This window comes from Perissodus microlepis, chromosome 8, assembly GCF_051167445.1.
Source record: "Perissodus microlepis isolate ML-2025 ecotype Zambia chromosome 8, ASM5116744v1, whole genome shotgun sequence".
In the NCBI taxonomy this organism is placed as follows: domain Eukaryota; kingdom Metazoa; phylum Chordata; class Actinopteri; order Cichliformes; family Cichlidae; genus Perissodus; species Perissodus microlepis.
Window position 1 is genome coordinate 23,368,611 of NC_140468.1, and position 144,179 is coordinate 23,512,789.

The 144,179-nt window shown below is 39.2% G+C and overlaps 2 protein-coding genes and 1 long non-coding RNA gene across 3 annotated transcripts; 1 reads left to right on the plus strand and 2 right to left on the minus strand.

Moving 5' to 3' along the window:
• Window positions 1-7,647: 7,647 nt before the first annotated feature.
• LOC146382037 (dexamethasone-induced Ras-related protein 1-like) lies at window positions 7,648-9,363 on the minus strand. The gene is made up of 2 exons (XM_084938308.1): window positions 8,982-9,363; window positions 7,648-8,727 (listed from the first exon to the last, which is right to left on the minus strand). Exons 1-2 carry the CDS (start codon window positions 9,250-9,252, stop codon window positions 8,198-8,200), a joined length of 801 nt encoding a protein of 266 aa, XP_084794434.1. The 5' UTR covers window positions 9,253-9,363; the 3' UTR covers window positions 7,648-8,197.
• Window positions 9,364-18,687: 9,324 nt separating this feature from the next.
• On the minus strand, window positions 18,688-93,297 carry pemt (phosphatidylethanolamine N-methyltransferase). Its single transcript, XM_084938309.1, has 7 exons — window positions 93,056-93,297; window positions 91,187-91,294; window positions 66,140-66,255; window positions 53,573-53,718; window positions 41,966-42,077; window positions 23,587-23,661; window positions 18,688-19,136 (listed from the first exon to the last, which is right to left on the minus strand). The coding sequence occupies exons 1-7, from the start codon at window positions 93,161-93,163 to the stop codon at window positions 19,082-19,084; spliced, it is 720 nt and encodes a 239-aa protein (XP_084794435.1). The 5' UTR covers window positions 93,164-93,297; the 3' UTR covers window positions 18,688-19,081.
• Window positions 93,298-93,311: 14 nt separating this feature from the next.
• Window positions 93,312-104,287, plus strand: LOC146382039 (uncharacterized). Its single transcript, XR_014801192.1, has 3 exons — window positions 93,312-94,459; window positions 100,569-100,739; window positions 101,966-104,287. It is a non-coding gene; the product is annotated as an uncharacterized LOC146382039 (long non-coding RNA).
• Window positions 104,288-144,179: the final 39,892 nt, after the last annotated feature.

Below are 144,179 nucleotides of genomic sequence, written 5' to 3' on the forward strand. Positions count from 1 at the left end.
AGTGCATTATTTCTGCATGCATTCAGTTCTTGCACACCCTCTTCCTGTTTACACTTTAACCAAAATCTGAGCCAGTGAGGAAATTGCTGTTTCAGAGGTTCAAAGTTTATTCGTGGTCTGGAGAGCACGTTTGAGACACTGAGCCACAGGAAATTGATGCAAGTTGCAAAAATGTTAATGAAAATTTTAGAGAGAAGGTATGTTCGATATTAGACGTAGCTGCTGAGTGTGATTGCAAAATCCGGTCGCACTGCCTCAAGAGAATAGCAAGGGACGAAACAGGAGAAATATCACATAATATGCAGATGTTAGTTTTGTGCTTCCACTAAACATTCTGCACTGTATTCTTCATAAATTGGTGTTCATATTTTGTCTCATTGCATGGTAGAGTTTGAGTTATGTAAGAGTTGCAAGCGTTGTGATAATTGAGGAACAGGACTTGAGTTCTGTTGGGCGTCCAGCCCAATCCAGCCCTGATCCGGTTACTTTGTAATCAAGACTTACACTGTCAGTTTGATCTCGGCATGTCTGAGCTGCAGTGCTCTGCTGAAACATAAATACATTACAGATTAAGACAGCTCACCCAGAGCCCGGGCTACTCATCATCCCTGCATCAGTCAATCATTTCGTGCAAGTGGACAGTCTGGTGTCTCAACAACTGGTCCACTCAGTCTGGTATTAAATGATAACAGTCCACGGGCCTGTTGTCTTAGGCTGCAAATAAAACATCTCTCCTTCCTCTGCTACAAAATCTCTAAATTTTAAAAGGACATAATGAGCTTATTTCTCACTAAATGTTCTGTGCCAACTCAGTCTGTCGGGCAGTGCATTTATGTACAGTTACATAAGGTGGCTCATAACTCAGAGGGCTCAAAGGTTACTAAAGAATCCAGACGAGCTTTGATTTAATTATGCCCAAATGACAAATTACAGTCGCACAGTTTTCCAGTTGACCAGCCTTTTATTAGAAGACTTAATTTGGTGATGTTGCCAGTGAACACAAGGGAGCAAAGTTCCCCTCTGCTAGATAGTGATATTGTTATTTGAACAGCAAATTAAATTTGTGTGGCAACGTTATAAGAAGGCTCCATGAAACAATGTATCTATTCACTTAATCAGGACAGCGTCTAAGTGAACTGAAAATAAGTATTCACTTCATTAGTGCAGAAGCCCTTTGTTTACACAAATATCTAATAAGCCAAAAACTCTACATTCAGGCGTGTAGATGTGGTTTAGGATGACCTGCTGAAGGACAGAAATTTCAGAAATTTTATAGACACTGCCGATCTAGTCGGATTTTCACACAGAACTGCTAAACGAGGGTATGCATAAAAGCCTCTCTGAATGCAACACATGGACCCTTGAAGCAGATGGGATACAGACAACACCTTAACTGACGCACTCTGTCAGGAAACCGACCTATAACTTTGGGATGTGGTGGAACAGAATATTTGCAATATCATGGATGTGACAAATCTGCAGCAGCCGTGTGATGCAATCACATGTTGAATCTATTCAATGAAAAAAACCCAGACAGGTCTGAAGGCAAATGGAGGTCCAACATGGTGTTAGCAAGGTGTACTTAAGAAAGTGGCTTGTGAGTCTATATATGTTGTTTGTGCCTGAAGAAAGGAGTACATTGCATGATAGCTAGCTGATAGCAAAACTTTAGGGGAATAGATGTAACTTAGAGTAGACTTTTTAGCTTCCAGAGGTATATTTTTGGGAAGTAAAGTTAGACATTCAGCAGTAATAAATTATACCAACTGTTAGCATGGTGGTGGTAGCATCGTGTTGGCAGAACTGCTAAATTAAATGAAGTGAATAGCAGAGATGGGCAGTAATGTGTTACTGTAATCCGATTACTTTTTCAAGTAACTAGTAAAGTAAGGGATTACTGTTGCAAAAAAGTAATTAGATTACTGTTACTTTCCTGTAAGCATGCTGTGTTACTGCGTTACTAAGTGAGAGTGTCTCATGACGATGACGTACAATCGTGTGATGTCACACACACACACAGATGTGTGCAGATCAACAATGGATACTATGGAGTGGGGGAGAGAGTATGACCATGCAGCATTTAAAGCGTGGACGTACTTACATTCCTTTGAGTTTGATTCCGTAAAAAGTGACAAAAACATTAGCGTCCGCTGTTCACTGCGTGGGAAGAAAACTTGTTTTTACAGCAAAAAAATTAACTTCAAATCTGAGCAAGCAACGAGCACACTGCCACAGGAATGTGACATTCACAGAGAAACCCCTGGATCCCCCCACTGACATGACCACTGCTGCACCGGGCAAACCTCCACCTGCCCCACTCCTGCTAAACAGGTGACAATAGATTTAAGAGCGACAGGACTTAGTGCAGCTGGATGTTTGATTTTATTTATTCTTTGCTGTGTTTTACTTGTATCTATTTGAAAGAGTGAGTGTAAAGACAAAACATTTTATTTTATATGCTGGAATACGCGGAAAACAGGTAGGTTTAAATGTTAAATAATTTTTTTCAAGTCAAAGACAGTTGTGTATAATTTCTTTTTTGCTTGATACAATGTGCATCAAGTTAAAAGATTAAAACTAATAAAACAAGTTTTGAAAAGAGACTTTTTCATTTGATTCAATTGTACATGATGGATTATGCAGAAAAAATAGAATTGGGCTGAAAGGTCTGTTGCTTTATAAAGTATTCAGGTTGTGTATCATGTTTTTTAAAAGTAACTAAGTAATAAAGTAACTAATTACTTTTGAAAAGACGTAATCAGTAAAGAAACAGGATCACTTTCTTAGAGAAGTAATCAGTAATTAGTAGCTAATTACTGTTTTCAAGTAACTTGACCAACACTGGTGAATACTATAACAAAAGAGATAGACCACCCTATAATTTTTTGCATAACCTCAAACTATTGGTTGAGAACTCTGGACAAGAACAAATCAGGAGTCGATAACAATCCTGGCCACATCCTCAGAAAGTCCAGCAGTAATTTCACCAGCCAGGACTTGGCCTGGAAACCACAGTGAAAGAGGAAGAGGAGGAGGCCCAGGAACACATGGCGCATTAACAGAGACACTTGGAGGAGTTTTGGAGAATATTATCCAGAGTCAAGGCCTGGCAGCAGGTCATCGGTGGATTACGGGGTAAAGGGACTTAAAGAGCTAAGACGGGTAGAAACTTGTGAACAGGGGTGTTTATTTAGGAAAGTGACCCCAAACACACCGATTGTGGAATGAATTAAGTAGGCTGGCCATTCATAAATATGTCATACTTCTTGACCTCTTGCAACCATAGTTATACAAGAAGCTAGTTGATGGCTAGTGTCTAGTTAAGGTGCAACTTACTAATGGAATGTTTAACTGAACATAAAATTTGGACAGCAAAATATTGTTTTAACGTCAAGAATATCTACATATGTATATATTGTATGCTAATTCTGCCTCAGAAAGAGAATGGTGCAAAGAAATCATAGACAGTCATTCATGTCCACGATACGTGTAAGTAAAAATCCAAACTCCACTCTACCTAATAAAGTGTTTTTATGTTCAGCACTTGGTTAGATTTATTTGTTTACATTCCAACACTGCTCTTCTTGCTTATCTCCCAGAACACCTGTGACAACATCCCTCCACGCATAAAGTCACCTCTTCACCCCCGCTAACTACCTAATGTTCTCAAGCTCTCTGTAAATACGGCATGGTGTTGCATAAGCAGGATCCCACAGACCTCCACTGTGTCATTAGTCGTCAAGAAAGTAATTACAGCCCCATCTCTCTCATCGTGTCTGCCTTTGATGACGCATGTCAGGCCTGATTGTTACATCACGTCATGACAGCTCTTGCTTCTGCAATAAACTTCTAAGAAGCCTAGATTATCCGAGTCTGAGGAAAATGAACTCAAGGATTCTTTCAATTTTGGAATGTGCGCAGACTTTATGCAGGCCTTGTACTGTGTGTGTGTCTGTGAGTGTATCCCTATTTTGTATTTGATGTAAATACTTACTATTTCTTTCAAAACAGTTTGGACATGATTATGTGTATTAAGGATAACACTGTGAATGACAGTTAAAAGGATTTATGGTTTTGCATTTGGTTTTGAAAGAATCAACATTTCTTGAAGGTAAAAATGTTTTGGTTGGTTCTTACTTTTTGGACATTCCTCTAAGGTTGAGATTAGTCCAAACAAACCATTTGCAGATTTACATTTACATTATCAAAAATAAACTGAGAAACGTGTACACATATTCCATTTTGCAGAAGTTCAAGGACTGCTTAAACCTCGTAAACGGGGATTCAATACGATGTCTTATTTGCAGAAATTTAATTATTATTACTATGATCAGTGACTTAGACAACCTTTTGCCAAACTGATCACACACATAGGTGGCAACACCTGTGTGAAAGTATACCGTTAGGTCTGACTTTGTCCTGTGAGGAGCACTTTGAGTTTTAGAACTTGTTTTGTGCTAAAGAAATGATGCGCTGTGTGCAGCAGTAAACATCAATCATGCTGAAAATAGACTTAATTGGTAGACAACGTAGTGAGTATGTTTAAACTACTGTTTATTTTCCATACATAGGCTTCCTAAGATATCTAGTTTGATTATACAGGGCAGGCCTCTGGCGTTTTTCAAATTCTTTATTCCATATTTAGTGGTGAGTCAAACAAAACAGATTTGGTGACAGTTAAGTTAGGTACAGACAATGTACGTTGAGTGTGAAACAAAAGACAAACGGAGAGTGTGTCATCACATTCAAAGAGGATGAAATGACCATAATATAAAAATGAAAATCCAAAGAATTGGGAGTTATAATGAAGTTAATAATCACCGTATGTGTGATGATGTCCGTGCAAAGTTTCGTTGAGATTGCATCTACCTGGCGAAAATAGAGTACATACAGACAAATATCACTATAGCATGTATATCATACATCATTATAGCAGTAATGTAGATCATTATAGTAAGATTTATATGTACATAAATATGAAGGATGTGTCAACACTTGGAAGTAAAGCCAAAATATGGCAGAAACATGCAGGACTGAAATCTTTTACTGGGGAGACCTGCTGCCCGGCCCAAATGTGAGCACATACCTTGAACTTCGTTAAGTCCAACTGCCGCAGTCTTCGCTGTACTTTTATGTTGTTCACTGAACACTCCTCACTGGTTTTTATAGATAAAGAAAAATAACAATCGGCTTATTAGCTAGCATAAATATCTAGTTAGCTAGCTACACATCAGCTAGCTGCTTTTAGCTGATGTGTAGCTATGCCATTGATTAGTTGTGTTCATAGACATATTAAAAAGACATGGACACAGTTACATTGTCACCAGTTGGTGAAGTTTTGTTTAAAACCTTGAGAAGTCGTTTTAAAAGTCGTGATCTTGGAGCTTTGAAAATCTATGTGATTACGAGGGATTAGTCTGACCGAGAAACATAATGCACATCGGCTAACAGCTTGTCAACCAGCCAATCTGGATAATCCTCCTTTCTGATACTTAGAAAGACTAATAGTTTTAACACCAGACTTAGTGTTTTTCTTCCTACGATCAGGGCTTTAAATAGACTTTTTTTGCCAAAAAAGATTGGAGGTTTAGCTTTTCACCCCCGGAAGCTACATCCATCTGTTATACTTTCTATGGCTGTGTTCCTAGCTTAACAGCTATTATGTTAGCATTGACTTTATAGTGTGTCGAGCTTCATAAAAACAAAACTTTAAAAAAGGATGCTTTTCACTAACTTTGTTGTTTGACCAACAACAATTGACACATTCAAATAAGTTAAAACAGTATTTTAAATAATTACAGAGGCACAAAGATACTTAAAATGATACTTAAACAAAGTTAGTGGAAAAGGAGAGAAATTAAACTTCAAAAAAAGTACTTAGATACTTGGAAACCTGAGGAGAATGTGTTTATCACCTATGCTGAAACCAGCTGATCATTTGCTGTTACCTCTGGGGAGCTGTTCAGTAATTCATTTTTATGAACAACATTTGATTTTTTTATGCTTTGGAGCATCACTTCTTATGCTTTCTTGATGCACAAGAAAGCATCACTTTCTTGTGCATTGCATTATGAAACAGCACAAATAGATGTGAACACAGACTGCTGGTAGCCAATTGTCTGAGGCCAACCGACCATCGGGGGTGCTAGAGACTAGATGAGTGTCTGAGCATAAATGCACTCATCACAAAGACATGTAGCGTCCTGATTTGATAGAGAGTAATTACTGATTAAATGGAGCAAAGATGCTTGAGACTAAATACCTGCTCTCAGCATGATAAGAAACACCAAACCACTCTTTATTCACTGGAATGTCTGCAATACCTGAGAGTCTGTCATTAAAATACTTCCAGCTAACAGCATTTGTAGAGACATTCTGAGATGAAAAAAAGAAAGAAACAGAATTCCAGCGCACTTCCTCGTTGTGCAGCTGCTGCTGGCGTGTGTGGCACATTCTGTCCTTATTTACAATGTGTCACTGGCCTTCCTCCCTGTTCTGATGCTAGTGCGCGTGTTGACGCCTTTGGCATATGTGATGGTGCTTGTTGATAATAATGAAAAATGTGTGTTCACGGGGATTTGCTGTGTGTAAACGTACATTGTGATCTTAGGTTTTTTTCACTCAAGGGTCACACCAGGCCCATTAGTGTTGCTGTCGTCTTATCAGTGTGGAGATAATAAGATAATTAGCCTGCTGATCTTCACAATGAATGCAGTTGGGAGCACATAGTGTAACTGAACAGTTAGAGGGCAGTGTTATAGTACAGCCCTCTGACCTTGGCCTTTGAGAGACTTTTCCTCTCTCTCAGGTTAACGCAAGATGTTCTCTGTCTCTTTGCCAAGATACAGTATGCAGAATTATTGCTGATAGCGAGCACTTAAAACATCACACACAGAGAATGTACCGAACATTGAGTCTCTGCCTTGTCTCGGGGGGAGAAGGCTGGAACTTCTAAATGCAGGTGGCAAGGTAGAAAAACGTAATAAGAACAAATTATTACTGTTTTTGTCCTGAATTTTACTATTACGTTTTTAAAATGTTCGAGAGCACTCAAGGACAGAAGAATCTGGACATTAAAGGGACATGATTTGCATATTTGTACCACAAGCGTCCACCTTGTGACGCAAAACAGCTCACTAAAATGCTTTTGAAGCATGTTTTTAATAGTATTTACAATTCCTGGATAGACCTCAAATTATTTTGCAGGTGGGGTAGAGTGATTTTCACATTTTAGATCCCCTTAATTTGGTCTGTTTCAGTCTTCCTGCAGTTAGTGAGGTACTAACACATATGACTTGTCCCCAGTGATAGCAGTTTAAATAAACATGAAAGCATTGATTTCCTCTGGGTAATAAAGCCTGTTTTTCTGCACTATATTGTCTTTATTTGATCGGAATTAGGGGCACAAGTAACAGATCCTGCTCGGCTCTGCAGGATAAGTGCAAAATGTAGATATTTCCATTGGTTATACAGAAGCGTCCCAGTCCCAGAGAGCATGACATCTCAGAATGACAAGACCAAATGGGAGATGTGAAGGATATTATTTTGGGATGTTCTTTTTATCCCCCTTCCTTGTTTGAATGCATCTATTTATAAGGTGCCTACAGAAATATTAACATTATAAAATAGAAGAAACAGAGATAAATATTTGTGTTGATTTGTTTTTTATTACATTTTATATTTTTCACTGGAAAAGAGAAAAATGACAGTGACAATAAATATACATTCACAATAAAAAATACTCTAGATTGCAACGAAACATTCAAGTGTACTTAGCCTTTAGAAAATCTAGAAGATGTAAACATGACCTCCCCGAAACACTGCACCTCCTCACCCAAAGAGTCTCTCTCTCTCTCTCTTTCTCCCGTCTGTAAAGGTATAACGTCAACAAAACACATTTACGCATCTATGCGCGAGTCTCACAAAGTATGAAGCCACGTCACACATCGGGCTCTGATTGACGGAGCAAGCTAACATTCTCGAATGTCTGGTGGGAAACCTTTTTTTCTTTTTTTGGTAGTTTTAGCGGACTCGTGTCCAGTCTGTGTCCTTTATAAACGGAGCTTCACCGGAGCGCGCGGCGGCCTCGGCGTCTCCAAACCTCCGGTGTCAGTTTGAGCGCTGCCGGCTGCTCTGACCAAAGGCCGGGCTCTTCTCTCTTCAAACGTGTCATTAGAGTCTGAGCTTCAGCGTCCGTTTAACTGATCACGCACCTCTCTTTGTCTTTGCCGTGGCCGCCTCCGATGGCCTTTTCTTTAATGTACATGAGGTCGCTGTGAACGCTGGGTCTCCGGGCGCACGGGGTCACCACGCCGTACGCTTCCCCGATGTCCTTCAGCTTCTTGTTTTTCAGAGACTTTCTGTGCAGCATGTCACAGTACTGCACCGACACTTTCCTGTGAAGGTCGGGGCTCATTTCGTGAGGTAGCTTGGCCAGGGTAAACAGAGTCTGAAACATCTTATCCACGTTCTCGTTGCGCTTTGCGGAGATCTCGAAGTACGCGCACTTCTCGTCCCCGGCCACCAGCTGCTCGATTTCCTCCTGCTGAACCTCCCGGTGAAACTCTCTGTCACCCTTGTTCCCGCAGATCACGAGAGGGACGTCGATGTTCTCTTTGATCTTGTTTTTCAGGCACATTTTGGTCTCGTAGATCTGCCGCTTGAGCCGCTGCACCTCCTGGAAGGAGTCTCGGTTGTCCAAGCTGAAGACGAGGAGGAACACGTCACCTGAAAGCAGAGAATATTATTTTGTTTAACCGTCTTTGCTTTTGTTTAACGTGTTCTCATTTTCTCCCTGTGTGTATGCACAGTTACAATAAAGCACAGGAGGCTCTGCTGCACCCTGCAGCCACGCGCTAAAGCGCACGATGTGCGCTCTGACCGAGTGCGTGCAGCATTTAGAAAGCCCGCATTTGCTTTCTGAGTTTAGATAAGGATTCTCTGGTATAAAAAAGGAGACTGATAGGAATGTGGATAAGTACCTGTCAGTATTGAAAGCCTCCTCATAGCAGGGAAAGGATGGTTTCCGGACGTATCCAGTATGTCCAGCTGGTAAACGTCCCCCTTGATGCTGTACACTTTCCTGTGAAAGTCCTCGATAGTCGGCGTGTACTGCTCGTCGAATCTCCCGTTCAGGAATCGGGACACGATTGCACTTTTGCCAACTTTGGTGGATCCCAGAATCACCATCCTGTAGCAGTTCTTTGCTGGGATGTCAAAATCGCTTTCGGAGGGCGACATTTTTTTGATCATGTTTAAACCCGGGGCTGGATGTGCACCGTTCGTCTGTGCGTAAAAGGCAGGTGAGCAGCCTTCTGTGTGTCTCGGTGCTCTCACTTGCGCTCTAGTGTGTTTCTGTCTAGATGCTGAGCCATATTTATGCGCGAGGCTGACCCCGCCTCTTGTCCGCGTCACAGCTCGGTGAGTACTTGGTGCCCAGTCGAGTGCAACGAAAAGCGGAGCAAACTCCCACCGGTGCGTCAGTCTGTCACTTCTAATTAAGACGGGGAGAGAGCGCCGGGAAACAGAACCAAACAGACCGTCCGAAAAACAGAACATTTGTAACAGTGCGGGGCAGGGCGGCGGGGTCTGTGCGTAACAGCCAAACTAAAAAAAAAACTTCCAGCACTATTACCGAGTTAATAATTGACGCTTTTTTCCGGCGTTTAAAACCCGCTTTGGCACACTGTGTTAATAAACAGGCTGGACCTTAGACACCATTAAAGCAGACAGCGGATACAGGTTCCTCTAGACTGAGCAGAGCAGGTCATGTTGACTGGAACATCATCATCTAAGGAGAAAAGGGAAAAAAGAAAAACATGCTGAGCAATAATCTAAAGTCTCCACAGCTGTTTACCCACCGCTGTCTTTTACAAACAAGGTCACATTCATTGATTTATTCATTCACATCTTCAGCAAGTCCAGCAGCTGCTGATTCATAATCACCCGGCAGCAGCAGCAGCAGCTTGAACGGCTGATCGAGATGCTGCAGTTACTATGGAGACCGAAAGGGGGCACTCAGGGCACGACTTTCATCAAGGCATCTGCCACGACTTACCTAAAAGGGAGAAGGGGGACAAAACTCAGCGTGGAGTGACTTTGCGTGTCTGTGCGCATGTGTCAGCGTAAACGCAGTCTCCGTTTAGTTTCACAGCAAATGCAAAAAAAGGAATTCATCAGACCTTCGATGACCACACTCACTCACCTGTCACTGTGAAAGTGTGCACTCGAGGTGTTAACAAAGATTTCTTCAGCGGTTCATAAAATTAGTAGTAAATAGTCGCAAAGTGGAAAGTGTGTATCTATGTTGGGGGGTGGGGTTTTATTGGGCAAAACAGGAGACAGCAGTTGATTTTAATATTAGCTCACTGCTTCATTGTGTCTCATCCCGTCAGGTGTGGGGAGTAACGCCCTGACTCGGTGACACAGATGTGGAAATGTGAGAACATCTGCTTGCACAGATATGCGATTCTTCTTCTTTTTCAGCTGCTCCGTTTGGGGGTCACAACAACAGATGATCATGCCTCCACCTCACCCGGTCCCTCTGCGTGTCCATGAACCCCCTCTTTGTGCAGCAGCTCTATCTCCAACGTCATCTGTCCACTATATCCACTATCCCTCCTCTGCACATGTCCAACATGTTCAAATCTCAGTCTTGCCTCTTTAAAAAAATTTTTTTAAAAATGAAGCAGTGTATCCTCAGCTAATGTCAAAATGAGCAACAGGGTTCCATCGGGAGTAGTGTGCTCCATCAAAGTAAGTCAGAGCTGCTGCTGCTGGATGTGTAAAGGAGGAACGCTCAGGAGTGCACTCCTGTGGTAACGTCTGCTACAAAGACCGTAATCGAGAAACCGAAAGGTCAGTGTCATAGGCTAATGTGACTAACATTAAGTGGCTCCTGTCTATCTGCTTTGTGGAAAACAAACAGATATGCAATACATTTAAAGAAAAGAGAGTGAAAGGCTAACAAGGCCAGTTAAACTGGAAAATCTGTGCAATCAAAATAGAAAAGTGGGAAAAGTACCATGGAAACAGATGCACACAGACTGCGATCTGCTTCTCAAGCTTCCACATCGCTGGGAAGACAAACAACAGCACACAGGTACACAAGAGGAGCAGCGAAAAGAGGAAAAACATGCAGCTTACACACTAAACAAACACAATTATGATATTTCCATAACGCTCCATTTTATTTGTTTCAACCCACGGCGCACACGGCTTCTGATGTTTTCATAACTGCAGTGCATTCATTTGCATCTTCGTTGGACATTTATCTGAGAGTCGGGGTTGAAATTGGATGGAAATGTAGCTACTGACATTTGACAGCTATCACTTTTGAATCACCTTGGAGCCTGAATGAGTGATGAGCACAGCCATTATGTGCTGATTGTGTTCAGCTAACAGAGTGTGACAGAGACACATTAAATCCTGAGCTGATACTAAAGTCCTGATATTCTTATTTTTTTCTTATCTGGTAACATGGAGTGGACTCGACTCGTTTTGGCCACCGTCACGGCAACTGATCCAGGAGTTCATCATCAGTATCCTTACATCTGTCCATTGCTGACTGTTTTATTTTGCACAACTCCAGCCAACTCTTCCACGTTTGTGTGATTTTTCCTTCATCTTTCTGCATCATCTCTTCAATGTCTTTGTACTCATCACAGTAGCATCAAACACGTTTAATGTGTTGAAAGCAGAAACAAAGTGTTTAATGGTAATCTCAAACTACAGAGTCACTCACTCAAAAGCTGCTACATTTCAGATATATATGTTTTAACTTAAGGCGTCCTGCTCAGATCATCAAGGCTTGTCTTTGATGATCTGCAAAGAGCCACAGTGACCTTCTGCGTCCCATAATGTGGAATATTTCTGAGGCCTCCAGAGCATTTTGCAATTGTTAGAATGTGTACTTTTATCAGTGTGTTGTCCATTATAATCACCTAATGGAAAAAAAGGCACAAAATGTACAGTCCTGCTCATAGGAGCTCTGAAACAATAAGAGGTGTCAGTGTCTGTGGTGCGATATTTAAAGAAGAAGAAAATCAGACTGAAAGCAACTCATTCAGGTTTTTGGTTCCATCACAGCTGCATTAACATCAAAGCAAAGAGAAAATTAACCAAAATAATTTCTTTCTCTCCTACATGTGCGCTCCGGTAATGATAAGAGGTGGCACGTGAGAGCAGTGAACGGCAGACAGATAATGCCACTCCGAGGATGTCCAGCCGTGGAAAGGGAAACGCAGAGAGGCAGTGGAAAAACAAACGGGGCAGACGGCGAGCGGGGTCATCTGCCAGGCGGCTCGTAAAAGACGGCGACAGATGCACGCTACGTGGAAAGATTTTAGCTGATGATGGTAACAACAAATCATAGACCGCATTTCCATTTTTCATCTGAGAGAATGCAGAAAGTCACCTGTACACGTGGTCACACAGACACAGACACACACACACACACACACACACACACAAACACAAACACAAACACACTACAGAAATGTGCCTCTGCCTCACATAATCAGATATAATGGAAATGCACTTTGTGATGTAAGCTGCAAACAAATGCTTGAAGCATCTTAATATGTTCGTCATGCCTGTTTTTGTTGTTAAAGCTCTAATCTCTGCAGCCGGGTGCTTTTGTATTTTCTTTCAGCTGCTGATAAAAATTAGGAAATAAGAATTCATTCTCCAGCCTTTTGGGGAAAATGTGATGGTGATTTTTTATTATTGTTAGAGCATTCTGTTAAGAGCTTGAAAAAAGGAGCTTACAGGCTGGAGGAAATGAGGAAGACTACAGAGAAGGTTCATGGATGGAGTGAAGGCATACAGAGGGTTGGTGTTACAATGAGGCTGCTCCCCTGAAGGACCAGCTGGAAGATTATTCTGATTTAACCACTAAGTGAAACTCTTGAGATACATTGTTTCCTTTGTAATAGTGTTCTGAGCAGACCGGGTAGCGAGAAAACCTGTTAAACCCAGAAAACACCTAAACGACATGGTGAAAACATATAAACTCAACTCAGTTTAACGGCTTACCTTTATCTAAAATGCTTGTTTGTCTTCACATGCATATGAGCTTGTGTGACATCCCATTATTGATCCATAAGTTTCAATATGATGTTGGCCTACTCTTTGCAGCTAGAACAGCTTCAACTCTTCTGAGAAGGTTTTCCATAAGGTTTAGGAGTGTTTATGGGAATTTTTGATCATTCTTCCAGAAGCACATTTGTGAGGTCAGACACTCATGTTGGATAAGAAGTCCTGGCTCACAGTCTCCTCTCCAATTCATCCCAAATTGGTTCTGTCAGGTTGGGGTCAGGACTCTGTGCAGTCCAGTCAAGTTCTTCCACACCAAACTTGCTCATCCATATCTTTATAGGCCTTGCTTTGTGCACTGGTGCAGTCATGTTGGAACAGGAAGCCCAAACTGTTCCCACAAAGTTAGGAGCATGAAATTGAGTAAAATGTCATGATATGCTGCTGTCGTTCCCAATCGGTTTCACTTTGTTAAAATACCACTAACAGCCGACTGTGTTGGGAGGAAATTTCCAGACTGGAGTTGTTGCACAGGTGGCATGTTGTCATGGTACTATGCTGGAATTCACTCCCGAGAGCGACTGACTCTTTCACAAATGGTCACAGAAGCACTGTGCATGGCAAGGTGCTTGATTTTATACACCTGTGGCCATGTAAGTGACTGGAATGATGAATTCAAATGTTCCAGTTGAATTAAGTCATTAAAATCATGATTAAAAAGATTTCGGCACAATAGTGTATTTGGAAAATAGAAAATGGAATGGAAGACATTTGACCTTGAGGAGGGCAACAGCAGAACAGCTGGAGAATGTTTTTTTTTTTTACCCTGAAGACATGGCATAAGAAAAACACCAAACAATAGACATCAGTCTCAAGGTGTTGGGGAAAAAAGAGGGCTTTTTCTTTCAGGCAGGTACAAGGACAGACCACCAAGCAGTCCAGAGGTTTTCTGAAGAACAAAACAAATTGATGTGATAATGGCTGCCTAAATGTAAAGCAAGGATAATAAAATGTAATTACATTTGAGTTTTACCATCATTCTGACCTACTTACCAGGATGCAGACTGTAAGCACATTTGTGTATAGTTATTCAGAGTTTTGAAGCACTGAAAGAAACATTTATTGTTGTGATGCACTTGAATATTAGAATCACAAGGTACCAAAAAGAGCTAAAGCTCTTTTGTTTAGTACAGTTTTGTTACACAGAAATGAACATACGGCTTTGGAACACAGTCTTCCTAACAGCTTGCCACACTTTACACATTTAGACATGAAGTGTAAAAAATGACGTCTATGTTATACTGTTAAATCCCTGTTTCCGAGAAGCACTAGAACATCATGGGTTAGAGAGCACGACCGATGACTGTACGCTTCAGTCAAGTAGGAGTCCCATGATTTTATGTTGAGTGTTAAAGTGCATGCATGTGTTCTCCATTTAATCTCAATCTTAATGAATACTACAGAGTTTGTTGTTCATATTGCATTCATACTCACTAGATCCTGGTGGTCCTTCATTATTATTCTCTTATTTTGATGTAGCAAACTCCTTTCTGCAAGAAAAATACATAAATCTAATTTTCACATCCAGATGAAAAACATGTAAACAGCTTCTATATCGACACCCTAAAACTGCTACTCTTCTTGCTTAGTTCATGAAATGCAAAGAAAGATTTAGACTCCTCAGCCGCCTTGTTAGGTACACCTTGCTACTACTGGGTTGAACCCCTTTTGTGCCTTTCTTAACTCTTTGTGGCACAGATTTACATTCCTTTTGAGATTTTGGTCCATATTGACATGACAGCATCACACATGATGCAAATCTCTCCTTCCATCACATCTTAAAAGTGATCTGTTGGACTGAGGTGATGACTGTGGGATCTATCTAAGTACACAGGTGATCTGGTGTTATCCTGCTGGAAGCATCCATCAGTAGATGACAACGCTGTGGTCATAAAGGGATGAATATGGTCAGCAGAAATACTCAAGTATGCTGTGGCATTTAAATGATCCTCAGTTGGGTCCAAAATGGGCTGAGAAAATATCCCCCACACCATCACTCAGGGTGGATCCATGCTTTCATGCTGACTGTGCCATCTGAATGTTGCAGCAGAACCTGAGAGTCATCAAACCAAACAATAGTTTTTTAAACTGTAGCCTTCGTTTCTTCGTCTTAGCTGACAGGAGTGAAACCCAGTGTGGTCTTCAGCTGCTTTAGCTTCTCTGATTCAGAGATGCTCTTCTGCAGCCCTTGGTTGTAACTTGTAACTAGTCACTTGACTTACTCCTGTTATATTCTCAGCTTAAAGCAGTCTGGTCATACTCTACTCATTTCTGGTGTTTAACGATTTTTCACCCAGAGAACTGACGTTCACTGGATGTTTTCTCTTTTTCAAACCCTCATCTGTATATTGTAGAGACGGCTGTGTGGGAAAGTCCCAGCAGATCAGCAGTTTCTGCAGTACTCAGATCTGCCCATCTAGCACCAACAAACATGGCACATTCACTTAGATCACCTTTCTTCCTCATTCTGATGCTCAGTTTGAACTTAAGCAGGTCATCTTGACCATATCTACATACCTAAAAGAAAAACTGTGATGCATCTTAATTCATTAAATAAAACTGTGACATCTAGTTTATGATCATTTGATTATGTGTACTACGTAGCATAGCCAAAACCCAGCACCATAATGGTGACCTGTTGGATAGTAAGAGGATAAATGCTTAAAATACTTGTCACATGTTTAAATAATGGATTATAAAAAAAATGAAACTGTCCATTTAAATAGTCGTAGGATTTGGATGAAAACACATTTTTAATCTGGCAGAAAGTAAATGATGAAAATATTTTTCTTTTTCTCTGTCATTGGGGCTGCTGCTGAGCGCACCCTCAATGTGCCGATTGTTTGGCAGTGACATCTCTTAGCCTTAAAAAAGAAAAACTGTGTTGCATAGCGGCTATGAGATTTTTTTTATTTATTAGTATTTTCTTTGATAATGCCCACGATATTTCTCTCTTCCTTCAGTACAGTCACATTAGGCCAGTGTCCAACAAAGCTGCACTCCACAGTACTGACTGCAAAATGATGTCACCGTCCTGATGTAAGAAATAAAGAAAAGGAAAGATGCTAATTTGTTCAACACTTAAATTAATAGGTTTCCAAATTTATTTGTAGCACAGATTTCAGCTTAAGTGAATAGAAGTGAAATTGAGTGTATTGTACCTACATTATCACCAGTCTGTTTGGCTTTTCTTTCCACACGTGCTCATTAGTGATTTTTCAACTTTTTAAAAATTCACTTTTTTTTTTTTGTCTATGGTCAAAATGAGTGTTTCAGGGTAACCTGATCAAACCCTAACTATATGCTTTGTCAGAAAGTAAAGTTTGAAGCCTACTCTTAAAAGTAATCAGGGTGGCTGTCTGTCTAGAGCAGGGGTCCCCAACTCCAGGCCTCGAGGGCCGGCGTTGTGCAGGTTTTGCATCTCACCCTGGGTCTACACACCTGAATCAAATGATTAGTTCATTACCAGGCCTCTGGAGAACTTAAGACATGTTGAAGAGGTAATTTAGCGATTTAAATCAGCTGTGTTGGATCACGGACACATCTAAAAGCTGCAGGACACCGGCCCTTGAGGCCTGGAGTTGGGGACCCCTGGTCTAGAGCTTTAGGTCACCTATGTTTTGGAATAGCACAGAGTCCAAAACTCATTAAGTGCAGAAACTTCCATCCTTTCAAATTCTTCTGCTTATTCAATTCAGGTTTGCTGTGTGGCTGGAGACTATACCATCTGTCATGGTCTGAGAGGTGGAGTACACCCAGGAATGGATGCCAGCCTGTCACAGGGATAACTCATTCGCAGTTAACTGAATCCCATGCATGTACATGGGGAGAACATGCCAGCTCCATACAGAAGTGCCCCAGCTAGTCAGATTTGAACCCACTGTAAAGTGACAGTGCTAACCACAGAACCACATCACTGAATGTTCAGTCTTCAAGATCTGAGCAGTGAAAGCAGACTTGGATTGGACACTTTTCCCTGTAGTTTGCAGCTGTATACCAGCACAGTGAATTTTAGATCCAGTAATCTTTAGCCAATCTAATTCTTGGGGTTTAGTAAAATCATTGCATTGTTTAGGAGCTAAACATTTTAAGGCATTGTTATACATATTCCCACATTCTCATCTGCCCTTTTGGAGACAGATATGCAAAGTCTTGCCTTAAGTGCTTCCATTAGTAGTCTGTATTTCTTGAAACACAAGGAGACCAATGCTTTGCACCCTGACTCATTCTTTTATTACATAAAACACTTCATTAGCATAAAGTAGCAGGCAGTGTGCATTGTTCACTTTGGAATGATTTGCATAGTTGCACTGTAAAGCCAGCAGTGAAATAGCTCCTCTGAAATTTGAAATGATTAACATAGAGTAAATACAGTACCATGCATCTTAACACTGAAACCGTCACACAGTGTGTGAAGCCACAGGAAATACATATACATGTATATTTTTACTATAAAGTACGGATCAGTGGCCTTAAAATTTCTGTTTTACTTTATCAGACATTGAAAATGTTCGTCTCAGTAGCGGTTTCAGAAATATTGTTTTTAAAAACAAGGTAGTTATCATGTTGGCTTTTGAGTGAACTCAGATTAAACTGGGATTTTGTTACACTAGTTTCAGTCTTGGCTAACACTTTAAAAATAAGCAATTTACATCATGTAACATCTAGAACAGTACACTTCCTACAGGTAAAATTCAGTCATTCAGCCATTAAAGCGCACAGACACACCTCTGTAGGATGATATACTTGGAGAGTTATAAAACAACAGGGGTCACTGGACTTTTAATAATAATATACAGTTGGAGATCTTAAACACAGATATAATTAAAAAGGTTATTCATGAATTTCTCCAGTCACTTCAAATGCATTTGAATTATACATTCTGACTCACCTGCATAATTCACTAGCACATCTCAACTGAGCAAAGCCCTCTGATATCCCTGCAGGACTGCCCCCTCTGTTTGCTGTTTTGATAGATGTAGATTATAAAAAACATTGAATTCTTTGTCAGGCAGTTATGCATGTTGCACAAAGCGGTTGCAGCAGGTTTGTCCGGCACTAAAACAAGATTTCTGCGCTCCACCTGCCTTGAAGAATATTATGGCTTCCTGTTTTCTGCTGCTGATCTTTAATACACATACAGATAAATATGATACAGCTGAGTGTTAAACATGTTGATAGGTCAAGCAGATTTGCCCTCTGGCAGTGCTGTGCAATACTGCAAGGTTTAGTATTGATCTGACACCAAGTACATACAGAGCCAGTATTGCTGATACCGATACCTTTAACTTATAAAGGCAGCTTATGTAGGGTGGAGCAGTGCGTCATGACTTAGGAGATGAATAATCATCATTTTGCAAATTCTGAACACATTTTAATGACCACTAAAGTCACTGTGATTTTTACTTTCCACAGTAACACAACAAAAGACACCTTTCAGATTTTCATGTATTTTCAGACTGGGTTTTTTTTGGAGAGCTGGAAGGTAAACGTGTCGTCTCTGAACCACTTCTGTTGTTTAAATGCGCTATAGGTCCTAAATGAAACAGACATGACAGTCAACACAAAAAGGTTCAGACATGTTTCACAGTGCATGTTTGAGGTATATTTTTAATTTACAAAAAAAAATAATTATTTAACACGATTAAGTGGATTACACACTGAACTGTGGGGATAGAAGCAAATTATTAATCCGATACTAAACCAGCGTTTGAATCGATACTATCGATATTTGGATTCTCGAAGGACTGGTTCCTTTTTTAGCACATCTAAAGTATGTCAGTCATGTGACAGGATTAGAAAAAATCCTGCATGTAGATTCCCCTTTCACAAAATCACTTTGAACTAACAGAAAAACACACGGAGCAGCAGTGGGGATGTTTCCTTCGTATCCATGGAGAAGGTCAATTAATGACCAAGGCTCTCAGTCTGTTCACACCGGAGGGAATCCTCATCTGAACCCAAAATACGACGTGTCCGGGGGAAATTATTCATGCTTGTGGCGCAGACTCCTCTCTCGATAGATCTGTTCGGTGAATGGTCTGCAAATACAGAAAAACAAACATGTAATGGGACAATAAATGAGCCTGGAAGGCTGTACCACTCCGTGCCAGGAGCGCGCCTGTGTGTTGAACCGTGAGGGAGCTTGAGTATATGAGTGAATGATAGCAAGATGCCCTCGTCTCTCCACGTGCTCCACCACTCTGTTGCAGATGGATGCAGATCAAAACTTTGGAGTCCAAGAGCAAAACAGAGTTTGAAGCATTTCTGTGGTACTAATGGCTAACACAAGAATCAGAATCAATGGACACGCTTAAAGAATTTGTGTATTGTGAAAATTTTATAACATGATGTAACATATTGGGACACTGCCTCTTGGTCTCAATGTATCGTTGCAATCAAGTTTACTGGCAAAAGAAATCATATCCATCCCATTAATTAGGCACACCTTGCTAGTACTGGGTTAGACCTGTTTTACCTTCATTCTTCATTGTATAGCTCCTACAAGGACTGCAGCATCACACAGAAACACACAGCGGCTCCAGATTTGTCAACTGCACACCAATGATGCAAATCTCCCAATGCACCAACTGTTTATGCAAGGCACGATGTATCCATGCTTACCCTAAACCCTGGCCCTTTGGTGAAGTCATGCAATGCAGGCTTACTTTCCTGCTCTGAGCTAACCGGAGTGTCACCCAACATGCTCCTATAGCCCATCTCCTTCATGGTTCAACACGCTGTCCATTCAGAGATGTTCTTCTGCATCTCTTGGTAGTAACAAGTGGTTATTTGAGCATACGCAAAGCAGTCTGGCCATTCTCCTCTGACCTCTGGCATCAACAGGTCAGAGAACTGCTGCTCACTGGGTATTTTCTGTGCTCTTCTAGACCATTTTCTGTAAACCCTACTGATGGTTGTGTGGGAAAACCCCAGCAGATCAGCGGTTCGTGCTAATCTACTAGCACCAACAACCATGGCAGAGTCAGCACCATTGAAATCACATTTCATCCCCGTTATGAACCTCGGGACGCATTTGGAACCATGCTGTCATGTGACTGGCTGAGATATTAGTTAATGAGTAGTTAAACTGTGTCTCTAACACGGTGACTACTGAGTATATCATTAAAGCGAGGAAATAAGGAACTGAAGTATGATAAAAGTGAAAAAAACTAAATGCACAGCGCAGCTTTTTAGGAGTACTCTACAGAGCTCCTGCAGTACTGGATGTCACAGCATCTTTATTAAACATTTAGATGCTTACGCTTCACACTGTTAAGTAGTGGTGCAACGGATCAAAAATCTCACGGTTCGGATCGGATCACGGTTTTAAAGTCACGGATCGGATCAATTTTCGGATCAGCAAAAATAGAAAAAAAAAGACAAAAATTCTACTCGCCGTTTACTTATTTAAGTATTTTTTGCCTATTAAAAAACATTCAACTGAAGACTCATTCCACGCACTTATATAAAAACAAATTAAGGTGCAATATGGACATTATGGACCATGCTGGGCAGCCTCTGCATCCTCTGCACACAGCCATAAACAACCAGAGGAGTCTGTTCAGTGACAGGTTGCTTCTCCCAAAGTCAAGGACCAGCAGACTTAAAAAGTCCTTTGTCCCACACGCCAACAAACTGTTTAACTCCTTGCTGGAGGGGAAACGGGGACAGAGGAGGGGGAACAAGTAGCTGTAGTGCCTTTTCACTGTGCAATAGTTTTTGTTAATATCCAACGGTGTAATAGACTCACAATACTTAAAATGTGCCGTTCCCTTGTATTCTTATTCCTATTTATTCTATTTATCCCTTTTGTATACTCTGTATTTATATATGTGTATATATGGTATATTTCTGCTCACATTCTGCAACTTCTGTCGGTGCTGTGCTACTGGAAACTGAATTTCCCGGAGGAACCCACCTGAGGGATAAATAAAGTTTCATCTAATCTAATGTAATCTATAGGGCAGTGCAGGGCTTTGTATCTACCACTCCGCTGTGATATAACGAGCGGTCACGGTCACGCGGCTTTCCGTTGCCCTGGAGCTCCACCCATTTGTAGTTTGAGCAACAGAAGATGCCTGGGACAGTTCAGCCATAACTTTAAACTTCTCCTGCTCATACATGCTTGGAACGATCTTGTCACTGAAGTGGACGCGCAACAAGATATCATTGTGTGGCTCAAGCACGTTCATCACAGTTTAAACCCCTTGTTTTGCACAACAGACGACGGCCTCTCGTCTGCAGCTAAACACCCCATTAGCTTTAGTAATAGCTTTAGCCCAGTCGGACTGGGCAGCAAAGGGCTGCTTAAATGCCGCAAACTCCTCTGCTCCGCTACTTGGACTGCTAGCGCTGGCCATAACTACCGCTTGACAGACTGACCACGCGCACCATACGCATACTTTTTTTTTCTTTTTCGAATCTTCGGATCACGTGCGTACCGAACCGTGGAGTGGGATCGGTTCGGATTTCGGATCAACCGTGATCCGTTGCACCACTACTGTTAAGTAATTTTTTGTTACCCTGCTGACTTTCAGAGCACGCAGCCTGTGGATCTACCACCATGGCCAGTCATCAGTTTCTCGCTTTTCAGGAAAGTCCATCTCAACTCTTGCCTGGGTGGAGTCATAGTAATATAATAAACTGTGCCTAGGAATAGATGAAACAGTGCTGTTTCATCCTGGTGTGAGCTTTCACCGCTGCACTATTTGTATCATGAAGATGGCGATTACGAGCTAAAACAAATCCAAGACGCTCTCTGAACTCACTTGACACCAGTTTCCATTCCCTGCATGGCTCCCGCATCAATCCCACCGCCACTTTTACCAATTCCAGTCACCGTGTGAGGTAGAATCCAAGCAGACACCCTGCTCTCCACGTATAGTTTAAACAAATGAGATCATCCTGAATCTATTCCAGCAGCGAAACACAAATATAGCACATGAATCCCAGTCGCAGTGTGTGGTAAAATCTGGCACCTGCCTATCCTTCAATTCACAGGTTCAAGCTAAGTGAGACAATGATGGATCAGTGTTGCCGGATGTAAATCTGTGCGCTCATGCACAGCTTGTGTTTAATGCCTGACACTTTCGGAAAAGCATGCCTCCGACTCGGCCAGGGTTAAAAATCTCTTTTTAGACTTTCATTTTACTCGGGTGGAGATTTATTTGGTCTATTGAGGCTACTCAGAAACGCCCAGCTAGACAAGGATAGCAGAATCATTTCTTGCAATCGCTGGTTGAGTTGTGCTGCAGAAGAAATTGTCCATGAGAAGCAGTGAAGGAAAAAAGTTATAAACCAATCCAAGTTTTGTTGGATTGGTGAGATAGAGCAGGGATGTTAAACTCTTTTCACATTATGGGCCACATACATACAGTAAGTGGGCCGGCCAGTGAAAAATCCCCTTTCTGTTTAATGTAAATAAGTTTAACTGCATATTTAATCCCAGGGATATATTAATATTTCAATAATATATTAATATTATTTATTTATAAAACTATTGATACATTGTAAAAAACAGACATTTCTATAGTATACTGATAAATAAACAGGAACTCTGTAATTAATACTTCTGTGTGGATTTAACTGTATGGGTTGAACAGCTACATGCAATATTCTGATATTCCAGAATTTCTGATGCCAAAAAAGTAACACTGTTACCATCTACATCCTCAGAACTTGATTGCATTTTTTGTAAGTGGAGGCTTTCCAGTTATGTTGCTGTTATTCCCTGTATCCCATATGTTGCTGATTCTTGTTTTTAATCAACAAATGTAATTTTCAGTCTTTTCTAAAAGCTGCTGATGTGACACGTGTCATGGGTAATAACACCAGACCTTCAGGATCCTGTTTTATAATCTGCGTGACTCAGCAGATGCAGGTTGACTGCTGAATAAGTCTGTGCTGAAACAATACTTAAGTTTATTTGCATATTTTTCACATTATCATTCAGCCTTCATTTTTTGACCACAAAGGTTTTTTGATCCATGTCCTCTCCTCCTTCTGGTTATCTGCATATAGAGTCTAGGGCCCATGACTCACAAGTCTCTGCTTTTTTCCTCCAGGTGTCTCTAGTTTGGTTTAATGAGCTGGAAACCAATAAAAAAGGGAGCAGGGAGTTGTTTTCTTCCCTCCTCCACCTTCTAGCCACTACAGCTGCAGTTTTTGTTTTTGTTTTATAAGTGATGAATCAAGTCAGTGTATTTGCACATCTTTATTTTCTTATTTCTTTTGTATGGTCAGTGAATTACTGTTACAGGTTTTTTAGATGTTACTAAATGTTAGGGCTCTTGGATCTCTTTGACTCTTGTTGGCTTTTTTGGATTTTATAAGACCTCATTTGTAGCGAGCATTTCTGGGGGCTGTAACCTACAGTTATTATTTAAGGTTATTTTCAATTGTCACATGTTGCCCTCACTAAACCCATATATAAATGATTTTAACAACAAATGTGATTTAATGACAAATGAGAGATTTAGAAAGACTTACCCTTCAAAGCTTATTGCCACCTTGTATGCCACGGCCACTATGGCAGTAAGAACTAGACCGACAGGACTGGCACCACTGCAGACAGAGGGGGAAAATGACTTAGTTAGAAGGGTCTAGTTACATATGCTATATACACTAGACCACAGGTGTCGAACTCCAGGCCTCGAGGGCCGGTGTCCTGTAGGTTTTAGATGTGTCCTTGATCCAACACAGGTGATTTAAATGGCTAAATTAGCTCCTCAACATGTCTTGAAGTTCTCCAGAGGCCTGGTAATGAACTGATCACTTGATTCAGGTGTGTTGACTCAGGGTGATATCTAAAACCTGCAGGACACGGCCCTCGAGGCCTGGAGTTCGACACCCCTGCACTAGACCATTTCTCAGCAAAGTATCCATTACATGTAATGTAATGTCATTCGTTACCTAAAAAAGAGGTTTTTGGTGTCACATAAACACTAACGGTCAACAACCTCCAGCAACCACTTGCAAACTAGTTGGGGAATACTGATCACCAGGAAAATACTAGGGTAGCAGACTGCTCTTTAGGCATATGTGACTGATTTCACTAAATAAACATTTCCCACAAAAAAGATGTACAGGGTGGGCCATTTATATGGATACACCGTAATAACATGGGAATGGTTGGTGATATTAAAGTCCTGTTTGTGGCACATTAGTATATGTGAGGGGGCAAACTCCTCAAGATGGGTGGTGACCATGGTGGCCATTTAGAAGTCGGCCATCTTGGATACAACTTTTGTTTTTTCAATAGGAAGAGGGCCATGTGACACATCAAACTTATTGGTAATGTCACAAGAAAAACAATCGTGTGCTTGGTTTCAACGTAACTTTATTCTTTCATGAGTTATTTACTAGTTTCTCTTTGTTCACAGCCATTGACATGTCGAAGAGGTTAACACGTGAGGAGCGGATCGAAATTGTGTTGATATCTGGTGAACGCAGTAACCGGGTCATTGCAGCAGATTTCAATGCAAGACACCCTACGAGACCACCCATCTCCCATGCTACAGTTAGCAAACTGCTTGCTAAGTTTCGTGAAACTGGTTCAGTGTTCCCATTCCCATTTTATTACGGTGTATCCATATAAATGGCCCACCCTGTAGAAGCTTTTTCAGCCGTTTCCCAATTAGCACTGTTTTCACACAGTGCTAACAGCTACAGCATGGCAATGAGCAGCTCAGTGTAACGCTGTACGCCAAGTGTTTATTCAGGTTCCTGACAGCTGAGAAACATTCAACTGTTCCTTTTCATCCAGCTATACAATTACACTGTGGAGCTGGAAAAACGCCAACCATCGTATCTATTTATACAGGTGGAAAACAAGAGTGGAGGAATTAAAATATAGACAACTTAAATGAATCAGTGACATGTATTTTACTTTTTATTGTAGCATTGTACCTTCTATTAGTCTTTTTTACGCTAATAACTCAGAAAGCACCTGTATGTGTCTGAGGAGCTACGCCTTACTCACAAGCCATCTGTGGGTGGGCATCAGAAACAGCAATCTTACACTCACTCGACACACTGACCTACATATATCTGATCAGGAAGTGGCACAGTGACATAAATTCATTGTATGTTAAAGTGTGCTTTTGCACAGTAGCACATGCAGTCTTGCATAAGAGGAGGAAAAGCAGCGGGCATATTTAAGCAAAAACCTGAGTGCTGACCTAAAACACCTCTCATGAGGCACAGCAATCCGAATAAGAAAAAGCTAGCGACAAGCTAGAGCGCTGCCATTATATTCACTGTTAGTGTGTGTTGCAGAGCATTTTTGTTCTTTGAATTTGACACTTCACACAATTGATTTACATTTTTGCCACACCGTCTATTGAAGCTTACCATTCAAAGACTTGTTTGCCATTAGGATAAAGAAAAAAGGTTAATCAGAATCAATCAGAGCAGGACACGGGGGAGCTGAACTTGACTTGCTGAGCAGGCTTATGAAACTATCCACCCTGACCTAGATAAATGGGCAGTAATAAATTCAGTGCTTTTCCAGACTTATTCAAATGCAAGACCATGACAAAGGACACTGCACTGGCTCTGTAGCTCTATATAAAAAACTCAAAATGAAAGAAGAGGAAATTTGTCCTTCAGCTTCAATATGCCACATTTGAACTTTAACTCATTTTAAATCATACAGCCATTCAGTACTCAGTAACCTGTCGCCTTTTTAATGTCAGTATTGTAAGCTTTTTACATTTTGCAGGTAATAACACTTATACAAGTTATCTAAGGGGGGACATTACTGTTTTACACATACCAGTTTGAGACACACTTAATCTATCACATCTGGGAACCGTGTGAATGTGTTTGACGTGGTGAAGAGGATGAGGTGAGGTGCCACAATGTGGAGACATGACGTTGACAAGATATCTGAATAGGTTTGTGTCTGTGGTATTTGGGGGGGTAACTTGGATTACAAGTTAACACCCTGAGCCTCTGAAGTTTAGAGTCTCAGTCACACAGACCTAGACCGGTTTGTGACCTCTGGCAATCTCCAGCTACTAAGGTAAAATGTTTATTTCCCAAATGTTTTTTTACTAGTTGCTGGCAGTCCAAGGGTGAGATTGGTGAGAAGATACACACCAAAAAGCTCCCTGTGATTGCTTTGATTGCTAAAAGATTAGTTTGGTCGCCCATAGTTTGCATGGAAGATGCCAACTTGTCTGCAAACACTCACCACTTGCTCTCTGAGCTGTAGTGAAACTTGAAAAAGTGCAACCCAAACAGAAAATGAAGAATGTTCATGTAAAATGATTTTTGAGTAAAAACTCGTGACACTTCCAGCAACCTCAGAGTCCACAGAAGACACACTTTTCCCTCAGGGTGCTAGGGTCAATAACCAGTCTTTAGGTCTACTTGACAAAGGTTTTAGTAATCAGTTTGATAGCGACTGCCAGCAACCTCCAGCAACCACTAACCTAGTTGGGAGACGCACATGTTTCACTAGTGAGTTGCTGGGTGCAGTCTTGGCTGTCAGTGTCAATATAACCTTAACCCCAATTCTAACCCTGTGCAATCAGAATATGTAATTTCTGTTGCTATTAAATTGATTTCAAGTCTTGGCAATCAGAAACAAAGAGAGAAATCATACATCAAACATACAGCAAAAATTATTTAAAGTTTTCCAAAAAAGGCTGTTTTGCCTTTCTCCAAAATATAAGGGTAGGTAGAGTCGGTTATTCACTAATCATTAAGTCAGCCAGCGATTCCTAGCATCTCCAGTCTGCATATCAAAGTGTGGTCTAACAGCAAACCCCAATTAATACTGGGACTGGAGAAGCACGTCTGAAGTGATAAGACTGCTGAAAGAGGCCAACACCGTCAGAAAACATGTTTATCACAAAAAGATGAAGATGAAGGCAGCAAAGTTGTTTAGTTAGGTTGGCAGCACAAACAGACACACTAGTGATCCAGTGATGTGCAAATCATGAACGAATCACTCACTCACAATATATATTTGACACATTTGAGGAAAATACTAATAAAATAAAATTAAATAAAATAAATGTTCCCTTTAGAAATCTTAATTTTTTCGCTCTATAAAAATAGTTGTTTTTCTTTTTCAATCACTCATCTTAGCAGTAGGATTTACATGAAAAGAGAAACGAATTAAGTTTGAGTGAAAATGTAAATTTTTGCACTCTCTGGGCAAATGACTCAGTGACTCAAATGACTCAAAAAACCCGATTCATTTTGGTGAGTGACTCATTCAAACTCGATTCAGTAAAAATAATCGAATTTACCATCACTACTCTGATCCAGTTTTCTAGCCATCACATTTTAGTCCTTGTCAAAACCCGAAACAAGCAGGAGTTGAAAATACAAATTTAAGTCATAAAGTCCTATAAGGGAAAATATGGATGTGGGGCATAGCCACATTACTTGTGTTGTATGTTAGTCATTAATAGTAGTAACCCAGTAAGGTTTATGTTGTATGCTTAATGCAAGAAGATGAGAGCAACAACAGCTCTCCCATGACTTTAAATTTCTGTGTCAGTTTAGTAATAACTGGGATTACATTTGATTCACATCTTTCCCCAGCTTCAAATTTGACACACGACACTGGCTTCTGTGAGGCCCACTGATTGCGACAGACCAATCTGACAGGGTGAGTCAGTAGACCTTGTGTAAATTTCTATTTAACACTGACCCATATAACAAACTGTCATAATTACAAACAAACCCCCCAAAACTCCTCATGCCACACTGGAACATCATCGCCATTTATTGGTATGACGCAGTGTTATATTCATCCCATTTTTGTGATTGAAACTGCTCTAGAAAAAGAAGCAGGATATTTCTTGTTAGTAGTTCATGACCTTTTAGCTGTCTGGCTTCCTATTCTGAGACAGAATGTTAGATGATTTATATGAAACAATGGTGATCTCTGAAGCATACGATTCAATGAGACAGCAGTTGTCAGTTTGCTGTGAGTTAAATGTCTGAATAAATGAATGCTATATTTGAATAATCGCAGCATTTTATATTCAGTCCATCTGTAAGTCTCGCTCGACATGCTGTTAGCTAAATCTCATTGGAAGTATTGTTTATGAATATGAATGTGCACAGTCTATGTGAGCGATTCCATATGTGCTCTGTGTATGAAGCAGGCTGCAGATGCGCTAATCCTTCTGTGGCATAAGCTTGGACAACCCTGCGTAGTCCTAAAAGTTAGCGTTTCTTTTAAAAAAAGAATAAATTTAAATGTAAAAGAAAAACAACAACTTGCTCCTCAGCTCACAGTTGAGGAAGAAGTCAAAGTATTAGTACTTTGCTATAAAAATTGTAACATGAATAAGATGTAACTGACAGACTACATGTGTATTATACAGTTTGCACACTGAACATGAAACCTTTAGTCTTCAGGAATATTTAGGTCACACACTCATCTCTCTGGCTCTCATTGATTTTAATTGGCAGACACTGTTCCTGGATAGACCTCAGCCTGGGAAAAATATGGGTTAATGAGTATTGATCTAGGAATAGGCTACTTAGCTAGTCCCTGAGTGATGTGGCTGCAATCGACGTCAAGCTGTCAAGTCAACAAAGGCTGATTTTATTTTTGAAATATGGGTTACTATAACAAATAAACTATATTACATTCAGGTTAGCGGCTTTGTGAAGCTCCTTCATAGTCAAGTTATACAAAGAGAACATTTCATACCTTGATTTTTTTGCTGACCACTGTTAAACAACAGAAAAAGAATGTGCTAACTAACAGGCATATGACTGAAAAAAAGATTTGTAATGTGGTGATATTTGGTGGTCCCATACAAACATGAGAGACTTGAAAAGCCAGTGATGACTGTCAAAAAACCTTGGGTTGAACTCCTCTAAATAGAAATCTCTACAGTACCTCCATCATGTCACAACAGATACGAGAGCAGTTTGTTGTGGTGGTGACCTTTGAAGAACAGGTGTTCTAACATGCTGTGGATGACAAAGCTATCATGTTTACTTTCAGCACATTGCTACCTTAGCTTAAGTATGTAGCATGATAATATTTGCTAATTAGCATTGTTTTGCTATCTGGCTGTAAATCAAGATTTCAAGTATTAACAAGAATATTAATATTAACATTTCATCCTATTTCATCCTGATGAAGGCAGACTGCTGGGACGTCTGTGGCATCGTGCTTGTATGCACATGAACACTCCAGTTAGCAAACATGCTAAAATCTCTGCATTCAAGTGTGGTCACTACTGGGTAATGTATTACACATTACTAATTACTTACTTAATTACTCTCTGGAGAAAGTAAATATACTCGTTACATTACTTTCTTGTCACTCTGTAAAATTACATGAAACCTGCTGTCACACAATTACCAGTTAAATCTATAAACCAGAGGCTACAGTTCCAAACTCCAGTCTGTGGATGGACTCGGGAAACTAAGCTAAATCAGCTTAACTGGTATCTTAGCATTATAACCTCTCAGCCAAATCAGGTCTCTGAAAACAAACAAACAAATGAACCAAAAAAACAACAAAAAAAGATATAATTAACCATAATGGTAAACATGAGTTTTAACAATTCACAGTATATTTGAGCAACTCATAAAATTAAAAATACACTTTAGATGTCTGAGCAAAAATTTCGAGATGAGAGAAAAAAGTGAATGTCAGAGTCTGTGTGTCTCTCTGGGTCCAATTTATACTATAATCTGACCTAAAATAGACATTTAAAAAAAGCTTAGCACTGACCATCCACTTACATACTTCCTAGCCTTATTACAGATCACCGGAGGACATCAAAATCAAGTACCATGTTAGGCTGGAATTCTGTAAAATACACCCAAGCAGTAACTGGTATAACCTTTGAAGAAATGAGGAGAACAGAAAACATTCTCCGGTCTCAGGTTTAGCCGGTTGATGACGACATTGTGCAATTTATACGTAAAACACTGACATGTGGGTTTAAAGGAAAGAATCACAGGGGTTACAGCCTGAGCAAAAATCGAGTGAGTCAGACAGTCACACAATATCACCATTTTAATTGAACAGCACTTTAAAATAGTGCAATTATCTTACCTATGATTGACAGCTCATGTGGAGGTGGGAGATAACAGAAATATTTATTTGACACATTCTCCTCTCTACATAATAAGAAAGAGAAGCATTCTTAATGGGATATTGCACTTCCATGAGTATCATCTCTGATAAGTCTTTATCAGGTCATTTCTTTGAAGCAGATATGACGCATATGTAGATGAAAGATTTATTAAAGCAAATGAAAGTGACAAAGGTGTCACTTCACATCATAAACCGATACCCCATCACCAAAGTGAAAAAGCTAGTATTGGTTTTCTTACAAATTTATCAAAAATAAAAAACAACAATATAACAAGTAGATAGCATTTGACAGCCTTTATAACATGACACTCAAAACTGAGCTCAAGTGCTTGATGTGCATGTGAGTCCGTCTGTGGCAAATTCAGTTGATTGGACATGATTTGAAAATGCTCAGACTTGTCTATATAAGGTGCCATAGCTGACAGAGCATGTCAGAGTGCAAACCAAGCCATCAAATCCAAGGAATTGACTGTTGACCCCTGAGAGATTATATCGAGGCACAGGTGTGGGTAAGGGTATAGAAAACTTAATACAGCACTGAAGGTCCCCCAATGGTCAAAGTGGCCTCTATCATCTGTAGACGGAAGAAGTTTGGAATCATCAGAACTTTTTCCAAAGCTGGCTGCTCAGCCAATCTGAGTGATCAGGAGCCACAGGCAGAGATGTGACCAAGAACCTGATGGTCACTCTGACAAAGCTCCAGCATTGCTCTGTGGAGAGAGGACCACCTTTCAAAGGGACAACCATTTCTGCCCAAACTCTACTGATCAGACAATGGCAAAGTGGCCAAATGGAAGCTATTCCTCAGTAAAAGGCACATGGAAGCTCACCTGGATTTTGCCAGAAGATACCTAAAGGACTCCAAGACCATGAGAAACAAAATTCTCTGCTCTGATGAAACAAACATCTTTGGCCTGAATGCCAAGTGCCATGTCTGGAGGAAACCAGACACCACTCGTCACCTGTTCCTACAGTGAAGCATGGTGGTGGAAGTATCATGCTGTGGGGATGCTTTTAGGCAGTACAAACTGGGAGACTAGTCACAGCTGCAGGAAAGAGGAATTCAGCAATGTGAATTTCAAACCCTAAGCACACAGCCAAGATGACAAAGGAGTGGATTTGGGACCACTCTGCTGAAGATCCTTGAGTAGTCCAGGCAGAGTCCAGAGTGGAACCCCAATTAAATATCTTGTGAGAAATCTAAAAATGGCTGCACACAAATGTTGCCCATCTAACCTGATGGAGCTTAAAGCAGTTCAAAGAAAAATGAGAGAAACTACCCAGAAACGGGTGCACCAAGCATCATACTCATAGAGGCTGTAATTGCTGCCAAAGGTGCTTCAAAAAACTATTGTTCAATTCTGTCAATACTTATTAATGTGTTATATTTTTGTTTTTATTTTTTTTATAAATTTGTAAGAATTTAAAGCAAAAGTATTTCACTTCATGGAGTATGGAGTGTGCAGAATTTTTAGGTGAAAATAAATGTAATCCATTGTGGAATAAGGCTTTAACATGACAAATGCGGAATATGTGAAGTGCTGTGAATACTGTCTGGATGCACTGAGATAGAAAGATAAAACCATCAGCCATCTGCGTATTTTATCTCCCTTTCTTTATCTTCACATTGTAACTTGATAAATCAGCTGCAATAACCCTTTCCAACACTATTTGAGTAGTCTGAGGAATACAAGCATAGATCTAGGCTGTTCCATTGTATTGATTTATACTGGATAGTCTTCTGTACTGAGTGCCCCACTTGTTGAATGCTGCTCAGCACCCTAATTTTTAGATGAAAGTCTGTATGTCTGATCGAGCCATTTGTTGAACCACCTGCACTCTCTGTTCACATTTATTGATCTTTCTTTTTGCCAAACAGTGGATGATTCATAAGTTATGGCCAATAGATTCCGTTCTTTCTATCTAAGCCTCATTTTTATATTCTTCACCAATGCTTCAATGCTCAGTTTATGTCTCATATTTTAAAAACAAAAAAAAACAACAACTCCCTCTTATTCTGAATGGCATGAACTATGATTGAAATGACACACAGTGGTAGCTAACAACTGGTTGGAAAAATGTCTTTTGTCCAAACTGCAGGAGGTTGCAGGCTGTCCTGGGATGAAATGGGTCACAAAGAGAGTGCAAACTGACAGTGTCCTGATCGCTGTGGTTGCTAACAGGTTGCCACAGTTACCTGTAGTCTACATGGAAGTTGCCGAAAGGTCTACGAGCGCTCACTAACTTACCACGGAGCAGAAAATGGAAATGGAAACCATTTGCTTTCCAAGTAAAACTTGTGCTTCACTACTGAAGCCAACTTATTTCAAAAAGTGTTACATTTACTTTAAAGACAAACAGTCTCTGTTTCTGATTTGTGTCACAGTCTTCACAGTTTCACAACTACCTGATCAAAAGCTGGCAAGTATTTGCAGACAAGCCAGTGTTTTCCAAAGAAACTATGTGCAATCACGGTGATCTGCTAGCAAGAAAACCAATCACGAGAAGGTTTTTGGTGCGACCCCATACACCTTTTTGTAACCAATTTCACCTGGCGACAGGCAACAATCTCCAGTAAACACTCTCAAGCGATCAGTGAATAATTATTTAATAATAATCATCAACTCAGCCACAAAGTAAAGCTACAGATCGGGGTCGCACAGTGCTGAGGCAGATAATGTGGAAAAGTTGCTAATGCTCTCCAGACTCAGACCTTTGCTGGTATCACCATCAACACAAACACTGTGGGATGGGAGCTTCATGACCTTGGTTTCCATAGACTAGCATCTCCTGTAGGTCTAGTCTGTTAGTGGCCTGGTATTTTTGTCCATATAGGGTATATATATTTGAGGGCTTATTGGGGGATGACAAACAGGTGGGCAGCACATATGAAAGTACTTAACAACAGGTGAAAACAATATGGAGAATCTGAGAAAGACAAAGAGAGGAAGCAAAACTATCAGGGCACAAAATACATCAGATTTTCTAAGTAAAACAAGAAATAACCAAAACAGACTGACACAGACATGGTTAACAATGTCAAGAGGACCAAGGTGACAACAAAACACAAGGAGGCACAGGCAGACAAACTGCTACTAAAAATAGTCAAGGTGTTAAACAGAACACAAGAGATCACAAAACGTTAAATGGTAGAATAACCATTAGAATCAATATCACAAGAACTAAAACTTCCAATATACTAGAATATGAAAGAAGAAATCAATTCAACAAGTACCAGACTAATATGACAAAACTAAAAACTATTAACCAAGGATCAAAAATATAATGAAGACAAAACAAAAAAACAAACGTAGGAGCAGTGAAACTGCTTCACGCTGCATTTCAGAGATTTATGATTACACACTGCCTCTGCTGGGACACTCTCCACATACACACCAAAGTAGGAGCCGCAGCTGTAAAGCAACAGGCTAGTGCACAGTTGTGTGATTTTGCCAGAAGCAGAGAGTGACCTTCTGAAAGTCAGTGTTGTTGTTCTCTCTTAGTAAGAAATAATAATCCATCCCACAAGCATAACACATGACTGCAGTCAATGATGCAGCTAAAAAGCAGCATTCACCACACTTTTTAATCAGCTGGATTTTACAATTGTAATAAAACAAATTATATTTACTTAGTTCTTATAAAATGTGAGGAAAAAGTATGAGGTGCCGTAAGGGACATTATTACTGAAACGCTCTCACGCACACTACTGAAATGCTCTCACACACACTACTGAAATTTTAGCTCTCACACACACTACTGAAACGCTCTCACGCACACTACTGAAACGCTCTCACACACACTACTGAAATTTTAGCTCTCACACACACAACTGAAACGCTCTCACGCACACTACTGAAATGCTCTCACGCACACTACTGAAACGCTCTCACACACACTACTGAAATTTTAGCTCTCACACACACTACTGAAATTTTAGCTCTCACACACACTACTGAAACGCTCTCACGCACACTACTGAAACGCTCTCACGCACACTACTGAAATTTTAGCTCTCACACACACTACTGAAACGCTCTCACGCACACTACTGAAACGCTCTCACGCACACTACTGAAACACTCTCACACACACTACTGAAATTTTAGCTCTCACACACACTACTGAAACGCTCTCACACACACTACTGAAACGCTCTCACACACACTACTGAAACGCTCTCACACACACTACTGAAACGCTCTCACACACACTACTGAAATTTTAGCTCTCACACACACAACTGAAACGCTCTCACACACACTACTGAAACGCTCTCACGCACACTACTGAAACGCTCTCACGCACACTACTGAAACGCTCTCACACACACTACTGAAATTTTAGCTCTCACACACACAACTGAAACGCTCTCACGCACACTACTGAAACGCTCTCACACACACTACTGAAACGCTCTCACACACACTACTGAAATTTTAGCTCTCACACACACAACTGAAACGCTCTCACACACACTACTGAAATTTTACCTCTCACACACACAACTGAAACGCTCTCACGCACACTACTGAAACGCTCTCACACACACTACTGAAACGCTCTCACACACACTACTGAAATGTTCTCACACACACTACTGAAACGCTCTCACACACACTACTGAAATGTTCTCACACACACTACTGAAACGCTCTCACACACACTACTGAAAAACCAAGGCATTTCAGTTAAACAGGAAGGCGTTTCAGTTGAACAGGAAGGCATTTCAGTTGAACAGGAAGGCATTTCAGTTAAACAGGAAGGCGTTTCAGTTGAACAGGAAGGCATTTCAGTTGAACAGGAAGGCGTTTCAGTTGAACAGGAAGGCGTTTCAGTTAAACAGGAAGGCATTTCAGTTGAACAGGAAGTTAATTCTTGACAAGGAAACTGAAGGAAAAAGTGGTAGATTTCAAACAAACCACTACACAGATGTCTACTCAGCAACCTGCTAGTTAGGGGTGGGTTTTTATAATCGATTAAAATCGATTCTGGCTTGGATAACGTGAAATCGATTCATTAAAATCCTGAATCGATTTTTTTAATATAAATTTATTTTGCCCGAAATGCCAGAATCTCAGGTGAAACCTCACAAAATTTCAACAACCACCAAACAGCTAAGACAGTAAATGAGAGCAGGTACACGGATTCTGCACAAAGACGTAAACACACAGCGCGGACCCGCGGATCAGAATCAGTGAGATGTCGCCTTTCTCCCCCGACGGCACGGAAACGGTCGGGGCTGAAAGCCGACAGCTAGCTGATTCTGATCTGTCGAGGGTCCGGCTTTGTTTTCACGCCGTTTTTGCGCCGATTCTAAAGCTGTTAGTTTTATCTCTCTCCAAACAATATTGACCGAACCAGCAGCAAAAGAAGATCCAAACTGAGCTTCACATAAACATCGTCATGAATTCCCTCTGACGTTTACTGTTTTGCTTCCACCACAATAAAATCACACTTCATGTACAGCTCTCTCTCTCTCTTTCTCTCTTTCTCCGTACTTCAAGAACAGTTTCCCGTCTAAAAATCTGTTTTCTGCATTATTCGCTTGCTTGTTACGCACATAATTTCTGCCGTTCAATACTGAACAAATTTAAACTTTTTAAAATTATGCAAAATGCAAAACGCTTAGCCGTGTCTCTAATAAAACCGCTGGAACGTCAGAGGTAACGTTCATATGTTGATTAATGGTTTTGTTTCGTTTTTGATGTACTGCAGAATATTTTTTATAAAATCCCAGGCCAGGAAAAATCACCTTCATGTTTTTCTGTGTTTTATCTTCAGCTACTTTTACACAAAGGCATCTGCTGTGACGCTTATACCTTTGATAAAGTCTTGCGTGTGTCAGCTTCCTTTTTTTAGATACAAAAATATGTAAATGTACTGATCTGAATTATAATATTTCTGACTGTCAAAATTTCCCAGAATCAAATCGAATTGAATTGAATCAAATCGAATTCAATCGAATCGTGGAACAAATCGATTCTGGACCTTAGTGAGACAGCTGCATTACTTAACAATATATTAGCCTCAGCATAAGTCAAAATTTAGAATAGCAGGAGACGGGCATTATCCTGGTTATTTTTTTGGCATATGTGCTTTTTGTCTTTTTTAGCAAAGAAAAAAATATCTTAAAATCATCAATAAAACCAGGGAGAGAAGGCTTAGCGTTCCTCCATTTAGCACAATGGATATGATATTTACTCAAAAGTATGATGATGTTAATAATGTCTGGGACACCCAATGCTAGATGATCCATATAAAAAAAATTATGATGTAATTCAAATACTGGCACATCATTAATATTTAGGGAAATCCAATTTTTTAAGTTGCACCAAATACATTGTGTGATAGGGCATAGGAAAAAAAAGATGTTCTAGGGTTTCATTTTCATCAGTACAAAAAGAACACTGATCCACCTCAAAGCCAAATCTCTTTTTTGTTTAGAAATTCTGCCACAGGATTAATTTTGTTTAAAGTGTGTTTCTTTAACTTTAGGTAGAATAGGCTATTTCATAAATTTTTAGTATGCTTTATCCAGTGTATATGAAATAACTAAATTAGAACCATGCAATGTAACCATTCTGTTGTAACTATGAAATATTTTGTCTTTGAAGAAACTACTAACAAATTTCTTATTGCATTTTTATCAAACAGCTGACATTGCCCTAGCAATAAATTTGGGAGCACTGATGAGAAATTATTGTATATCATAAAAATTTTAATCAAATGAAGCAGAGGCAGTGGGACCAGTTCACAAAAATTTGTTATATTCACTTTGAGAACAGTTTAGACAATATTTTTCTGAAAAGTCTGTGTAACTTAGAATGACACCATTATCATCCAACAAATCTGTTATGAATATAATCTTTTTGTTCAAACCAGTCACTCTCGAAAATTGATTTTTGATTAAGTGTTATTACCCTATTATTCCATAAGGTTGAATTATGGGGAGAGGTTGTGGGTAAATCTCATTTTCCCAAAAATGCAAAGTCTGTTTTGGAAAGTTTGATATCTTTATGGGGATTTTATTTACCGCAAAATCACATTTCAAAATAAAGTCTAATCCTGTATACTATTTTATTAAACAAGGATCAGCTGTCCCCAACCCCCAGGTCCTGGACCAGTACCGGTCTGTGAGTCGTTTGGTACCGGGTCGCAAGAGTTGAGGCTTGAGTTTGAAATTTATGGTTTTCATGGTATTTATCGTTTTTTTATTTTTATATCGTTTACGTGGCGCAAAAAAGGTTGGGGACTGCTATACTAGCAGGTTGCTGAGTAGACATCCTTGTAGTGTTTTGAAATATACCACTTTTTCCATCAGTTTCCTTGTCAGGAAACAACTTCCTGTTCAGCGGAAATGCCTCTGGTTTCAGTGGAGTGTGTGAGAGCGTTTCAGTTGTGTGTGTGAGAGCTAAAATTTCAGTAGTGTGTGTGAGAGCTAAAATTTCAGTAGTGTGTGTGAGAGCATTTCAGTAGTGTGTGTGAGAGCGTTTCAGTTGTGTGTGTTAGAGCGTTTCAGTTGTGTGTGTGAGAGCGTTTCAGTTGTGTGTGTGGGAGCTAAAATTTCAGTAGTGTGTGTGAGAGCGTTTCAGTAGTGTGCGTGAGAGCGTTTCAGTAGTGTGCGTGAGAGCGTTTCAGTTGTGTGTGTGAGAGCTAAAATTTCAGTAGTGTGTGTGAGAGCGTTTCAGTAGTGTGTGTGAGAGCGTTTCAGTTGTGTGTGTGAGAGCTAAAATTTCAGTAGTGTGTGTGAGAGCGTTTCAGTAGTGTGTGTGAGAGCGTTTCAGTAGTGTGTGTGAGAGCGTTTCAGTTGTGTGTGTGAGAGCTAAAATTTCAGTAGTGTGTGTGAGAGCATTTCAGTAGTGTGCGTGAGAGTGTTTCAGTTGTGTGTGTGAGAGCTAAAATTTCAGTAGTGTGTGTGAGAGCGTTTCAGTAGTGTGTGTGAGAGCGTTTCAGTAGTGTGTGTGAGAGCGTTTCAGTTGTGTGTGTGAGAGCTAAAATTTCAGTAGTGTGTGTGAGAGCGTTTCAGTAGTGTGTGTGAGAGCGTTTCAGTTGTGTGTGTGAGAGCTAAAATTTCAGTAGTGTGTGTGAGAGCATTTCAGTAGTGTACGTGAGAGCATTTCAGTAGTGTGCGTGAGAGCGTTTCAGTTGTGTGTGTGAGAGCTAAAATTTCAGTAGTGTGCGTGAGAGCGTTTCAGTAATAATGTCCCTTACGGCACCTCATAAAAAAGAGGGAGTCACAGAGGGGTACTATCTGATATTCAGTGCTCTTTAAGCAGCTGGTGTTCTGTGTACGGTGAACTAATGTAGACTAAGTCGTGACAGATGATGATGATGATACAGACTGCAACTCCAACGCTATGCCATCAGAATGTAACAACTTTTGAAAATTGTTCTTCCAAGTCATGAGGGCAATCAGGACACCAACCCCCTACCAAATAATTCAAACTTATAAACATTAGTAACTGTTTTACTAAATACACTGTAGCTGCACTTTATGCCATGATCGCATAAATGTAATTACATGTGTTGTGAACACAGCCCACACAGATACAAATGCTGGCAATGGAGTAAGAAAGTAGCGTGGACTTGTAGGTTCTAAATACAGTCATCACGCATGTCTAAATTAAGCTGAACTCTACGATTAGAAATGTAAAAATTCAACTGCATTTCACTTGAAAATCAAATTTCTGTTACTGTAACATTCCATTGCAAACCTCTGGTAACAGTGCTGTAGCAGCATCATCATTGCAGACAGTCACGGTCATAAACCTGAATGAAAATACGAGGGCAATCCCAAAAGTAAGGTCTCCTATCATTTTAGAAATACAAACAACCATTTATTTTCCATAATATTGACATCATTTTAAAGCTTGAAGACTTATTTATTTTTCTAAATAATCGCCATTTTAGTTGACGCATTTTTGTAGACGCTGTAGCAGTTTTACAATACCTATGCCATATCCGCTCGCCGCCGTCGCTTTCCGAACAAATGTTCTTTCAACTTTGGGAACAGGTCGTAGTCACTGGGTGTGAAGTCCGAACTATAAGGTGGGTGGGTGATGAAGTTTCAACCAAAGTTTTGCAGGAGAGCGACAGATTGACAGGAGACACGTGGACGCGTGTTGTCGTGGAGAATGCTTACGCCCTTGCTCAGCATTCCTCTTCTCCAGTTCTGAAATGCCCTTCTGAGTTTTTCCCCGTGTTTCACAGTGCCTGTCAGCATTTATTGTGGTCCCAACAGGCAGAAAGTCAACCAACAAGGCCCATTTCGGTCCTAAAACACAGTTCCGCACTGCGCCCAAGAATTCTCAACGACACTGTGCATCAAACTGTTGCTCTCCTGCAAAACTTTGGTTGCAACTTCATCACCCACCCACCCTATTGTCCGGACTTTGCAGCCTGTTCCCAAAGTTGAAAGAACATTTGTCCATAAAGTGATTCTGCGGCGGTGGCGAGCGGATATGACATAGGCATTGTAAAACTGCCACAGCATCTACAAAAAGCCATCAACCGAAATGCTTGATGCATTTTTATGTAGAAAAATAAAAATAAATTATGTAGAAAAATAAATAAGTCTTCAAGCTTTAAAATGATGTCAATAGTATGGAAAATAAAAGGTTGTTTGTATTTCTAAAATAATAGGAGGCCTTACTTTTGGGATTGTCCAAAATTAGCTTTGTGTTGTGGATACATACTTGGCTCTATATGAAAAAGAAACTGCTTTCTGTTGTTAAATCATGATTAACCTGATTGCTGTCAGACCAGGTGAATTAAAAAAAAAGAAATCAGAAAAGTAGAACAAAGTGAAGTCGTTTAAAAACCTCAAAAAGCAGTCACATCATGATCTAAAGAAACAGCTGAGATATAAAGTCACTGACATTTTCAGTCCGGAAAGGGCTACAAAGCTAAACTCCAATGAGAGCCATTAGCTACAAATGGAGAAAACTTGTAACACTTGTTACCTCCCTAGAACTCCGGCTGACCAAAATGACTCCAATAGTGATTAACGACTCATCCAGGAGATCACAGAACAACCCTGAACAACATCTAAAGAACTACAGGCCTTACTTGTCGATGTTAAGGTCAATGTTCATAATGCAACAATAAGAAAGACACTGTGTTCTTTTTCGTCAGCAGTGGTTTTCTCCTTGGAACTCTACATGGATCCCATTTTTGCCCAAATGCTAATTTCAAATTTGCTATAAAGCATCTTGATGATCCCCAAGACCTTTAGGAAAATATTCTGTGAACTGACGTGACCAAAGTTGAACTTTTTGGAAGGCTTGAGTCCCGTTACATCTGCTGTGAAATGAACACAACCATTCCATAAAATGGAACAACAATCACGGTACCAACATGGTCATAGTGTAATGAACGGGGCCTGCTTTGATTCTTCAGAACCAGGACAACTTGCTGTATTTATGGAACCAGGAAATCTACGCTCTATCAGAAAATCCTAAAGAAGAATATCCGGCCATCAGTTTATGCCCTGAAGCCCAACCTCACTTGGGTTATGCAGCAGGACAATGACCAAAAAACACCAGCACCCACCACATTTTTGAGTGTCGAGGCCACTTGGAAATGTTGAAAATGAACCTTTTGTAGTGACTCAGACAAATGCTTGACTTAAGGATTGGATCAAGACACTTTGGCATGACCTTAAACAGGATGTTCGTCCTAACCCCAATGTTGTGTGCTGCTCATCAGCAGTGACAATACAAAAAATTATTTCACATTACACAGACTGACATATTAAACATAAATGATAACAAAATTCATAACAGGTAGTTCTTTAATATTTTAAATATCGTAAATATTAAATTGCTTGCTGGCTATTACTCATGTCAACTGAGGTCAATCAACTTTGACATGTTCATCAACTATCTACAACTTTTGCACTTTAGGTCACAAGAGACTGCAAAGTTAGCAGATAATTCTCTAGGGCTTATTACTACAAATGATCCCTTCACATGAAAACAAACATGACTTATTTTGGATGAGAAGTCTTGAAGAACATGACTGCTAAAGATAGCTTCCTGCTGACCATCGACAGGCAATGTGATATTGGGTATTCTGAACAGAACAGAGCAGACTGAGGCAGAGCATGCTATGATATTTTGGCATATATGATAAAGTTGCATCAAAGATAGAGTTAAAGCAACTGTATGAACACAAGTGAGAGAAATATAGAGAGAAGAGGTGGGAGTGAGACGAGAGCTGAGAATAGAGGATAGAGTGCAAATTAAATCGAAAGCAAAGAGAAAATGGGGCTAAAATTTGTCATAAGAGAAAAAGGACTGAAGATGAGGCAACACTCGGAATGGAGTCCGTATAGCTCCATGAGAGGAAGAATGGGAGGCTAATAGCTTTTCGGCAGCTGGGTCTTCAAAAAGAGAGTGCCTGCCTAGCAACTGCACACGCTGAGCTCGTAGCAGCAGCCTGGTCACAGTTGTCATAGAAACAAGCACACGTAAAAGTTTTTACCGTATTTACAAAGAGCAGTTTGCAACTTGAGAAACATTTACAATTTTTAGGTTCCAGGTTATTATCTGCTCTCGCTTTATTTATTTAGACTTTTGACGTACATCAGGGGACTCATTTATTAACACGCTACAAACTCCTCTGGTTATATTTGAAACAAACATATTGCTAACTTATTAAGCCAAATCTCTTCCTTTCTCCGTCTTGTGCTAATCACATCCATAAAAGTGACCTCTACTGTCACACACAGAGTTTCCAACACACACACACACACACACACACACACACACTTACATGAGTGCCAAGCCGAGGTAGTTAGCTGTGCTGCCCCAGTACATTGGGTTCTCTGTGATGTTGAAAGGAAAGCCTGTTACCTTCTCATCCATCAGAATGCCAAAGTAGTCACCTGGAAAATACATAAAAGGACAAAACCTGTGTTTCAAAACTTCAGTCTGACAGTTTCTTTTTCTTTTTTAGTGATTCAGGAAACTGGAGTCTATCCCAGTAGCACTTGGCAAGAAGCAGAAAACATTTCTAAAGTGTCCAAATTTCAGTTCTACATCATCTTATCAACTAGTCCCTAGTAGACATGTATTCAGTCAGCAAAGCCCTTTGGACTTGCACAGCGTTACCATGGTTTCTGCTATGCCATCAACTGATGTCTTGTTTTCACAATCCTACCAGACAGATTTTGGACCTGCTTATCAAGTCTACGATGATTTTTGACATGTACCTGACAAAACAACACAACACTAAAGTCAGACTGAGGATACACTGCCGGGAACATGACACAGCTGTGTTAATGCTGCAGTGTCTGGGTGCTGTGCGTCACATGGCTGTTATTGGTGTCAACAATACAACTCTATGGGCATGACTTCATGTGTAATCTTTGGACTTTGATTCATAGCAAAATATTACAAAAGAAACTTTTTAGAACCTCTGACAACCTCTTTTGGTGACCTGTTTTAGCAGAAATATGTCCTTAACTTTTAGTAATGGGACTTTTTCTGACAACCCCACTCTCAGGAATGGCAAAGTGTATGGCAGCAAAGTGCCTTAGTCAGAGATGAGACCCACTGATGGGCACTCAGTGATTTTGTTTTTTTTTTCTTCCTCCTAGTACACTAGTGCCTAAAAGCTGGCCTCACAAAGATGTGTTACTGCAAATGGGACTATTTTCTGGTTGGCGCCACTGCTTTGTATTTACTGGTGCAACATGAGTCGATGACTCCATCAATCCAGCTGGCTCTCCTGACAATTTTGTCACTGCAGGAAGATGAGGTCAGTACCACACATCAGCTGCGTATAACATAAATCAAAAAGCTCCATGTGCGCATATATATATATATATATATATATATATATATATATATATATATTTTTTTAATTTATTTTATCAACTTTTCTTCTGTCAATGCTGTCTGTGTTGAGCGCTCAGTGGATCTGCGCTCGACAGTGCAGCCTAGGCGGAGTAGTCGAACGCAGATTCACTGAGCGCAGGGCAAGCTAGCGAGACAGAAGTTAAGCTGTCGTTGCAACATGGCAAATTGAACCTCCCCCACCCTCATTCAGATGTGGCATTTGGAACTATTTTGGTTTTCATGTGACGTATGACCCTGAACGTAAGTGCGTCATGGACAAAAGTAAAACAGTATGTTGGATGTGCCATACAATGCTCAATTACATTGGTGGGAACTAGTGCGTTAGCGCAGTTTGCTCGTTAACGTGTTGACGCCGTCCAGCCCCACGCACCCCACGCCGACATCATCCTAGTTCAAAGACAAGTGGAAGCAGACAAAAACAACAAGCATGCATGCTACAAACTTTACCCGAGTCATTTAGACAGCCGTTAGCACATGATTCTCCTTATGGGGACCTGATATGTTTAATATGCTGCTGAGAATATACCCCAGAAGAAGCGTATAGTATAGCTTTTATTTTGGAAAGAGACATTTCTCTGTAATAAACTCTCTTTTTCCAAAGATGAGTGATTTCTCGATCAGATAGATTAATTTTTTTTATTACTTTGTTGTTTCAGCAACATTAAATTGAAAAACTGTACTTTTGAGTTAAAATATATATTTATAATTTTAATAAATGACAAATTAAAAAGGCATGAACATTTTTTTGTATCGAAAAAATATCAAACCGTGACACCAAAGTATCGAACCGAACCGTGAATTTTGTGTATCGTTGCACCCCTAATACATATGTATGTATGTACATTTAGGAGTGGCTATCAAACTTAGAACTCCTCCCTATGATGCCTGCACTTTTTTCACCTGTAATACTATTATATTGTACACAGTATTGTAAATATGGCAACATATATTGTTTGTACTTTATGCAAGTATTAGGAAAATATCCTGTCAAGTCTGTTTCTAACAAAAATCTGACAGCTAGTGTAACAAGTCATCCTTATGTTGAGTTAGATGTTAATTTTCTGTGAGACCACTTTACCAGTAAAGACACTCTGGAGTATAGCTTGCTAACTCTGATGCTGCCTTTTCACACAGGGCTCACGCTGGCTGTCCATGAGAGTTAGCCATCCCACTTTGTTGCCCTTTGTCATAAATGCAGATGCTGAATAAAAGGAGTTGTTGCTACAAAATTGACCCGATCCTGTTTGTTCATTTAAAGAAACTGAGAAGACATTACACAGAGGTCACACTAGCAAACGAGGTTAACTGGTATCCACTAGGAAAGCAGAAGACAAGATATATCCTTTCCATTTGGAACAGAAACCTGTCCCCATCCCGGAGTGGACACTCTGCCTATTCTGAGAGACATGGCCTCAGACTTTGTGTCCTTTACAAGCTAGATGTCATTGTTCACCAAATCTGACACCTACCGCCCCTCAGCTTGAAGTCCAAGACTTATTGCTTAAAATGTGAATCAAGATCTCACTACATTTGTACTGCATAGCTCCAACAACAGGCCCAATACTATGGACTCAAAATGTGGTCATAAATATTTTTGTACTTGTAAAAAAGATTTGTATGTGTAAAAAAGATTTGTGTGTACGTAAAAAAGATTTGTATGTGTAAAAAGAATTTGTGTGTGCGTAAAAAAGATTTGTATGTGTAAAAAGATTTGTATGTGTAAAAAAGATTTGTGTGTGCGTAAAAAAGATTTGTATGTGTAAAAAAGATTTGTGTGTGCGTAAAAAAGATTTGTATGTGTAAAAAAGATTTGTGTGTGTAAAAAAGATTTGTGTGTGCGTAAAAAAGATTTGTGTGTGGACTTAGAAAAAAAACCCCTGCAAGTTACAAGTACGAATTTTGACCCTATTTTTCTTCCTTTCATCTGATTGGTCAATGTCATGTCAATCACAAATGTAACAATCCAATCAGAGAACAGATGGGTTTGGCTGTCGGAGGGGCGCTTTTTTGAACTGCAGGTCTTTGAAGGGTGATACAGTTTGAAGCTGGAGGATCTCTATATAAATATCCGATAGCAGCTAGGTCCCCTAACTTTCAGTAGCTGTTGAAAGGAAAAAGTTGTGGTATATCAGTGGTTAGAAATACCATTATTACTTTAGGATTAGTTTAACACAAAGTCAGGGCTGACCCAGGACCATTGCTGTGAGTCACAGTGCGCAGCATAAAAGTCCTTTCACATCAGACGCAGGATGTGCTGCTAATGCTAACTGCTAACTAAAAGCAAAGGATCCAGAATTTGTTGCGCTGGCTGCTGGGCTCTGTGGGTTTTTGCAGCAGCTCTACCTGTACTAGATGCACCTGCTCCTTGTCGTTTCTATCTCTGACTTTATGTCCTCTACAAGAGTTTCTGTTTTTTTGCTGGTTCTTGAAATGTTCAATAAAAACATTTATGCTAATTCATAACGAAGAAAGTTTTCTAATGAAGACTGTCATTTCCAAAACACTGCCCGCCCCCACCCCGCGGTCCGCAGCGCTGTTGAAAAGGCTGTGGAAGTCCCTGTATTAAACACGTAGACCTGTGACACAAAAAATCACCAAACTCGGACGACCACAGACTGTTTTCCTTCGTGGTGATGAAGGAAAACGCTGGGTTGGCATGTAAAAGGGCATTTATTCCCTTCAAAGACCTGCAGTTCAAAAAAAGCGCCCCTCCAACAGCCAAACCCATCTGTTCTCTGATTGGATTGTAACATTTGTGATTGACATGACATTGACCAATCAGATGAAAGGAAGAAAAATAGGGTCAAAATTCGTACTTGTAACTTGCAGGGGTTTTTTTTCTAAGTCCACACACAAATCTTTTTTACGCACACACAAATCTTTTTTACACACACAAATCTTTTTTACACACACAAATCTTTTTTACGCACACACAAATCTTTTTTACGCACACACAAATCTTTTTTACACATACAAATCTTTTTTACGCACACACAAATCTTTTTTACACATACAAATCTTTTTTACAAGTACAAAATATTTATGACCACATTTTGAGCCCATACAATACATCTTATTCACAAAGGCATTTGTGAATAAGACTGTATAAAGAAGACAGTTGAATGCCCTCTCCAGGTCCTCAAGACACATCTAGGCTGGTTGAGTAAACTCCCTCGCACGCTTAAATCTCATAAGAGGATAAAAAGCTGGTTTAGTGTTTCATGACCAGGAGAAACTGAAAAATCACTTAGACCTCAGAGGTTTAAATGTTAAAGCCATTTTGACATGTCTTTCTGATACTTTTGCCATAAAATAGAGGTGTCTGTTAAACAAATGCATGTCTGCGAGTAAAATGTTAGTGAGAGCAGCTAAACTAGGTCACCACTCAAAGTAACATTAGCCCTTTAAGGTCTACTACGTAAGAAGTACTGCACACACATGAACTTTTTCTGACCCATTTTGGGAATTAAATGTAACAGGGCATGAAAATTCTAATATTTCCCTTATACCCTCCTCATACACCCACACACACAAATATTTACACACACTTACATGCAGACTCCAGTAGGTAACACTGACCTGCTGAATTGTGTCCAAGTGTCCAAGTTATATAACGATTTTCATAATGTATGCTCATTTAAACTCCACAGGTAGAGTTGGATAAAAAAAAAAAAAAAGATTATATAAATTTGATTATATAAACAAATTTCTTGGTTTTGAATAGAAAACCAGCTGTAACTGGCTGACGGAACAATATGCTAACCTCAATTTTTGACTTTCAAAGTGACTACTGTTAACCCGTTTAGATTTAAGAGCTCCTGCGTCACTGTCGTTTCAATACGGTTATGAAATTAGGCAATTTGGATTTGGTGGACAAGCAGCTGCAATAACTGTGGTAGTCTAGAGGTTAAAGATGTGGGTCTGTGATCAGAATCAACAGGTTAACACCATGTGTAATTTGATTTTGTTTGGATCTTTGTTTCTAACCTTGTGCCATCAATTTGAATCATCAGGTCACCGTGACTCAAGGGGATTAATATAGAGCATATAAGACATTGAAACACAACATACACCCACAGGCTATGTCCTTCAGTATGTGTTTGTTTATGTGGGTGGAAGGGCAAAGGGAACATGGTGGAACATAGAGATCATACCGACACAATTAAAATCATCTTAAGAGTGAAACACATATATGTAAACTTACATAGACAGAAATTTTCAAATTAATTCAGATTAATCAGTTGGGAAGAATACAAAGATCTTTATTATTTGATTAACATTTAAAACTCCTCATAGTTTTTGCCCTGTATATCTCATGCTGCAGTCACACTAGACAAATGGTGGTTTGAGACCACTCCGTGACCAAAATTATTGAGACAGTGTGCAATGAACCTGCAATCTTGTTGCCTTGGAAATGGTTGATTAAAAGATGGGAACTAGGTCTGAGACTACTTGCAGTCAGCTGCTGTCTTCAAAGTATTCTACCAACCAAAGCAAGGAGGTTTTTGCCAACCAGTTGCAAACCACATGTTTTTCACTAATGACAGGTGGTTGTCAGGGTGTCACTGACTGGACTGTAGACCTGTGTGCAATCATTTGATTTTCCCAGAAAGTGCCATCAATTACCATTACCCACTCAGAATTGGTCATACATTTTACCCTCATGCCCCAGTGGTTGTCAGATGGATGCAGACTTGTTTGTAGGCCTCTGTGACTGGGGCCTTATTTACCTGATTCTACATTGTCATCATAATTATCACACATGCAAAATGGTGGACAAGTTAGCATCATGTGGATAGTGGCTGTAAAGCCTCAATAGGAACAGAACCAGCATACAGTTAGTTTGTGCTGATGAATGCAACTTGTGTAAAATGGGGCACTCAAATCGACTGAGGTTGACTGCAAAATGTTGTCAATCTGCCGGCACTTATGAAATAGACAGCAATTATATGAAAACCTTCACCTCTCTGTTTGACAGTGCTTACAAAGCAAATGGAAAGTGGTCATTCAAAGTTTGAGGATGTTGCAAGCATAACCTCCTGGTGAACTGTTGGTCACTGCAACTAACCTGCAACTAGTCTCTGAACGCGAAAAACATCAAGGCAATCATAGAGTAGCCACCGCATTTTCCTTGTCACTCTTGTCTTGCTCTTTGATTTTTTGTAATCATCGAGTATAAATTGTGAATATTAAGCTGTCTGCATGTAATCCCCCCTTCCCAACCGGAAATGTTTCTACCTGGCGCACTGCGCTGAGCATGTGTGTTGATTTCACAAGGAGGATGCAGAACAAATTGCAGAAATTTGCAAAACATGCCGTAAAACTATTGCTGCTAAGGGTAGCAATACCACATATTTATTCCACCAGCTGAAAGGTCATCCACTGCCATATTAACACTGTTTAAAATTCTGCATATCAACGTCTCCCCACACACCAAAGAAAATGTTAAATAAACCAGTAGTGACTCCTATGACTGGTCAGTAGCTTTTTTTTTTTTTTTTTAAATAGTCACCATCTACACTTTTGTTTCTGTAATTTGAGGTCATCACATTTTTTTATTTTACAATTTTTATACATTATAAGCACAAAAAGCACCTTTTTAATTCTTAGTTGTTTTATTTTATCTCATTAATTCTTGCTTGATGTCCTTTTTTGTTGCTGCGATCTTTTGTTTTCTAAAGGTCTAAGTGTTGATCACAGAAAGAGACTTACTGTGACGCTATTCTCATTTGTCGAAAACTTCTGTTTTGCGCAACCGATGGTTAAAAAATGGTTAAAACATTTCAGTTAATTCAGATTTTTTGTATTCAAAGTAGAAAAAAAAAATGAATGTTCGATTTGAATGAGTATACCAGTGCAATTTTAGGCAGGTTATTTAAACATATCGTGATATACATGGTGGGCCATTTATATGGATACACCGTAATAAAATGGGAATGGTTGGTGATATTAAAGTCCTGTTTGTAACACATTAGTATATGTGAGGGGGCAAACTCCTCAAGATGGGTGGTGACCATGGTGGCCATTTAGAAGTCGGCCATCTTGGATACAACTTTTGTTTTTTCAATAGGAAGAGGGCCAAACAGTGTGGGAGCATGTTGACAGAGAACAGAACAAAAGAGACATCCAACATCCAAAGAAGAGCTTTAAATGTCCTTGAAGAAGCCTGCAGAACTATTCCATAAGACTATTAAGAAATTACAAAAAACTTTCCCTCAGGAAGTTCAGGCTGAGTTGAAGAATAAATGTGGTCAAATTATTGACTTTCAAGCTCATTATAATTGTACAAACTCTCTTTTTGCTTTATACATTGTATTTAATGTATGTATGTTTGGACATGTTTAAATAAACCACAACATGTTTTTCTAGCAAAATATATAAAGAAATGAGGGATAGCTCAAGGCTTTTGCACAGCATAACCTGTATGACCTGTACATAGCACAGCAGTCAGAGAGAACTCTGAACAATATCCTTACAATATAAAGCGCCATCTGACATACAAATAGGCATTAGGGCTGGGCGATATGACCCAAAATTCATATCTCGATATTTTTTAGCTGGATGGCGATATAAGATATATATCTCGATATTTTTTTTAAAGCCATAAAGTAAGAACAAAAAGAGAGTTCTTAGTTAAAGCTGTTTCCCAGACGTCACACAAGCACTTTTATTAACATACAGCGTAGGTGTACATGAAAAAATTACTCAAAAATAAATTATGAGCATTTATTAATTAATAATGCTCCATAAATAAACTAAAACAATGTTGTTTTTGTGCATAACAAAAAGCTCACAATTGTGCAGTCAAAATGTAAACTAACAGACGCTGAGCATAATAACACAGAAGACAGATTTCACAGCTGCTCTGTTCCCAAGTTCTACTGCGTGACTGACAGCCTTGAGTTTGAAATCCACTTCGTAACCATGACTCTGAACAGGTGCCATTTATGGTCCTTATACACACAAAGTACGGTAATATTACGTTGAAGCACAGTACGTATTACTCCGCAGCTCCGTAGCTTACCAAAGTCATACTCAAACATTTTTGACATTAAGTGACTGATAAGCTGACCCTGTTCTCACGCTCATTTAGATTTATACTGAGTCATGTACCTTTTCTGGATACAGTATCTTTACCTATTATACTGGGAAACTGACAGTGACCTCATCTCTACAACCTTCAAATTAAGGCAGCTTCTCTGGGCTATAATTAGACCAGCTGTACAAAGGCCAACCTGTGCTTGTCCTGCTAGACCTCAGTGCAGCGTTCGATACTGTCGACCATAATATCCTATTAGAGCGATTAGAACATGCTGTAGGTATTACAGGTACTGCACTGCAGTGGTTTGTATCATATCTATCTAATAGACTCCAATTTGTGCATGTAAATGGAGAGTCCTCTTCACACACTGAGGTTAATTATGGAGTTCCACAGGGTTCAGTGCTAGGACCAATTCTGTTTACATTATACATGCTTCCCTTAGGCAGCATCATTAGAAGACATAGCATACATTTTCACTGCTATGCAGATGACACCCAGCTCTATCTGTCCATGAAGCCAGATAACACACACCAATTAGTTAAACTGCAGGAATGTCTTAAAGACATAAAGACCTGGATGGCCGCTAACTTTCTGCTTCTTAATTCAGATAAAACTGAGGTTATTGTACTCGGCCCTGAAAATCTTAGAAATATGGTATCTAACCAGATTCATACTCTGGATGGCATTACCTTGGCCTCCAGTAACGCTGTGAGGAACCTTGGAGTCATTTTTGACCAGGACATGTCCTTCAACGCACATATTAAACAAATATGTAAGACTGCTTTCTTCCATTTGCGCAACATCTCTAAAATTAGAAATATCCTGTCTCAGAGTGACGCTGAAAAACTAGTTCATGCATTTATTACTTCCAGGCTGGACTACTGTAATTCATTATTATTAGGATGTCCAAAAAACTCACTGAAAAGCCTTCAGCTAATCCAAAATGCTGCAGCAAGAGTACTGACAGGGACTAGAAGGAGAGAGCATATTTCTCCTGTTTTGGCTTCACTTCATTGGCTTCCTGTTAAATCCAGAATTGAATTCATAATCCTGCTCCTCACATAAACATTTCTACACGTCACCAAACTGCCAAAACCTCATTTTGGCATATCATCAATCAATTTTCCCTGCTAATTAATTGCATTTGATTAACTGGTTATCAACAGGGAGTTTACACTTATTATTATTTATTCATGTGCATTTGATTAGTAATGCCTAGCTGCTACTTACCCCCTATCCTATGGAGGCAGCCAGCATGTCCATAGTTTTTCAGAGGACTGTATGCACAAACATCAAATGTAACAGCAGCCAGACATGTGGCTTTTACTACTGCTTTTTATTTGAAGGTATATTGAAAGTTGAATTGTTCCTGTTTTATAACTGCAAAATTTATTGTTCCAAATGGTTGGAGAGTGAAACCTGCAAACAGCGTTTTGCGACCGGCTTGTCCACTCTGAATACAAAGTAGACTCCTGTTATCACACATGCACATTCCTGGCACGTCCTGCTGTTCCTCCCGCCTCCCTTCTGTTGTCACAGATAGTGATTAGTTTGAAGCGGAGTGATGGACTGAGGGCATTTCAGTGCACCGATGGACAAATATGCTGAAGAAGCTCACACAATCTGTCTGGTTCTTGAAGATGACTCATTTAGTCGACTGACCTAAAAAACCAGAAGCTACTGCATGGCAAATGGTCCTGGCAATCTTGAGCTCATGTTCATTTGAAACAATGCCTGCATGTGTTCAGGAGTACATGGAACAAAAACAAAGGTGTTTGTCTCAGAAGGAAACAAGAAGATATTGGGACACGCCATATGCATGGTTATGAAAACGACTATATTCAGAGAAATATGTTGGGGCGCATGAATTGTTCAAATGTGTCAGAGTTCATGTGTCTTTACTTATGTAGAGACATGAACTACATGTCCTCTTTTGCATTTTCCTGTGTCTCATGTGATCCCTTAATGTTACTAAAGGCTGTTTTATTGTAGCTTTCATGTACAAGAGCACAATGTGGTGCTTTGTTTGCTCATAGTTTGTAAAGTTTATAGTTTTATAGTTTGTAAAAAAAATATGATTTTATTATAATTAATGCAGTTAAGTGAACACAAAACAAGTGTTTAAAGCCATGCTTGGGGTTGTGTAATGCTTAACCCTGAGCAAAATTATAATTTATGGTAAATGCTAACATCTGCATGCTATTGTAGCCACAATCTCACTGATGCTGCAAACCGGTTCTGAGAAAGGTGAGGAGCCATCTCTGTTTTGAGCACACTGACTGGGACATGTTCAGGGAGGCTGCAACAAATGGCAACCGCACCAACCTGGAGGAGTAGACATCATCTATGATCAGTTACATCAGCAAGTGCATCAATGATGTCACTGTGTCCAAGACTATCACAATACGCTCCAACCAGAAACTGTGGATGACTGCAGAGGTGTGTGAGCTGCTAAAGACTTGAGAGTCCACCTTCAGAGCAGGCGAAAAGGCAGCCCTCAGAACAGCGAGGGCCAAACTGCATTCAACACAATCATTCCTGAGCAACTGGATCCTGGACATTCTGACGGAGAGACATCAGTCAGTCCGGATCGGTAATAGCATCGCCAACAGCACCACACTGAGCACTGGAGCCCTGAGGGGCTGTGTGCTCAGCCCACTGCTGTTCACTCTGCTGACTGTGCAGCAATGCACAGTTCGAACCACATCATCAAGTCTGCCGATGACACAGCTGTGGTGGGTCTCATCAGCAAGAGCGATGAATCAGCATACAGAGAGGAGGTGCAACAGCTAATGGTTGGTGTAGAGTCAACAACCTGCCTCTGAACATGGACAAAACAAAAGAGATGATTTTGACTTCAGGAGAGCACGGAGAGATCACTGTCCACTTAACATCAATGGATCCTCTGTGGAGGTCGTCAAGAGCACCAGATTCCTTGGTGTTGACTTGGCGGAGAACCTTTCCTGGTCCCTCAGCACCTGCTCCTTAACTAAGAAGGCCCAACAGTGTCTCTACTTCCTTCCTTGCACTTGTACTATATAGTCATGTGTTGATTGTCTGTTATATGTAGCACCATGGTCTTGGAGGAACGCTGTCTCGTGTACTGTATTACTGCACATGGTTGAAATGACAATAAAGCCACCTGACTTGACTTGACTTGATAAAATTCTGATCGTTAGCATCTGATGGTTGGGTTAGCATGTTAACAGCCTGCAAGAATCTATTCAGTACCTGTTAAAGAATTGTATTCAAAACTACAAATGTAAACCATTTAGTGTCACAAGAGGAATCACCACAACATGGGATTCACCCTCTGGGAACAATGGCAATCAAGCGTCTGCTGATATATGCCAGTCTGGATAGATGCTTACAGTTTAAATCTTTGTTCTTCAGTGATGTGTACAGTATTCTTTAATAGGAAGTTATATTTAGACTAAAATTATTTTGTGTCCATTTGACACTGTGTCTGGGACTCACCTAGGAAGGTTCCGGTGAATCCCAGAGCGAGGAAGCTGCTCACTACGAGAAGGGTACCAAACACCATAAGAGCTATCCCAGCGTAGAAAACCTCCGTCCTCTCCATCACCTCCCACCTGGCCTGGGCCTTCATTGCCACTGTCATACTACAAAAAAAAAAAAGAAATCACAAGTGACCAGGTCCCATTATGGTGAATATAGTGGTTATATACACAGTACAGCAAAAGCAGAAAAGTAGAGCACTTGATTTATTTAAGGCCTGTAGAATACTACCATAATATCCTAAATACATCCTGAATATACAGTAGTACTATACTGTATGAAACAACAGGGAGATTAGCATGCTGCTGCAATTGCAAAACAGAAAAGTTTGGGAGTGGAAAGGTTTGAAGCTTATCTCCTAACAATGCACCACTTCAAGAACACAGACACAGCCAGTACAATAAAGGCCAGTGTAAGGGCAGCACAAATTGGAGGGTTGGAAGCAAGCAGTTGTAACACAGGTGCAGCTGTCACCTGTAATGTCACAAAAATAGAGTATAAGGACAGGTTTAGATACATGTTCTTTTTCTGGAAACAACATGGAAATTCTGTGGGAAAACTAGATATGTTCTTAGAGATGCAATCACCTGCCAGACAGCTGCGGCTAATACTAACAGCTGCAACCCCCCCCACTTGTCGTGACTTTGTTAATAACACATTTGTTGTTATCTTATACAACAAGTGTGTAACATCCATGCAGCACACATCATACTGGATGATGCTCCAGGTATTGTAACTGAACACATAATAATGGAGAACTAATGTCTTGCAGCATTTTTCATGCTAAAAAATAAGATTTTGCTCTTGTACATAACATTAACATATCTGGCTTCAAATTTAGTAGCACATGTAAAGTACCTTAGCCATACAGCAGCTTAGTAAGCTGCTGAAGTGGGTAGAATCTGTTTCCTCTTTCCACTCTTTTCTATCTCCAGTGGCCCAGCCTTAATCTACATCTGTCCGAACAATCTAACGGTTCAAAGCTGTTGTCATCAGGTGTTTTCTCGAGTGGAAACTAGGTTTCTCAGAATTATACTGTAAAGCTTTGACCTTACTTTATAAGATAGCCTGACAGTACTTCTATGAAAGCCTACGCCAGCTGCCATAGACTGAGATGCAGGATACACCCTGGACAGGTCGCAAGTCTGTTGCGGGGCTAACACAGAGAGACAGACAACCATTCACATGTCTTTGGACTGTGAGAGGAAGACCGAGTACCCAGAGAGAACTGACGCAGACACAGGGAGAACATGCAAATTCTACACGGAAAGGCCCAACGGTGGCTAGATGGTGGTTTCAAACCCAGGATCCAGTGAGGCAAAAGTGCTGACCACCACGCCATCATGCTGCCCTTACTCTGATATCTTTGGACAGAAATACATCCAGAACAAGAGTAATGCATTAAAGGTCTATAATTTACAAACTGTTCCACCTAATTATCTCTAATAATACTTGAGAACACATTTTCATTTCGCTTCTTAATGTCCCCAAAATAATTTTGATCATTTATCGAGCTAGTCACCAACTGCAGGACTGGCAGATGATGTGAGGGTTGTGTGTCGGGCAAGTGTGGTCGTTGAAAAAAAAATTTATTTTGCATTTTGTGATTTCATACAATGTTTGAATGAAGAGTTTCTAAAAGGATGAAAGGGTCTTTAAAAGATGCTCCACTGGGTTTTTGTGTTGCCTTTATGAAAAGATGATACTAGCAGAGTTCTGACTACGAATGCAATTATCGATTTCAATTGTAAAGCATTCACAGTGAGACTTCATTTTTTTGTCCACAGACCATCACCACTTTAAGTGCCACCTGAATAACTGTTCAGACACTGCTTTCTCTATGATTTATTAGAAGCACAACTTCCATAAACATATGTGGACAATTCATATTAATATATGAACACCATTCTAGAGGCAAGTTCATGAGACTAAGGTAGGGATACTGACTAAACCACTCCTTACTTAATGCACTGAGAATCACTAATGCAACATTTATACATTATGTAACAAAGTATCAAATACTTATAGCGGAGCTGTTATTCTCATTTTAAGCTGTATGGTTTTATTATTGGAACGTACAAGGGCTGTAGGGTCACATGATTCACAGTTTTGTCTGAAACCAAGAATTTGGCTCATATAGTCATAAAAAAGAAGGTAGACCTGTTTTATATTTCTAAGGGTTTAAATATCCAAACATAAGATGAAATCATCTGATCCTTAGCAGGACTCAAAATTAGGTAAATACAACCTCAGTTGAACAACAACACATGGCATTGTTTAACATATTACCCTGTCTGATTAGTCATTTAACAACACCAAGCCACCATGTGTGAAAACCTAATTAGATCCTTAATGTTTAAGTGAATTAAATTGGTAAGTACCAGGCAGGTGCTGCTACTGAAAGGAAAGACAACAGCTATGATCTTTAATAACTAATAGTTGCTGTAAGACCATTTTGAAACAATTTTAGTCCATTTTAAGACACTCCAGCAAATTCATTTTAAATATTAAAGTTCACGATGGGACAATCCGAAAAAGACTAAACAACAATGGCTCGTTTCACCAAAAGGAAATGTTCTGCGAACCCTCTTCTTTCTAAAAAGAACAAGTCATGGATTAGGTTTGTAAAGTCTACATTACAGCAACCTGGGAGAAGTGACTGCCAATTTATTATCTGACTTTTATGTTTTGGGATCTTTTTACATTCTACAGTTCTCTGAATTTTATAAGGACTCTCACATCCAGCTGATCTGAATTGTTACCTGGCCACGGGATTCAAAAGTAATATCTTTCCAGAATTTTAAAGGCAACACCCACACAGGTGTTGGGGCTGATGACATACATGTACATGTGTGCGTTTGAGTGTGTCTATATGTGCGTAAGCTTTAACACACCTGTAGCTTTTGGTCTGAATGTAGTGTGCTTCCTGCTGAGGAAAATGGCTCCCAAATCAAACTAGGTTTGCGGTTAATAAGAAAAAAACTGGGTTACGGGGTCCATGCTGTGAATCTTATGCCGTTCCTCCTTTTGCAAAAGGAAGCAGGAAGTGTAATGTGATGTGGCATTTTGCCACGTCAGACACAAAGAGCAACTGCTGGGATGTCTATTAAGTAAGGTTGTCTGGCAGAGCATGCTGCTGAAATTTGGATTGGAAAGGAGGCAGGAAAAGGGGTCAGGGGAACGGGCATGTGGGCAGGGGGTTAGTGGGTCTCAGGGACTGACCACTGAACGTTTTGTAATGAATGGTGACGAATCACCGCTGGTCCAAGAAATACAGAAAAACTTTCATTAAAATCAAGTTTTCCTGTACCATTTTATGCTATAGCACAGCAAAGTGTCTATTCATGGTAATATAATTGTTTCATCACAATAACGTAAATAGCCTTACGGGTCAAAGCCATACAGCATCTCCATTTTCAAAATGTGAAACAGAATGTTTGACAAGACAGAAACACCACAGAATGAAGAGGAAGTATTTGGAGGTCAGATAAGAAGCTTCTGTGTGGGAGTCACATAAAGGGTCTTTCAAAGTGAGCTGCTTAGTTTAAAAGTTTAGAAGTAAATGAAACACAAAAAACAAGGCTGGTTATTTCACATCAATTTAAGATTCAAACCTTGGAGTTTGACCTATAGTCTAATTGAAAATGATTGAAATCCTCTCTGATCACTCAGTGATCATATATTTTAGGTAGCTCATGCTTCCATTAGGATCCTCAGTTACGGCAACAATGGGTGCACCATCTTCCCCTTATTTCCTAGATTACCCCTTCACGCTGCAGCACAACTACCTCCAGAGTGATTTTTTTCTTGCTTTTTTTCCTTTCCTGCTCCTGCAGTGATGACATGTTTGTTAGCTTTGCTTACTATTGGCAGGACTACAAGCCGGTAGCAAATGCACGGATCAGTTCACAACTTTCACGAGGAAATGCTGCTGTCTGGTCTACTCTGGTCAACTAGTTGTTGACTTCATTTAGCCAGAAAACAGCAACTAGTCTTTCTTTAATCTGTCTAAGATGAAGATCTCTTTGGGACCCCAAATACATCCTTGAAAATGTGCCAGACAACTTAAGAATTTTGAGACTGTGAAAGGTAAATGTTGTCTTTTAAGATGATTAATAAGAACTTCAGATAGAGATGTCCATTTAGACAAGATAACTAAATTGACCAAAAGAAAAAGATACCTTGTGCATAATACGAACTCTTACTTTTGGCTCCTACATGTGTCATATATGTACCACATTTAGTTCAAGTCAGAAAAAATTGATAGACTTAGTTACAGATGGGGGCCAACATATTGTATTCTGTGGAGGCCACCTCTTGCAGATTAGCGGTCTTGACTGACAGACACCTCTGGTCCATCGGTTATGGGCTTAAATGAGTTCTTCTTTCGAGCCTGGAGGTCTACTCTGACTCTTTAAGGAATGTGTCAACAAGCCTGAAATGCTCTGCAGGATCCTGTTTGCTCTGTGCACATTGCTTTAATTGTGCATCTTCCCTTTAGGGGATACTTAACAGAGCTCCAATGTTTTTACAGAAAAAGCAGGATTATTGAAGCTGATGTTTTCTGTGGCAAATGTCTCTACAAACATTTTCCATCAAGGCTGTTCCTTTTATGTGTTTTTACTTTAACACTCACATTCTGTTAAAGCAACATATATTACCTTGTTCTACCAAAATTGTAAACACTGACAACTGTCTACTAAGTTTGAAGCTGATGATCCTCTAGCCCAGGAGGGGGGCAATCTCAGTCCACGAGGGCCGGTGTCCCTGCAGGTTTTAGATCTCGCCTTGGGTCAACACACCTGAATCACATGATTAGTTCATTACCAGGCCTCTGGAGAACTTCAGGACATGTTGGGGAGCTAATTTAGCCATTTAAATCAGCTGTGATGGTTCGAGGACACATCTAAAACTTGCAGGGACACCGGCCCTCGTGGACTGAGATTGCCCAGCCTTGCTCTAGCCCCCTTCATCTATCTGTTCTCTGCTGTGTGTCCACTGCATATATCACAGATAAAATCTGCTTGTGTAGCATTTCTCTCGCTTTGATTTCTGTTGTTGCCATGATCACACAGGCAGCTGTTGCAGCAACTTGAATTACTCTCAACTGTAAATGCAACAGAAAAGAGGAGCTACTTCCCCTCCATCTTTTTACTACTCCTGCTAGTCTCAGCTGCTCTGTGTTTACACTGAAACAGTCGAAAATGTGGACAGCAACTCTGTGACGCTCTGCGGAGATACTTATGCATCTTGATTCAGAGTTCAGGATGATGTTGGGCAAATAATTGTCCAACATTTAAAAGAGTTCTTTGCAGACAACTTTAAGTAACAACTTGGGTAACTTGCATTGTGTAATGATGATCAATGTAGACTGTTAATGCCTGGTTTTTAATATTGCATCACCCAAAAATGATCATATTACAATGCCTAAATTAAAAACAAAAAGATTCTTTACCCCCACCCAAGAAAAAAAACCTCTTAAATGGGTAAGTGTCTGTGGATTTTCTCCCTTACAAAACTATCCATTCAACTCGAGGCACAGGGAGCAACAGTGCTTTTAACACAAGCCTCTGTAGCCACTTTTACTTGCAGAAGTAAAACCGAAGGTACATGTACACTTACTAAAAGTACGTCATTTAGTAAAGGACAAAATTTTGAAAGCTTTAGTAACATGACTCAGGGCTGCTCCTAGGAACCCTGACTCACAGTTCAAGGTAGCTCATGTTTGGCCACTCCAAAGTTTGTCTTCTCAGGCATGTTCAGTACAGGCTGTCTCTCATTCATCAGCAAACAGAGCTGTACAGACAACCAATTCAATACCTGCTGCCAACCTTTTCCAAACATTAACCATATTTATATACATGGATTTTTGATATATTCTTGTTACAAATTCAGAGCAATTTGTACGACTGAATGTGTAACCCTTTTATATTTAGTACTTCTAAATCTGTCATTTGCTCTCGACTCTGTGTTAATAGCAGGAAAGATAAACATAGACAGTTAATTACAAAATTGACTTATTAAAGCTCAGAGAGCTTTCCCTAAAGGTTTATCATTAAGCCTAATAAGTGGAGAGCATCAGTGCTGTATGCTTGGCAGATAGAAATAAACTCCCTTGATATCCTGTATGCCTGTCAAACCGTTATATTTTGGTCTGACAGAGCTATAAAAAGGCGTAGCTGCCAATCAGGTCATTAGCACTGTAAGCAAGTCATTTAGGCGGACAATTTAGCAGCACAACAAAGAGGCTTTAAGGTCAATTGGTCAGTGTGTCTGTTAGCTGGGACTGAAAACAGTAATAATGTTTTAGGTGGGTTTTTTGTTGTTTTTTCCCCAGAGGACCATTGTATCTGCTGTGGTGAGCAGAGCAGAATTGCATGTTTCTATTTGCGCTTTCCTGCAGAAGACAAATCTGCTGAACTGGCCGAGCAGCAGATCAGATCACAGCTATTCCATGGTAGTCTCATAAACCAGCGGTCCCCAGCCTTTTTTGCCCTACAGACCGGTTTATGTCCGACAATATTGTCACAGACTGGCCTCACGGATAAATACAACAAAATAAAACCAGTACCAGTACCAAGAAAAGAAGATTTATTCATAACACACAGGAAAACACACAGGGAAACCAAGTTAACGCTAAAATGATAAAAAACAACAATAAAAACCAAGTAAAACCAAGAAAACCATAACTTTCACACCCAAGCCTCAACTCTTGCGGCCCGCTGCCAAACAACTCACGGACAAGTACCGGTCTGTGGCCTGGGGACCGCTGTCATAAACAACCAATAAGCACAGTGGTTCTGCTGAAAACTAAAAAAAATGTACTATATTGAATATGATCATTATTTCTGAGGCCTCAAAACAGCTGATCATGCTGGAACTCACAATGCCCTGGGAGGAGCGGATCGAGGAGGCCAATGAAAGGAAACGTGCAAAGTACCAGGAACTAGTGCAGGAGTGCAGGGGAAGGGGCTGGAAGACTTTCTATGAGCCCATAGAAGTGGGTTGTAGGGGCTTTGCAGGACGATCACTCTGCAGAGTCCTAGGCCGGCTGGGTGTGGCTGGGGCAGCCAAGAAGAGGGCCATCGAGGCTGTGAGCCTGGGTGAGGGTGTATGATGTTGTGAGACCCGAAACACCTGATGACCCCAGGATACATCACTGAAGATGCGTACCAGTGCATCCAGGAGATGTGTCTTGTATAGTACTTTGACTTCATCGCTCTTCATGGCATGCTGAGAGACAATATGAATACAAATGTTTTTTTGGTAAGATAAAGGTTTTATATGAACAGCAGCAGAACTAGCAAATGTAAGCTTTTAGTTGAGAAATGAGGCTGTAGCATTAGTAGAAAAAGCAAGCAGGGCACTGATGTCTTCAACTCTAAAAATAGAAACGGTACATTCAAGGTGAACAAATGGATGCATGGTTAGAACACATACCACAAAGATTAAAATGTCCCGTTTCAGCTACCAGGCAGCTAGACCTTTTCTACAGGTCATGCCATCGTGCTCTCATCCAAGGAAAGATTATTTTGTCATAAACAATGAATAGTATATTATCTGACTTAGTGGGCTTGAATTGACCAGAACAATGCCCACGTGCCAAATACGTGGGTAATGAGTCACTTTGATTAATAAACAAAAAACCCAAACCCAACATTCATTAATGTCCATGTCTGCTCACTAACAGCTTTACTCTGTCTTTGTTACTTTGTTGCTATGGTAATTAGAGCTGTGCCTAAATCAAGTTTTTCACTGGGTGAATACGTCATTCAACCTCATCTATTTTACTTGTGGTGTTTTGCTATTTTACACATTTCTGCAGCAATTTTGTTAAATTAAAGTCCCACTGATTTCCCTCACAAAGTTCATTTTGGAGCACCGGCGTGACACTGTTGTGGTTTCATCATCGGTCAAATAATAAACTCTTCTACAAAACAGATGGTTTTTAATGATTTTTAAAATGATTTTACTGGTTTAACTGCCATTATATAAATACCAGAATAGATCTTTATTTTTGTGTTTAATAATATTAAAGAGTCCTGACTAGAAAAAGAAAAAGAAAAAACAGAACAGCAAAAAAACCAGATGTAACGAACAACACCTTTATTTAACTGAGGACCTTAATACTACATTCACACTACGAAAGTAATGGTTAGAGACTTTGCTATGGCCAAAATTAATGAAACTGTGCAGTTAACTTCGACTCCACTGTTGTTGCGACTGAAGTGGTTGGTTTGAAGATGGGAACAAGGTCAGTGATCACTCAAAGTCAAACCACCTTTAGTGGATCATCAGTTTGTTAAGAAATTCCGCCAAGTTGGCAATTACATGCAATCTGTTTATGATAATACAGCGATTAACTGTGATAAATCCACAAAGATCTCAAGTCTGTTACTGTCTACATGCATAGACTTTCATAATTTAACAGAAGCACATATTAACTACCTACACTCAGAGTCCGGCCAGAAGCTTAAAGATTTTAAATCAGAAATTCATCTACATCAAGTGACATAGACACAAAATGACATTGGTGCTTGGCAACCTTTGCCACCTGGTTGTACTTTGGTTATACTCCAATATAAAAGCAAAGGTTGACTCAAGTCCCATATTGCAGAGAGACACATCACAGACCTACAGACTGACTTGGACTGATTGCAATGTGTTCACAATCCGTCTGGGTTTATAGATTAGACAGTAATTAAATGCAAACCTTTGCCAATCTGTCTGAGAATGAGAGTGTCTAACGGAGACCGTTAATGTGAGGGAGATTACGACTGTTTGGAGACAGGTTGCCTCCAAGAAGGCTACCTGTGCAATCGCCATGCAATTGAAAGTGGTCCAGCTGGTTGGCACAGCTATTTGTAATAAGTAGAGCAGCTAAACTTGTTTGCCTTATTTTTATAATCAGGTTACACTGATTAAAAGTTAAAGACTTATGCTGGTAGCTGCAACCATGCAGTTTCAATAAAAAGTGCAATAATTTGTATGGGGCTATGCAAGTCCACTCCCTAACTGTTATATCCCCCAGATCTGCTGCATGTTGTCTAGAGATTTGTAATTCCCAAATCCAACCTAGCATAAGACTCTAAAAGGTTTTTGTTGAAACTGCAGAAAACATTATGCAATAGACTGTATATACCCAATTATTAGAAATGTGACCTTCAAGGAAGGTTTATTTCAATAATCAAGAAAATCATGCTTCAGAATTTGCAAGCAAGTACAAAAAGAGGATAAATAATTTGTCAGCAAAAAATACTAAATAAAAAAAACATTTTCCACTTTCCAAAGATTCAGTGTTTCTCTTAGTCATTACCATACAGGACAGACACTAAAAGCATTCCTGCTCAAATATATTTTATTGACTTTCACATGTGCAGCGCTCATCAGAAGTGCTGCCTGCAAGCCCAACAACTGACTCACTTAAGTCCAACCAGTGACTTCATCAAATTCATTTTCGAATTGAACAAATTTGTTTTGATAAATAGTTCTGGTTCAGGATGCATATATAAAGCTACCACTTCACCTTTATTTATTTTCAAATGTTTACAGCAGAGCCCTCTCTGTGCTGCCCTCTAAACGCGCACAAAAATCAATTTTTTTGAATATTTGTCAAACTTAACTGTTTCGGATCATCAAAGAAATTTGATATTACACAGAGATAACCTGAGTAAATACAAAATGCAGTTTTTAAATCATTTATTAAGGGAATGGAAAAGGTTGTCCAAACCTACCAATGTTCTATATGAAAAACCGATTGCCCTTCAACCTAATAACTGGTTGTGCCACCCTTGGCGGAAAAATTGCAAGTGCTTGAGATAACTGGCACTTCAGCTACATTGGAGATTTTTGCAATCATGAACGGCCTGTTTAAGGTAATTCTAAAGAATCTTAATTGCATTTAAGTTCACACTGTGCTTGAGCTTCTGTGCAGAAACTACTGGACAGACTTTAACCAGGATTTTCTGGTGGAGAGCAGAATTCATAGTTTCATCAATTATGGCAGGTCGTTCCAAAGCAGCAAAGCAGTTCCAGATCATCACACTACCAGTACTATGCTGGTGCCACAATTGTTGGTATGATGCTTTTTTTAAAATGAAATGATGTGTTCATATTTATGATAAATGTAACGGAACTCAAACGTTCCAAAAAGTTCAACTTTGCTCTCATCAGTCCACAGAATATTTTCCTAAAGGCTTTGGGGATCATCAAGATGTTTGGGGGCTTTTTTTTTTGGCAAATGTGTACTCTTTTTGATCACCAGTGGTTTTCTCCTTGGACTCTCCCACGGATCCCACTTTTGCCCAGCCTCCGTCTTAGTGGTGAATCATGAACTCTGACCTTAATGGAGGCAAGTGAGGTCTGGAGTTCTTTAGATGTTTTTCGGGGTTATTCTGAGAACTCCTGGATGAGTGATTGATGCGCTATTTGTGTAATGTTGGTAGGTCGGCCATTTCTGGGAAGGTGTTTGAAGGTTTCTCTGTTTGTCGATAATGGCACTCACGGTGATTCACTGGAGTCAGAAAACCTTAGCGATAGCTTTGTAACTCTGCACTGATAGATGTAAAAGACTTTGTTTCTCGGCTATGTCTTTATATCACAGTGTGATGTGTTACTTTTTTAGATCTATTAGCCCAATTCACTTTGTCAGACAGTTTCTATGCAAGCGATTTCTTGATTCATGTTTAGCAGTAATCAGGCACAGGTGTGACTAGTGAAACTGAACTTAGCTTTCCAAAGAATCTGGCCAATCACCTTTAATTCATGATACATGAATGATGCATTTTGTACACAGGACCAGGTAGATTTGGATATCTTGTTTCCCTTACAATGTCAAGTTTATTCCTGACAAAGAAAATAGTTGATGAGTAATTATCCATTCAGATAACAGGTGGATGTTGGGGCGTGTAGGAGTTGAAGCAAGCAGCAGCAGTGACACATGGAGGGATATGAAACCTGCACCTTTACACAGCTACATGTACATGATGCAGTGAAGTTCAAGGTGTTTGACTGAAAAAGCTGACAGGCTTTGTTGTATCTAGGTTTGCTGCACGAATTTACACGAACCTCACAATAAAGATTTCTAAATAAATGCGCTCTAATAATTGCTTTGTCAGGGATACATTTGGTTTTAAATATAATTAGCTAAATTTACATAATGTGTGGGCTAAACCGAAGGGTCCTTTCTAATTGTACTATTAAGAAGTGAACATGCTAACATTTAACTTCATGGCACGCAAACTTACGGTACTATCAGTGTATATAGTTGTGAAGAGAAAAGTATTCATAGGATTCTATATTTCTTCATTATGTGTTGCTTCAGTTAATTGCAGTTTGCAAGTGTTTATTTATGCACAACCCTCTTAAAGTGGACATGAAACAGTACATGTATTAAGGCCAATTTACACCATGGAGCCCTATGCTGAAACTGTCACAGCTTTCACTCTGTCTGTGAAGCAGGATCTAAGATATAAGTCTTTAAAGTTAGAGTCACTGGGCTGGCTGGTCGGTTGCTGCTAATAGACTTAAGTTATGTTAGGTAAGCAGTGACAGACCTGCTGACTCAGTGAAAAACAAGGACACTAAAACTAAAACACTGTTGGCTAGCTGCACTGAAATGAGAAAATTTACCCATTAGCCATAATGTTTGGGTTTGCTTTGTTTGGTTTTCATCAAACATGGATTTTCCCAAACATTTTCACTTTAACTCGTCTCTCCAAAGGACATCCAGAAGTCTTGCCTTTTTTCCTCTGACAAGACATGGAACCACAGCTTCCTATTCAGTATCCTTGTTTGCAGCCTTATATGACTACATCCAAGTTTATTACAGCATTTAATCACCTAATTCACATTTTCTCTTCTTGTGAATGAATGAGTGAGTGAATAAATTGCTTTGTCCCACAGCTATATTTAGCTACTCAGAATGCACCGTGAGTTGATAAAAAATTCTCTTCATAAGCACAAGAGAAAACTGGCAAGACAATTTATCGCTTTGGACCAGCCTGTTCCCAAAATGTTTGTTGCCCAGCAACAGACATCACACAGATCCTTTGAGAGAGGGAAAAAAGGCTTGTTGTTGCATTGACATACAGTCTGTGTGTGGTTTTGTTGAGAATCCTTTGTCATCATTTTGACCCACAGGGGGAGGTGTGGGTGTATGGACACCATATAGGAAGTGGTATATGGCAAGCGTGGGGTGATACTGCCACATACAGAACCGTGGGCACAGATAAAGAGCAAGGAGGAAGGAAAAAGGAGCTGTGGAGAAAGCAGAAAAAGAAGGCACAGAGGTGGGACGAAACAGAAGAAGAAACAGAAACAAAGAGTGTAAAAGGGGACAAATTCATGCAGGCTTATATGTCCAATGATGTCCAGTGACCACTGGACTGGTGAAGGCCTGTCATCCAATGTTATGAGAACCAAGGCTTTCTTTCAATCAAAGGTGACGTGCAAATTTAAAATTGTTGGACTGGATGACGGGGATAACAAACCATATTTTGTTATGGTTAAAAGTGTGTTCCTCACCTGTGGCTGCGGTAAATGTTTAGCAGTATAATGACGAAGCCCAAGCAGCAACAGGCCAGGTAGGGGCTACCAAAGAGCCCAGAGAGTCTTCGTGTACGATGCTCCCATCTCGCCACCTGACAACAGGAAGACAATGACAACGGTGTTTACCATAAATATCCAATTAAACTGCATTAAAAAACTGAAAGTTAATAATTGTTTGTCACACTATGTCAGTCTAAAAAACCCTCAAAGCTCAACTTTTTAAACTCAAGTTTGGCAGAGCTCCAGCATTGCTATGTGGAGCGAGGAGAACCTTACAGAAAGAAAATCATTTCTGCAGCACTCCACCAATCAGGCCTGTATGGTAGAGTGGCCAGAGAGAAGCTATTCCTCAGTAAAAGACACTAAAAGGCACCTGAAGGATTCATCTTTATTCATGAGTAGATCGAACAGGAGGTCCTGAAGCCACTGAAGCCAGTTTTTTGCAGTCCCAGGTCAGTGAGGGAATGGGTTACACCAGTTTTACCAAGCAAGCATACTTTATAGTCCATCTACAAGCAACATTCAACCAAGAAAATAAGCTCCATGCAAAATCCTGTTCATTATATGCCTGAAACATCTAGGTCATTATCACAACAGGTTTTTTTTGTTTGTTTTTTTACAGTATTATGTATGCAACAACAAGACGTACACATGAAAACATTGGCTTTACTGCCCATGAAAAATCAGAATGCTCTTGACAAAATACTGAAAATGGTCTCCTGGTCAATTTGCATATACTTTTGTGAAGTCTCAAAAGTGCTGCCTTTATCTGCATTTTAATGAAGTTTTCAAAAATTAATAAGATTTTCACTGGAAGTGACAAGGATGGACAGGATAAGAATATCAGACGGACAGTTCAGGTTGAGCTGTTTGGAGACAAAGTTAGAGAGGTGAAGCTGAGACGGTCTGGACATGTTGAGAGGAAGAATAGTGGCTATACTAGACAAAGGATGCTGGAGATGGAGCCGTCAGGCAGGAGGAAAAGAAGGCCACAGAAAGGGTTCATTGATGTTGTGAAAGAGGACATGTAGACGGTTGGTGTGACATAAGAGGATGCAAGGGATGGGCGAGACAGAGGCAGATACACTGCTGTGTCAATCGCTAAAGAGCAGCCAAAAGAAGCCAAAAGAAAAAGAATAAAACAGGATGCTTTGGCTACCACAGCAGTTTCTCGTATAGAGACAGAGAGATCTTGTTTGCTTTTGGTATCTGGTTTTGAGCCTTAAATAGCTAAATATCATGACTTTTGTCTACAGTTTTGAAATGTTATTGTGCCCGTGACAGAGACAGAAGAGTGCTGTTTTTTTGCACATGTTGTTCTGCCCTGAAGCGATTATTTGTTCAAGTTTATTTGTTCACCTCTGAAACAGCTGGTGCATTTCCACACAGCTGTATTCTTTTGCTGGCTATTGACAAGTGTTTATTTTCTTTTAAGCTCTTTATATAGTACCGTGCATATCCAGCAGGGAGTGACGCCATAGAATCTTATCTAACTGGTCACAGTTGCATTTTCCAAAACGCACTTCTCTCCCAAAAATTGAGAATGGAAAATAGTCACATCCTACCCATTTATGCAGCACAAAAGGCATTTAACACATCTGTCCATACGGTGAACCTTTCAGTGGCATTAGCAACTCAAAGTGCTGTTTATGAATGACTGAAAAACTTAAAATTACCACCTGACAGTGGGCTAAGGAAATGCATAGATGACTGTAAAACCCCCCCAAAAAACAACAAAAATGAATCCCACAGGCACAAATGTTACCATGGCAACAGCTTTTCTATGTTCAGCAGCGACAAGGTAGGAAAAAAGAGGAGGAATATAAATATAAAGGTGAGGTGAAACAAATGTTAAGAAGTGGTAAAGAGTCCTTTATGGAGTGCAGCAATCCCCAGGTATAAATTGCATTGTTAATGGGTTAGCGCTATCTGCTCAAGAGCAATCAGAAGCAGCTGAGAAAGCATGCTTAAGCATGCTGAGAAAACTTGGCAGCTCTCTTTGCATTTTTAGAATAGATGAAAAGCTTAAATCAAAGAATTAATCCCCTTCCCCTTTCTCTGCAGCTCATGTCGTCTGTTTTGTTTTTTAAATCCCAGCCTTCAGCAAGCCGTATGCTGACATTTCCTTTTCCTTTGTTTCGTTTTTCTTCTGCCTCCTAACACAGTTCGACTGCTGTGTAATTAAGGGCCAGCAGTTGATGTACTTTGACTAAGATGTATGGTTACGTCCACAGTTTGCATTGCAGTCTGCTCCACATGGACATTAGCACACAGCGAGCTGGAATGAAACTGAACAATCATAGCGACAGTGGAGGGAATAAATAATAATTAGGTCTGCAGATAGCAGGTTTGTGTTGAAATGATGACGCAATGCATTTTACAAACACATCAACATATTCTTTTACCAATTCACAATGGTTCTTTTTGAGACTCAAAGTAAGTGGCACTGATCTAAAAATAAAAATAAAGACAGGATGTGTGCTCAATACAAAAATAAGAAAACATTCTTTTATATGCTGGTGAGAGCGCTCCATCAGCTTCACAATTCCTTGCATCACATAATAAACTGACTCATTCTAGCACCTCAATTTTGGGATGAATAACCTATAAAAGAGGTCATCTTCTGCTTTACTGCCAGTGTCATATACTTGCTCAAATGTCATCGTGAATTGGTCACTAGAGAAAATATTTCCTGACCAGTTGGTAGAAAACACCTCCTTGCAAATTTTCTAGGGTCACTCATGGGCTGCATGAACATACAGCACTTATTTACACTATGCCCAGCTTTCTGTGCATTGTGCTTCTGGCATGCCAGAGGGTCTCTTATTTGATAGTTGTTGGCAACCCTACCTACACCACTACACCAGACTACAGCCCCTGCTAGACTGTGCTAAACTATCAGTGGAAACACAAACAGAAAATGCTGTGCTATATGGGCAGATCCTAAAAGATTCCAGCTAAATGTAGCTAACTAATAAAGCTTAACATGATGTTGCTCCAACTTTGGATGTTGAAAATGTATTTAACAATGTGTGTATGCCAAAAAAGTCGAATATACAGATATAAACGAGAAGTAATTACACCTGTTGATAAAACTGCTAATAACTATTTGGTCAATTAATAATAAATTAGCTTCTGTGCTAGCACTCATTCTCCTAAATCTAGTCTTTCAGCAAGTCATTCAGGCAGGTTTCCATGTACATCTAATGTTATGTAAGCATATCTGCCTCCCTACATGTGTCCATTATATCTCTATTATAGGTTTTTCCAGAGTTGACAGAAAATCATAGGAAAAAGTCATGACAACCTGGTGATGTCAAAGTTAGAGAGGAAACATTATGTAACCATTCAAGTGTCCCTGATAAAACTACAGTTTAAGCTCCAACTGAATATAAATAAAATGCATAAGTACAGAGATGGGTTCAAAAGAGGTAGAGAGTGTACTCACCTAAGAGAGGAGGACATTTTGTGACCAATGAAATTCTTAGCCATTGATATTAAGAGTTTTATTACTTTCTGTTAAATATACCAGATGACTCAGGCTAATCCATGTTATTATACTTTATACATTAATGTGAAAAAGAATGGATACCCTCTTTAAATATTGAGGTTTTATATACTAGGGCATCACTTTTTTTTAAAAATGATCAAAAGCTTATTCAATAGGAAAGATTCAATTCATGACAGTACAATTAGAAAAAGACTGAACAAGTATGGCTTGTTTGTCAGGAGGACAAAAAACTTCACAAACAATGTCTTTTGGACAGATAAGACCAAAGTGGTCATGACTGCCCATAATACACATAATACACAATACAGCATATCAGCACAAACACATCAAACCAACTGTCAAGCATGTTGGTGGAGGTATAATAATTTGGACTCATTTTGCAGCCACAGTAACATGAACTCCTTTGTATACCAAAAACACTGTGCAGTCCAATGTGAAGCCATCTGTCCAATAGGTAAAGCAACAATGATCCATGCACATTATCAAAGAAAGGTCTAAATAGCTCACAAAAAAGAACGATGTGTTGCAAAACCCAAATCAGATGGTGTGGCATAAACAAATGCCTGCGAACCTCAATGAACTGAAGCAACTTTATACAGAAGAGTGACCACAAATTCTTCCGCAACCATGTCAGAGGCTGATAAAGTCATTGGTCCTAAAGGTGCTTCTCCAAGCCAATAAATCCTGCTCTGCTTCTGCAATTTGGCTCATGCTGTTGAATAAATAATGACACAGTATCATGTGTTGTCCATTTGAGGTCATATTTATCTGATTATGACCAGATGATGTTTTTACTATTTCTTGATAAGTAAAACCTTTCACATGGCAGCACTTTTTACAAACCGTTTCGAAAGAGTTTGTCAAACAGAAAAACAAGAAAACGCAACACAGTCAAGAAACATAGATAGATGCACGACAATGAAATAAGATTTCGGAAAAATGAATAAATAAAAGGATGAGGCAAAAAATACTGGCAGTGTCCAGTGGTATCCCTCAGCCTCATAGTAGTTACACCTATGGTATCAATTTCAAAATCCTAGGTGATTTCCTTCGAGTTATCGCACTGACAAGATTTTCAGAAAACATGACTTCCGACCTTTGACCTTGATGCCAAGGTGACTCAGATTCTATCTCGTCCAAGATTTTAAGTAGATGCATCTATGGTATCAATTTGAAAGTCCTACTTCTAAGTCGTTCTCAACTTATCACATTCAAACTTGGCCTGCAGGGTAACGACAATATCCCATTTGCGTTTTACAGCTGAGTACAAAAAAAACTTTAACCTCCTAGGACCTGCCGTCCACATATGTGGACATCACATTTTGGGTTATATAGACCAAAATACTCAATTTTGCTCTACATGGGCCTGATATCCACTTACGAGGACATTATACTGCTGCTGTTCTATCAAAACTTTAAACGAATATCCTCATATATGGCTCTTATTTTTCTTAAAAACAAAAATAAGGTAAGAAAAAAAAAATCTGGTAATTCTTTGTTTTTACATTCATCGGGCCCCAATATGCCCAAATATCAAAGAGAAATTAAAAATGCATGCCGTGGAAGAGTTCGGGTCTTAGGAGGTTAAACCAAATTATAAAGACATGTTGGGTTTTTTGGGGTTGGGTTGGGTTCTACTGTGTCTTTCCCTCTACATTGACCTAAAAAATATAAAGTAAACTTTAACAAGGAAAAAGTAACTACTGGCACAAGGACGATAAAACACTATAGATGAAATTGCACTGAATGCACTGCTGTTTGGATGTTACAATGCACCAACTACACATGCACCCCAGGGAGCAGACTTCAAACAAGTAACAGCAGTGACTAATTGACCACGGTTTCTCTCGCTGTCCATGTCCATGCCAAAAGAGAATAATCATGACTTTCACTGGAAAAAAATAAAATGACGACTTTGTATAAAAAAAAAACAAAAAAAACCCCACAAAAAACCATAGTCTCATGGCAGTTTGTGCAATAGTCTCTACTTTTAATCTACTGTTTTTGAACACCAATTTTCCACGTCTTTTGTTTCCCTAAACACAAGTTTTCATTGATACGATTCACGTCCATGTACATAAAAATCTATCACTATAAAGGGCTAAAATTTCTACATTTGTGGCTTAGAGGGATTGACAGTGGAGCAAATCCTTTTGCTAGACACATGGATTATATACTTCATATGTGTTATTTAAGTTTTAGTAATTTCATTTAATAAATATTAGGTCTTTATTTAAAATTATTTGGTTATTTTAGGTTATGACTATAAATTATTCTATCTACTGTATCTACTGTAACTATCATGAAAAAAAAAAGATTAGCTTAGCTAGTATTAGTAATCTCAAACCCAACAAACATACCTCCATCATCCATATTAGCAGGCTATTTATGTTAGTACACTCTCTTCTGATCAGGCAGTGGGCCTCTAAGCCTCGTTCAGCCTGATTTGCAACCATCCACTGGGTGATGGCGTATGCTAAAAATATTCAGGTGTTCTGTATGCAGACTACTGATGTTGCTATCAAATCATCAATCAAGCGGTGAAACCAACAGCAGGCACAGATGAGGAGAGTACAGGCAGTGGCAACACATTGGGAGAACTAGCAGCTCTTCAGCACAAATTCAATCAAGGCTTAGGTAACAGGCTACACCTGCATCCCCATCAGCCCACTTAAATCTGAGATACAGGCACTTGATTGGACTTCAAGTCAGGACAACAGATAGATGGAACCATGTCTAAGGAGCTGAAATGGGAAAACAATTAAAAGTAGCCCCAACTGATTATTACCTCAAGACACCCTCTGCAACATACTAACAACAGAACTCCAAGCAGAATCTACGGCATGCATGGAGGTTATAATGACAGAATGTCACCTTGAACTTTAGCCTCATAAGAAGCTGAAAGTTTTTTGCATTTGTGTGTGTTGTACACCGTTTTAAAAGACATGTAATGGAGAACAACCTGCACACAGACTCAGCCAAGTACATTAATGCGTGGATGTGTGCCGTCCTGGAGTAATGAGGAGAAAGAGAACAAGAACATGGACAGAACACATGGATACACACAAACTGGTGAATATTTGATTAATTGTCTGCCAGGACAGAATACATGAAGCAAACTAAACTTACACATACGGATAGATTTCTGGAGTCCTGTAAGATTGAGATAAGACTGAACATAGTTTGAATCACTTATAATGTTATTGTGTGTAATCGTTTATTGCCCCCAGCAGATGAATAACAAAAAAAACAATGCAAACAAATGATGCCTTTTTGCAGGCTGCTAGCAACAAATTGATCAAAGATACACTTTAAAAACCCAATCTCTGATTAGTGGTTAGATACAATGCTACTTTGGTTAAGTATGAATGCACTGAGGAAGATATTGAAAAGTCTTGAAAGAAAACCTTCTTCACTCAGTTAGGATATTAAAAATGAATCACAGGTAGGTTGTCCATCCAGATTAAGTTCATGCAGTTGGCCTAGCTGGTCTCTGGACTTTAAGTCAACAGAAAATCTACTGAGAGAGCTGAAACTTCAGATATCTGTAAAAATTCCCATTGAGAAGTATGGAAACTTGGTGACCAGCTACAAGAAATGTCTGACAGATGTGCTTATTCCACCAAGCTGTAAATCAAAGACTTATTTCTGTCACAAGAATCTACATTAATTTAGGTAACAAACAAACAAACAAATAAAACGTCTATTAAAAATTACAGACCGCTTTGTAAATGGTAAAAATCATAAATTCACCAGGGGTCAAATACTTTTTCCCCACTGTCTATCTAAGTAGGTTCAAACACCTCTACAGTAATTATATGTTGCTCTAATCTTTTAGTAGTTGAGACTATTAATTTCGTGGCTAATTATTCTATTTATTTCACAGGATAGAAAATAGTAACAGTAACAATGAAGGATACTTTTTGTACTAGTTTAAAGTCTAATGAGATCACGCCACAGGCGCAAGAGGACGACTATTATATCACCCCAATAATGTCACCAAAAAAGGATTCAGCAGATATGCTTAAAGGCTTTGTAAACACAGACTTGAATGCGCGCAGATGAGAAGACTAAAGGCCTAAATGCTCTCCTTGTCTTACTTTGATCCAGGTCATAAAGATTAAAATAAGAGAACAAAAAGACGTAAAAACTGTTTGCTGCTTCAAAGCTGATGGTGTACCCAGTTTGTTATGGTCACAGTTACATCACACTGCCCTCCAGGTGCAAAAACATTTCACACCGTGACCTTTAATACTCCGTCTTTATCCATTTTTGTTGGTGTTTGTTAAGTTCAGGACACACAAATAACGCAATGTGATCGACAAAGACTTTTTTTTTTTTTACAATTAATGACCTATGAAATCAGAACAGGAACTTTTCTGACAGTCCTTTCATCAATAGTATCCTGAAAATGTATTGTTATATAACTTTTGTTTTTGCTTATTAAATGACCAACAACAACAAAAAAAAAAAAAACACATTTGGAGAATAGTTGCCTGATATAATTCACACATTTTTCTACATTTTTATGTAGACTTTTTAGTAACCATTCCATTACTAAACTGTTCGTCCTATATGCTTTTACAGCTATAACTTAAATACCACAATGCCAATCGCAAGGCAATAAAATGGATTTTCCATTAAAAATGGAAAGGTATACACCAAAGAAAGAAAAAAAAAACTACACTGGTTAGGATGAAGTTTAACAGGGGTATTCGAAAACCTGATGATGTTTTAAGGTAATATCAGCATTGGTAATATGAAAATCCCAAATAATGGCATATGCATTATTTTCACAGATGATTTGTGCTGACATCAGCATTATTAACACAGAAATCTAGTGTAGTATATTAATGATTTTGTGTCAATGTTCTGTTCCATTGATGTTTTAAAGAGTTCAAAGAAAGAAAGTGCCCATGTCTCCCAATCACTAATATATTCCTTTAATGTTCGGAGATGATCCAGTTTTTTTCCTAATTTGTGTGACCCTGACCTCGAAGCATTACATAACTAAAATGTTATTATGTTTATCCATATGATTGGAGCAGGATTGGCTGAAATCTTTGGCTTCTATAAGCTATAAAAACTTGAGATTTTAAGATATATTCGTGCAGTGTGTGATTTTGGAAACGTTATGTCTTTAATGTGACATCACAGGACGATGAATTAAAAAAATAACAAATGTGGCATACAGCTAAGCCCATGCCCTTTTACATGATATATTACCTGATATGGTTTCCTTCAAATTTATGTTAAGGTCAACTTTTACCTTGGGCCCTAACAATGAAGATTGGATTAGCCAACCTAGGTAGTCTTAAAGGCCTAGTATATTTTTGTGAAGTTTGAAGACCTTGCGGACAATATAAAGTTTTAACTGATTGTCACATTTGGTGTGACTTTGACCCGATTTTCACTAAAATGATTTTCACCTCAAGCTCGAGGAAACTGCTAATAAACAGACAGACAGACAAATGGAACTGATTAAATACTCCTGGTCTTCTGTGGGAGAAAAATCCCATAATGACAAAAATTTAACTCTAAGCAGGAAACTTCGCTCCAGTCCTTCTGTGTAAAAAACTAAGTCTATGGATGCCCGTGATTCAGTGACTTGTTGAACCACATTTAGCACCATTAACTTAACAAACACAATTTGTGACAAGCCTTAGCCGTTGGACAGATTACCGTACATTTTACTCTGAAATAATTTGGTATACAGAGAAATTCATGGTCAACTAAGTAACTACAAGTTGCCCAAGCCCTGTCAGCTGGTATGAGATGTTTATGCTGATAGGCTATGATTGGTTTTTGCCAAACATGGCACTATGCATTATGGCCAAACATCTCCACTTTGGACTTGCTGTCCAATGGACATCAAATTCCAGAATTTGTGTAATTTGTTTAAATGCAACTTTGCAAACTCAGACACTGTGCCATGCTTTTTCTGTTTGTTTGTCCCCCCACCCTCTTAATTCCTATAGAGCCAGCAAGTGTGTACTTATTTGAAAAAGAAAGTTGTCAAATTTCTGTGAAAACAAAACATGACTATATCTTAAAGACTTTGTTCAAAAACTACGATGCTTGGGGCTGATTTTTTAGGCCTATTTGAAATGCCAGCATCAGTTTCTTTTAACTATAGCAAATCAAACAGCATGTCAGACTTTTAATGTGACAACCAGAAGAAAACATCAACAATCTCAAAACTGTTTCCATTGTGCCCACTGGTGTGACTCACCAAAACATGCAGACATTAGCCTACGCTGTGTAGGTACATCTGAGGTCACGTCAACCTTGCAATCAGTGTAATTGATTGCAAGTAAAAAAAAAAGTCTAGTGAATAAAATCGTAAAAGCAATGAACTGAAACTTCAGTTCTTCACTCTAGCGATAAATACACGAATATCTCTTGCATCGCTGAAACAAATGCATCTGCTTTTATTGACTTCAGGTCACTTGAGGTCAAAATGTCCATGTGAACTTTCTGACTAGAAGACAAAGATGATGATTGTCAAATCTCTGGTTACGCTCATGGATCCAGCCATCTCTTTTAGCAGTAACACTCTACTAAGTCATTGCTATAATATCAGAGAGTACCAAATCCAAGTTGGTCTAAGCAAATTCACAGAATATTGCTGAAAAGGGTGTGGTCCTAAACTCGAGAGAGTCTCTAGTTGTCATCATTTTTGTTTTCCCCCGACCTCTTCTGACAGCATTAGCTGATAAGCCCTTTGTTTCCTCAAATGTAGGTCACTGGGCAGCACAGACCTGATAACCGACACCATCTTAATATGTAGAGAGAAGCTCACATGACTATTAATATGCTGTTTGCTCTAGCAGTTTTATCCTCACATACGGTGGGATTAATAATGCATGTGCTAGGTGGCATAATTATTTGTTCCACTAAGACCAACCTCTATTTTTGAGGGGAGAACTGGACTGGATATGTTTGTGCCATTTGCTAAAACTAAACCAAAAGTTATTTACTTTATAACTTTATTATATTTACTGATTTCTTATCCAATAATCTGCTAAATAGTGCCATAGGAGGCCAAATAAGTTTTAGATTTCCCCATTTATTGTGATAGGGTGTACAGTCCTGCCATAAAGAGTCATAAATTACATTTGAACTGTTGTAAAAACTACCATTCCATTTCAATTACCTTAAAAAAAAGCATTACTTGTAACATATTTTTACCATATTACACCATACTAATGCTTAGTACCCATATTTAAAACCTATTTTGAATTTATTACTACTATAACTAGTATGGTGTCCTTTCAGAATGGAACAGTTGTGCACTGGCTTTGACATAACTAATGACGGGACAAAACTGATATATGGTATCAGTTCAGGGTTTTATACTAGTGATAGTATATAGTTACTAAAGATAGCAAAGAGTTTGAGATTAGCTAAACAAAATGTCAATCCTACCAATGTGATCTTTAAACAAGCTGATATGAATGCTGTTACTTTTGTTGGTGAGCATGAGTTTATCTGGGAAATTCCCCGTTGTCTGAGGTTTGTTTCGGCCTCCTCAACTTGACTGTTAATAAAATAGCAAGAACCTCTCAAAATCCGCACAACAGCAACTCTCTTGGTCCCACTTTGGACTTCATGTCCTAGCAGACTCTTGTCACAGTTCAGTCCACTGACGTATGGGTATGAACTCCTAAAACACACGTACATGTCTGTATCCGTTTCTCTGCTGATAATATTCAAGGACTTGAGAAAGGAAGAAGAAAAGGACAGGTGCAGGAGGACTAAAGAGGGAAAGGCTCAAAGATGTAGCTTAATACAGAAAAATAAGTGGCAGCCACAGAGTGGGGCAGTCAAAACTGGAGGCTGAAACACCATGTAATGGCTTCTGTCTTAGGATCACTTTCAGTGACTGGCTTTGAAATAAACAAAACTGTATGCACTATACTTTGTGTATTCGTCCCAAGATTTTGCTACTACATCCACATCATTACTTCAAAACCCAGCTTTCAGATTCAGATTCTTGGTCAGGCTCAAATGTCATTTGTAATCTAAATTTCTCTCTCAGATAAATGCCCACTCACGTGAAGCCTGTAATATTCTTGAGATTTATAATTGAGTGATTTTTATATATTAGTGCTATTTCTTACATTTGTAAACTCTAACATATTGTATTATTTAATTAGTTTAGTCTGTTACTGTTACTGTCTTGGAGCAACTGTAACCCACATAACTTCTTTAGGGATTAATAAAGTATTCTGATTCTGAAAAAGAAAATATCGATATTCACGCTGATAACACTCAGTGCAGTCAGGTGATTCATTACAAACAGGGTGGTATTCCTTTTTCTTTGTCCTTGTTTCGTTGAACTAAATGGTGAGTTGTACTGGACGTGTTCCTTTCATTTTAAACTCATCGTAGAAAAATTAGCAACAATAATGTAAAGGGTACTAATGGAGATATAATTATTAATGCCTGATAAGTGATTAATTATTAATCACTTACCAGTCTCTCACATTGTTGCATAGAAATTATAGCCCATTTGTTTATACACAGCTCTCCTAAGGTCATGACATAAAATTCAACCAGGTGGATGTCTGAAGGTTTCAGTTATGTCAGCCAGGCTTTAGCCATCAACCAGATGGCCTCACATTTGACTCTTTGGTGTACAGAGGAGTTAATGGTTGACTCGAAGCCCAAATTATCACCCCTCCACCACCATGCTTCACAGTTGGCATGAGGCGTTTGTGTTGACATGCCATGTTCTTTTTGAGAGAATAGACGTTCGCCCAGAAACTCTTCCAACATGCCATACCTACTCAGTCTTTTCCTAATTGTACTGTCACAAACTTCAGCATTTAACACATTGACTGAAGCTTGTAGAGTCTGATATGTAGTTAAATGTAGTTTCTATCAATTACGTCTTATCTCTAAGGCCAAGCCCTATATACCACATATGGATCTTAAAAAACGTATCCATGCCTTTGTTACATCCAGATTAGATTACTGTAATTCCCTTTATACTGGTCTCCATTCTGCCCTTGTTCACAAACTGCAGCTAGTTCAAAATGCTGCTGCGTGTCTCTTAACTGAGAGTGGTAGGTTTGAGTCTATTACTCAAGTTCTTTCCGACCTGCACTGGCTCCCCATTAAATATCACATTGATTTTAAAAAATTATTGCTCACTTTTAAAATCATAAATAATACCGCGCTCAGCTATCTTACTGATCTCCTTAGCTTTTATACCCCTAGGAGAGCGCTTATATCAGCAGGTCAAATGCTCCTGGTGCGACCTAGATCTCGGCTTAAGACCAGAGGTGACCGCGCAGTCGCCTTCATTGCACCCTACCTCTGGAATAGTCTCCCTCAAGCTATTCGCACGTCTGATTCAATTCAATCTTTTAAATCTTGATTAAAAACTTATTTATTTAGCCTAGCCTTCCCTGCTTCCTAGAGCCTGCATTTGTAAGTGTACTGGAATTGATCTTTTTGCTCTGATTAATGTTTATAATGATTTAACCTTCAGCCTTTTGGCTTGTGCCTACTGTACCTGGTGTATTACTGGTTAGTTATGTCTCCCATCTGTCACTATATTTGTATTTGTATCTGTTATTGCTCTTAATTGGTTCTGTGAAACACTTTGGCATACCTTTGGTTTTTAAATGTGCTATATAAAGAAAATTGTATTGTATGTAGTTCTTGGGTTTTTTGCAAATTGTCTGAACATTGGTATGACCTTTTGGTGTTATTGTTCATTCTGCTAAGGACCAGATATTATTTTATTATGTCCTGATTTATAAAACCTTAGAACTAAAAGAGGATTTACTTTCTTTTAAGGTCTCTCAATAGGGCACGTGTATCTGCTCCTCTTTTGATAACATTCAAGTGACAAAGGAAATGGAAAGTGAGAACAAAAGGACAGATGGCGGACTAAAAAATATGTGGTATACATAGAGCAGATCAGTCACAAATAGAAGCTAAAACACTGGTAGGTAGGTAGGTAGATACTGTAGGTAGAACCAGTACAGCGGGTACTTGTGGTGACAATAACAATAAACTAATAATAATGCTAAGTGTGAGCACTCACTGCATTTGGTACAGGTCATTACTCCCACAATGTCGGAAGCACAGAATTCTCTAATGGTGAAGGACTAAGCTTTCTTTTCATTGGCTCTGCGGGGCCACCCCAGTGAAACAATCCCATAGCATTGCCTGTCCTCCAGCAAATGTTACAGTGGAGTCAGGCAGGTAAAGAAGCAGGATTCATCACACTACAGAACACATTTCTCCTGCTGCAGAGTCCAGTGGTGGTCTGTTTTGAATTCTGTAGTCATTGAGTCTGTAGAACATTACACTGCATTATCTTGGCACTTGATGACTCCACACTGTAAGTTTACATGGTCTGCTGTTTCATCACTGAATTGCTCTTAAATGCTTCCATTTGCAACAATAAAACTTAGAGTTAATCCTGGAATATCTCGGAGGGAAGAGGTTTCACACACTCACTTGTTGCAACGGTGGCATCCTATTACAGTACTGCACTATTTTGAGCTTTTTAGAGTGACCCATTCTTTCCCAACTGTTTGCGGTAGGTGTCACAAACAGTTGTGAAGGCGGGTCAAGGTAGGTACTTAAGTTTTGGGGGAGTCTCATGGCAATGGGACCGATACCTGACTGTAGAGATTGAGAGGTGTTGACCAAAACTTTTGTCCGTATAATGTAACTTAATAATAAGAGCTTTTTTATTCTGTTACCTCATTATCTATATTTTCTTTTTCAAACTTCAGAATCTTACAGTCTATCTCCTGGCAATCAGTCATTTACAGCAAAGACAATGTGTTAAATTATCATCATTTATATGAGCCCTGTCCAGGTTCAAGTAGACTTTGTCAGGCCCTTTTCCACAAAATATAAGCAAACTGTTTTGCAGACAAACATTTTTAAGGTCATCAGAACATGCTTTGCATAAAAACCTTCTTTACCTAGAGCCTGAAGTCAAGTGTGAATTCTAACTGGAATATGAGCCCAAGGTGGATAAACCAAGAAAAGACAAGCTGACCACTTTCCTACCAGTGAATTAGATACATAGCTCCAAAACATGCATGTAATGCCACCTAAAAAAGATTATTTCTATGTGAAAACAAAATGCGAATGAAGCATTTGTTTTACAATATGAGCAGAAATGTCATCTACACAAACACATGGTATACTGTACATGGCTGTTGCCATGGAAACTAATTCAAGGGTTTCAGTGATGATAGATGCAAATGTAAATGGCACAAAAATAATGCTTTAAAATATCCGTGTCAACAACCCTTTTCTTTCACCTAGGTGCTAGTTTTAGAAAGAGAGGATGTAAGCAGAGAGCAGAAAGAGGAGTGTGGCACACAAACCTGTCCATGACTGCATAACCGTGACTTGCCTGCTTTGCCTGTGATTCTTTTGAAATAATAAAGATTGTATAAGGTTTCAACTAGAGATGGACCGATCCGATATTACGTATTGGTATCGGTCCAATACTGACCTAAATTACTGGATCGGATATCGGAGAGAAATAAAAAATGTAATCCGATCCATTAAATATCAAAAAAAGCACCTCACAAAACTTGTGACATGGCGTAACTCGGCTCATAACCGCTCATAGCACATCGGAGCAGTGTGCTCACGTGATAGAGCGGCTGTAGCGTGCAAGACCTGTTGTCTGGTTGAGCATTCGGAGCCTCGCTACCAAACTGGCATTTCATCTCCGAGAAAGTTATCCCAGAGAGAAGTAAAGCAAGTGTGTAAGTTCATCTCTGAATGTTTGTAAAGCATTCCCGCGTTAAGCTTAACAACCGATATATGGAGCGACTGCCTCTTCTCTCTTCCTCCCTCTCCTGCTGCTACTTCAATCGTGAAACTGATTAATGATCAGCTGATCGGCTTTTCCGTCGCAAGTCCGTCTCTCTTGTTTGTTTATCGCCCACTTTGCGCCAGAAAGAGGAAACCAGCGGCTGAACAACAGCAGCACGTTTAACCTTGATAATCTGTTGTTAGAATTTTTTTATTATTACTTTCTACACCAGGATCCTTTTCTAGCTGACGGCTGGTAACTGTGCAGGGGCGGATCTAGCAAAGTTTAGCCAGGGGGGCCGATAGGGCATGAACAGGGAAAAGGGGGGCACAGAGACATACTTTTCTTTCTTATTCTCATTTAAAATGTCTAGCTTTTAATAAATAATTATCTGACTCTTACACCCAAAGTTTTAATCTGATGTAAAATATATAGAAGTCCATTACTGTATATAGTAACTGTTAAGTCTAATATACCCTAGTAAGCTATAGTAGTTTTTCCTTTGGGAAGGTATCATCTGTGCAGTCTGCAATTCTGTTGAAGAAAGATGTTGAATCTATTTAATTATTCTTGAAAAATAATTGATTTCTGTGCATTTTTTTCACACTGCATCAAATTAAAGTTGATTACGTCAATAAGACATCATGAGGTGGAGGGTGGGTGGTTCCCTATTTTTTTTTTTGCTGGGAGTTTGCAACCCTATTGGTTAGGTTGCTTACTCTTTAAAATACCAGAATAGGGAGGATGGAGTAGGTTTAAGTTTATTAGATTGATCAGTATTGCTGAACTATGAAATATTTTGGGTGCAGTGTATTTTTTGCATACAGGTATAACAGAATAGCTTTAGTGTTTTGTTTTTTTGCTTGAACTTGAATATGAACTTATACAAAATGCAGCAAGATATTAAAAACAGTTTTATTGATTAAAATACACACTATATCAGATTCATATCGGTATCGGCCGATATCCAAATTTATGATATCAGTATCGGACATAAAAAAGTGGTATCGTGCCATCTCTCAACCTCAACTTTGAGGTACAGGAATGACAGGCTAATATGAATTACTTGAGTCTTTCCGTCATCAATGCCTTAGTGGTTATGCAGATGGGGCAGTGTGGATGAGAGAGCAAGACATACAGCAAAAAGTAAGAGTAGAGCAGTAAAGCAGAGATATAACACTATGTGGAATGGTGGTTGGTGACGAATCTACTGAGAGATGTAAGAGAACAAAAACAAATCATCTGACCATGTACAGATCTGGATCTCTCTTTAAAAAAAAAAAAAAAAAAAAAAAAAAGTAAAAATCTCGTACTTTGAGTAAGTGGTGCTACCCAATACAAAACAATTACTATTTTTTGTACAAATTTCAAACCAGTATGATTTTGAAAGTTAATTTTGATTTAGTTTTGTTCATAATCTTTTGACTGAAATGTCATTTAGTTTCAGTTATAATTCAAGAATCTGAATTCTTTCAGTTTTAGTCAGCTAATCATCATCAGATTATAGTAGTCTGGCTTTACTGCACAAAGAGCTTGATGAAAGTGTCAATACATTTCATCATACTCCTCGTGCATTAGGTTTTATTTAGTTTTCATCTTGTTTTCATCAAAAAAAAAAAGTTTGCTGACGAAAACTATGATGAAAATTATTGGTCAACAAAATTAACACTTTTTGAAACACTGTTTGATTGAAGTGGTATGACTGTAAAAATGCCACAGATTATAAAGCTTACACACAGGACAATTAAGCCCATTCTAGCTCCTAAAAAGCACACCCATCATTTAACACTACATCCAAGCCTTTCAGAAATTACACCATGCATGTCTATGCAATCAATACAACTTGATTATAAGAGATGATTCACATGCAAAAATCATGAGTAATCAAAAAATTCCAATGTAATGCTAATTAGCAATCATCACAGTCAGTGTTGCACTGCAGTTAAGAGCATATTCAAGTTTTCTATACAAACTGCAGGTGCAATATCTGGACTGGCAGAGATATATTGCCGTCTTAAGTCCGTGTTCCGGCTCTCAGACAGGGTACCTGAGTCAGTATATAGACCACCTACATACACACACAGGCTCAAAGCCCACACTGTGCAGGTGTTGCTGAGGTCAGTAATGCCTGCAGAGATTCATTCCCTACACACAAAGTGCAACATGCCCAGAATCGGTGCAACCACAGGCTGATTTCTGGGGCCTAAAGCTCAGGATTGTCCTCCTTTCATAACAAGGTCAATGTGTCACAGCCTTACTCTGGCACACTGCCCTCCTGGCCCTGCTGAGTTCTTTCTTTAATTCAATTTCCTGGCACTGGATGTGTCATGAATTAAACACGCAGGACTAAAGAAAGAGAAAACATGGCTGCAGCGGGGTCTGTTTTAGAGACAGATAAAATTGTTAACATTTGGGCATGATCCTGAATATTTCGATGCTTCAAAGTGGTTGCTGAAGCAACATTCATTACAGCAATTTCAACTCTGGAAAAACTCTGTTTTGATTGGGTTTCTTCAATCAAAACATTAAATCTCTTAAAAAGATGATGTCTGACCGTGGCTGCAGCATTCTCGAGGGAGGAATCGGTTGTGATCGGCAGAGTATTTCAAGTTCAACTATCACGTGAGCGTCATGATCCTTTTTATGGATTTAATGCTCTATTACTTTACAGGTTATATAATAGACATTATGAAGAATTACTTTAAGAAGTAGGAGGATTGCTTTTGCTGCTTTACCAGTATTTTTTTTCTCCTTTCGTTTGCACCCCTTCTTTTGTGATTTCACCTCAAGTATGAGTCATCCTGGTAGAATTACTCACAGCACTTTGACAGACGCTCATGTTCAGGTGAAACTTTACACTGTCATTCCTGCAGTCGCAGACTTACTGATTGTGGTTTACAGCAAGGATAGCAACCTTTACCATGAAAAGAGATATGTGGTACTTCGTTTTAGCATTCAGTACAATAATATAGTACTGTGAAAAAGTAATCTGTTCGCATTTTGCTTCCAAGGATCCAGACAATGTTTGTAATTTTTTAAAGTGGCTTTGAACAGCAATCCTCCAGGCTTTCCGGGGGTCTTTTATAGGTTTTCTTTGGATACTGGTTGCTTTTTCATTCATTTTTAGTACAGCTCTTGTACTTGACCATTTTCAAAGACCATCTTTAGTTTTTCAAGCCACTTAACACTGACTTATTAATCATTCAAGGTTATAAATAAGGCACCTAACTGACAACCCATTTTAGATTGTATCTTCGGGTACTTTGTTAGTAACAGCCTATCACAAAAACACTTTATCTGAATCTATGAAAAATGCCAAAGATAATGAGATAACAATTCAACAAGCCTAAAATAGTGTTATTATTATTTTTTAGCTAATAAGGTTAATGCTATAGAGCAATTAGCCAAAAACTTGGCGCATGTCAGCATGGTATGCAGTGTGATTTTAAAAATGTGAGAAAACTGGACAAGTGGAGGCATAAAAAGAAAAAGTATCAGGTGAAGAGTATCTGAAAGTCATGTCTTAGGAAATGAGAAAGAAAAAAATCCATCCACTGTTCGCTGAAGCCTCAGCAGAGACGGTTCAGGGGAAAGGTTGTTACAGCAAAGGTACCTGGGAGAAAAGGCTGAAGTATGTCAAATTACACCCAATCAGTGGCAACGTGTCTAATAGACTGATGAATACAAATGTGACATTTTTGGTTCAAATGTTGAGAGTTATAACAGTCGGTTTCTACAGCTATCTTCATGGTTTGGTTTAGATTGATGATCATTTTTTTGATCATATCATTATTGATTGTTACAGAGTTGTGAAATATCATAGTTTTATGATATTTATCATAGTTATAAATCACTGGTTTGACATACGGTAGGGGGGTATCTCTCTGACATGCGTGGGACAACTTCTACATTCCAATATGAAGTTTTATCAATAGTAGCCATTAGAAGATGGCAACTCTAGTATTATTTACTGGTTTCTGCAAAAATCAAGTCTGTTTTTATCATGTTTGTTGAGCATGTGTTAGCAACAGCCTCCGATTTGTGTTTGACCAAAGGTAGAAGGTTGGACATTCTGATATGTTTGTGTTTTTCCTCCTGATGTAGAGCAGTTAACCAGCCTTGCATTTTAAACACCATTACGATGTTTAATTTGAAGATTAACTGAAGCGCGCCTTGACTTCACGTTGTAACAGGGCAGCTGCTCCGTGCTTTATCTCATTTTAGTTACATCATCCGATTCAGTATAAACATTGGAACAGTTCAGGGATATTTTGTTGCATAAGAAGCACGATTTGGAAACACTAGCATAGCGTGGCCTCATATGGTGATAAAAAACAGCTTTTCTTTATTTGTGTAAAGTTTGAGTGCAAATGGGATAAAGCTTCCTGACTGGTACCTGCCAAGCTGCGATTGCTTTTTTTAACAGGTCGAACCACATGTGGGTGCACGTATTCAGTAGTACCTCACTGCAGACTTATACCTCTATGCTGAGACTTTTAATAGGTACCTGGAGTTTTCTAATAAAAAGCTGTGTGACCAGGAAATACAGATTTTTTTAACACTTTGTAACAACTTCTACAGAATGTTACATGTTGCTTTATATATAGAAAGGTGATTTTCTCCCAGTTCATTTAACTATTTATGATACCTTTCCATAAGACAAATCTAAAAATATGGAAGTACTTTTTAAATAAAGTTATTTATAACTTAGTTCAGATTAGTTTATATCTTCACATGCTGAAAAAGAAGGACACCCACATTGTTGGACCAGCGTTTAATTGTGTGTCTGAGGTAAAATGCTATTATTGTATTTCCTGTACTGGTGCACACTTTGAGCACTTGCTGTCAGACACAGTGATCTGTTTATTTACATGTGAAGAAAAAAGAATAAAATTAGCCGTGCAAATTTTTCCTGTGAAATTAAGTGGTTGATTTGAATGATATTTGTGCGTTTGGTGTGTTTTCAGAGGTGAAAATAAAACTCAGATAATGGGAGGAAATACTTTACACAATTTTCACACTTGAATATGAAAAACAGGTAAATAGTTGGGGTTCACCTAAAAGGTTTTCATACCTTTAAGCATTGATGATTCCTTTCTAGATGAGCAATCTGGTTATTCTATAAGCACTTATGCACCATCAGAGATGTAGTCTGTAAACAAATTGCTGATAACAAGCGGACTAGCCGCTCCCCTCTTTCATGTTTCCCCAAAAGACAATTTCAATTAATCTGACCACAGAACAGTTTTCCACTTTGCCTCAGTCCGTCTTAAATGAGCTTCAGCCCAGAGAAGATGGCACGTTTCTAGATCATGTTATCTGCATGAACTGTGTTCACAGACAGTGATTTCTGAAGTATTTTGTGCAGCGTGTCCTATGAAAGAAACGTGTCTTTTGTCAGTGCGGTGCTACCTGAGCTGTTAAAGATCATGGGCAGCCAATAATAATTTTTGACACAATTTTCTGCAGACTCTGGGAATTTTTTTTGGTAATATTACATATTATAGAGATTCACAGTCTTCACAATGTTATGTTGAGGACCATTATTGTAAAATTGTTCCACAAGTTGTAGACAGATTTTTGCAGATTGGTGAATTTCTGCCCAAACTCTCTAGGACACCTTCTGCCGTTTCTTTTTAGTATAACTTACTTTTCCTGTCTATTTTTACAGGTTGGTGTGATAAATTTTAAAGTATGCCAATATTTTTCTTGAAATTGTAAAATGTCTCACTTAAAACTTAAAATAGTTGATGTTTTTATGTTCTTTTGTAAATAAAATATGGGTTTATGAGTTTTGCACATCTTTGCTGTCTATATTTATTTGCATTTAGTAACCCAACTTTTGGCATTATGGTTGTAGTTTGTTATTTAGGCATTCACACTCAGATCAGCTGGTTGTTGTGTTTGTAGTTTGTAGTGTGCTGTCAACAGACAAGATGCAGAGTGCACTTGTTTCATATGCCTCTTCCCTATTTTTTAAATTCTCATTTATTAACAGTTACAAATATTAATACAATTATTGGCTGAATATTGGCCACAAATATCAACCACCGATAAATCTTTAAGGCTTTAACCTTGACAATCCTACATAAAACTTATGGTAACCTTTAAAAAAAAAAAAAGAGTACTTGTGGTTCTGAAATGTCTGGTCCAAACTAGACTTAATAAAAAAACCTGCACATAAAAAATGAAATTTTAAATAACCATCAGCATTTTTGTCAGTCAGTTTGGTAATAAAATGTAAGTGTGCAGAAAGAAGGACTGTCCTTATTTCCTGACATACTCAAACAGAATAGAAATGTCTTCTTAGGAGATCACATCTAAAGAATTTGGTCCCAAAGCCAAAAGAGGGCTGGGAATGTCTTCCAAACTGTTCTTCAGTTGCCTTTAGTCTTACCCGGACATTTAGGCTCCCTCTGAATGTGCAGCAGTAAACAATTTGCGTTCTTATAAGTGTTCTTTTGTCACAATGCAGTGTGATTGTGACCTACTGTAAATTCTGTCACCTAAAAAAATCTGCAGACAGTAGACAGACCACAGGATAATTACTGGGACGCTTTTGCTTTTACAGACTCTCCTGTCAATTCAACCATCTCCTGTTGTGTTAAACAACTAACAGGGCACCGTGTACCTCACACTGCAGCTGTTAAAGCAAAAGAAGCTTCATGTCCTTGCTCACTAATAATAAAGTAGACTGGCAACTTTGAAGTATGAGAGTGTTGGAAGCTTTCCAATTAAATGCTCATCCTTCTTAGAGATAATTCAGGCTACAACATCTCTACGGTACATTTTTACTTTGACTGTGTTAAAATAAATTAAGTAGTCTAAAAATATTATATGTTAATAGCATATAAATAATATCACACGTGCCAGATTGCAACTTTAAAGGTTGGTTAAAGTTATTGGACTGTATGTAGTGCTGGTGTTTACGACACAGAAGGCCATTATGTCTTCAGAGAATCTATTTAAAATGCCCCCAAAGGCACCAACGGCACAAAAACTAAACATTAAGGTCTAGCTTGATAATTTGAAGTAATAGATGCTGTCTAGGCTATGTCAGTCAAAGTGGCCACGCTCCTAATTCAGTTATCAAGGGTTAGGGTGCAATGCTGATGCACTGGTGCCTTTGTTAACCAGCCTTAGGTTGCCACTAGTGGAACTGCAGTTTTTGACTTTTTGACACTTTCATCAGGAAGCCTGCTTTAATAAAACTTGTCAGAAACTGAATTAAACGTGTAGATGCAAATACACTTAAAAAAAAATGGCAGCTACCAAAACAACACAAAAAATAAATTCTGGCATGTTTATATGTATAATATTACTTCACTGTATCATTATACATATTTGTGTCTTTATACATTCACAAGATGGCTAACCCAAAGCAGAAGCATCCCATCTAAAAATGGCCACTTCTGGCACATAGATAATAATGGATAAAATACAATAAACTACCTTCAAAGTAGAAATTCTCAAACTGGTAAGTGTCACATCACATTTCACCTCTTTAATTATTATTCACGCTGTTCTCATTGTAGTAAACGTTTTCCTAACTGCTAAATTAAAGTCAAAGTTAGCAGCTAGTTGGTAACAAAAACAAAACAAGAAAAAAAAAACTGTAAAATTGTCAATCAATTTATCAGTCAAATATTTCTTGGAAATGCATCTATTGGATCAGTTAGCAAGAGGAAACTTGTCTAATCCAAACATCCTCTAGCATTATTAGCTGCAAAATACCTCCATAACTCATCTATTATATTAATTCACAAAAAGAAAAAGTGAACTGGGAGTGTAACATTTACTTTTCCACTACCTTCTATCAAATCAGTCTGTACAATCATCTTCCTTATTCTTTAAGTGACAACAAAGCGATTGTCATTTCTTCTTAAAATCCCACTGGCAGTTCCTTTAGCCTGATGTTGGGGTAGAGGATAACATCATCCATCCCAAATGTGTTGAGTCACTCTTTAACAAGATAATATTCCAATAAAATCTAATTAAACCTCCATCCAGAGTAGTCACAACTTTGACAATTACCACGCTGTAGCTCAAACAGAGGAGATAATAAAAAAGTGAAAAGTTTGATAACCTTTCTATATGAGCAAATCCTAACGCTGTTTGTCTCACATTATAGCCACTTAAAGCTTCTATTGCATCATAACGCTGAAACAGGATGATTTAAAATGAGTACCTCAGTGACATTTACTTAAATGCAGATAATTGGCTTCTCCTTCCATAAGACAAACATGCTGGGGCTTCTTGCTGGGCTGTGCAGGTGTTACGGTGGATAGATTAAATGGCCAAGTGAGTCATCATTAAAAGGTTAATTAAATGAATTTGGAAACCTAACACATGAACCTGTTGGAGCAGTGAAACTCTAGTTAAATTAGGCCAATTTCAGAGAATAATTCCACTGCAGAGTAATTTATTATTGTTATTGTTATTATGAAAGTTAAGCAGCAGCATCATAGAGTAATGAAGGCTGCTGGAGCCAATGAGACATATGAAAATGCAATATATCTGTCTGACCTCTTGTGAAGTTTTAATTAAAGATGTATAGTTGTACATGTGTGTTTTTTAATCTAACTAATGCTTACGTACTTTAGATATTAATATGTTGAGTTGGCTTTATGTAACATAATGTTGTATTTACAGTATTATGTAGACTTGTAGATATAATTAGACCACAGTGTTGACTTAATTGTCTCAATAACTACCATCAGTGGGAAAGACGTGAGCACTTATGCCTGCACTTGATACCTGGAGCATCTGTGGAGCGTCACGTAAAAGTTTATGCAATGAGTCTTTACCCTCTGATGATATAAAGGACTAAAAATATGAATGCAGACTCTTCCTTAGTTACTAATCTCCAACACGTTGACTCCCATACTGCTATTAGCCAAAAACATGACATATCTCAGCATGCTGTGCAGTTAGTCCTTAAAAACGTGAAGAAAGTGGACACGTGGAGGGCAAAGGAAGAACAGGGAGGGCACAAGAAAACTATTTACAGCAGATTAATAATACATAAAAGTCCTATACTTAACAAATAGGAAAATAAACAGCAAAGACCTGAGGGCTGCATCTGCCCCTTCAGTTGATCCACCTACTGTTCACCAAAGGCTCATCAGAAATGGTCATCAGAGTGGCTGTTAAGAAACCATTTTTAAGTAAGGGAAACATGGAGAAAAGGCTGAGGTACGCCAAATTACAAAACAAAATCTGTGGCTTCTTTTGACTTGGAAGAAGACAAAAAAGAGAGACAACAGTGAGTGTCTAAAGACATCTGTAAAACAATGGAGACTGTGTCATGGTTTGAGGCAGTGTTAATGACCCTGTTGAAGTTCAGATCTCAACCTGATAACTCATATGCTGATGACCTACATTTGTTATGCTAAAAAACGCAGAATTAACACTGAAGCCATCTTGGAAGCTACAAATCCTATTTGCAATAACAGGCCTCCAATCCAACTGTTTGGTTTGATTTTTTATTTTTTTTTAAGTATTGACTTTCACTGTTTGAAGGTAACCGTCACAGGTTTCAAATTGAAAAGTCTAACAAAAATTTATTGGAAAAAAATTGCTCTTTTTGGCAATGGAAGAATAAGGTTTTGATTGCGCAGGATGAGAAGTACACACATTAAAACTAATACACACTCTTATTTAGTAGCTAAAAAAAAGCTCTAATACAATCTAGAGCAGCACTTACCACATTCCAAAATAAAGGGTTAAAAAGGATGGCAATCACAGCAATACACAAGCGGGAGTCGTAAACATGAATGTGTTTTAGGAAGGCTTCCAACAGCGTCAAGTCCATCTGAAAGAAATAACCACGGGGAAATAAGAGAAACAAAAAATTGACTTGTCAATTAAGGTCACATCCATTCCATATAACACGACAATAAATAACAGATGCACCTTGTTAACCAAGCTAACTAGCCAGAACTAGCATTAGATGACAAGGCCCTGGCTCTACCGGCCAATTCCAAGCAAAGTCTACAAAACAATTTTCAGCTCATCTTTCATATACAGTCTATAACACATTATACAACCATCTTCCCTAATCTGACCAATGTGTCCTTGACTTATGGTTTGAACTGGCCAGTTACCGCGTAGTCATGCTATATCAAAAGCTTTCGTACAGCGCTTTGATATTGAATAAGCAGGAGCAAAATAATCACAGATCACACAGTGAAACACGCTGAAGGGTGTAAAGATTACTTAATTAATTCATTTTAATGAAGTACAGCAACAGCGATAAGATTTCTTTCAAAAACAGTAGGCTCCTCTGTGTGGTTTTCCACTTGGCGCCAGTGATGGAAAGCAATAAAATCCGTCCTTAGGCTAATGCCCTCTGTTTACTTTGGGTGTCTTCTGTGTTCTTCACAGTGTCAGCACCAAAAGGGAATTATAGCCAAAAGTACTGTGAGCCATTTTGCAGTTAGTCAACAGGAAAGATCTGCAGACTTCATGACAGCATCGTGACTGCATAAAATTTACTTCTTTTTAGCCTGAAGGCTTTGCTAAAGGAATGGTCTGGATTACAAGAGCTTGGAGGGGTTTGCAAACCCCTCTCTTGAAGAGGGTTACATTACGGGGGTAAAACTGAATAAAACTGGCAAATGGTAAGTAAATATCTGCCAAGATTTAATGGAGCAGGACAAAAGGGTGGTAAAAACACTTCACACTACCGTGTGTTTTAATTAAAAAGGCTAATCACAGCTAGTCTTTTATCTGGAAGAATAATAAAAGAGAAAAGGGAAATTGAACAGGTTAGCATTACTTTGTTGAGATATATGCAGCAGATAAGATATTACATACTCACAAGATTCTGTAGGCTAACAGCATACACAATTTAATTTTTGCATTTTGCGTCTTTACATATATTTATATTTGTCATGTGTGGAAATGAAGCTAAATGTCTGCACAAAGTTGCCAGCCATCAACAGGTACATACACAAATTAAAATATGAAAATAAATTAAAAAGAAAATTACATTTAAAAATGTAAATCAAAATATGATGGGCTGGGTTAGATAAATATAATAAATAAATAAATAACACCTAACCTTTAATCTTTTTTTTTAAATTTACTAACACATATTTCGTTTATGGATATGGAAAATGTAATGTTAAAATGTTCTGCTTGGTATTTGTATTATTACTTCAATAATGATGAACTTATCTTTGAAATGCACAATTTAATAGCTAGCAAACATGGCACTTTCCCTGCTCCATTTTTCAACCTGCGCCGGTTACATAACCTCTTCTGTTTTAATCAAAATAAGAGCATAACAATACCCTGCATGTCACAAAATATACATGTTATGGCTCAATTAAACAGACAAGAATTGTTACGTCTGTGTTTTATGCTGAAACTGCATTGTACTGGTCATAGCAAACACGTATTCTCCGAATGAAGAAAGTCGTGCATTTATTTTGAAATTACAAACTGTACCGACTATGTTTTCCGGCGGTCAGAGCGGTTCAGTCGGTCTGTCAAGAGACATATGTAGCTTCTCAGGGAAGCGGAGCTACGTTACGCGGAACAACTTCCTGTGACACGGCTTCACTTTTACCTTGGAATAATCGACGTTGTTGAGCCCTCCGCAGCAGTCGAGCAGCGCGGGGTGGTTGTCTGTAGCAGGACTGTCGTTCCGCTCAGCGTCTGCGTTGCTGTCACTCATATACACGCAGAGTGGACGCTAACAGACACGCAGCACTCACACACCGGCGCGGAAGATAAGTGTTGCACAATAAACAGAGCAAAGTTCTAATTTATCACTAAAAAGAGGCGGCAGTTGTGGGTATCTACACATATCCAGATAACCTCCAACCTTGCAGTGCATTGTGGGAAATGCGGTTCAATTTATTTATTATATTTTATTTTATTTTTGCAGATGAAGAAAATAATAACAAAATAATGTTATAATATTTATTTGAATATGTTTTGTAAAATACACCTGAACATTTAATATTTGATTTTTTTTATGTCCTTTTTTTTCCTCTTCTGTAGTAAAAAGGATCGCCTGTCGCTCTAGAGTGACATCTGCTGGCTTGAAAAAAAAATAACCTGTAGGACTCCCTCCCAGCTATAACCTCTATAAACCGTTCAGTTGTAAAACATATCAGTTTAAATGCAAGATAAAGATTGAAACTGATTTTTTTTGTAAGTGTTTTTTCCTTTTTTTAGAAGTCTAAATTAAAGGGTAATAACAACTGAAGCAGACCTATTCAGCTTTGTTTCCCAGTTGGCTGAAGTTAATAATTCCTCTTTCGTTTCTTCCCTCACTTCTCTTGTTGTCTTTTTCTTCTTTTATGTCCTTTCTTGCACTGAGTTTCATTCTGCTTTTGCCTCATTTCTGTAAGCATCTTCTCTCCTTCCATCATTTTTTCCTCTTCCACTGTTTCCAACTCCTTTGTGTGTTTACAGTTCTCTTTTCCTGTCTCACTGTCTTTTCATTGACCTCTTTCTCCCGACCTACTTCCACCCCTGATTCCTTTTAACCTCGTCATTTTCTAATCTTTTTTAAAAATGTTCCTACAGCTCTTCTTCTTTCCTTTCTACTTTCTTCTTACTCATCCTTCCACATTGCTTTTATCATCCTATTCTCTGCTTTTTTTCCCCCTTACATTTTTCATGCTTCCTTGTTGTATTGTCTTCCCATGACCTCTTCATTTGCATCCCTTTAACATCTTTTTTCCTGTTCCTGTTCAACATCACAATCTTTTTTCCCTTCCTTCCTCATTCTCATTTATTCTCATTTAATCTATGTCCATACTCTGTCCTCTCTATTTTTCTCCACCTTTTCCTTTACTCTGTTCTTTCCTTTTACACTTCCTCCTCTCCTCCTCCAACTGCCAGTGTTTGTTTGGAGTCAGTCATTAAGCAGAAGAAACCCCATGTAGAGGGAGAAATAGAGAAAGTGCACTGAAAGCCTTGCAGCTCCCTGACAGAGCATACCATCCATTCATCACCGCATGTAAGCCGACAACTTTTCCACATAAAATGAAATGAGCGTGAAATCTGTGAAGATTATGGCCATAATTAAGATTCTCTTCCCTCTGTCTCATTCAGCTCTGTTGTTTCTCTTCCTTGCTTCCTTCCTCCATAAGACGCGTGTAATCACAACATCACAACCATTGTTGTGTTTGTGTGGCTAATATTCTGAAGCCTTGATGTTAGTAACAGCAGTGGTACAGTAACAGGTACTTCCAAGGAAATGCACTTAATATTTGATCATCAACAAGTGTGGCCACTTCAATAAAAGCTGAAGTTTTCAGTATGCAGATCTGGAGCATTAAAGTGTGTGTTAACAATATTCCTAGGAGTGGAGATCCCACCAAATTTACCCCAAGGTCAGACCATATAGTGGTTAGAGAAACTGATAACAAAGCGCTACATCTTCGACTCTGCAGCCCTCCATTAGCGGGTTAAATGTTAAAGTTCATGACAGTACAAAAAGACAGGAGGTAGTAGTAAAAGACTGAAAAAGTATGCCTGGGTTGCCAGAAAAAAGCCTCTTCTCTCTAAAAGAACATGGCAACATGGCTTAGGTTTGCAAAGGTGCATCTGAAAAAAATCACAAGAAAGTATCAGTGTATTTTATTTGAAATAGCAATGTAATTATGGTTACAACTGTAAGTAAGGTTATAATGATACTAGAATTTCAAACTACTACAAAAAGAACCCAGGAAAATACTCCATACCCAATAACATTTTTGATACCATTGGGACGATTTTGACCTCATCCTGCAACAACAGAAGGAATGACTCAATATTCTATCCTTGATTTGCAGTCTGCTAGCCGCTAAGTTAATGATAACAGGTGGTTAATGTGGCTATCGGGTAGCTGCTAACAGTTGAACGCCTAACGTTAACGTGTGCGACTTCAAGGTGACATTTATAATGACTGTCTAATACTTCAGTGTTACTGAAATGAGAGCCGTGGTGACCTCTTTAAAATTATTTTAAAGTTTTCTTCAGTGTTATGAATGTTAATATCTTCAAGTGTTATCGGGGAGAGGAGCTGTGTGCCTGTTTGTATGCAATGGTGCACTCTGAAGTACTGTGCCAGGTGGAGGAGGTGACAAGGGCACTGTTTATATTGATATTCTTGCAAATTAATATCAAATTCGAAAATAACTTTAGTGTCAAATAATATCTGAGTATCGGTTTTCTTTGACATCCCTAAATGTAAGTAAATTTAGGTAGTGCGTAATTAATTTTAAAGTAACCTACTGCGTGATGTCCTGGTAATTTAGCAGAAAAACAGACAATATTTCCCCATCTTAGATACAGGGGCTTTTCGGGCTTACAGTATACAAGTATACCTGGAAATTAGACAAGATGGAGCCACTCCATAATACAGCCCACACCCCAAAAAGTATACAGCATACTTACAATGTGAGAGAGAATTTCAGCTAAAATACAGTTAAATTCCATTTAATTACACCCTTAGGGCCAGGCCATGTCCTTCAGATATAGATGATTGCCCATAGTGCACGTTTGGCACAGCATATTAACAGAAACACCTCATGTCAAATATCAAACACTGACATGAAGAAGTGATGAAGCCACAGGATCTGGGCACCCTGCAGCCATTAAGCTGACCGTGAGCTCTTCTGTATTCTAGATTCACATATGAGGCCATCTGTCCAACAGCTAAAGCTTGGTCCAGACTGAGTTTTCCAGCGGGACAAATATTCCAAGTAAAACAGCAAATCTACAACAGAATGGCCGAAGAAGAAAAGAACTGAGGTGCAACAATGACCCAGTCACATTCAAGACCTCAGTTGGATTAAGATGCTGTGCTGGGACTTTAAGATAGCTGTGCATAAATGTATGCCTGCAAATTTCAATGAACTGAAGTAACACTGTAAGTAAGAGTGTGAGATGATCAAATTAATCAGCCATTCACACTGATATTAACTGAAATATTTTACCTGGTGCAAAATATGCTCAAGTGCGTAAATATGGCTCTATGAATAGTCTTTTATTGCAAGCATCTATGAATAAGCAATATGTGGAACTGATTGAGAGACACTAAAGTGACTAAAGATAACAACACTATTCGTAAGCGACTTGTTAATCGTAGGATAATAATACATTTTCTTAGTCGCTTTAATACCCTGCTTTATCTTTTATGCTCTAAGTAGCAACATCATTTACAAAATAAACATCATGCTGTGTTGAAGATACTTTATAGCAATTGAGATGATAAAATGATGATAAACTCATTCAGTTCATAAATAGAAATAATTAATTATTCATTCCAATAACAAATCGTACATTTTGCAGCTGAATTTCCTACACGGCTAAACTGTCTTTTTCAATAATATAATCTGTTACCTTATTTACTCATCCTTATTGGACAAAATTACTGCTGTGGTTATTGAAATTGAGTATGCAGGACCAGCAGAGATTTAAGTCATGTGTTCTTAAGCAATGGCAGTAGCTGCTTGCATCACTGTGACTGTACAAATGATGTTTTTTTTCCCCAAAGAGAGTGACTTGCATAGCAAATGTTTGATTCTAACTTTCCTCCTTCATTGCTAAGGATCATGAAAAAATAACAATATCACATGTCTCATCACTAACATGACGTATGTTTTAATATAGTTCTTCTCAGAACCATATTTCGGTGTGTGCTTCAAAACAAAATTAGGACAATTCCTCCACCATATTTACTGTTTTACATTTGGCTTTGACACTTTAACGCCTCTCTCCTTAGCACACATCGACAACAATTTGATCCAAAGATTTCAAATTTTGATTTATGGATTCATTGGACTCAATTTGGCCCTGCGACAGACTGGCAACCTGTCCAAGGTGTACCCTGCCTCTCACCCTAAGACAGCTGGGATAGGCTCCAGCGCCCCCCTCGACCCTGAAAAGGATAAGTGGAAGCGAATGGATGGATGGATAGATGGACTCAATTTGGCATACCTTTTCTCCCTCTTTCATAAGAATGGCTTCTTGATAGCCACCTTTCAGCTGAGACTTTCTGATGAGGGTTTGGCAAACAATAGATCGATCAGCTGAATGGCTAGATGCATCTGTCAGGTCCCGTCAGGTCTTGTATTTCTATTTCTTATGGACCTGACTTCCAGATACTTCTTATTTGCTGTGGACAGTTTTATGACTGCAACTTCTTTTATTTCCTCTTGTCCAGTTTCATTTTGCCAAGATAGGCCACTTTTTTCAGTTAATAGCTCTATGCCAATCACCTTATTGCTGCAAAAATACGAAATTGTGATTATCAAACTGTGATATTGGAAGAAATGCAAAATGTAAAAATGGTTCTTGTCTAAGTTGTCTGTTACATGTAGACTTAGGTGACTTTAATATGTTTGAATAAGCCTTAGGTCATTGTTAAACGGCTTAACATATTCCCTGCAAATGGTTGTATATAAGCACTATACTGAAAATGAGTGAAAAAGCAACAATACCATAAGAAAAGATCTTGGTCCTTGGAAGCAAAATGAAAAGAAATGAGGGATTTCTCATAAAATTTGTGCAGTACTTTTTGCTTATGTAAATGCACAAAAACAATTTTGGGGGGTTTAGCTTGAGAAAAAATAGATGACTTCAATGATTATGGTAACAGGCCGTTACGCCATCCCCCCTGTGTTTTTTGACCCATTTATCCACCACGAGGTCCTCACTGCACAGCTGAGGAGAGTTTGTTGGCTTTATTTCGGCCGCATTTATTACACACACCTGTCAAAAAACGACGGTGCACCTTAGATTACATAGCTGGCTGAATAATGGCATAGACACATCTGGTCAAAGTTTTGAAAGGCCTGTTCGGTTTGGAGGACAAATAATTGTAGCTATTTCCATGTATAGTTAAACATTAATCCAGCTATCCACATAAAAACCACTTCTTGTAAATTCACATGCAATACACATACACATACAAGAGGGTCAAGTACCACTGAAATATCACTAAAAGAAAAAAAAAACCACACATTTTGCGGGTCTTTCCTTCTTATGCTGTTTCTCTATCTCATGCTTCAGTCTTACAGCCTGCAGGAACTCTTTATTTCCTTCACCTTCTTCTCTCACTGATATATCTATTAACACATGTTGCTATGAGGTTTAATTGACTGCATTCATTGCTCAAGACCCAGGTCTCTCAGGCAGAAGGTGCATACAGAGTAAAGCTGTCAAAATGCTATGTCAACATCAGTTACTCAGTGGAACATGTTTGTATTATATATTCGTTTCCACATGAAAGGATCTGCAAATCATTGGATAACTGTATTAGTGAGATGTGGTTCTACCTGCTTGCAGTGTTACTGTTCGTGCACATTAATCAGTCATAGCTTTTATCCTACGCTAAGGAGATACACCACCATTCAAATTCACTGAAGTATGTATGTAGGTGAGTGAATCGGTATTCAAGTGCATTTATACAGTCTATACAAGAGTAAGTGCAGGTAAAACCATGCATATATTAACTGTTCCTTTCATAGCTGAAGGGGCCGTGGCAAGTTGTTGGACCTTTGATACACTTAATTCAATTCAATTCAATTCAATTTTATTTATATAGCGCCAAATCACAACAAAAGTCGCCTCAAGGTGCTTTATATTATACAGTAGATACAGAGAATAGCCCAACAATCATATGACCCCCTATGAGCAAGCACTTTGGCGACAGTGGGAAGGAAAAACTCCCTTTTAACAGGAAGAAACCTCCGGCAGAACCAGGCTCAGGGAGGGGCGGGGCCATCTGCTGCGACCGGTTGGGGTGAGAGAAGGAAGACAGGATAAAAGACATGCTGTGGAAGAGAGACAGAGGTTAATAACAGATATGATTCAATGCAGAGAGGTCTATTAACTTAGACAAGTGTATGTATATATATATATATATATATATATGTGTGTGTGTGTGTGTGTGTGTGTGTGTATTGTCCACCTGTTTCTGGCATCAGCTTGCTCATTTTTTTCACTCCCATCCATATAAAATTGCTTCCATTTTAAAGTTTCCTTGCATTCACTGGTTTCTCTTCCTTGTACTGCCCAATATAAAACTCCAGCATTCAATCTAGACCTTCCATAGGTCATTCAATAACAGTCTGAGCAATTTGCACAATGAAAATAAATAAAATAAGCAATTAAACTGACACTTTTATCGCTTGAGTTAACAAATGAATGTTGTTAATTCATATTATTAATGATTATTTATATTTTGTAATTGTATTTAATTATATTTTTTGAAAGTTACAAATCATTTTACGGCACCCGTGAGATTAATCAACCACATTATGTATTATATAGTTAATTGGTAAATGTTTACAAATGGTGAAGCCACTTTTTATGACACATATTAGCCTATTAGATATCTTTAAAATAAAAAATCAGCACCATGACTACAAAGTGGATCTACAAAGGTACAAAACTTTCACAACGTTACACTTCTCAGTTCATATTTTACGATTCCAGCACTAAAAATACTGTTGCTTTCCACAGCAAGATATTATTTCATTTTTCAAATTTGACACTTGCAAAGTCATCCAGTGGAGAGATTGGACCGTTTGAGCCCGTTCTGGCCCTTAGGTCATGGCATTAACCTAATTTATTGGCTACATTATATTCATGAATAGAATACTAGGTAATGATAACGACACCTTTCCCTTTATTTGTTCCTTTTCATATTTCTACTACCTATTCATTCATTCATTGAAGAATATATATGTTTGACACACACACACTCTCCCAGTAAAGCAGTAAAAATCATGCAGTTAATCTGTTTAATCTCTGTTTAACTATTGCTGAGGTGAATGGCTACATGGGCTGACATGCTTTACCTGATTAATTATTTCCTTTTTATGATATTGTTGTTAGTTTTTTCACTGTTCCACTAACATGTTGTATACGTAAATGATTGCTTTGTTGTCATGACTCTCCTGGAAATGTCCTGCGCTAGTTTCCATATGTATTTGCTCTTTGTTTTATGGGAAGAGGTGCGTCTTAGAGCTGATTAATCACTGTATAAATAAATAAATTAATAAATTGTCACCGCACAGCAGCGGGTAGTAACTTGAGTCTAATAAAACTTTCTCTGTTTGTTTGCTTGCCAACAGGAAAGAGGAAAAGTGTGCAGAGAATGAATACACCTCCTGCACTCAAACAACAACATCCGTTACTATACACGATGAGTCTGATATCCTTAAATGGAAAATGCTCTTCCTTCTGGATTACAAGAAACTGCTGAACCCTCGTGCTATCAGTACATCTTGTTCGCGAATGTTACTGTAAGTTGCATTTCATAGGGATCGATATGTTCTTTGCATAAATGAGCTCTTTTGCGTAAGTCGAAATTAGCGTAATAACTCATGGTTGTTACAAATCAGAGATGAGATGTTCGGTACTAAACTGAACTGCTGATGAGTTTCAGCATTACGTACTCTATTAATTCAGTAAAGCTGCTAAAAGCCCGAAACATAAACAGCAGGATGGACTGCCACTGTTTCCTTTAGCAGATTTGTAATTCTTATCAATTTCCTGTCTTGTGCTATCTGATCCCTTACTATTGACATCTATTATTCTGGTGATCTAACACTGTGCAATGGACTGCCGAGCAGGCAGCAGCTCAGCAGGCTAAAGCTTGTAATAGCCATGGGGGGAAAAATCACTACATTAGAACCATTAAGGAGATTATTCATTAATGAACAGGATTCAACAGGAGATTCTACTGAAATTACACCAACATTAAACCAAATAAAGTATATAACTGTCACTGACAATTTGCATGTAAAAAATTACATTCGGTGCTAAATGTGCGTCTGGAAATGCTCTAAAGGAGTGTGTTGTAACCACTTTCTGTTGCCTCCATTTGTGATTTGGAATAATGTCAGATTTACTTATTTTTCTTTGGTGTTTCAGTGCTTTCACTTTGGGTGAGGGAATTGTGGGAAAATAAATGCAGAGCCTTCCGCTTGTTGTCATTCCGTCGGCCTTTGACCGTAAACACGACAGAAAGCTGGAAGAAAACGATGTCACCCAGCGGCTGTTTTGATAAATAGTGTTTACCTGCACTGAATCCTGTGGGAAGCTGTCCATGTGTACTGTATGCTGTCCATGTATAAATAGGCCATGTACTGTATCTAAAGTGGGTTTGTGCTTGGACAAGTTCTCGTACAGTAACAAGAACCACCTGAAATTCCTGCAAAATTGCCTGACACACAGGAAAGTGGTGCACATGTTTGCAGTTAAATTCTCTCTATCTCAACTAGGCACAAAGGAGCTACTGTACGTCTGAGTGCCCTGCTCTCTCTCAGTAGACATGCCAAGTGATAATTGGCAATTTGATGGGCTGTGCTGTGTCCTTCACACATTGCAAAAGTCTTTAAAGAGTGAAGTCCCTTAGTGGAAGACAGAAAATCCTCCCACAAAAATGGTTTGACTGTGCACCTGCAGTAAGAGTGATAATAATAAGTCTGATGGTCAAGTATGATGAATTTTTTCTACTGCTTTGTAGGAATCATGATGATAGTGGACACAAGGAAGAAGAGGAGGCCTCACTAGCCGCTGTTTATCTGGGGTCTTGAAGTGGGGAGGGTGAGCAGCTTTAGGTACCTGGGCGACATCACTGAAGACCTCACCTGCACACTGAACCCCACACAGCTGGTCAAGAAGGCTCAGCAGCGGCTGTATTTCCTGAGGAGGCTGAGGAAATTTGGTATACAGCAGATTCTACAGCTACATTGTGGTGAGCACACTGACCAGCTGTAGCGCTGCATGGTACGGCAGCGCTACAGCTATGAACCGCAAACGCCTGCAGAGAGTGATAACAACCGCAGAGAAGATCACCAGGACCCACTCCCTCTCTGCAGAGCATCTACCATCACAGAGTCCAGAGGAGAGCTGCGTCCACACCCCCCCAACATAGACTGTTCACACTTCTGTCCTCAGGATGAAGGTTTAGAAGTGTGAAGTCCAGAACATCCCGACTCACCAACTCCTTCTTCCCCACTGCTTTCAGACTCTTGAACAGCTGACCTATTTTAACAGTAATCATAATTTCTGCACATCAGGTTATCTTACATATCAAACCAGCATATTAAGCTCATAGCTCTTTTACACACAAATCTATTTAATACTTCAATTTCTTGTCTCCATTTATTTATATTCTTAGTATTTTATCTGTTCTAATTCTATTGTACATATTAACCGGCATCTGTGTGTGGACAGCAGAGAAAGAATTTCATTGCACAGAGAAATGCTTTTCTTTATACCGCTTTGAATCTTGAATCCTTGGCTTGAAGTGGTAAGAGCAAATGTTGTATATGTTAAAACGTTGAAAAGTTTGCCCTTTGTTTTCCAAGTCCAGGAAGTCCAAGAGTCCAAGCAGCACCTCACTACTGGTCTAAATAAAACACGACTGCAGAAGGCTGGGTAAAGGGATGTATGCTGTTAAATGTATACCATAGTGTGAAATGCACTTCACACACGTACACACACGCACAGTTCTTTGTCGCCAGATGCCACGTTTATTTTTAGTTTTCATTTGTTATGACAGTCCACAGTCTGACAGCTCCAGTCTCAGCTGATTCCCAGCTTCCTCTCCGCTCCTCTCCCGTCTCACTAAAAAAGGGGAAGGAAACCGTCATCAGTCCAAACGCCATCAGCTGTTCTCACCTGCGTCTCCAGCACCGCCCCGTGGAGCTCACTGCAGCCGCGCCCGGGACCACACCTCCGCCACACATAGGTACGTCACAACCACAAAACTGCCTCCTGGCTGCATGCCAAATATCCTTGGGCAAGATACTAACCCCATGTTGCTTACTGGTGGTGGTCAGAGGGCCCGGTGGCGCCAGTGTCCGGCAGCCTTGCCTCTGTCAGTGCGCCCCAGGGCAGCTGTGGCTACAATGTAGCTTGCCATTGCCAGTGTGTGAATGGGTGTGTGAATGGGTGTGTGAATGGGTGAATGACTGAATGTAGTGTTAAGCGCTTTGGGGTCCGTAGGGACTGAGTAAAGCGCTATACAAATGCAGGCCATTTACCATTTACCATTTACAAAACCTGCTAAAATTCTGCAGGTCATAACCTGACGTGCACCTCTCCGGAAGCGTAACTAGTCCAATAACGTATTGTCATTGGCATGTTCAGTACCACTGATTCTTCCTATGTTGGTCCTGCTACTTTACTTTTACTTTATGTTTAGTTTTCCAGTTTTCATGAGAGAATATTAAGTATCACCCTAATGTCAGGAATAAGAATCATAGCCTGAATATACAGTACAGAATCACACATGTGAGCAAATTCCTGAATGGAGACTGCCAAAGCTTTCAGAATGGATATGAGGGAATATACAAAGAAATCGAAAAACTGTTGGCTTCCAAAAGTCCCAACACTATTTGATTCTATAATGGCTTACTCTACATAAAACACTTGAACCACAAGTGTTTTGTATGCAGAGCCAGGGTTAGGGTTAGCCTAACCTTAACCCTAACCCTAAGGTAATTAACACCATACAATTCCTGTTATTGGCAGTCTTTTGCTCTTTGTGTCTCCATACATTATTCCACATGTATTTCCAGCTGTCCCCTACCCTCCAAATGAGGCCTTTGTGTATTTATACCTTCAGAGCCCTTTAGTCTTTCTTCCAATGTCTACTTATCTCCATGTTTCTTTCCACCAGTGTGCACCAAACTCTCCAAACTCCCCTCTGTCCTGAGCAAGTCCACATTTACGTGTTTTTCATTCCTATGTGTTCACTGAATTTGGAGTCTGTTGTGTATTCTGTTTCTCTGAATATTTGGGGTGTTGTTTTTTTCCATCATTAAAAGTGAGTTTTATGCTAAAATCAAAGAGCAATCGATAAATGAATGTGTTGTGTCTGATACTGTATAATGAAGTGACAGACAGGACGCTTGTATGCTTTTGTTGGGGAACCTCAAGTAGTCCTTGTGGTAGAAGCGAGCATGATGTTTTACAGCTCAGTCAGGTGAGACAGTCAGAATGATCCGGCAATGACATGTCAGAACATTCAGTTGCACATCGTGTGCAGGGAGCCCTAGAAAATGCCAGATGTGCATCAGCACAAAATGAATGGCCTCTACCAGAAAGTTGCGTAGCACAAAGGAATTTGTCACGTGCCGTTAAAATGGACAATATGTACTTCAAGCATAAAAAGAGAGCGCTGATAAACAACTTTTCTCCTGTATAGCAAATATTTGTGCAGATGCTGTAATTCTAAGACCAAAACTGATAGACATTGATTAGATTAGAATAGGATTGATTAGAAGATCTGTTTTGGTGTGTGTGTGCACACGCTTGTGTTTTCAGGTAAGCAGAATTTGGGACCATGCTTTATTTGATTTGATGCAGGGTAATTTGCTCACAAGAAACAAACAGTCGTAGAATATCTTAAGTGGTAGAATCTTTTCTCTTATTTTTTCATGTCATATTTCACACTTCAAAAAAACAGAATCCCCTTTAGTTTGGTCCCCTCCCCAACTCCTTTACTTTGTGTATGTGAAAATACAGTAAAAGGACATCTCAGACTTTATCTTTGTTTGTTTTTTTACTACCCATGAGAATAAAACATATGTACGATTTTTAAGCTTAATCTTGCTGCTTGAATGTAGCTGGACAACACTGGAGAGCTCTATGGGAGAGCCATGGCAGTACCACTGAAAAAAGAGCTACTGAATCCCTTTGCAGCTACACGCAACAGGTACATATAGCTTGGCTTGCATCAAAAACCAAAGACTAAAACTAGTACGACATCTGTGACACTGACAGTCAGAAGTGAAAAGCAGTTGTGCAAATTTACTTAACTAGTAGATTTGTTAGTGGAAATCAAACTGAATATTTCATCAAGGGCTTGCATTAGCCAGCAGTTTTATAAAATAATATTTGAATTTAAGACCTTCTAGAACATTAAGATCCCCCTTTTTTGGGTACAGTTTTTATGTACTGCAACACTGTTTATAAGTGAGGGGAGAAAGGAGCAGGAGACTGGTGCAGTGTCTGCAGTGATGCCAGCGCTATACTGGTCAGTCATCACAATGAAAGGGCTTATCAAAGCCATCTATTCAACAGTTAAGCTGCCTTATATGCTCACAAACACTGAGTAAAAAGCTAAATGTACTGGAATGAGGTCGTGATGCATGCTCAATCATCCAGGTAAGTAAATCTCCAAAAGTTGATTCTGTTCATCTGGACGTAGCGTTTTGTGGGAGAAACGTTTCGTCACTCACCCAAGTGACTTCATCAGTCTCAGCTGACTGCAGGTTCCCACAAACTTATAAACAGTACATTTGCATAATGACTGAAACTGGAATGAGCCTCAAAGAGCGAGTAGAGGTAGTTCTGCCATCTGACCAGGATGTTTTATGGGCACATCCTAGATGAGGTGGTTCCATCATTTTCTACTGGGAGGAGGCTCCAGGGCAGAACCAAGGCCAGTTTACACCTCACAGATGGATTGATGGATGGTTAAGTTATATTATTAGTTATTATTAATCACTAGCTCTCTTCCACAGTGTGTCTTTTGTCCTGTCTTCCTCCTCTCACCCCCAACTGGTTTGTGGCAGATGGCTGCCCCTCCCTCACCCTGGTTCCACTGGGGGTTTCTTCCTGTTAAAAGGGAGTTTTTCCTTCCCACTGTTGCTAAGTGCTTGTTCACAGGGGGTTGTTTGATTCTTGGGGGTTTCTCTGTATTATTGTAGGGTCTTTACCTTACAATATAAAGTGCCTTGAAGCATTTACTGTTGTGATTTGGTGCTATTTATAAAATGGAACTGAATATGACATTAATGCACGGACAGTTATAATCCCATAATACATCATGTGATATTGTTAAAGAGGTTACTATTCTTAAGTCGTTAATTATTGTAGTATTGGTTCTTCCTTCCCTGCCCTTCCTTCCCTCTATAAACATTACAGTTTCCCGCCATCCTTACTTTCTATCATGTCATTAGAGTTTAAATGAGGCGAGCTGAAATGTAACTATGTATGTAAACAAGTGTCGCCTTGTCACTGGATCGATAGAGACGGCTGCCGCGTGACTACAGCAGTAGATTGATTGGAAATGACAATGAGGCTCGTGGGACTGTTAATTGATGCACAAAGGAGAATACGTCACCTACAGAGTGAGGCTGAAGGGCCCATTTCCATCATATATGAGCAGAAAGTCAGTGCAGTCTTCCTACGTTTTCGCCTGTATTCTTACTAGGAAACATGCGTCACCTCTCTGTGGGAAGAGCTCTTCAGTCTCCAAGGGAAACAGATTAACGCAGTTTTCTAATTTGATCATAGTAATTTTATGAGTCTGTCAACGAGAGGCCTCTGTAGCAATGACAGAAGATGGCTGCAAAGTGGCCTTTAATTCTGGCTCATATAGTTTAAGAATGAGTCATAAGAGCACAGAGTGGAAGCTACATCTTTTTCACTCTCTAGGTTACTTATGTGCTCATTCACAATGTCAGTCAAGCCCCCACTTATTAATTCAGTTGCTGACTTCGTCACCAATTTACTGATTTATTGACACAAATATTCCACCACTGACAGCGGCATGTCTACGTAATATGCTGACATCTGAGCAGTGTGAGGTGCATGTGACAGTACTTTGAAAAGTAAACTGATACACTTCAAGACTGGGGGGTTGTGCATTTAAATTATGTGCAGAGGGTGTATAAAGCATTGCACACTTCCCTGTGAGTGAATTCACTATAACTCATTTCATAGGGAGCCGATATCTCCTCCAGCATTTAACCAGCAGAAAGCGTGTTGATTTCTGTCAGAGCGAGAGCATTCCAACTGAGCTAGTCCTGTGAAAAAAGAGAGGCTTCACAAGACTCTGTGCAGTCCTGGGAAAACTAAGTAGATCCTTACTGCTTCCATAGGAATTAAGAGGGTTACGTAAGATAATGTGATGTTCACAGAAACTGCAAAATACCTATACACCAGATTGTAACGGCCTCAGTACGTTAAATGACAATACAAATATAAAAAACACTTATGGCTTCTTTAAACTGGTTGCAAGGATAAAGCCTTTTTTCTCTATAAAGAACATGGCAGCAGAGCTAAGGTTTGCAAAGTTCCTTCTAAAAAACAAACAAACAATGTGTTTTGGACAAAGAGGAAAAGTTTGGCTGTAATGCACAGAGCCATGTTTGGCAAAAACAAATGCAGAATATCAGTGCAAACACTTCATTCCAAGTGTCAAGCCTGGTGGTGGAGTAGTGATAATTTAAGCTTGTTTTGCAGGCACAGGACTTTGTCATACAGAGAAGTACATGGTTGAGTCAGTGATTAGAAGATGCCTAAGTATTCTATATTCAAATGAGGTCACCCATACGTCAGCTAAAACTTGCCTGAAAAAGTAGTCCAGACTTTAACCCGGCTGAAAGGCTGTGGCAGGATTTTAAGAGAGCTGTGCATAAATGAATGCTTGCAAATGTCAATGAACCGAAGCCGAAGAACGGGCCAAAAAATATACTTCACTTTTTCTAAAAAAAAGTGGTTGAAATGGTTTTGTGAGCTTTAATCTGAGAATCTGGCGTTTCTGGCAAAACACAGTTATATTTAAAAGTCAATTCAGGATTTAATGAATTGATATCGCTTTATTCAAGCTACTCACCTCCCACTTCCACCTGCACTTTCAACTGGACCACGGCCAATCAGAGAGGTCCCGCCCCTTACTATCTCTGATTGGTTTAGTCCATGATAGGGGCATAACGTGTGTCTGTTGTTGACCACAGGGAAGGTTGCAGATTTTTTTTTTTTTTTCGCTACCCGAACAGTTGGTTGCACAGGTGCAACCAAATATTTTTTTTTAGTCGCACCACTGAAAAATTTGGTCGCATTTGTGACCAAATTGGTCGCACTCTAGAGCCCTGCTGAATGAGGCCATTCTGTGTGAAGTTTGTATGTTTTTGCACAAGCTCTCTATGGCTACTCTGGTTTCACCCCACAGTCCAAAAGACATGCATGGGTTAGGTTAACTGGTGATTTCAAATTTGCCTTAGCTGACTGTAAGTATCAATGGTTGCCTGTCTCTTTGTGTTAGCCTTGTGACAGACTGGCATCCTGCCCGTGCTTGTGTGCACCCTTCACAAGCTGGGATAGCTGGGATAGGCTCTTATTCTGTGAATTTATTTACCAAATAAGGCCAATTTGTGTAATTAATTTTCTTAGATGTATTAATTTCTTAGTTTAAGTTGAGATAAAGGAATTACGCACAGTCTCCCTCTCAAAATGAGAAAGACACCAGTGATATCAGATCAATACTTGATATGGAGAAAATCCCAAACCTAAAATTTTATTTTCCTATCAGAACTGGAAAATTCAATCAGTGCTTTCTCTAGTGATAAAGCGGTCAGTGTGATCATGTCTATTTTCCTGCATCTACAAGCTTATCTGTTTTAGGGACTATAAAATAACTGGCACAAATTACCAGACACATAATAGTCATTTTTGCCCATTTCGTCCCTTTTGCTTTTCTGCTTTGATGGGTGCTACTTGAAATCGGCATCTGTTGAAACTTGTGGCGGAGCCTTTGGCACAATTTGGCTTGCATTTCTGAAGACTTTTTCAGCTTCTCAGTATGAAGACCTTATCAAGAATGGAGGTAAGAGGAACAAGCAGAAATCCATCCCAAAGCGCAAACTCTCAAAGGATCTATTATACATTTGTTACGAACATCTAAACCAGTGGTTTTCAAATCAGTTTTGTGCCCATAAATAATCCAAAGGTCAGTTTTAGTTCACATCTGTGTTCACATCTGCAGACAATAGCCTCTTGCCATTTGACATATCATTAGTTCATTTTATTTAATGTATTATCATCAATTCGCTTAACTAACACAAACTAATGTAAGTCTGTTAGCCAACCAACCAAATAACCCAGTATTGTCATGTTCTGAACTGTCACAAGATCCGCTACACATGCTCTAAGAACTTTAGCTTTAACAACTTATTTTTAAATCCAATTTCAAGAGAGTGCTAACTCTATGACAGTTTTTTTAGAGTAGGGCCCCATTTTGCAAATTAGCCTTTAGTCAATGTAATGCTAGATAGCTAAATGTTGCTACTCTAGCATTAATTGTATGGAAGATACTTAGATAATGTAATATTCTCCTTAGGTTGTTCCTATTTTTGGTTATTTGGAGTTTCAGCCTACCTTATAGTTCCTGTTTTCTTTTCCACAACTTTATTCTCCGTTTTGCCTGACTTTTCCTTTGTAATTTGTAATCATAGTTATTGTTTTTAGTTAATTCCCTGAGTTGTCATTATTCCTCCATGTTGTGTTCAGTGTGTATTTTAAGCTTGCATTTATGTGTTAATGTTCCCATGTTTAGTTACTTCCTGTTTTATTTTGGAAGGGCACACACATCATCTCTTGTGTACTGTGTTTAGTTTTGCTTCCCTTGTCTCGGCCTGCAATGATTAGTTTCAGCTGATTTCCCTGGTGTTTCCATTTCTCCTGTTACCTTGTGTTTTTATAGCCTTTGCCTCTCTTTAGTTTTTTGATTTGGTATTTTTGTTATATTGACTGTGGACCTCCCTGTGAGTGTTCACTATGGAAGCCCGTTTCCGCCACTAAAAAAAAAAAAAAAGGATCCATAACTCAAAATTTCGAGTTATTTTCTCGAAATTTCAAGTTACTTTCTCGAAATTAACTCAAAATTTTGAGAAAAGTAACTCGAAATTTCGAGTTAGCGCTGCCAATTAGTAATCTACGTGAATGATGTCATTTCCTTGTTACCCGGAAGCTGAAGCCCTCAGCTACAAATGCTACAGCTAAGCTACCGGTATTACATCCAGTCGTGAATGCACAGATTGCTGAGTGTTTTCAGCCTGGCTTCACAAATGATGAAATCCCTGTGTTATTAGCTGAATCACATGGTGTTACTATCAGCAAACGTACTCGCGAAAGCGCCAATTTGTTGGGATCCGTTTTTGAGTGCGCGTTCCTCTGCGCCATATGCTTCTGGGTAACAAGAAAGCGACCTCATTCACGTATATTTTTGATTGGCAGAGCTAACTCGAAATTTTGAGAAAAGTAACTCGAAATTTTGAGTTATATTTCTCGAAATTTCGAGTTACTTTTCTCGAAATTTCGAGTTATGGATACTAGCTTTTTTGTTTTTATTTAGTGGCGGAAACGGGCTTCCATAGTTCACCGCTATAGCGTTTCTTCAGCTTGGATTTTCAGACGTTGTTTTTAGTTGCCACTTGAGCTCCATTGCCAATGCCTATTGCATTTGGATCCATTGCCTATGTCTGCATCAGCCTTGGGTTAATAACCTAAGGCTGATGAATGTTGGTTGAATGTCCCTTGGGAACTTTTGCCCAGTGCCCCAACAGACTCTGAAATGCCCACTGCATCCATCCATTCCATCCTGGAGGACTGGGGCTTAACCCGGCTGTCATAGGGTGGGAGACGGGTCCAGCAGTCTATCATAGGGCTAACTTCCTGTTTCATTTCACTGCTTCTGTTTCTTTCCTTTACTTTCCCAGTTGTATGTCTTGCTCGATGTTTCCATCAGTCTCCTGAGTATATGTCATGTACTCTTGTCTCTCCTTTGTGGAATGTCTGTTTACGCAGTTTGTCAACTTGCCTTTGTGCTTAGTTCAACATAGATTTTCTGTTTTATTTTGTTTTCATTACTTGCTTTATTTTTTGAGTACTTGGCATACTCCCTGCAGCACCTTTATCTGTCTCACAACTTGTACAACTGGACCTTTTGGACTGAGCTTATATTTATATATATATTACTTTTAACTGCAGATTATAATATAAAGGTAGCAAATAAATACTTAGGATCACTTAAATGTTTTATGTTATATATGATAATAAGATTTTAAGTATAGCAAGCCAGTTCCAGATCATCGCTACCAGAGCTTTCCCAGGGAAAAAGTAAATACTGTAGAAGGTAACGGACTACAAAAGAACTTTGAAATTATTTGGCTGGATTGGCACTTAAATAAATACCAAACAATGTTCCCCTTTATATATAAAAAAGGCCTTAGAATATCCTGATACATCTAAAATGAACATATTACTGTTTCTGCTGTTTTTATCTTCAAATAATATCTGGTTAACACAAAATCCTGGATCTGGGAATTATACATGGACCAACTGGAAAATCCAGTAAAAATGTGCGGCTGTTTTTTTTAAAAACACCCTTTAAATTTCTTGTAGCAGTGTGAGCTGCTTTTACAGGGAAAACGGTAAAGATTCTAATTATTTAAGATTATTGGGATTATTCGTTCTCCAGTTTCAAAGCTGGAACTGCAGTTTGCCATTTCAGAAAAGTGGAGATCTGAAATGCATATCTTTTATTACAATCAAGAATACTCAACTATTTGTCCTTTTATCAGTCTTTCTCTTGTGGTTTGATTGGACACAGAGTAACTTGATTGGCAATCAGGACCACAGTGTGGTCAAGTCTGAGTGAACAAAAGCCACAAAAGTTAGGTTTGTGGATCAATACGATGTCAGTGAGAGAGAAAAGAGAAGAAACGAGGAAAATGTGCTTTTATGTAACCTGTCATGAGACAATCTCCATCATGTTGAGTTCTTAAAAGCTGTTTGAAAGGCAAGAAAAACCTTACGGCATTAGACCTTGAAGAGATGTGCTCATGTCATGACAATTGGGGGCATAAGTTGTTGCACAAGAACAGGTGTATGGCAGCAATTGTGCTCTCATATGGTCAATGTGTTATGAAAACGAACAAAGAAAGATTAGTTACAAAGTTTTAAAAGTGCAGTAAAGGTTTTTTTTCAATTCAAATGCTACTATACTGGATTTGTTGGGTCAGTAGTTTAGTCAACTCTGCTTAAATTAGAACAATGAGAAAGTCCAAGTAAGTAAGTGAAGATCTAAGAATAATATTTACACAAGTTGGGAAGGTCTACTGATTTCAGGATTATCAGTGTAACATATTACTATATTACCAAGGAACTAATAAGTGCTATTTGATGTTTACTTGCCATGAACTTGAAAGTGCTGGAACAACAGTATTACTGTCGACAGTGAAGTGAGTTTTCGATTGTGATGGACTGAATCGCCAGCCCCAAAATCAACACCTTCAAGCTGAACTAAAATTTGCAGCTGGCCACATGGACAAACCAAATTCCTCCTGGAGAAAAGTTTTATAGTCAGATGAGCTTTAAAGTGCTTTGTGTGCTCTACATAAGTACCAGTCCATTTACCACTTAAAAGACGAAGATTGAGCAATTTGGCCACAATGACGACGTATGTTGGGAGGACTAAAGGTGACGCTTTCAAGCCCGCAAAACTGTACCAACTGTCAAGCATGGCGGTGGTAGCGTCATGCTTGACAGTTGTTTTGTTGCAATTGATCCTGGTACACTGCACAAAGTGGATGTAAAAGGACAGCTTCCAAACTCAAACTTCACCTCAAATCAACAGCTAGATGGTGGAAACCTGGACACGACTTGGGTGTTCCACCAACAGGACAGTGACCCCAAACACACATTAAAACTGGTTTTGCAATGTTAAAGCAGGCTAACATTAAGTTTCTTCCCAAATCCCTGACCCCAAACTTGTGCTGTATGCTTAAAAGCCGGGTCTGCACATAAATGCCGGGTTCAGGAAACCAACTAATTTATATTAACTCTACCAATTCTGCCAATGCCATGTTCAGTGTAAGATTTGACAGTTGGTTGTGTAAAAAGGTATCAGCTGTTATCTAACAGGGCTGCATACGAGCTTTATGTTCTGGTCCTTTTTTGCCTATATTGAAAACTAAAATAGAATTGTTTTTACCCAGTGTAAAGATGAGAAGTAAATCCATCTGTCTATGTAAACTATTTACCATCTGTTTGATACCACTCTTTTGTTTTTCATTAACTGATCCATGTTTAATTAAAGGAGGTTAGGACCAAAACGGACCCTTATTGTGGCTCATTTGCAAATGTGAAAAGGTGATACTGTAATTAATAGTAAACCAGAAGTTGCTGAGAAAAGTATCTAATTCTTAATCATGAATTATTAGGCCTAAAAATAGTGTTTCCTCTCCATCTGTTGATCTTTTAGCATATCGGTTAATGCAAACATACAGTACTAACTTTTCAAATACTATAAATGAATGACTTTGTATCATTATTACACATTTTTAAACTGTATTGTATTTGCATTTTATGGTTAATTGAACCGGGAAATGACGCATTTAAATCTTATTGAAATTCTGATGCATAGCAGTAACAAGGCCATTTCCTGTTGCTTACAACTAATGAAACACATCACTGCAAGTAAATCAGATTTTATGTTTTGATAACCGCTAACGGCAGAAAATCTCTGCTGTAATTTAAACGCTAGTGTTCATGCATGCAATATTTGGTATGCTGTGTCATCTGCTGAATTTATTTAGCTTCTCCCTCTTCATTATTTTAGTAATTCGGGAAAACATTTTTAATAATCAGGCCCTGTGATCACTCATTTCCTCTGCAGCGGGAATCTCATTTTTCTGTGGTGGGCTGGGAGTATTTTTCTTTCTTCTTTTCTTTTTTTTATACAGCTCAAAAACAGACAAGGAATTAGTAGATTCTGCAAATAAATAACTGGGCTTTATGTCGGTTACTGAGGGCAATACATGTTTCTCTTTAATAAAGCTTTACTTCAGATAACAGCCACTAATTACTGATGTCTTCAGTAATCAACTGAGCCGACAGTTTGGCATTCAGCCTGCTGTGAACACCATGGATGGGGTAAAACAAGTGAATTCATTTGTTTATAATCTGTAAGACTAAGAAAAAAAGGGTAAACACTGTGCAATGATACTTTTTTTTATCAGGCAGAACAACAGAACAGAAATACATAACGATCTAGCATATTAAATGGTAAATGGACTGGTTCTTATATAGCGCTTTTCTACTCTTCTTTATGTTAAACTAAGCAAACTTCAAAGTTATCATTTTTTTGTATTTAATAAAAATTCTAAGCATTTATGTAGAAATTTTGCATTTTTTTTTTCGTTTTGTGTCACGTTCATTTGCAGATGGTATTTACATCTCTCAGCACTTGCAGGCCCCGTTATTAGGTACACACTGGCCTTTCAGAACTATCTTAATTCTTTGTGGCATTGACTGAAAGTTAGAAATATCCTGTCTCAGAGTGACGCTGAAAAACTAGTTCATGCATTTATTACTTCCAGGCTGGACGACTGTAATTCATTATTATCAGGATGTCCAAAAAACTCGCTGAAAAGCCTTCAGCTAATCCAAAATGCTGCAGCAAGAGTCCTGACAGGGACTAGAAGGAGAGAGCATATTTCTCCTGTTTTGGCTTCACTTCATTGGCTTCCTGTTAAATCCAGAATTGAATTCATAATCCTGCTCCTCACATACAAGGTCTTAAATAATCAGGACCCATCTTATCTTAATGACCTTGTAGTACCATATCACCCTATTAGAGCACTTCACTCTTGCACTGCAGGCCTACTTGTTGTTCCTAGAGTATTTAAAAGTAGAATGGGAGGGAGAGCCTTCAGTTTCCAGGCCCCTCTTCTGTGGAACCAGCTTCCAGTTTGGATTCGGGAGACAGACACTATCTCTACTTTCAAGATTAGGCTTCAAACTTTCCTTTTTGATAAAGCATATAGTTAGGGCTGGACCAGGTGACCCTGAATCCTCCCTTAGTTATGCTGCAATAGACGTAGGCTGCCGGGGATTCCCATGATGCATTGAGTTTTTCCTTTCCAGTCACCTTTCTCACTCACTATGTGTTAATAGACTGCATCGAATCATATCTGTTATTAACCTCTGTCTCTCTTCCACAGCATGTCTTTTATCCTGTCTTCCTTCTCTCACCCCAACCGGTCGCAGCAGATGGCCCCGCCCCTCCCTGAGCCTGGTTCTGCTGGAGGTTTCTTCCTGTTAAAAGGGAGTTTTTCCTTCCCACTGTCGCCAAAGTGCTTGCTCATAGGGGGTCATATGATTGTTGGGCTATTCTCTGTATCTACTGTATAATATAAAGCACCTTGAGGCGACTTTTGTTGTGATTTGGCGCTATATAAATAAAATTGAATTGAATTGAATTGAATTGACATGAATCATGCAAGTGCTGCAGTTTTGTTAGCAGTAAATCTCTGCTCCACCATATCCTGAAGGTGCTATATTGTAATGAGGGTGTGGCATTAAAAGGAAGCTCAGTGACAACCTTGTCACCTTCAAAGTCATTTTAAGGTGACAGTGAATTAACTCGTACTCATTGTGGTGCTTAGTTTAAACTAATGAAGTATACTGACAGAATATTTTCTGAATCTTTGGATCTTTAACATCCTGTTGTTCCTAATTACAATCCCCATCGCATTAGACCCTATTGCATCAATTTTTCTTTATGTCCTAGCCGGTTTAACATCCACATGTAAATCATATCCTCTCCTGATTGTAGTTCTCTCTTATACACCAGTATTAATGTCATTCCTTTTCAGTGGTTTACGGTTGGCTCATCTTCCCAGATCCACTCTCTGGCCTTATCAGCCCAGAGAGTGACTGGCTGTTATTTGCATTAACAAGCAGGGGAACAGGTTCACTTAATAAAGTGACCAGTGAATGTGTATACCTATGTATATAGATGGACAACTAGCAGTTGCTAAGCTTTTTTTTTTTTACTACTGCAAAGGCATCAGAGGTCAAGATAGACCCACTAATCAGAAGATTATTGGGTCTATCTTAGCTCCTTCTTTAGTGAGGTCCTGAACGCTCCTTGGTGTTTGTGTCTATATGTGAGAGTCTTCGATACTTGAAGTTCCAAACTATGTATACAATAACAATCCAGTCTAGATGTGGCTTTTATTGTGAAGTGCTTTGCTCAATAAGACTAGAAACGTGCTTTAAAAATTGAGTTCAAATGACAATAAGACTACAGCAAAATAGCAGTGTTTTTATTACAGCATTACTTTTGTAAAGCTGGAAGAGATGGTGGTGTGAAGTCTGTCTTTGGAGCTCTATGAATGCTGACCAGAGCTCAACAGCCTCTTGAAACATATCACATACAGATTTAGCGCCTTTAAAGCTTCTTTGTTGTGCCCATTTGTATGTTTCTGTACATCTAAGAACACTGAACAGATGGATATGAAGCTTGCATATACCAAAGATAGAAAATCCCAGAGCAAATAGTGGTCTGCACCACTCTCAGCACAGGGGCCAAATTGCCTTATAACAACTTCTTCCAAGTAGAACAACAGTTACACATGGGCTCAGCTAAACTGAAGGTAATACTTTTGATTTCCGATTTTTCTGAATAAATCCAGGCAGTAAAGTATCAGCTTTATTTTTAACCTGTTGTCTTCAGTTTTCTGATAGTTAAACATGATTATGAACAGAGTATGAGTTAGTAGCAACTTCCTGCTACTACTCCAGTTTAAAAAGTTCCAGAATATGCTAAAGTTTCTATATAGTCACTGACGGGTCCGTAGACCTCTGTGACTCGTATCTTTTTTCACATTTCTTGAGAGATATGCGAATTCACAAACGTGAACAGAATGAAAAGTCAAACAGACAGACATTGTCATGGGGGATGATGTTGGCAGCATGATTAAAAACATAAGCATGACAATCATGTCTGTGCCCAACCCATTAAGCTTTGCAAAATGCCACTGAAACCTTTTATACAAGCATAATTGTTTTTCATGCCTTAAGTGCTGCATTTGGTCAGCAGGAGGTCTCCATTACTGTGGACCCCAGAGTTTAATTACAGCGCAAGTACTTTTTACTTTGATGTTTGCCAAGGAGAGAAGAATGAACATATTTTCTGTGTGTATTTTTGTGTTTCCGTACACGTGTTGTGTGTGGGATGCAGCAGTACTTCTGAGGATCTGTGTGTATTTCAGTCTCTTGGCATCAGCATGATTATGATAGAGCTGTGACTGTTTTTAGCATGTGCACTCTTCTGTCATTTTTATTTTGACATTTGATGATTGTTATGTTTTGGGGGGGGGGGGGGGGCTAAACCTGTCCTCTTTTTGTTGTACTGCTGACCAGGATGCCAAATGCTTGCCTACTGTGCAGAGCCAATATTGACTAACATAAGCTATTTGTTAGTCAATATTGGCAAATAAATATATTTTTTTAAAGTAACGATCGAAGCACCCTCCAACAATCTTATAAGCACTGACATTAGACAGTGTGTCTAACACAGGGCACTCTGCGACTTCTACACAATAACCTCCTGAGTCAGACAGAGTGTACACTAATAAATAAATAATTAAACAGAGCTAATTTGAAAGAAATCGCTTTATGTTTTATGTGTTGGAAAGAAAAAAATATCAACTGGATTGGAATATTATATTGGAATACAGGATTTAAAAATGACCAAATCTGGTTAGGTATTAGGTATCTGTCTTAAAATTACCCACAAATTGAAAAAACCTGGAACAACGGAAAAGTCAACATACCAAAAAGTACTCCAAGAGTACACAGACAATGGATCCAGGAGATCACAAAAGAATGCAGAACAGCATTTAAAAAACTGCAGGCCTCACTTGTCTCAGTAAGGTCAGAGTTCAACAGTAAGAAAGATACCAGGCAAAAATGTCTTCCTTCCCTCTCCCCAACTGGTCACAGCAGATGGCCCCGCCCCTCCCTGAGCCTGATTCTGCTGGAGGTTTCTTCCTGTTAAAAGGGAGTTTTTCCTTCCAACTGTCGCCAAAGTGCTTGCTCATAGGAAGTCATATCATTGTTGGGTTTGTCTCTGTATGTATTATTGTAGGGTCTACCTTACAATATAAAGCACCTTGAGGTGACTTTTGTTGTGATTTGATGCTGTACAAATACAATTGAATTGAATTGAATTAAAAAATGGCATCGATGGGAGAGATCCAAGGAGAAAACCACTGTTGACCAAAAGCAACGCAAAGGCTTGTCCAGAGACAAAAATTAAACTTTCTTGTCAATCTGCGTCATGTTACATGTGTTGTAAAACTCACACGGGACTTTGTATTTACTCAGGTTATTTTTTCTATCTGCATTTAATCATTACTTAATATTAATCTCTGGCTTTCAAACATCTTTGACGAAGTTGGCAGAACCACGCTGTTAAGCTAAAATCTCAGCCTTGGAAAAGCTTTACGTTAAACTCAGAGCTAAAGTATGTTCAGTCTGAGCACAAAGCTTTTGGAGGATTTCCTCTGAAGAGAAAAATCTGTATTTTACAGGAAATAGTGGAGCCTGTGTTTAAGGAAATTCAGAATACTGCTTGTTACTAGTGGAAGCGTCTAACAGATGTAGTTCAAACTGAGCAGAACAGCTTGTGAAAATAGAGAGTCACAGACTAGAATATTACAGACAGAAGGAAAACTGCTACACTGGTCTTAAACAGAGAAAGAACAGTTAAATAATTGCATTAACCACAAGTAGTCTTACTCTGGGAATCACATATCTGGTTAAGCTGAGGCTGAAAAGGTCAGTGACTCTTGGCTTTAGATAATTTGGCCTAATTAATTTTAAAGGGAATCTGTAAACCAATGACAGTATCTGGATGACAAAATGCACATTTTAAAATAAAGAGCAAGGTAACAGACAATTAAGAGTGAAGCAAACTCTATGAGCACAGGCACTGCAGTAGATGCTTTGCCTACTCAGTCTGCCCAGTTTTGTTGCAGGAAGCCAAACACAGAAAAACGTATTTAACCTTGCAAATGTACGAGCCCTTCAGTCTTTAAATCACGGTGGTTCTCTCTTGGTCACTAAAATCTATTAAGAAATTCTTTTAACAAAGGCCATAAAAACTCTTGATAAGCTCGAGCTGCGTAAGACCTTAAATTGGACAAACGGTTAAGAAAACAGATGTTGGACTGATGGAGAGATGGCCTGCTAGTCAAATAAAGAAAGGATAGAATTAATGAATGTCCTTTATATAATAGGTTATATAATCCAAATTTTACAGGAGTTTTTCTTCAGGAATTACCTAACCAAAAGCATGCGCTTCAACAGTAAGACAAAGGCAAAAATATTTATTGTTTATATACACTTTGAAAACACATCAGAAAAAAAACATATTCATGCCAATATGGACATATGACCAACTCTGTAACACTATTCAGCATGGGGTTTGGTGATTGGTCAGTGATAGTTTGGGGAGGCATAACCACGGAGGGACGCACAGACCTCCACACACTAGGCAACCACACCGTGACTGCCATTAGGTATCTGGACAAAATTCTTGGACCCACTGTCAGACCCAACACTGGTGCTTTGGGTTCTGGGTTCCTCCTGGTGCATGATAATGCCTGGCCTCATAAGGTGAGAGTACACAGGCAGTTTCTAACCCATTATCCCATCCATAACAGTATAGATATCCAGCATCATTCTTTCCTATTGAGATCTGAAGTGTTCCTTTCAGATCTGCAGAGTTTAAAGCCAGACATTGTTGTCTTACAACAAAAACCAGAAAACACATAGATGAGAACTGGTTTAGCAGGAATTTAGGTGCATTGAAATACTGTATATGTGAGTCCTGAGCACAGGAGCAAAGCAAACGATGATCAATTAAGGAATTCGTTCCTCAGATACTCTGGGGGGGATGTTAAGGAGAGCTCATTTGGAAGAACTGAATGCAATTTACTGAGACAGAGAAATTAATTATTGCATTTGCTGATTAGACACCGATGCCCCATCATGACAGAATCCCAGCAGTGACAGGATTAAGGTTCGCTCGCTCTGCGGTAGAGTATCACTTCCTGTTCCTGCTCAAACACAGTGGTGTTTCTGAATAGCTTATTTGCTTAGCAATTTAATTAACAACTTTTAAATACATTCTTCTTTCATAGTATAATCTTCACGTGCTTCATCCGAAGCACACTTTCTGTGTACTCACTACCTAATTTATAGCCAAAGTATTCACTCACTGTCTCTGTACTGTTTCGCTAGCTTAGCTTAGCTCGTAGCCGACTCGTTAGCACCATGGCTACTTCACCTGTCCCTCCTGCACTTTCTTGCTCATTGTGTCAGATGTTTAGTTACTCCTCGGCCTCCTTTAGCAGTAATGATATCTGTAACAAATGTAGCATATTTGCAGCTCTGGAGGCCAGGATTACTGAATTGGAGACTCGGCTTCGCACCCTTCATTCACCCGTAGCTAGCCAGGCCCCTGTAGCTGGTGCAGCCGAAGATAGCGTAGGCCCCGCTAGCTGTTCCCCGGCAGACCCCAAGCAGCTGGGGAAAGAGGGCGGCTGGGTCACGGTGAGGAGGAAGCATAGTCCTAAACAGAAGCCCCAGGTACACCACCAACCCGTTCATGTGTCTAACCGTTTTTCCCCACTCGGTGACACACCCGCCGGGGGTCAAACTCTGGTAATTGGTGATTCTGTTCTCAGACATGTGAAGCTAGAGACACCGGCAACCATAGTCAATTGTCTTCCAGGGGCCAGAGCAGGCGACATTGAAGGAAATTTAAAACTGCTGGCTAAGGGTAAACGTAAATTCAGTAAAATCATAATTCACGTCGGCAGTAATGACACCCGGTTACGCCAATCGGAGGTCACTAAAATCAATATTGAATCGATGTGCAACTTTGCTAAAACAATGTCGGACTCTGTAGTTTTCTCTGGTCCCCTCCCCAATCAGACCAGGAGTGACATGTTTAGCCGCATGTTCTCCTTAAATTGCTGGCTGTCTGAGTGGTGTCCCAGAAACGATGTGGGCTTCATAGATAATTGGCAAACCTTCTGGAGGAAACCTGGTCTTGTTAGGAGAGACGGCATCCATCCCACTTTGGATGGAGCAGCTCTCATTTCTAGAAATATGGACAAATTTATTAAACCCCCCAAAATATGACTATCCAGAGTTGGGACCAGGAAGCAGAGTTGCAGTCTTACACGCCTCTCTGCAGCTTCTCTCCTCCTGCTACCCCCCCAAAAACCCATCTCCATAGAGACTGTGTCAGCTTCCAAAAAGACAAAAAACAAACTAAAAACCAGCAACAAACAACTTAAACATAAACAATCAAAAAGAAAGAACAATACAGTATCCACATCTGAACCAAAGAGTAAAACAGTGAAATGTGGATTATTAAATATTAGGTCTCTCTCCTCCAAGTCTCTGTTAGTACATGACTTAATAATTGATCAACAAATTGATTTACTCTGCCTTACAGAAACCTGGTTGCAGCAGGATGATTATGTTAGTTTAAATGAATCAACACCCCCGAGTCATTCTAACTACCAGAAACCTCGAAGCACAGGCCGAGGGGGCGGTGTGGCAGCAATTTTTCACACCAGCCTATTAATTAATGAAAGACCAAGACAGACTTTTAATTCATTTGAAAGCCTGATGCTTAACATTGTCCACCCCAGCTGTGAAACTCAGAAACCAGTCTTACTTGTTATCATCTATCGTCCACCTGGGCCTTACACAGAGTTTCTGTCTGATTTCTCAGACTTTATATCTAATTTAGTTCTGAGCTCAAATAAAATAATTATTGTGGGTGATTTTAACATCCATGTAGATGCTAAAAATGACAGCCTCAACATGGCATTTAGTCTGTTATTAGACTCAATTGGCTTCTCTCAAAATGTAAAAGAACCCACCCACCACTTTAATCACACTCTAGATCTTGTTTTAACATATGGCATAGAAACTGAACATTTAACAGTGTTTCCTGAAAACCCTCTCCTGTCTGATCATTTCCTGATAACATTTACATTTACAATAATTGATTACACAGCGGTGGAGAGTAGATTTTATCAAAGTAGATGTCTTTCTGAAAGCGCTGTAACTAAGTTTAAGAATATAATCCACCCACTGTTATCATCTTCAATGCCCTGTACCAACACAGAGCAGAGCAGCTATCTGAACGCTACCCCAACAGAGGTTGATTATCTTGTTAATAATTTCACCTCCTCACTACGTACGACTCTGGATACTGTAGCTCCAGTGAAAACTAAGGTCTCTAATCAGAAGTACCTGACTCCGTGGTATAATTCTCAAACACGTACCCTAAAGCAGATGACTCGTAATCTGGAGAGGAAATGGCGTGTCACAAATTTAGAGGATCATCATTTAGCCTGGAGAAATAGTTTGCTGCTTTATAAGAAAGCCCTCCGCAAAGCCAGAACATCTTACTATTCATCACTGATTGAAGAAAATAAGAACAACCCCAGGTTTCTCTTCAGCACTGTAGCCAGGCTGACAAAGAGTCAGAGCTCTGTTGAGCCAACCATCCCTTTAACGTTAACTAGTAATGACTTCATGAACTTCTTCACAAATAAAATTTTTATCATTAGAGAAAAAATTACCAGTAATCATCCCACAGATGTAATATTATCTACAGCTACTCTTAGTACCATTGATGTTAAGTTAGACTCTTTTTCTCCAATTGATCTTTCTGAGTTAACTTCAATAATTACTTCCTCCAAACCATCAACGTGTCTTTTAGACCCCATTCCTACAAAACTGCTCAAAGAAGTCCTGCCATTGATTAATTCTTCGATCTTAAATATGATCAACCTATCTCTAATGGTCGGCTATGTACCACAGGCCTTCAAGCTGGCTGTGGTTAAACCTTTACTCAAAAAGCCATCTCTAGACCCAGCAGTCTTAGCTAATTATAGGCCAATCTCCAACCTTCCTTTCATATCAAAAATCCTTGAAAGAGTAGTTGTCAAACAGCTAACAGATCATCTGCAGAGGAATGGTTTATTTGAAGAGTTTCAGTCAGGTTTCAGAGCTCATCACAGCACAGAAACAGCTTTAGTGAAGGTTACAAATGATCTTCTTATGGCCTCTGACAGTGGACTCATCTCTGTGCTTGTCCTGCTAGACCTCAGTGCAGCGTTCGATACTGTCGACCATAATATCCTATTAGAGCGATTAGAACATGCTGTAGGTATTACAGGTACTGCACTGCAGTGGTTTGTATCATATCTATCTAATAGACTCCAATTTGTGCATGTAAATGGAGAGTCCTCTTCACACACTGAGGTTAATTATGGAGTTCCACAGGGTTCAGTGCTAGGACCAATTCTGTTTACATTATACATGCTTCCCTTAGGCAGCATCATTAGAAGACATAGCATACATTTTCACTGCTATGCAGATGACACCCAGCTCTATCTGTCCATGAAGCCAGATAACACACACCAATTAGTTAAACTGCAGGAATGTCTTAAAGACATAAAGACCTGGATGGCCGCTAACTTTCTGCTTCTTAATTCAGATAAAACTGAGGTTATTGTACTCGGCCCTGAAAATCTTAGAAATATGGTATCTAACCAGATTCATACTCTGGATGGCATTACCTTGGCCTCCAGTAACGCTGTGAGGAACCTTGGAGTCATTTTTGACCAGGACATGTCCTTCAACGCACATATTAAACAAATATGTAAGACTGCTTTCTTCCATTTGCGCAACATCTCTAAAATTAGAAATATCCTGTCTCAGAGTGACGCTGAAAAACTAGTTCATGCATTTATTACTTCCAGGCTGGACTACTGTAATTCATTATTATTAGGATGTCCAAAAAACTCACTGAAAAGCCTTCAGCTAATCCAAAATGCTGCAGCAAGAGTACTGACAGGGACTAGAAGGAGAGAGCATATTTCTCCTGTTTTGGCTTCCCTTCATTGGCTTCCTGTTAAATCCAGAATTGAATTCAAAATCCTGCTCCTCACATACAAGGTCTTAAATAATCAGGCCCCATCTTATCTTAATGACCTTGTAGTACCATATCACCCTATTAGAGCACTTCGCTCTCGCTCTGCAGGCCTACTTGTTGTTCCTAGAGTATTTAAAAGTAGAATGGGAGGCAGAGCCTTCAGTTTTCAGGCCCCTCTTCTGTGGAACCAGCTTCCAGTTTGGATTCGGGAGACAGAAACTATCTCTACTTTTAAGATTAGGCTTAAAACTTTCCTTTTTGCTAAAGCATATAGTTAGGGCTGGACCAGGTGACCCTGAATCCTCCCTTAGTTATGCTGCAATAGACGTAGGCTGCCGGGGGATTCCCAAGATGCATTGAGTTTTTCCTTTCCAGTCACCTTTCTCACTCACTATGTATTAATAGACCTCTCTGCATTGAATCATATCTGTTATTAACCTCTGTCTCTCTTCCACAGCATGTCTTTTATCCTGTCTTCCTTCTCTCACCCCAACCGGTCGCAGCAGATGGCCGCCCCTCCCTGAGCCTGGTTCTGCCGGAGGTTTCTTCCTGTTAAAAGGGAGTTTTTCCTTCCCACTGTCGCCAAAGTGCTTGCTCATAGGGGGTCATATGATTGTTGGGTTTTTCTCTGTATCTATGAAGCGCCTTGAGGCGACTTTTGTTGTGATTTGGCGCTATATAAATAAAATTGAATTGAATTGAATTGAATTGACCCCCATTAACACCATCACCCAGTGAGCCAATGAGCCACCAGGTGGCTATCATGCTAATATGTTACATAGTGATGAACGGAAGGCCAGTGTGGTATGTAAAGCCTCGACTACAGTCACAGCCTAATGCTTTGGCTACAGCTGTGCACACATATATAAGAAAGTGAAGCTGCATTGTTTATGAAACACAGAAATTTGTGCCATTTCCAAAACGTATGGCCCTGACTGTCCATGAATGATGCGGCGTAGGAGCTTTATTTTCTGAGAGGGAACATTTTTGCAACTTACAAAGGATAAAATAGCAGTGGAGGCTTCCAGCAGCTCAGTGGTTAAGTAACACGGAACCATTAATGTACATAATGTTACTGTTCCAGGTCACTGAGGTCTACAGAGTTTCAAAAGTAAACCAGGTCTACTGTCAGGTACCGTGAACCCGCTGGGTTCATATTCATTACGTTTTAAAGTGCAGCTTATGTAAAGAGACAACAGCCACAGAAAAGGTACAGTTTCTTTTATCGAGTGCTTTGAACTTACTGATCTTTCAGAATGAGACGTTGCCATGATGCAGTATCTGACAGCTGGAAACATGTGCTTCATATTCAGCAGATTAATGGCTACTTGAATTACTACAGTGTTATGTTCTAGGTTAGCGGGTTTACTGTGTTCTCACAGGGTAATCCCTCTCTGACTCAGGTTACCAGCGAATAAAGTCACTTTAAACCCTTGAACCACGATGCTGCTGTCGTAATGCAACTCACTCGAGATGTCAGGAATAAATAACTCTTTATGTTCTTATTGTGACTGCCATGACAGTGTCGGGACAGGAATACTAGAAACTACATTTTTCTGGAAAAGAGACCACCCATCAACCCTTTAGAACATCATCCCCATTGAGGCAGATGACGCCTCGGCTAACATAGAATGACCAGTTGGGTTTGTAACAATTCAAGACACTGACGTGTGTGCTAAAAGCAAGCCTTACAATTACTCTGCTTTTTATCCAGTTTGCATGGTAACTGCATTCATGGCTCATGGATCCTCAAAGAAGCTGCAGAGGAAAAGGATTTAGGGAAGAAGACAGATATTATCAGGAGAGACAGTGAAGTTCAAAGTATATGAGAAAAGCTTTCTGATGCTTAAGAAATCCAACCATAAACTTTCAGTTTCATAATGCCACATCCCCATTTGTCAGATTGCCATTGATTGACAGACCTGGACATTGCCAGCCACCTGTGCAGATGTTGCCATGACGGCCGTCTATATTTACACCTGAGGCTGGATCCAGGCAGGAGGTTTGGAGAAGAGCATTGACACTGTATCAGTAGCAGACACCTGCAGCCATGTTATCTGTCAGAGGTGATTCACAGCCTCTGTCAGACCAACCCAGTCACCAGAACAAAGTGCTTTCATTGTATGCTTGTGCAAACCACAGACACTTTCTTGTCTTGTCTCTGGGCTAAAAATACTTTCCATATGTGTATATTGGTTTAAGTAATTTTTTTGTGACAATGCATTGGTTGTAGTCTATAAAATATGTGCTTAATGTAAAAATAACTCACTTCATTTTGACTCAGGGCAGAAAATCTCAAGTGTGCCACTAATTAATTTGATTTTCACACACCACTTCTCCTACTGTGACATGTCAAAATGTGTGCTGTGAAAAAGCCACCTGCTTTTCAAAGAGTTATGTGTCTTATTTTTTTTTCTATTTTGGACACTGAAAGCATATTTTTTATATTTTACAAAACATGAATACAGCAGATACTCTGGGGTGCTGTGATGAGGCGAATAATGTTTAGGATTTTATAAACTCACAATGCAAACTGCATCAAACGAGTTCAGTAGCTAAGGCTGAGGGTGAATAGTCTCTTTTGCACGTTACTTGATGTTTGTTTCAACTTCAGTTGAATAAAAATTAAGATGATGTTGGTTTAAAAAATAAATGTCAAAAAACTAAAGACTAGAATAAAGCTGGGGAAAGGACTTTGGGATAGCCCTTTGAAGCACTTTGAATCACCTTGTTGTTGAATTGTGCTATACAAATAAACTTGCCTTGCCTAGCCAGAGGGAAATCTTGTTAAGTACTGGTGTTATAGGGATCATGGACACTGGAGCATAACTTCAAGCTTTTATATGAGGCTGCCTTCAAAGGAAAGCACTGAGGGAACTATCTGATGCAATGCTGATTTAAAAGAGCTTATTAAAGTCAGTTCGAAAGTATAGAACAAAGTCAGTAAAATTAAAGGCATTTAGGGTACTTCAAGGTCAACAGCTTGAATTATTAAAGGGGATTTTAATGCTAACTTATTTCTCGCATTCTTGCTCTTGTTAATAGTGTTACAGTACACAAAAGCAATGCTCTTATAACCTAGTTCGGCTGTAGCATCTTATTTTTTTCCTATTTTTTCGTTTTTTTTAGTTTTCAACATATGCGAGGACATGTGGTGAGGTGACAAATGAAACCTTATAAGAAAAGTCGTGAGATTTTTCAATCGAAATAGCTTTGTTTGCATAGTGCTCCAAGTTTAAGGTCCCTGAATGACCTGGTGAGCCCCATCCAAGAAACTGCCTGACAAGTCTGTTTCCCTACTGCACCTAAGAGGTAAATCTCATAGGGCATGTCATGGTCTGGGTGAGTGCGGTGTTTTTCCACAGAGCTGGGCTCCACCTTTGGGCGGAGTCTCCAATCAGCCTGCACACCTGTCTGCAATCAAGCTACCGGACTTCTTGGACGGTATCCCTCTCACGTTGTTCTCCACCTGCAACGCATAAGCCATTCAGCAACACTGTGTAATCAACCTGTCATAATTTACTGGAACCCCGCTGACTCCCAGTCTCTTCTTCATTATAGTGACTCTGTATTTCTCCACCCAGGCCACTGCCCCTCCTTTCACACCTGGACCTGTTCATGGACTTTTGAATTGAATCACAGCTCATAGTTTTGGTTACATGTCTCAAGTTTAGCTCATAGTTCATAGTAAACTCAGGATTTTCTAGTTTCCCAATTTGATGCTGCCTTTCTGCACTATTGTAAATAAAACTCTATTTTCACATCAGTTTTGCCTCCGTCTGTTTCTGCACTTGAGTCCCCACACCCAGTTTGGCCTCTTGGCCTTAACAGGCATCTGTTTGGGCTGCTTCAATGGGCAATTGGCATCATAGATGTGCAGCAACAGCTGCACATCTATGATGCCAATGCTGAAAAATCTCAGAGGAATGTTTCCACCACCTTGTTACGTTTATGCCAAAAAGAATTCAGCTAAATTTAAATTAACATAATAAAAGAAATTACCAGTGACTGGATGTATTGTCATTGCCTGATCTGGGTTGTTTTTTGTTGTCTTTTTTTACTATAAATAATGTTTTGATGATGCCTGGCTTTTTTCAGCTATTTTTGGGGGACTGGTTTTTTTAGTCTTCAGTACTGTCAGCTCAGCGTGTTTTTAGTTGTACTGATTATTTTTGGTCATCTGCACCTTCCTGTCATGAACAGTATGGCCAGACCCGGTGAGAGGAAACACACCATGAATCAAGTCTACAAAAACAAAGACTGTTGGGTACATCTGCCTGATGGGACTCAGAATAAGGATACTTGTTACTTGTTACCATTTAATATTATTACAAAGAAGAAGAATCAAGCACACAACACGAGTAGTGTTTTTCCTTAAGGAAATGTGACATATTGTTTTTATAGCACAATTATAACGCCGCCTTTCTCCAAGTTTTATTTCTTGGCTGTGGAATGTTAGTTAACAAGCCAAGCGTACAGCAGTAGTGGGATCTAAAAAGCCACATGCTAGCTAGCCAGGCTACAGTAATAATTCCAGATGTTGTTGGGTTGGAATGAGTAGTAGTGCTTGGGGGAGGTGAGTCATGGCTTTCTCCCCCAATCCGTGTGACACATCAAATGATTAAATAAACCTCATAACACCAGTTAACATTCCAAAGTGCACTTAAAATAGTAGTGACAACAATAACAAGCAAACCATTGTACTCTTTAACTCAGGAGCGCTAATAAGACAGTGTTTGAAATCTATTTATTTTTGGTATCAAAGTTGTTGAAAACATGAATATTCTGGCACCCTTCTATTTACCAAACACTCTTTATCAACTAAATAATTCAGGATTTTTAAAACTTGTGAATACTGTTTATACTGATGGAAAACAAGTTCCCAAATACTCCCTTAGGATTTCACCCAGAGTTTATTACTGAAATAAAAAGACCCCAGGGGAGGTTGTATAATCCAGGCTGATGAGAGTCTTCATGTGGTGCATGTCTGAAACCTACAGCTCATTCCAGTCTGTGACTCATTTTCCAACACAGTCCCCAGGCAGTGTCTGAAACTATCTTGAGAAGCATTGTGACTGATGCCACTAACTGACTCAAAGGCTGGACCCCTTGAGTATTTGGGTTTAATATTACCTGCTGAGTTGTGAAACTGACAGTGAGAGTCTTTTTCATTGAGGCTATATTTAGTAGTGCTTTGAGGTGCTAAGGTCCCTGTGCCCCCGTACTAATAATAATTACTAATATTTGGCACGTTTAAGGAGTTAAAATGAAAAATACTGTTTTGGTCTCTCCAATGTAGAGGTCTGGGCAGACCTCTACATTGGAGAGACCAAACAGCCACTTCACAAGCGCATGGCACAACATAGAAGAGCCACCTCCACAGGAAAAGACTCAGCAGTCCATCTGCATCTTAAGGATAAAGGTCACTCTTTCGAGGATGCCAATGTTCACATTTTGGACAGAGAGGACAGATGGTTTGAAAGAGGAGTGAAAGAAGCCATCTATGTCCACTGTGAGCGACCATCTTTGAACAGAGGCGGTGGTTTACGACACCAACTGTCTGCCATCTATAATCCAGTTTTGAGTTCCCTCCCCAGACGCCTTAACGCCCACTCACATCCTGGGCCATCTGACCTCAGGAATTCGCATGATAAGGTGGGGCCAGGTTTCACAATGAGCTCACCTGAAACCCTGGCTGATTGGGATCCACACCCAGTTTCACACCTTGGCTCAGGCGATTAGAGGATCATCAGGGGGTCCTTTTGTCCCTCTGTGGGGGGATACTCCCACTAGGTTTAAATCTGGGACTCTCCACCATTTGACCTTAGAACTGAAGAAGCTTCTCGGATGAGAGGTGAAACGTCTTCAAGCAACTTAAAGAAGTCCAGACGCTTTTCTTTGCAAGCTCTTTGACTACGATGACCTGGATGACTGAGAACCTTCACAGGTGCATGTAAATATGTTAATAATGTGCGTTTAAACGCTTTCCCGTCATTATTTTCACGTTGGCTTGAAATAAAATATCTCCCTCTGTTGTTACTGCAGCATACTACAACTTACTGCAAATTCTTCATGCGCGTACATTTCACATTTCGGATAGGTAAAACGTGAAATGGACACGGTGGACCGTGTTTCTATTACACGTTTTGTTGTGGAAGACATGCTGTTCTTATCCTGTCTTTCTTCTCTCACCCCAACCGGCCACAGCAGATGGCCACGCCCCTCCCTGAGCCTGGTTCTGCTGGAGGTTTCTTCCTGTTAAAAGGGAGTTTTTCCTTCCCACTGTAGCCAAAGTGGTTGCTCATAGGGGGTCATATGATTGTTGGGTTTTCCTCTGTATTTATTATTGTCGGGTCTACCTTACAATATAAAGCACCTTGAGGCGACTGTTGTTGTGGTTTGGCGCTGTATAAATACAATTGAATCGAGTTGAACTGTGATATCAGGTTGGACAGTGTAAATGTTGGAAGTGTTTGTTTTAATCCTGGCAAAATCACACAAAATGGGCAGTGTACCTCTCTCGATAGCATTCCTGTTGTTCGTTATGAATGTAATGTGAAAATAATTGCTAACTAACATTAAACAGAAAACACTGCTGACATCAAAGAGTGTGTTTTGTCAACTGTGTCGTAGAGGACGCTCATGCCACCTCATAAAGATCCCTGACATAGTGTGAACACCATTTCAAAGATAATTAAATGGAGTATGTTGGCACAGCCATATGACCAAATAAGACAAAATGTCAATCTCGTGGTTTTTTAATGTTTTAAAATGAGGAGATTTCCGTGCCTCTCCTGTCCTGTATCTGTTGAGTTATTTCAGTCTTCACCAGTGATATTAGGAAGAAGTATTGTTAACGTAACTGTGAGTATAATGTGAAGCAACAGAAAAAGACAACAAGGATGTATGAATGGAGAATTTCCTGAGTTACTTTTATTTCAATAGCTTTATTAACCCCATGATTTACTCATATACCTGCCCATTCATCATCCACATACTACATGACTTCACAACCATCAATGGACAAAATCAGTCTAGAAATGCACGTAGAGTTTTAAGGTCCTTATCAAACACAGGGCTAAAATACTGTCGGTGAAATCATGACCCTGTGGCATGGCACTGAGAGAATGTGCTTTTCTCTTTGGAATCAATATGATTGAGGCCCCATGGTGACAGAGACACTCCACGGCCCCACAGTCATGCTGCCATCATTTTAGAGCAGCAGGTCTTCTGGACTTGATAAAAATAAACCCGACTGGACCAAGTTGATTTGCATACAACAGGCCAGCTAAATATGTCTCAACTACAGGAGGGAAGTGCAGCCAAAGTCAAAAGGGTCATTCCTCTAGTATCAGAAAAAAATTATAAGAGTAATATAGAAATGAAACCACATAGTAAAGATGCACAGCATAAACTCATGAACTCACAATTCCTAAGTGATCATTTCATTCCTGCAAGAGTCAATGGCTTGGGAAATGCAAACACAGCAAAATAAGATTTAAATATTCTCTATATACATCAAATTAAGTAATAATTAATCAAATAATAATCTGATCCTTAGCTGATCTTAAAATTAGGTAAATACAACCTCAGGAAAACAACAACACATGCGTGCCATGTCATTATTTATTTAACAAAAATTAAGACAAAATGCAGAACAGCCTTACTGCTTCCATATGAATTAAGAAGCATCATCTAAGTAGCAGGCAGGTGCTGGTAATCAAATGCACTTGATTAACTGATCATCAGCAAGTCTGAGCATCTCTATAAAAAAAGCCTCTATGCTTTGGTAGTTTGCCGGGCTGGAACATTCTGGAACATTGGAACACAGTCTGCTCCCGAGTGGATGTCCCAGCAAATTTCCCCCAGGGTCAAACGATGCAATGCACAGAGAAATTGGACAAAACCCAAGAGCTACATCTCAGAATCTACAGGCTTTAATAAGCATATTAAATTTTAAAGTATGAAAAAAAACTGAACAAATATGGTTTGTTTGGAAGGGTTATCAGGATATTAGCACAAACACTCTATACCCATGCTTCTATAAGCATGGGGTGGTGGTGGAGGGGTTGGGATTTGGGCTTGTTATGTAACCACAAGTTCCTCCAGACCAATGTAAAAATGAGTGAAGTAAACATTTTCTGTATGACTTTAAGTTGTTGCTGCTAAAGTTGCTTCCTTTAATAAGCCGTTGATTCCTGAGTTTTTCACCCACAACTTAGGTTTTGTTAAATAAATAAATGACACGGTGTGTTTTTGGCACTGTTGGGTGTAACGTGTTCCAAAGTAACATTTTACTGCATTACTGCATTCAATTCAGTAATTATATTACAGATACAATTATGTCATTGCATGCATTACAACAGTTCTTGAAAAGAAAAAATCCATCAAACAAACAGTTTTTTTCCTTCTGTAGTTGGATTACCTGATATAGACCCGATTACATTTCTGATACTTTCAGTTTATTATAAATTATGAAGCCTTGAGATGACTGTGAGTGTGCATACTGCTAAAAATTGTCCGCTGATGCCATCATCTTTTATGGAATTCCTATTATACAAAATATGTTCTTTTAATTCTTTTCTTTTGAAGTTTTTCCTCTTGAATGGTTTGTGTAATTCAATGTCACATGGCTTGAGAGCGAGGTTGCGAGGACTGTTTTGTTTATCTCGTGTTTTTCGTTTGCCACGTGTCTCTCGTCTCTCCTGCCGTTCCATTTGCTATCCATGTGTGCCTTTGTCCCTATCTGGGTTGTGAATGTATTACCAAATAACAAATAATTCACTACATAAATACAGGATAATACGACCGCCATACCTATTCATATCATTATGTTTGTGAGTCATTGCAAGCATCCCTCTCTTATTGCTTCATTGCATTCATTATGTCAGCGAGGGGTGATTCTGTGGCTGAAAACACACAATACAGTAGATACACGTGGCCCATCCTGAGTACTCGACAGAAAAGTAAACAATAATCTAAAATAAAAAATAAAGCTCTAATAAAACATAACTATTGAATTATAGTGAATGCTGTAATGCTTTTCTTGTAAAAGTAAATCTGTTTGGGTTTATTTGGCCTTCAGACAACAATTCTGATGGCTACACTGCTGGACAGGACAGAGAAAATAATAATAATAACAATAATAATAATAATTTTGGGATTGACATGATTTATTCATAAATCATCATAAAAAGTCAATTCTGCTAATGATATATGGCACATCTTTAATTCTGAAGCCTGTAAAGTGTTTTTGAAATAGCTCCAGAGGTCATAGGTCATCCTGCGGAATGTGTAACATCTTTGAAATAAAAAGATAAAACAAATCCTTTTTATATAGTAAAAAAAAAGTAAACAAACCAAAGCAGAGTCTGTGTGTGTGTGTGTGTGTGTGTCACAGCAAGAGGTTTTCCTTGCTGTTTGTTGACGTTCTTCCGGCTGAGTGGACAGGAGCCTTATCTTAATGGGACTGCCTGGGTGGAAAGCTGGTTGTCTCCATAACAGTCACACACAAGCACGTGCACATACACGTGCACATACACGTGCACACACACAGAGAGCTAGCAGTGGTCCATTTGCTGTAATGAATGATAGCTTAATCACCCACATTACTGTCACATGCTGGTAACGATTAAGGAAGTGTGTATTTCCAGTATTGATATATCGAATGTAAATTGTTTCAATGAGCCTGGTAGTTTCCCAGAAGGAGAAAGTGCGTTCAATACTGTGAGACACTTATCACATCAGCAACATTATGAATTTTTTTTTTCAGAAGGTCAGAGTCACTGTCACAACAGAAGGGCCAGAAAAATCCTGCACTGTAGTAATGACAAAAGAATTTGGTATCTCCATCCTCTCCATCACTGACATTTCAGGCTATTGTCAGAGCTGCTAGCACGTTTTAGTTACGTACAAAGTTACCTTTGGCAGCATGAGTTGGACAAAGCTTGCGGCTATAAAGGGGAATAATTCAACCTAAGCCACCATCATTTCCTAATGTTAACATGTAGTTATTGCTTAAACATAAACAAGTGCCTTTATTAAATGGCTGTAACCAAACAGACTTTTTATAGCGCCTAAACCTGAGGAGCAGGTGAAAGCGAAAGTGAAAACCACGCGTTGTGTGTGTGTGTGTGTGTGTGGGGGGGGGATCAATACAGCATTGTATTGTGATATTTTACATGGATTACATTATTGATACAGATAACATTATTTGAGCAAACTTTAATTAAATCGGCTCAACTGACAAATGATCCAACACTGGACACAGTCAGCTTTTCAAAGCTACCTCCTAATTCAGAGGAAGGTAATGGGTCAGTAGTCAAGTGAAAATCAGAAATCAACCCTTCACACACACACAAACACACACACACGCACACACACACACACACACACTGTTGAATGATTGTAACTCCTGGTGACTAAATAGTTGTCAGGAGCTTGAGCTTGAGTCACAGTCTGACTTAAGACCGACTGCAGTTACTCTCAGAGAGGTTGCTGAAGATGTGCAAAAATGTTGTCTGATTCATAAACGCAGACAGATCACCAGCATGTTGCCATCAGTCTAAATGATCTTTGTCAATGAGCACAACTTAACAGGGACTCGACTCAACTGGCTGCCAGTTGGTAATAATGGTTATATACTTATAGTACAGGAAGGTCGCTGAGTGCAAATTTAAAAGCCACATTTGAATTTCTGTTAAATTAGAATTTTTGTCTATGTAGACAGCAAAGGATATGCGATTTTCACTAATTTATCAGTTAATTGCTGTACTATCAGAAACAGATTGCATGTAATTGCCAACTTGACCCCATTCAGTTGCAGAATGGCATCAGACTGACTTCATCTTATGCTGACATTTATGGCAGGTTTTAGTGACAGTGTTGGTGTGCTTGAAAATCTCATTTTACACAAAAACAAAATCTTATGGCATAAAACAGGTACTGACAAAGTTTCATTTTGAGGACACAATCGGCAAAAAATTGCAATAATATCGTATTGTGGGGTGTCTGCTGATTTCTACCTCTAAAAGATACATTGTGGGTTATGGACAGACACAGGTGGAAATGGCTGATAACGACTGGACATTCTCATTTTACATCATATTGTGAATATAGTTGAAAACCATATATTTCCACTCTTTTTCATGAGGTGTTACAAGGTGGATATTGAAATCTGAGATTTGCCAACATTAACCATCCAAAAGTTTCTAATTTAAAAGTTTGGATAAATGGGATTTGGACATTGTCTAAGTGTTCTGCAATAATTTTTTACTGGTGTTTTTATCTTATTCCAATAGCCAACTGCATTTGTATTATTATAATTTTGATTATTGCTTATTTTGCTTGCGCTTGTTATTCGAAGGACTAGCAGACGGAAATTGGCTAGCAGCTAAATCTGGTGCAATGCATCCTTTCTCTGAGGAGATGAGTATTTTTTGTTTGATTGTACAAAAAAAGAAGCAAAAAATTCAAAAACAATGTTCCTGAAAAGTAAATTTAAACTAATCTAAACTCAGACTATTTCAGAATAATCGAATCCAAGTTGATCTGATTCTAGTACCAGAACTACAAAGTCCAGTATGCAGATGGGGTTGGTTAATGTGAAAATTACAACACTCAGGAGATCATGATTTGTTTCCCACCTGTGAATTCTTTTGATTTCTGCCTTTTTGTGAACATTGCGATTGGGGTTCAAATAAACAAGCCAACTGAAAAAATGACATGTAAGGATGCCCAGTGTGCTAAGGGGACCTAGGAAGTTTCAATATGTTGACACTCTGTACTCCGTACAGTACTGTTTGATTACTCCACTCCAATCAGTAAATCCCATTCAAATTCAATCCACTCCAGTTAAACTGATATAGTCCTGATCCAAGGTTAACAGGACTGTAACAGATGTTAAAAATAATTCACTCACGGTACAGTGATTACAGCTATAAGCTAATTAAAAATGCACCTTTAAATATCTAAAGATTTTTGTTACTTTTAAGGTTTAGATCAACCTAGTGACTCAACAAATAACAGTGTAAGTTAAGGTTCACAAAAAAAATGTCAGCAGAAGGAGAACAAAAATGGAGATGAACCCGGGTTTGAGTGCATTTAATCTTCAAAGTCACTTTCATTATTAGTATTATTAAGATTTCTGTAACTCTGGTGAGTTCAGAGAGTTTATTCCAAGGAGACAGACCGAAGCATCAAAATCCAGACAATAAGAACAAAAACCCCTCCCCCGCACACTGTCTCATCCTAAATGTATCTCAGACTTTGGTGGTTTAACAGATGCAGCGTTATTGCTCCGAACTATCACGGCCTCTCTGAGAAGGTATAATTCAGAAAAGCACACCGTAGTGCAGCGGTCCCCAACCCCCGGGCCTCAGACCGGTACCGGTCCGTGAGTAGTTTGGTACCGGGCCGCGAGAGTTGAGGCTCAGGTGTGAAATGTATGGTTTTCGGGGTTTTTATCGGTTTTCAGCGTTATTTTGTTATCGTTTTTATCGTTAACTTGGTTTTCCTGGGTCTTTTCACGTGTGTTATGAATAAATCTTCTTTTTTTCGGTACCGGTACTAGTTTTATTTTGTTGTATTTATCCGCGACACCTTAAAGGCCGGTCGCAAAAAAGGTTGGGGGACCGCTGCCGTAGTGTACACAGTAGTCTTTCTTTCTTCCTCTCTTTTTTCCCAGCATTTCTACACATATATACACACGCCACATGGCTTTGTTTGGGGATCCTGGTCACTTTAGCACAGTAGAATGAACTGCTTGGCAACTAGTGGAGGATGAGAGCGCACACACTGAGGCACTGACCACTACAGAAGAGCCATCGGGGTTATGATGCCCTCAGCTAAAGCTAATGATACAGGGAGCAACCGGTGTAACAGATGGCCTTCGCTAAGTCATATGAGGCGCTCTGTTAGCAAGTGGGTAGACTATGACTCTCTATTGTTTACTTATTCACACCATTGCACATATTTACACACATTCAGACAGCATGACCTCCTCTGGAAACATCCTTTGTCTTGTGATAGCTACTCTTTTTTTCCATGTATGGAAATAAAAATAGTGAATCAATTTAAGCTGGAAGAAATGGAAAAAATCTTTAGAAACGTAAAGCATTGTTAGAGTGGTAGACTCTAAGAGACTTTGATGTGACACACGTGAGCATCTTAGAAGCTCATAACCTGAGAAATCAACAACTATTCATATTCTTATCTACTTTTAAGCTAAAAATGAATAAACAAAAACACTTCAGGTATTAGTTTCCCGTTTGCACGGCCATTACTGGAGCTGTTTTTAAATTTAACACTTTACAGCAGAAATGAACATTTACAGCCTGTAACAGTTTGCCAGTATAACTTATTGTAGTTGTACATATATTATAGTTTAAAGTGACCATTTTAACATTTTTTCAAAGGTTTAAAGCAGGTATGCTGAACTCGTTTTATATTGTGGGCCTAATATAAGAAAAAGAAATGCATTTTTTTAACAGTACGTCTCTGTTTTTCTACAAGATAAAGTACGTGATGTAGTGAATGAAAGAAATATGTCAGCACAAATAAATAATGTAATACTATAGCTTACTTACACTATACTTACTTATACTACTTATAGTATATAACTTATATACCATCTCTCACCCCAGCCGGTCGCAGCAGATGGCCCCGCCCCTCCCTGAGCCTGGTTCTGCTGGAGGTTTCTTCCTGTTAAAAGGGAGTTTTTCCTTCCCGCTGTCGCCGAAGTGCTTGTTCATGTACGCATTATTGTAGGGCCTTCCTTATAATATAAAGCACCTTGAGGCGACTATTGTTGTGATATGGTGCTGTATAAATAAAACTGAATTGAACTGAATTACTTAGCACTTATATAGGACTAATTAGCAAATACCTATATCCATGTTATGCACCCATAGTTTTTTGCTTCCCCCCTGCTTACCAAGCTTGTTAGCCTTAGATAAAAAGACTAATGAAGAACTCCATCACTAAAAAAGCTTCTGGCTGTAGCTGTAGATTTGTTCAAATTACTACAGAAGTGGCACTGGTCTTAAATTCCAGTCAAAACAAACAGAAAAAGGTGATTGCATCAGAAAATAATGCAGGTCACATTTTAGTTGTTGTTGTTCTAAAATGCTGTTCTTCATTACGATTATCGAATGACAGAAACAGAGTGACTTGGTGCAGGGTTGGTCAGAGTGACTGCCAGCTAAAAAACGTGCACATACAGGCTGTGAGATGTAATATACAAGATGATTGTGTCTACTGAGCAAATCTGTTGTACAAGTGCGACCCCTGCTGACCAAAACATGCATTGCAACGTGCTCCACCTTGATAAAAGATATTTCCTTTTTTTTTTTTTTTAGAGTTTTGAAGGTTTTGACCAAGAAAACACCTTAACGCTTTAATTCCTAATGTCCTTTGAGTTCTACTTGTTTATTACATGAAATGTTGTATACGTGAACTAATCAGTTTGTATCCAAAAGTTGATTCTGTTCATCTGGACGTAGCGTTTTGTGGGAGAAACGTTTCGTCACTCATCCAAGTGACTTCTTCAGTCTCAGCTGACTGCAGGTTTCCCCAATCTTATAAACAGTGCATTTGCATAATGACTGAAACCAGCCCACTGAAGGAACAATGGGCTGGGAGGTCAGTTCCTTAATCTTAATTATGAGAATGCATCAAGACGTAATCAGTTTGTAATTATTGAACACTTGTTCATGTTATTGGGTGTCAAGATGTGTAGATGTTCTGTTTTATCCTTTTGTTAAATAGAGGTTCCATTTTAGATAATAACCACATTATTATGATTATGAGATAAGCCTGCCAGTCAGATTATCTTATTAAGGTCATTTCAACTTGACATAGTATGAGGCAAAACTTTTTTAGGTCATATTGACAGGGCAACACGCTTCAAGTGGCTCATCTTCAAGCACCCCTGCATCTAAACAAGAGAGAAGGGGGGAAAATATTTCTGTGTGTCCTTGTCATAGTGTTCCAGACTTGGATGCTTTAAAGAAATTGGAATAACTATTAGCCAGAGTGTGAGTCACAGCCTGTCTGACCAAACAGTGGCGATCACGTATGCATGGAAACCTATTTTCCACCTGCGACTAAGGACACTGTAACAGCAGGAGAGAACACTTGATTTAGGCAAAAGTAAACAGAACACAATGTATATTAATATTGTCTCCATCATCAGTGTCAACAGCAGCATCAGAGATTAACCAGAACGAAGTGCAAGGCATCTTTAACCCTTTACTGGGTGAGGAACTATATATGGTAAGCTATGTATTCACAGCTTGAAATACATGCCAGACATTCCTACAAAGTTATTCAAACAAAAAGAAGTATTCAAAGCCTTTGCCCTTACACTCAAATTGAGCTCATGTGTTTTCATTGTTGTTTTCATTGATCTTGATCATCTGTCAGATGTTTCTACAAGGTGAAGTCCACCTGTGGTAAATTCAGTTGATTGGATATGATTTGGAAAGGCCAACACATGGCGGGGCAATCGTGGCTCAAGAGTTGGAAGTTCGCCTTGTAATCGGAAGATTGCCGGTTCGAGCCCCGGCTTGGACAGTCTCAGTCGTTGTGTCCTTCACCTGTTGCCTGTTGCCTACTGGTGGTGGTCAGAGGGCCCGGTGGCGCCAGTGTCCGGTATATTGACAGTGTCTGTCAGTGCGCCAGGGTGGCTGTGGCTACAATGTAGCTTGCCATCACCTGTGTGTGAATGGGTGGATGACTGGATGTGTAAAGTGCTTTGGGGTCCTTAGGGACTAGTAAAGCGCTATACAAATACAGGCTATGCAAGCTCTTATAGTTGGCACAACCCAAGTCATGAAGTTCAAGGAAATGTCTATAGCCATCCGAAGCAGGATTGTTTCGAGGCACAGGTCTGGAGAAGGGTACAGAAAAATTTCTGCAGCTGTCCCAGTGGGCACAGTGGCCTCCATCAACCGAGGTTTTTGTGAATCCAAGTCTCCCTTTTTTTCCCCTTTCCTGTAAAATATTCAGACAGTAGGCAAGGGTTAAGACTGAACATCGCTGAAGAGATGGCAGTTTGATAGCTTAAGAGGTTCTGCAAAGAAGATGGGAGAAACTGCTGAAAAATGGGTGTGCTAAGCTTGTGGCATTATACTCAAAATTATACTCATGACTTGACTGTACTTGCTGCCAAAGGTTTTTCAAGAAAGTATTGAGAAAAGGGTGTAAATGTTCTATTTTTGTTTTTATTTTTAATCAATTTGCAAGAATTTCAAGAAAACTTTTTCATATTTTCATTATGGGGTGTTGTTTGTAGAATTTTGAGAAAAAAAGAAAAGATTTGGTCCCACACCATTGACATAAGCAGTAAATAAAGTAGGCCCCAGGACAGAACCCTGCGGTACTCCATTAGTGAGATTAAAAAAAACTGGAAGAGAGACCACTGAGCTGCACGCACTGCTTACAGTCCGAAAGTTAATTATAGAACCAGTCAACTGCTTGGTCTGAAAGGCCTATTTCCATAAATATCTGACATAAAATACCATGGTCAACAGTGCCAAAGGCTTTTGATAGGTCAATAACAAGAGCTGCACAGCAGTTCTTTGCGTCCCGGGCTTCATAGACGTAATTGAGAACTTTCAGGGAAGCAGTTACAGCACTGTGCAATTTCCTAAAACCAGACTGGAAAGGAGATAAAACAATATTTTCATCCAGATTTCTTCAGTGGTGTTCTTTCTTACGTAAAATCTTTATTTTTTTGGTTTATGTAGTTGGAAAAAATAATGCAAATAAAATGCAGCCAAATAGCCTGTCCAGTCACTCTCGTGCTTCCTCTGCTCTTCTTTCATCCATTTCCCTCTGAATCTTATATCTCCTCTAATCAAGTCGCGTACTTCATCTCCCCTGTCCCTTTTCTCTTACTTTTTCATTTACACCAGCTGGTCCTCATCCTCCTGCTTTTCCTCATCGTGCTCTTGGTTTCCCACTGCGGAACTGGTCCCTGGGAACCTCATTGATGGAGCCAATCAAGACTGGAGTCCTGGTAAAAGCCCTCTGTCCTAACATCCATGAGGACAAACAAGGACTATGTAGCAGCAATGAGCTGAGAAGACACTGCTGTGGTGTCTCCAACTGATTGTTTCCCTGAGCATCACCAAGCTGAAACCATACATTGTACACTGGCTTCACTTTTCAGCCCTGGAAACTAAACCCATCTTTAAACTAAAGTCTATGTCAGGTTTTGCCCTTTAATCCTTAAAAGTGCATTTGTTTGAACTGAAATAAATCATGAAGAGCTAAAAAAAAATTCACCTGTTGCAAAGAATCTCAAAACAATCAGGGGCGTCTAACTCAAGGTCTCAAGGGCCGGTGTACTGCAGGTTTTAGATGTGTCCTTGATCCAACACAGCTGATTTAAATGATTAAATGACCTCCTCAACATGTCATGAAGTTCTCCAGAGGCCTGGTAATGAACTCATCATTTGATTGAGTTTAGATGACCCAGGGTGATATCTAAAACCTGCAGGACACTGGCCCTTGAGGCCTGGAGTCAGGGCTGGACTGGGACAAAAAATCAGCCCGGGCATTTTGACTAGTGACCGGCCCACCATGGTATTATAGGAAAAGCCATAGGGCCTTTATAATAAACTTAAACCTACACCATCCTCCCTATTCTGGTATTCTAAACAGCACTTAGCAAAAATATAAAACAACCTAATTTATAATTACATATACCTAACTAATAGGCTTGCCAACTCCCAGCAAAAAAAGAAAAGAAAAAAAATAGGGAACTACTCCCCCACCCTCAGCTTCAAGATGCTTAATTGACAAAACCGATTTTAATTTAATACACGTATAAAACAAATGTACAGCAATCTATTATTTTTCTCCAGTAATTAAATAGATTCAACATCTTTATTCAACAGAATTGCAGACTGCACAGATGGTACCTTCCCAAAAGTAAGAATAATATAAGTTACTAGGGTATATACTAGACTTAATATTTACTGAATACAATAATGGATTTCTATACATTTTACATCAGATAAAAACTTTGGTTGTCGGATTCAAATAATTATTTGTTAAAAGCTAGACATTTTAAATAAGAATAAGAAAGAAAAGTATTTCTTTGTGCCCCCCTTTCCCTGTTAATGCCCTACCTGGCCCCTGGCAAAACTTTGCTAGACCCGCCCCTGCACAGTAGTGATGTGCAATACCACTGATTTCCTTTCCGATCCGATACCAAGTAATATTCAAGGTGGTATCGACGATACTGATCCGATACCGATACTTTGTACAAAAACTTATTTTATTTATTGTATCTCAAATTATAGCATCATAATGATTACAGGATATCAGATTACTTGTTCTTATCACTTAATAATGCAGAATTATCATGTAGAAATAAAAAAAAAAATGAAGTTGTGCGCTATTTGAACACCTTGCCTGCCTGCAGCACTAAAGGACTCCGTGAGAGACGTCTGTCTCGCCCTAGCAGCACCTGTCCCTCTCCTCCTCTTCAGTTCCTCTCAACATACGCTCGTCATATTCTGCGATATGATTTACTCTGAGGTGTTTGACAAGGTTAGTGATGTTGCCACAACCATACATGCCAACCCTCCTGATTTTTCTGGGAGAATCCCGAATTTCAGTGCCCACCATTCTCCCGAATTTCTCCTGATTTTCCACCCGGGCAACAAAATTGAAAAACCATATCGCAGAATTCATAGCGCAGCCCAGCCAATTCCAGTTTCCAACAATGATGGCAGCTGCTTATTTTCAATATTACTCTTATTTCTCTTTCTGGGTCGCAACAAAACTTTTAACATATTTTCAGGTGAGAATGTAGCTGTGTAAACTTCAAATATCTGAGCCGACCGACACACTTCAAACCCCCGCGGTCTTTCGCTACTCGGGTTAAACATGATATATAAGTCATTTTGATAACTTAAAAATGTTATTGTTTGGCTTTTTCAGTGTTTTATTTGTTCGTGAGTAAATCGGTTTGGCTGAGATTAAAGTTATTAGATTAGATTAAATTTATTAATTAACTTTAACTATTAACTTTATTAACTTTATTAATCCCTCGGGTGGGTTCCTCCGGGGTTTTCACACAGCTGAATAAACGTCAAACAGAAAACTAATTAAACAAAGTGTGAGACGGTCAAGAGTTTATGCCAGTGCCCGGTTATATTTTAGATAGCAAGGAGCAGACGGCCGAGTTTCACTCCACCGAGGGAGCTCATGACGTACTACCCAGCTTTCTTTAGACCGCGAAGGCCGGGTCCTCAGGTGGAAGCAGCCTCTGAATTTGGACACCCCCGCTGTTTCCGGGCCGGCCAATAATAACGGTGACATTTAACGCATTTTATCCGATAAATAAACACTGTAAAATGTATTTATCACCCCCCCAACAGCCCTTTTGAATGTCTCCCTAATTCTGAGGTGTCAAGGTTGGCAAGTATGGCCACAACACCTCACTCTTGGAGCACTTTTTTGCCACATGTATCGCAAACCACGTCTCAGCTGTTTGTGGAGGTAAAATAAGTCCGCACATGACTCCAATTACGCTCAGCCATTGTTGTGAGTGCGCACGCCAAGGGGCTGCGAGTTATTATACAGCTGTATTTCGCACATGACTATGAAAGGCGGAAGAGGAAGTAGTTCCTTTGAATGTAGACAATCCGAATGTTATAGTTTCTTTCCACTGTGTTCCTGTTAATGATAAACTACAAATTTACCCTAAATTACTAAAATATCGATATTTTAATGTGAGAATCGATTCTAGAACATAAATGACTGGTATCGGAGGAATCGATATTTCAGGATCGATCCGCACATCACTACTGCACAGTTATGAGCTGTCAGCTACATAGAAAAGGATCCTGGTGTTGTTTGTCTCTCAGAAACAGTTCATAACTTCCCTTCAACTAATTCATGTCACCTAAAAGGTAAACCTGTTTCTCCATCACCTGTTCAGCTCTGATGATTCAGTAAGGACATCTCTTGGTTTCATCTTCATGTTTCCCTCTTACCACATATCCAAACCGACATCATGACCAGCAGCTTTTACAGCTGTGGCTCCAGCAAACATCAGCTGATACTAGAAAGTAATATTAAATAAATTCTAACAACAGCTGAT

What these genes read in the sequence shown, in the direction of transcription:
- LOC146382037 (XM_084938308.1), bottom strand. Translation starts at nt 9,252, where the DNA reads ATGATCAAAAAAATGTCGCCCTCCGAAAGCGATTTTGACATCCCAGCA. An exon ending in GAGGCTTTCAATACTGACAG is followed by an intron (nt 8,728 to 8,981) that starts GTACTTATCCAC and finishes CTCTGCTTTCAG; the next exon opens with GTGACGTGTTCCTCCTCGTC.
- pemt (XM_084938309.1), bottom strand. Translation starts at nt 93,163, where the DNA reads ATGAGTGACAGCAACGCAGACGCTGAGCGGAACGACAGTCCTGCTACA. An exon ending in ATTCACCGGAACCTTCCTAG is followed by an intron (nt 42,078 to 53,572) that starts GTGAGTCCCAGA and finishes TGTATTTTCCAG; the next exon opens with GTGACTACTTTGGCATTCTG. An exon ending in TACCTCGGCTTGGCACTCAT is followed by an intron (nt 23,662 to 41,965) that starts GTAAGTGTGTGT and finishes CTCTGTCTGCAG; the next exon opens with TGGTGCCAGTCCTGTCGGTC.